Source organism: Grus americana, chromosome 4, assembly GCF_028858705.1.
Source record: "Grus americana isolate bGruAme1 chromosome 4, bGruAme1.mat, whole genome shotgun sequence".
In the NCBI taxonomy this organism is placed as follows: Eukaryota; Metazoa; Chordata; class Aves; order Gruiformes; family Gruidae; genus Grus; species Grus americana.
The window spans coordinates 25023231-25167409 of NC_072855.1; the positions used below are offsets into that span (position 1 = coordinate 25023231).

The following is a 144179-nucleotide window of genomic DNA, read 5'->3' on the forward strand; positions in this document are numbered from 1 at the left end:
CAAATTTCCCTGAGAAAGCTCCGATTCTACAAATGTGCACAGACTTAAAAGTAAATCAGTAGTCTTGCTGTCAAGAAGACTTGAGATAAATTGAGTGCAAAAGTGGTTTGCAGAACGGGAATGTAGGGTGCCTTGATCACCTGGAAAGAGCACTTGCAGAAGAATATAATTAACTCTCCGGATCTGTTCATTTCTTATCCTCTCTGGCAACTGAAAGACCAACTAGTGCCAACTCTTAGACATATATATATATACACACATACATGTGTGGCTTCTCGTGCATGGAGTAAGTGGGAGGAAGGCGTGAAAAAGGCGATTCAGAGAAGGTGAGCAGCTGCCCCACGGCCAGAGCTGGGTCCAGACCTGAGGGTAACTTGCCTGCTCCCAGATTCCAGGTGCTGGGCTAGTTCCAGATTTGTGAGCAAACTTCCCTTTGACAATGGTTCCCGCCTTACCTTGTGTGCTCCCAACTTCAGCTAACCTCGCGGTCCACCCCGGCTCACTACGGCAAGGCGACACTGACTTGTTTTCTGCGGGAGATGAGAGGTTGTGACAGACACACGGGTCACCGTCGGCGAAATCCTCCTCGAGAAGGACGAAACGGGCCGGGGGAGGGGGCCTCAGCTGCCCTCTGTCGCGACATGGGCGCCCGCCTGTCGCCGGCTGCCCGCCGCCGGCCGCCCGCCGCCGGCCGCCTCTGGCGGGCGCCTGTCCCTCTCCGCGCTCCCTCCCGGGCGGGGACCCGCCGCCTGTTGCTATTTTCGCCCTCGCTGGCTGCGTCGGGAGCAGGGAGGCGGCGAGCGCCAGCCGCTGGGTGTGCGGCCCGGCCTTCCCCGCCTCCTCCCGCCCGGACTGCCGGCAGGTAAGAGCGGGGCGGGCAGCCCGAGGCGGGGCGGCCCGTCCTGACCGGGGCGGACAGTAACAGGAGGCGGCGAGCAGCCCCCTCGCCCGGCCCGGCTGAGGCGCTGGTGTGGCCTCCCCACCCCCGGCCAGGCGTCCGTTAGCGGCTCTCCGCTCCTCTCCCCTCAGCAGGAGGTGGGCAGGCGGTGCCTGACAGCCCGCGGCCGCTGCCGGCCGAAGGCACTTCCTTGCAGCGAGCACATCCTGCTGCGGCGAGACGGCGGTAAGCGGCGGCGGCAGCGGGTCACCCCCTGGCCTCAGCTCCAGGCCTGGCGGGGGGCGGCCGGGACGGCGGTGGGGGCTGCTGCGTCCCCGCTGCGGGCTAGCCCGGGGGAGCGGCACTGGCAGCGCAGAGCTGCGTTTTTGGAGGGGGGATAGAAGGAGGAAGAGCTGGTTTTAGCTTTGAGGAAGTGAAAGAGTTGAGGCGAGAAATTAAGCACCCCGCCGCGGGGGGCGGCCGCGGGCTGGCGGGACTTGTCCGTGCGCTGTACCCGGACTCTGAGGTGGAAGAAGCCTCCGGCCGGCCGAGAAGACGCGGCTGTGAGGCGGGTGGCGGGTCCGGCCGGGGGCCCCGCTCCGTGCCCGAGGCGTGGGTAGGGCGGGCTGCCGCCCTCCCATCTGTAGCGGCAGGATCGCGCCGTCGGTCGTAACGGAGCCCCTGGTGAAGTTGCAGCATTTGCTGTGGGGACAGTGTTTCTGCGGGGCGGCGGGAGCGGCGGGACGGGCGGGGCGGCGGGCGGGAGCGGAGCGGGGACGGCGGGGCGCCGGTGCCGCGCTTCTCAGCTCGCAGGGGCCTGGAAAGGCTGGCTTCTCGTCAGAATAACCAAAAGACCTACTTGAATTTAAACAGAGATTGGCCTGATGTGCCACAGTCTGCTTTTAGTTCTTTTTCGCACTCTTCCCTGCACCTTCCTCACCCATCAATACAAAATCTCGTCTCAGAACCTGCTCCTTCTTAGAGCAACACAGCGACTCTTCCCATAGGGGTAAAACTAAGCTTTCCTACAGCAGCACACTTGGAGTTTAAGCTTAAAATCTCCACACATTGGTGCAGTATTTTTATGGCCCTTTAGATTCACGTACTAAATTAACGAGGGAACGATGTCTTGAAACCGCATTCACGAGAGGTATGAAACAAATGTAGTTATTTATAGTGCAGTTTGAAAAGACTGAGACCTTTGTATGCTGTGTTGTTTTGGGAGAGAGGCTAATATGGCAGATCTGCTGTAGGAACCTTTAGCAGTGCAGATGGTGGGATTTGTGCCTGCCGCTAAGCCCAGAGATTGAATGGAACATAGTGGGTCAAAATTAATAAAAATATACATCCCCTGAATAGCAAATACCTCTGAGTTGATGCATATGATTATACTTTTAACACCTGTAAGTGCTGAAATAGAAATTTGTCACAGCTTGTTTTATAGAAATGCTGAAAGTCATAGGTAATATGCAAGAGTAGAAATGCTTGCAGGTGAGAAAAATGACAGGCTGGAAAGAATGTGAAACACATTCAACGACATGTGGATGACTTGACACTTTTTTCACTTTATAATTTGGTTAACTGAAAAGTTGGATGCAAGTGTTTTGGCTGTGGATATGCAATTGAATAAAAAGGAATGGCATTCATAATGTAATTTACCTAGCAAGCTTTATTTTACAAAGATTTTTTTAGTGCATTGCTGTGGTAGAACAGCCGAATATTTTGTTCAGGTCCATACGAGGCTGACTCAGAAGACCTCAATCATCAGCATATTAATTTCTGTGGACTCTGTTAAGGAAATAGTAACAGGTGTCAAGGACAGGAACAGTGAGCTATTTTCTTCATTTGTTAGCTGATTATAAACTTGTATGTTTATAATCAAGAACATGCTACCATTTTGCTGGAATATTTTTTTATTAGTAGTCTATTTAATTTTTTAACCTATTTGAGGAGTGCTGGCTGTATTGGTAAATATTTTAGGTGTGATTATTACCACAAAAACAAATTATTTGCTCAGAGTACATGGTGAAACATTGTTCAGGGCCACGTCTGAAGCTGCTGGTGGCATTGAAAAGAATATAATGCATGTATATGAAAAAAGAATGGAAATTAAAAATAATTTCTGAGGTGAATTGACTTCTGGGCTTGCACATGCTGTTGCTCACAGCAAGCCATAGCTCCAGAAGGAAACAGCAGATCTAAGTAGTAGATAAAAAGAACATCCTTGCAACAGAAGGGTGTGTTGTGGTTCCAGGTGCCAGTTTGAGTGAAATTAGAACTATCTGAAAACTGAGAGCAACCTGTGGATGATATCTAAACAATCTTATTTAACTGTATAAAACAGGCCAAAAATGTCATTTGAAGCCTCAAGAAAAAAGATAAAGCTTGTAACTAGCTGCCCCCTAGAATGATCTAATGGATGCTGTGTTGTGATACCGAAGAGAGTAATTTCATGCATAGTGATGGAAACATAAAAGGACCTCTTCTTAGCAGTGACCATATCATGACATACCTAATACATATTCTCATTTATTTTTTTCTATATATCCTGCTAGGTGGATAGAGAAATCTGACAGCATGAGTGAAGACAATGTAAATCTCAGTCAGGGATCAGACAGAGAGGGAGAGGAGTGGTATTTAGTTCTGGCTTGCGTTCCACAGCTCTGGCTACAGGCCAGGGCTCCTCATAATCCTTAAGTAGTATTATATTTCTGCTAAAATAATCAGCGATGAAGTGCAGTCGGTACCAGTGCCTCTGGTTCCATTTGTCAGCAGGGTTCAGCGCTAATGCTGTTCAGAGAAGAGCTGAACAAATTTGTGCTCTTTAAGACCAGCTGTTTTTCACAAGACCTTGCTATATGGTTGGACGTTTTGCTTAGCTTCTTGGAGGGCAGAAAGAAAACCAACTTACACAAAAAAAAATTTGTCATGTCAGCAGCCTGATCTGGAGTAAGTGATGAACTACAAAGGTTGAGAAAGCCAGGGTCTTTCTGTTCAACAACTCACAGGTCAAACTCCTCATTTAATCATTGATGTGTGAAGTTCTGACTGCTTCCTTGCTTGACGTATATCAGTTCTGCTGTGGGTCCCAACATTCCAACTGCTACCAAACCAGGGGAAGAGCTGGAGGAGAGTGAAGGATTGCTTAGGTCAATAGTTACCCATGTTCTGAACAAGAGTCTGAAACTTTTGGCTGCATGTCTGTATTGAATTTAGTCCACTCCACTCCAGAAGAAACAACAGAAGAAGGATAACTTTTCACCACTGTTGTAGTTACTGCTTTTTTTATTTGTGTTCTTTTGGTTTAGAACAATCTCTCTCCCTTCTTTGCCTTTTTTTCTGTATTAGTTTGAGTCCATCCCAAATGTGCCTGGTTTTCCCCCAGCTGCCAAAACCTGATTTCTGGTGCCCTACCCTCCCAGGTTAATAAGACAGTGTTGTCTGTACCCCACAAAATTCTCCTTCCTAACCTCGAAGTTGACCTGGCCGCATCTAACCAAATGGCACCCAGAGCCTGTGCCTTGTCTTCATGATAAAGTCTTTGCTTTCTTGAGAGAAGGTGAATTTTTAGGAACGCTGTCCTACATGATGCACAGCTGCTTAGACACGTACTTTCACACAGGGAGAACCTGGGGTCCAGAATGGCAGAAGTACTCATTTTTGTGGCTGTCCCCTTCACGCTGTCTTGCCATCATCCTGACTTCTCTCTGAAGGTGCCCCTTTTAGTTTCTGGTGACATAAAAAGATGAGAATACAAATTAGTTTGGGAGAACAAGAGCCTGATATATGTATATTTAAAAACAAAACAAAACAAACAGATTTTGCTAGGACAATCAGTGTAGTGTTGCATGCTTTCTAAGCCTGCTCCTGGCTTGTGAGAAGTGGCTGGGTTGATCACCGTGAAAGATAAGTTGAGCACAAAGAGCACACGTATGTTCCCATGTGTATTTTTCACATTAGTGAGTCAGTCTGATGTCTCCTAGTATAGAAGGTGGGGTTGGATTTATTAGTGTGGTTTGTGTAAATACCATATGTGCTACAGTTTGCCTGGCTGGTTTTATGCTGATGGAGCAAATACAGCTAAATCAAAGCATGTTAAACAGTGGCAACATTAAGATACAGTTTGGACAATATTAACATTTCTCAGACAGCAGCAAAGCTGTTAGCTGAGGAGTGCCACTCTAGCTGTTCTCAGCTCTGAGCGCAAGGGCAATAGAGATCCTTCAGAAGATGCTGATGGAGGGGAGAAGGAGGACCTGTCCCAGTTATGTCCCTGAGCACTGGGAGAACAACTGGAGACATTCAGCCTGTGTGCAAAGCAAAGCCTGGTAGTCTTCTCCCAGCCCAGAGTAATGGAGCTGAATGGCACTTAGAGCTGTCAAGGGAACATGAAAGTTTAGGTGGAAGGAAACAAGTGGGTGGCTTTATTTTTATACCTTTTCTATTCTCTCTTGAATTAAAGGTGAAATAAACATTTGCTTTGAAGAAGCTGTTTGTGAATCAGACACTTGGGAGGAAGATGAAGCTTGTTTGAGCCTACTGTACTGATATGGATGGTAAATGGGTACGGTGTCTGCAGAGCCAAGTTTTAGAGGGGATGAACTGAGCGGTGACAACCAGAGATGGGTGAAGGTGCCAAAATTCCAAGTGGTGGAGTCAGGGCAGACATGGACAGGCTCAGAGCACGGACACTCTTTGGCCATAGTGTGTGCTTAATTTTATGGCTGGGAATAGGCCTGTTGAGATGAACAGAACTATTTTTAGGTCTAAATTAAGCATGTATGTAAATACTTCATGGTCTTGTAAAACCTTGTCCTTGGTGTAAATGTAAAGGACATTGATGCCAGCAGCATAAAATTGGTATAATTTCTGGTTGAATTTGCATGTAAATTAAGATAAGAATGACAGGAGGAGGAAACAAAGAAAGAATGGCTGGAAAAGGGAGATGAAACATGCACAGTAACATACAGAACGATATGGGTTAGATAAGGAGACCTTCTGATGCTGCTAAATTTGTTCTCTGAGAAACTGCACTTTTAGCCCCTCTTAATGTTAGGGAAAATAACCTAGCATTCTGGCTTCTAGTTAACTGTTTTGATTTAGTATTAACTGTTTTTCTTTAGAAATAACAAATGCAGACATTGGAGTATTTATGCTGTTGACTTTGCAAGGTATTTATTTTGTTAAAGAGATGAATGCCAAGAAGCTTTGCATTTATATTAAATACATTCCAGCAGTACAGTGTTGAAGTATGACAGAGTATCGGTCTGTTTTTCTAAAATACTGTTCAGTCCTTAGAGTTAGCATGCAAAATAATGTATTATATTGTGATATTTATTCCTGTCTGAGGCTGCAGTGCCTTATAGGTCTGAGGTAAAAGAGCATGGTAGATGGCGGTAATCCAAATGAAACTTCTTTTCCTTGAAAAGCTGATTTAAATGAGGATGACTTTGTGGTATTTTAAAATGGTTTTTATTCGATTGCATTTTTTAAAAAAGAGTTCTGAGAAAACACAATTGAGAAATATGTTTACAAAAAGTATGTGGCTAATAGGTCATCTTCCGTGTGGTAGCTCAGTTCTCCTGTTTTCAACTAAGAATGGAGTTTTCTTAGGCTTTCTTATCCTGAGATTATTATGCATGCCACTAAATGATGAGAACACTAAAAGCTAAAAACTCAATTTTTATGTCTTTCAAACTACACACCATTGTAGTTATGAATTAATCCAATCTTCCCTGCAGTTGCTGAATTATTTTTCATTGTTACAGTTAAGGAGAAAAAAATGTATGATAGTTTTTCAAAGAAGAAGAGACCATTTTGATTCCTGACAGACGCAAAACTATAATGATAATTGTGCTTAGCAGTCTGTGTTGATAAGGTGTAAAAACGCTTCCTGAAGCTGTTGTCCCATATGATGCAATGCATTTATATTCATCTTAATGGTGGTTGTTTTCTTGCTTGTTTGTGAAACAAACAAAAAAAATTAATGAAAGAGTTGTAGTATAATTGAAATAAGGAATATAAAATCTGGATTTTCATGGCCCTTTTTCCCACACTTCCCATGCACAGAGACACACATAGAGGTTTACGAAAGTTTTTTAAAAAATTATTCTACGCATCTAGAATGCTACTTATGATGACTTCTTCAAATAGTGTCTTTAAAACCTGCACTATTGGATTCTTTTGCTAAATTTGGCATCCTTGGAACTGGTAGTGCTGCCACAGAGTTCATTTGTCAAAAGATGCAAAAGTTCCAAAGAAAAAAAGTACCCAAACACGTGGTTTCTGCAGTTCTCTTGTTTTTACAGTCTGCCAGTTACTGCATAAACATTTTTCCCCACTTGGACATTTGCAAATTAGTTGCATTTTAAACACTTGTTTAGTTCCAAGTGAATTTCCATCTTGAAATGTTTTTTAAGGTTTGTTTTTAATCCTAAAATTTCCTTTAATTTTCAACAAGGTGAAGCACTGTTAGAAACTCAGTTTTAAAATATTTTTACAAGGACAAATAAAGGACAAAGTTTAATGAAAACTCATGAGAGAAATACTGCTGGTTTTGGTAATCATGTTTGTAGATGAACAAAGAAAAGAAATATTGTTGCCACAATAAAGAGATGTGGTTTATTAAATAAGTGTTCAAATATAATTAAAAATGTTTTGCAAGGAGTTCTTGGGACTGCTCATGTTGTTTTTAATATGTCTTTTCATGGGAAACTCTCAGAAGGCTGAGGGTAAACTAGTGTCATGGTATTTAAACACAGGCAATTATAGGCCTGTCAGCTTTTCATCAGTCTCACACAAAATAATGTAACAGCTGAAACCAGGTTCATTTAATGAGGAGTTAAAACATGGTAGTATAACAAATGCTCATCTATCTGTTTGCACAGACTATATTTTGCAAAATTAAATTGATAGATAAATGAAATTATTTGGTTTTGTTACTAAAACTACTAATATGTAATAACAGTAGTGGTAGTAGATGCTAGATATAACAAGGTTGTATGTAACTTGGTTTCATTTGATATTTTAAGAAATGAAAATGATACAATATCAATGTGGCAAGCATTAAGTATTCCTGGCTGGCTGACAGGCCTCAAAATGCAATTATGAATTCTGAATCATCATCTGTTTTTTAGTGAGATCCTGTAAGGGTTGTTGCTCCTCTCTGCTATCTGACAGGTTTATCAGTGATCAGTCAGTTGACTGCTGCTAGCTTTTTAAGATGACAACAATTTCTGGGATGTTATTTAATCAAAAATTCTGGTTGGTGACAGCCCATGATCACTTGGCAAACTATACCTAAGGAAACAATTCCATGTTAGTAGTCAAATTCAAAATCATCCACCTATGAACAAGAAAGATGACCTTTTTTTTCTTTATTTTTCAAATGTGACTGTCATAAAGGTCAGAATAGCTCAGCTGAGTTCTTCCTATAATAATAGGATTGAAATAGGCCAGTGTAATCCACATGCACCTGCCCATGAAACAGAGGCTAGAAAGAATGTGCATTTTTAAGTTTAGTTACTCATTAGATGGTTTAGCAAGGGTTGTAAAGCAACGTTTAAATCATGACCGACTTATTTCCAAGCAATGTATTTGGTACTATTATGTTTGTTGGACCTGAAACAGTAAGATCCAATGTAGGGGAAACTTGCTAGATAGGTCATGGTAGATGATCAGTGTGTCTTTTCTGATGTTAAGCTATTAAATATTTGTGTTACTGACAGATCATTTTTAATTGGGTTCCTGCACCTACTTAACTATTTCTTTTCCTTTCAGAACTCTTCTGTTCCTTAATCAAAGGAACTGTCCAGATATTGTCATTCCATGGAACTGAAATATTGGTGAATTAATCCAGGTTCCCTAAAGGACTGTAAAATGGAGCCAATAACATTCAAAGTTAAAAAGTATCAAACACCTAGTGATTTCTCAGCAAGTTTCAGTCTCCAGCTTGTTGGTTCGCTGTCAGTGCATTCCCTAACCACCATGTCAATGCTGCCTTGGATTGTGGCAGAGATCCGGACGCTCAGTACAAAGTCTTCCAAAGAAGAACCTAGTGCCACCCAAATCCGACTTTATGTTTCACCAGCAAGTTTGCGATGTGAACCAGACACAGGGAAAATCCAGCAGTGGGATCCTTTGATTTATTCAAGTTTGTTTGAGTACAAGCCACAGCATGTCCACAAACTGATTCACAACAGCCACGATCCAAGCTACTTCGCTTGTCTGGTAAAGGATGGAGCAGCAAATCAGCGAAGTATCTGCTATGTATTTAAAGCTGATGATCAGACAAAAGTAAGTAAAAAAGAAAAAAAAACAACAAAAAACAAAGCAAGCAAACCTGGAGTTGCTTTTGTGCTGTTTGAAACCTTTCATTACAGTGTAAGATCTTAAGGCTGTATTTACAATTAGAGACTGGATCTCACTAAAACTTACCAACAAGTGTCACTTTACTTGATATTAATGGTTCAGTTGAACTTGCACTGCTCAGTATGTGAAGTGAAAGGTGTGTAAATCTCCTACAGGATCAGTGGCTGCATTTCATCAGCTTAAAAAACACTTTAATTCGGGATATGGGCTGAAATCTTGGCCCACAACTCAGTGAGAGTTTTTCTGTTGATGTCACTAGGGCTAGGATTTCACCCTTGAGTCACTGTGAACTTTATCTAGTCCTACAGTCAGACCTCTCAAATTTCTATTTTCCTGAGTTGAGACCTATGTGACTGGGAAATAGTGATACCTCCTTTCTCAGAAGGAGGAGGGTGTAGGGTGGAGCCTCCATATGCAGCGTACCTCCAACCACAAGGACACTGTGGAGACCTCTTCCTAGCTCTGTAATCCACAGAGCCTGGCAGGTGGTGTCAGAGAATGGGAGAGAAGCCACAGCGCAATGCTGCGACACTGTGACATGCAAGCTTGCTGCTGCATGGCATGAGACAGGGTTGGGTGTGTGCGTCTCCCACTGGGAGTGAGATTTGGCTCAGTCTGCATTTCCTAGGAGCAAGTTGTGTCCTTGCTGAAAAGGTGGAAGCATTAAAAATAGTCAGTCTCTTCTTTTATTTGAGAGTAATGTGAGACAATAACTCTCATGAATGAGTGAGTAGGATTTAGCACAAAGCTATTGTGGGACAAAGCAGTAACATATCCTTCACCTCTTGAGTGTAGACTGTAGTTATAATGTTGGAAAACAGCATCTTGCTACATGCTGCTTGCTTGACTCATAGGAGATGTCATGCTGAAGCACCTTGAAGGTATTATGTGAATATACACTGCACATGGGATTTATGCCAACCTGCCCAATAACAAAACATTGTACAGTTCCAAATCTGTGGTCTCAAGCTTAGAGCTCAAAACATATGGAAACAGCTTTAGTTAAATCCCCCCAGATAAAAAGGCAGTTCTGGTAAATTAGAAGGCAAATATGTTGTAAATAATAAGCATTCAAGTGAGAAATCCTGTCAAGTTAAAATGTAGAATACCAAATTTATGTATGTAAGGGAACAGAAATAAGGAATAGATGTTTCAGAACTTGGCATTGAATGGAAGTTGGTAAATGCATTTTGCAGTTTGCTTATGTACTTACCTTTGCTTGTGATTTTACAGGATTGTGGTGAGTGCACAGCACTGATTGCCTCCAGTACATTTTCTTTTGCATTTTCTTTTGCAACAAAAGATTGAAGTACTTTTTCCATGTTTGATCAAATTCCTAGACATGTTTGAAATGAAAGAGTTAAATTTGCAGCTGTGTCTACATGTTTTTGGAGACAACACCCAGAATTTTTGAATGCCTATTTTGACTACTTAGCCCCAGATTCACACAGCTATCTGTCCTTTCAAAAACTATCCTCCACCATGTCTCTTAACTTGCCTTGTTTGTAAGGATTGTTTCTCTTGACTTTTTTGCAGGCTAGGATCCTAATTAGGGGGTAGACACCTAATCAGCATTTGTGGACCTATGTTTTATCAAAAGGATAATGGAAATGCCAAGTGTTGTTATCTCCTAAAGTGAAGCCCTACCTCTTTTACTTAAATTCAGTGTAATTTCTGATTAGTCTACCTTTTAAGTAAGTCTCTTATGCTTTATAGGGTGTTGTTATTCTGCCCTGAATGTTGTCATATAAAGCCTTTTAGCTAATTGGTGTTTGTGCATTTATCAAGAGGAATGAATTGATGTTACCTGTTTTGCAGATACCCAACTTGAAAGCATAGGAGTGTACTGTATACCTTTGTTACAAATTGAGGGAGCTGTTTGTTAAAAGCAAGTGAATTGGGATAAAGGATTTAGCACTGTGTTGCTGCAGGTTATGTTCAACTTCAGAAGAAACAAATTTTAGAAATTGGACCTTTGCAGCCTATGTGACAGCAGACTTCTGTGCTGGTGCTCTTGCTCCTGAGAACTCTTTCTTCTATTTGCTTCAGCTCTGCAAAAGAGACACGGTAGTCCAGATAGGTTTAGTCACAGAGTTTACATGTTCATAACAATTCTTCACCCATTAATCTTGGGCATCCAAACTTTTGTGATAATTGCACTTCATCTATTTTTCTTTGGAAAAAAAAATCAACCGGTCACTAATTATACTATTGTAAACTGCAAGAGCCACAGTTCTTTGTATCTGCATAGATAAATCTGTAGTAGGGCTATATTTGACAAAGAGTTTTCGGATTAGGTCAGATCTGAGTGAGGATTTGAAGTAGAAGGCACTTTGTGGCTTTGCAAATAAGTTCTGAGTATATCCTCACCTTAGGATAAGTAGAATAAAAGAGGGCAGAAGGATGTCTGTGGGAGAAGTAGACTAGGAAGATTAGCATGTTAAGACACAAGCAGGGGTGTAGAAGACTAAACAGTAAAGGCCTTTGAAGAGGTGGACAAGAAACTTGAACTTCATGCAGACAGAGCAGTAGCTCTGGAAGTAGTAGAAAGTACAGAAACCCAGGAATGGTCAGGCTTTTAGCATCAGCATTGCCGATAGACTGCAGTCCATTAACTGCAGATGTACCTCTTTATATATACAAATTGAGCGAGAACATATATTTGATTAGTGAGGGATTATCTTACTGTTTAATACAAAAGCATTTTGTTAATGGGAGATGATATTTTGCTGGATAATATTTTAGCTAAAATCTAGAATTGATGGGGTGTGGGAATGCATGCAATGTTTTTTTCTGGATATGAGTACAGGGCTGTTAGGTTCATTGTTGCTCCATTACTAACATATCCACTTTAGAGAAGAAATCAGTAGGTAACTAATGCTAAATAATGTCAGGATTCTTTGCAAGGAATTCTTTGTTCTGCTCCTCTTTAGAAGTGAAAGAAAAGGCAGTGCCCTATTGTGGTTTTTGTCTTCACTCTTGTCCTGGTTTTGGCTAGGATAGAGTTAATTTTCACAAGGAGCCAGGACAGGTGAGCCAAGCTGGCCAGGGGGGCTAGTCCATACCACCTGACGTCATGCTCCCTATAAAAGGGGGCTGGTCGGGGAGGGGTGGGTTTGGTGTGGCTCTGGGATGGGCTGAGCTGAGTGTGGGCTGGGTGTCCAGTTGGGTTGGTAAGTTGCCTGCTGTTATCACCTGTTGTAAGTACTGCTGTTGTTTCCCTCTCCCTTGCTGTCCCAGTAAACCATCCTTACCCCAACCCATGGGGTTTTGCCTTGGTCTTTTCTGTTCTCATCCCCATCCCACTGGGGAGGAGTGAGCAAATGTCTGTGTGGTGCTGAGCTGCTGGCTGGGGCTAAACCACGACAGCTCTGTAGGATCTTGTATAATTATTTCCATTGCATCATCATGGCAGTATACTACTCACTTTCCCTGCTGGTATAGCAGTAAGTTGGGAAGGATGAGAGAAGTTTTCCTAGCACATTGCACATTGAAAACAAGTGTGTGCATATAGAGATTATTCCACTCCACTTAGTACTAAGAGGGTGGGTTTATACTGCCTAGAGAGAGCTTCTCTTGTGGATTAAAGTTCCCTTTTAAAGCAGATCTGTTGGATATGGGATCTGGAGCCTACTTTCCTTCCTTCCTCATGCATAACCTCAATAAAGTTTCCACTAGTTACAGACAGTGGAGTTTCTTAGCCCTTCACCCTCATTGTGTGGAGGTTCTGGTGGGTCCTTGTGATTAATTCCTGCCTGAGGGTGGGGCTGAAGCATTAATGTGTGTTCTTTGCAGGTGCTTAGGAATGGAGCTGGATTCAGTTATATTGGCTGCAGGGAGCTTATGAAGACTACTGATAGGTCATAGATGGGGATTGTGCATACTGTGTTGAGTAATGGTGGTGGAAGCTGAGGAAAAATTAACTCTCCAGTAAATCTGTGCTTGCAGGTTAGTACCTTCATAAGAATGCAGGCTTGTTGGACAGCTTGGCCAGAGTGCTTGGGTACTGTGGGAGTGTGATGGCTTACATGAAAACATACATGCTACCAGCCTACGTATCTTCCCAGTGGCCTCTGGTCCAATATTTGCTTATGTTCTACAGAAATGTGATGTTATTGACATAATTGTTGTTGTTGAAAACTATAGATATTAAAATCTATTGGCATTTTTGTCCTGCACTTGAGATGTGGTAGTTTGAAAGTGTTTGGAACTGTAGGTGAGGTGGGCTGCTTCCTTCACAAGCTCATTCTCCACGAACACAGCCCCACTGTCCTTTTGTAGGATACCTTGCTTTACTATGTCATTCACTCCAAGGAGTGAGAGAGATAAATAATGAGAAGCTAATGGCATACTGTCACAGGATATCCCTCTCCAGCAGATAGAAAGTAGCCAAAACATTACAGAGGAAGAGTAACTTCTGTTCTTATTTTCAGTTTGGGAAAGTAATTCCATGTGCCATTATGTTGATCCTTCTTTGGTGTATCAAATGATTTGTTTTACTTGGGTATGTTTAATCTTATTTGATGGATGTTTTGGCTGGCAAATGGAATACTGGTCACTAGTTTATCTGATAATGCACTGGGCTAGTTTAGATTTAAGGCAGGTTAAGGTTGTACTGCCCTTTATTATACTTTTATATTTGTTGTAAAGAAAGAACAACAGTTGTAAACTTAATGGTTTCACAGAAGTTTGAGTTAAAGGGAGCATTCAGTATCTCAGCTAAGCCTTTTCCATGTCCTGTGCTCCATTCAGCAGCAGGCCCACATTTTCCCTAGTGTTCCTTTTGTCACCTATCTAGCTATAGAAGCCCTTCTTCTTGCCTTTGACATCCTTTGCTAGAGTCAACTACAGGTGGGCTTTAGCTTCTCTAACCATGTCTCTGCATGCTCATGCAGTGCCTATATATTCCTCTCAGGTTACCTGTCCCTGCTTCCATCCTCTGCATTCTCCCTTTTTATGTTTGAGTTTTGCCAGGAGCTCCTTGTTCATCCATGCAGGCATTTTTATCTGACTCCCTGGTCACTTGGATGGACTCTTCTTGAGCTTGAAGGAGGTGGTCTTTGAATAAGAACCAGCTTTCTTGGACCCTCTTCCTTCCAGGGCCTTTATTCCATGGTACTTTTTCATGTAGATCCCTGAAGAGGCCAAAATCTGTTCTTCTGAAGTCTGGGGTTGTGATCTTGCTTTTTGCCCTGCTTCTCAGCATCCTGAACTCCACCATCTCATGGTCACTGCAGCCAAGGCTGCCTTCAGCCTTCATATCCCCAACGAGCCCTTCCATGTTGGTAAGTATGAGGTCCAGCAGAGCACCTTTCCTCATTACCTCCTGTGTCACTTGTGTCAGGAAGTGGTCATCAGTGCTTTCCGGGTACTTGCTGGATTGATTATACCCTGCTGTGTTGTTTCTCCAGCAGATACTTAGGTGGTTGAAGTCTCCCATCAGGACCAGAGTCTGCAAATGTGAGACTACTAGCTGTCTGTAGAGTGCCTCATCCACCTGTTCTTCCTGGTCACAGGGTAAAATAAGTTCCTGTATGCAGAGTAAAACTCTGTAGACAGCACTGTCACTTTTTTTAGTGAATCAGATGCTCAGAATGTTTGAAAGTTTCTCCTTTTCTTTCTGTGATAAGAACTGGAGGTTTAGAGGATTTGAGGGAGAGCCTAGAAATATGAGCCTGATTTCTGTAAGGAGAAATATTTCTGTGACGTTACCAATGACCGATGCAGAACTAGAGTATGAAGAAATGTAAAAAGTTCTGTTCAGATTTTGACAAGGTTAAGTTTAGTTGGCTGTTCTTTTTTAGCTAGAGTCTGGACACAAGTCGTCATAACAGCCTGTAATATATGCTTGTGTTTACCAGAGCTGTTAATGGTAAAATGGCAAAACACTGTTAGAACTGTTCTTTTATAGAGAAATATTTCTTGTGATTTAAGCAGGATCACAGCTGCACAAGACATGCACAAGTCTGATTGCTTCTTCTAAATCTTTGTCCTGTAGTGTTGTAAATCAGGGATAGTTTTTGGCCCAGGAACTGGTGTTCTGGCAGCTGCAGGCAAGTTGCCATGAGGGTTGCAGTGCCCGTACGGTTGCAGTGCCCGTACGGTTGCAGTGCCCGTACGGTTGCAGTGGACTGGGACACCTTGAGACCTTAGCCTGCTCATTGACTTTGCTTCTGCCAAATCTGCCCCAGAGCAGACACAGACAAGCCCCATCTTACACTGAGGTGCTTTTTAAAATGTAGCACTTGCCTTGTTGTTGAGCTGTTTGGTTACAACAGTGATACCTCCTTTTGTCAGAGGTCTTAATTTTTTTTGGATGACCAATTGCTTTAACAGTTACTGTGTTATTAAACAACCTTCACCTACTTTTATGAGTTACAATAGCTTATGCACCTAAGTAGATCATGCTGTATTACCTGGAATGCAGTACTCTGTTACATGTTGTTTGTGATCTGATTATGTGCTGGAGAAGCTGGTTTCAGATAATCAACACTTAGCGCTCTGCGAGGCTGCACAGAGCCGATGTTGTGAGTGAACTTCACATTATTCATCTATAAAAGGAATGGCAGAGGCCCAGTGAACTCCAAAGCAGTTGTTGTGAGGCTTAGCTTCGTGACTGAGGATTCTTACACAACTTGTTTTTACATTAGACTCTAAGATATGGCCTCACCAAGTATCTCAATTTTAATAGCACCATTTCCCTTTCTTAAAAGAATTCAGGCAAGATAGAGGTGATTTTTTTCTACTGTATTTTACTGCTTGATGAGTTTAGGGAGATTAAAATGTGGCTCTTTTGCAAAAAACAGAAAACACTGAAACAAAATGAGGTAACTGGACTTATTACAGTGCAACTGAGAGCTTAATTTGGCTGTTTTCTGCCTCCTATTCATATGTACCTTTGTGGTTTTTTGATGGAATCTACATGATTGCAAACTGCTAACATTGCTTTTTGGTTTAGGAAGTCTCTCCTGTCTCCCAAATGCTAACTGGAGAAATTAATGTGAAAAACAGAAGGAAAAAAATCCAACAGAACAAATGAAAAAACAAATACATATTTGTGCATATTCATACGCTGGTATATAAAGCAGGTCAAAGTTTAGCTGTGTAAATCTTAATGGAGTGTTGTATGTAATGCAAACAGCCGGCTGTGCTTTGGACACTCACACAATTAATCGGGCTTTATGCTCATCCTGAGCCTAGAGCGTAACTGACTACATGAGCTCTATCCTGGGATCTGTTCAAAGGATTCATACATGTGAACTCCTCTTTCAATGAGCTTTAGTGGCCAGTGACCCTGTCCCTAGCAGCATTATTCCAAGCCTTTATGGGGCACTTGTCAGACCCTAGAGTGACTTTGTGACATCCTGGCTTAGCTAAGTGCTCCTGTGTTTACCTTCATTTTATAAGAAGTATTGTGTGATTTCCCTCAACCTCATGTGATTGCCACATTGTCCTGTTTTTTGGCTGGGATAGAGTTAATTTTCATAAGAAGCCAGGAAGGAACACAGCCAGGATGGCTGACCCAAACTAGCCAAAGGGGTATTCCATACCGTATGATGTCATGCTCATATAAAGGGGGCTGGCCAGGGAGGAGGGATCGCTGCTCAGGGACTGGCTGGGCATTGGGTTTCAGGGCAGTGAGCAAATTGCATTGCGTATCACATTGTCCTCTTCCTTGCTGTCCCAGTAAACTGTCCTTATCACAACCCATGACTCTTACCTCTTTCTTCTGATTTTCCTCCCCATCCCATCAGGAGATGAGCAAGTTTAGCTGCTGGCTGGGGCTAAACAATAACACACATGGAGGAAGTAATTTGTACAATACAAGTGCCATTTCCTGATTTTAAAGTCAGAGATAATGTCTTACCAAGGAAGATGAAATTAATCACATGGTTTGTAAAAGGAGAGATGCCAATTCCCATTCTTACAGTGGCAGCAACATAAAATTGTATTTTTCTTGTGATTTCTTCAATCTCCTAAATCATACAGAAATTTCTGCTACAGAATGACTAAGAGCTCTTACTGTGACTTCAACAATATAGTATTCTGTATCAGATGACATTGTTAGCATATTTTTCAACTTAATATTGAAAGTAGCTGTGTGTTACTTGTGCTGTTATGTGCACTTCATTTTAGATCCAAAGCTCATGCCAAGATTATTTATTGTTCCTTCACTTTTTCTGTTGGGGATTGTAGCAGAAATACAAAACAGTGGAACTGAAGATAAAACATAATTAGCAGACTTGTGATGGCTTCTTATGTGATTATGACACATTCCTTTTGTCTTACAAGGTCTGATGCTTGTGGCCTAAGAAGTCAGGTGCAGGTAATTGGAGTCATAATATCCAAGCATCCTCTAGAGGTACAGTAGATTTTCCTTCAGAAAGTTCCTCTTCACACAGAGAAGAGCTGCCTTACATATCTCCAAAGAGAAGCTTGCTCTTAACACCTTAACCTAGTCTGAGTCCAGCTTCTGGTGACCTTGCACTCCCTTGCTTGCTGACTTGCACATTCCCACCTTTTCCCATACTCGTATTATCCTGTGATACCATTCAGTGAGGCAGTTCAGAGCAATTTAAATATTCCAAAAGGAAAAGTGATACAGTTTCAATTAAATTAGCATCCTAACCTTATCACAGAGTGGCTTCATGAGCACCTTTGTGAGAGTGGGGGGGAAAGCAAAGCTACACTATCTAGAGCAGAGAGAAGGCTGGACCTCAGATCCCCAATTCAGTCAGTCTTAAATTACCATGGGATTTTAGTTCATGTGTAGTATCTGATGATACAATGAGGAGATCTAATAGCTGTCCTCTGTCAAAAGAGGCAGTTCTGTTATTCTTTTCTCATCTGATCCATCCCTTGCCATGCATTCTCAGTGTTTTCCCTTGCACTGGCATTGATGTGTGTCAAGCTGCTTCAGAGTCTAAGGTAAAAAAATTGAATTGCATGCTGCTCCAAACCAATTCATTGCACATTGCTATATCGCCTTAGGTGTTTTGTCAAATTCCAAGTTGAAATAAATTTGGAAATTAAAGTGAGAACATAAAGTAATTTGGGACAATTTTTTCCTGGTACTTTCACAAGCAGATGGTGAAAGTAGAGTGCAGCACCAGAGGTACTCTAAAGGGAATGGGCTGTGCAGCAGGAAATCTGATGTTTCTTTGTATGGTGACATAGATCCTAAAAGTAGGGCTAAGAGGATGGAGGTGCACAGGGAGACTTGCAGGTTTACTTGGCCTCTGTACAGAGAACCACCTAGACAAAGTGCCACAGACTTTGAAATCTGTTCTGCTAGCATTGTGTGAGAAGAAATCACTGCGTACCGGCCCAGTGAGTCCAAAGATGGAGTAGCTTTGTTTTAAGAAGACATAAACAGCATGGGGACAATCTGTGTGCTGGTAAATACCTTAGTCATGTGTCTGCTGCTGTTATGGTGAAGATATTATGGTAAGTGGAAGGCTTTTAGTACCTTTCTGTGATTTACACCTAATTGTCTTACAATTATTAGTGAACTTGCCCCGATGGGTTGAATGTGTTGTGAAATACTGTCATATGACAATTTCTTCATTTTTGTGGCTTCAGTCTCACTCTGGCACTAACTTTCTGGTACTCATCCTGTGCTTTATTTCAGTTTCTCAGCTGGAATAATTTCTTTCCGCTTTGTTGAGTGATACCCTCACTGAGAAATAAGTTAACCCTCTGTGACCGACTTCCTAAATTTTGCAAGAGTTTGGTGATGCTGTAGTCTTCAAATTTGATCAATAAGCTTGAAGATAATTTAGCGTGGAAGATGAATGTGAAAACTTGACAATTTAGTGAATCCACACAGTTCTCAAAGTCCAATGCAGATCTTCAGTTGAGAAGCTATGTTTATCCACGTGTTACCCCAGCGCTAAACATGTTAAATCCCCCAGCTTCACAAGCAGTAACAATAACAAAATAGGTAACAGCAAAGTTATTCAGCTCACTTTACTGTAGGGTAGAAAAGTCTGCCGTCTGCAAAGGTGTTGGATGCAATATGCACAAAGTAAGTGAAGGGGTCTCCTCATTGCCTTGCAGCCCAGTCAGACCTACAGATTCAAACCAACTCACAGCCAGCAGAAAATTCTGGGCAAATAAAAAAAAAGTATGAGTTGTGCCTGTGGAAAAGTTCTGAGTGAGAAAGAGAATGAGTCTAGAAACCCAGGTTGCATATACAGAATTAAGAGTTCAGAAAATACTGTTTGATTTATAGCAGCATTGAATATTAAGCTGAATGTATGATACTATGAAAAGGAATAATTAATGATAAAGGAACTCCAATGTATTTCCTGCAGTTACTCACTGCTGTGGCTTGCTGAAGTTAATTTAAGACTAGAGGACATTGGGAAGAATGCTGCCATATTGACTTCCAAACACAAGTTAGAAGGTCTAATCTAGATTCAGTAGGTGTTTTTATTTTTCACTTAATGATCTTAAGTAATATAAAGTATGCACAGTTGTGAGATGTTTTTAAGCTAATTTTGTGGGTACATGGTGCAGTGATAGTTGTATGCAATTTAAAACCAGAAAGTATATTTTAAAGGGGAAAAAAGCCTGCTTTGAAAAAGAACTTTTTTATAAAAAAATCAGTCTAACCTAATACAGTGTTAGTTTTTGTGTCACACAGTACAATAACATATTGAGGACAGTGTAATTTAGTTACTGAAAGAGAACATTCAAAGTATGTACAGTCTGTTTTTAAACATTTGGGAAGATAGCTTTTGTCCAATATATGAATAAACAAAGGCCGTATCTGTCGTGTAGGTTAGTACAATCTCTCCAGACAGACTCAAGACTGGTTCTGGTGCAAATCAGATTGTAGGACGGGGTCCTACATCAGTGATCTTTCCTCAAAACTAGTAAAAACAAAACGTTTCTATTTTCTCTGCTTCACAAGTTTCTCTGAAAAGCTTGGGCTTTAGCTCCCTTGGAGCTACTTAAACATCAACATTCATGTTCAGGCAATTGTATTTTCTTTTTTTCAGATTATAAAATGTCCCTAATGGACAAATTCAAGCCATCCACATTAAAATATGAAGATGCCAATTCATAAATTATGATACTGCTTAAATCACCTTCTTGAAATAGCTCCTTATTTTTCCATGCAATCAGCTTTTCATTTAGAGTTTTGCCTGCGTTGGGCTGACATTTATGCAGTGCCCTCAAGGTCATCAGATGTGGGCTCTTCGGCTATAGCAGAGCAGAAAACCAAAGCAGAGGAGGCATATATAACTGCTGTATTTACTTTAGCAGCACAGTTTCCCATCCTGTTATATGTCAAAATGAATAATGGTAGCAAATCACTGTTGTAAAATCAGTGCTTTCCCTTGCCCAGTGTAGATGTGGTTGTTCTATATTTCTGTTTTTTTACCCTCTCTGTGGACATCATGTTACGGGAAGGGCTGTGGGAAATATTTTCCTAAAGAATGATATGTGTGACTGGACAAATACAGGCTTAAATGGATATGTGTGTCTGCCCTAAAGGTTCATCATTGAGGATCTGATACAAGGATTGAGTGCATAATACCAGTTTATACTTACTTGGTTTGTCCTTTGTATGAAACTACTGGTTGATGTGGATTTCTCCTTTCTTTCTCACCCTCCCCCCACTTTTCCCAGAGTGACAGTGATTGAGATCTATTGCCGGTCATAAAACCAGCTTCACTGCTGGTGATTCCTTTTGCATTGGCATAAGTTTGATCCTTCTACATAACTGATTGAATGCTTTTCATTTGCGAGCTTCTTGTTTCAGCCTTTAAAACCTCCCCCCAAAACTAGTTTCATATATGCAGAATGTGCTTAAAAAATGTATTCTTGGTAATCATGATGTACTGTGGCTTGTTGAGTTGCTTTGTTGCTTATATGCTGTGCTTCTAATCATAACATAATGAACTTTCACAGGAAGAGAGAATAAAAGATGACATTCGTAACTTAGTTAAATTGAGATTTCTAGAGGCCACATTAACCACAAAGGTGAAAAACAGAGCTTGCAGCTAATATCTGGTGGTGTATTTTACATCTAAACCTGTGACTAATTAAAATGTATGTGTGTGTTAGAGAGTCAAAAAAGTAAGTTCTATATAAATCTTATTTCTGAGTCTTGGATGCTGAAAACATGTATGCACTTTAAGTTCAGGCTAATTCCATTGCAGACAACAGTAATACATGTAATAATGATGCTAAACATGCTTGCAGATACATGCTTGGTTAGCACCTAAAATACCTAATATAGTCTTCTGCTTCAGATTTTTTCCAATGACAGTTACGTTCATATAGGAAAAAATGGTTTCCAGTTTCTGCAGTTAATTCCTTTAGAAAGATTTTTAATGAAACAAACACTTTTAAACCAGGTAGAAAGAAATACAGTAACTATAATTCATTAGCATATTCAGAATGATTAACATAGTTGATTAAACACCACTATTAGGAAAACTAGGTTTATTTCTTTGATTAAAAATGCAAATTAACATATTGCATATGTCTAGGAAGCAATAATGTACTAAAGTCTTAAGAAAAGCAAAGCTCTATTCATCACTTTTGATTCTCTGCTGATTACTAAACCCCCATTCTAATGTGTATCTGCAAGTACAAAGTGTTGGTCCCTGCAGAGCTCTAATTGAACTGAACTCAGAGACATTTCTAGAAGTTAGGATGTTAGAGCCACTTCAGTTGGGTCTGCAGTCCAGCAGTGATGAGACACTTATATTTTCCTGGTTTAAGTGCATATTTCAAAATGGCACAATAGCGGGTAATGATCTACTGAAACTAGGCACTGCGATTCCCACGGCAGGACCGGGATTTAGGAGAGGAAGCATTTCTGCTTCCACAGAGCTCTGTACAGCATTTCTCCTTCCGTGAAACACAGTGTAGCATTTCTGCCAGTAACGTTTTCCCTTAGAAAGTTTCTCTAATTGCAGGAAGTGAACTTCATTGTTCTTAAAAGGCATTAGCCCTCCGAGTACCTAACTCCTTCCCCGACACTCCCTTCACAACAGTTTGCAGATTCACCATGGCGTAAGACGAGGTGTTTAAGTGCCACTTAGTGGCTGTCCAGAGCAAATGTAAGATACTGCCATAGCTGTGACAGTTTTCACCTTCCTGCTGTTGGTTTCCACCACCAGGGGAATTCTTCACCTTATCTTAGAGATACCGAGGGCTTAATCTAAGACTGAGTGAAATCAATCAAAAGACCCTGGAAGGCGTTTGATAAGAACTTCAGTACCATCATTCCCGTTTTACTTTTTTTTTTTTTTTACAAAATTGTTTTTTTGAAGTTCTGTTCTCATGGGGTTTTTTTGGCAATAAATTCCTGCAAAAAGTATTGTAATGAGTTGATATTTTAATATGCAGTGAGCTAGCACAAGAACCAATAGTAGGTAAAGATCCTATCTCTAGAACTGAAATACTAGTTTTCCTGGAGTTGGTAAGAAAATATAGTTTGTTCTTAGGTATTAAAAGTCACAAAACAAGACACATGCTTAACTGGGGTTAGTGTTTGGCACCAGCTGATGATGTTCTGGGATGTCTCAGTTCCCCTCAGCAGACTATCTGATAGATGAAATGGGAAAACATTAGCTCTCAGTCATGTTCTGAGCTTGATATAATATGCTTGTATCTGGATAAGGACCAAAATTTCTCTATAAACTTTTGCAGGATTTCAGAATATGAACTAGTTAATCCAGAGGACAACAAACCTCAGAGTGCATGCATTGGTTGTGTGCAGTCATCTTTTTTGCTGGGAAGAGGCTTTCAGTGGGCTGCTTACTATCAGAAGGCATGCTTCAAGTTTTTCTTTAAAATGAAGTTGCTGGGGTTTTCCCTCTGTTTCAGTTTTTGTGTTTTAATAGAATATCCTTATGCAAGTTAGGATTGCAAAAGTCAAAACATTCCCAGGAACCTCAAACAAACAAAGCATAGGTTTCTGGTTTATAGGTACATTTCTTGCAAGAGTTATAGAATGCAAACTGTCAAGGTCTCAGGATAAATCTCTTCACACAACTTGAGACTGTGCACTTCCAACAATCCACATAAAAACTACATATGTGACAAATCTTCTGTATCCAGATAACCCTCAGTGACTTTTACACATACACATATGCACAGCCATGTCAGTCTGTTCTGAAAGGCTTGATGCCAGCTTGAGACAGCTCAGCTGCACCTGAATTAGACTTCCAGGCAATAGTCTTAACTGGAGTTCCATCCCAACTGAGTTATAAGTGGAATCAAAGCATGCATATGGAGATGACATTATGGATCTACAATGAGAGAATGTAATAGTTGATTCTTAATTTTTTTGAGCTCTTGCTGTTTGGCTGTATATTACAGTTTTTTCCACATTAGAAGCAAACTGGGAGAAAGAATTAAAGCTGGTCTATGTTCTACTCATAAACTATGATTGAAACCAACAGAAGACTTGAGAATTTATTACATCCTGGGGTAAAAGACCCTGGTCAGCCACTTCTGAGACTTACTTATTTGGGTCTTTCTGCCTGTGAACACATTCAGATATGTGAGCTCAGACTCACAAGTTGCAGTGGTATCTGAACTTAGCAGATTGTCTGAGTGAAGAGTTCAGCTGTCCAGCCTATCCATCCAGCTGTCTGCAGGTTTCTCCTGAAATGCCAGAATTCCCTGTTGGTACAGGAATACCCAGGAGGGAGGAAATGGCACAACTGGCCCTTGATTATTTTATTTTAATTTTATTTCAGTAGTGTTACTGCATGCCAAATAATATTTTGGGATTTATTCCTGAAAATATGTACACATTTCCCAAATTTTACCTACTCCAAGAGTCTTACATGAAATGATGCAGCTATCTAACATTCTGTGATGAGACATGGTTAAAGAAACCTGTAGCGAGGGAACACATTCAGTCTGCATGGATCCGGGTTGTGGGATAGCTGACTCAGCGTGTGAAGGCTTCTATTGTTCTGGCAGAGGAGCGGAAGCGCAGTCAGCACATGTGGCTGAAATGTGCAGTGGTGTCTTACAGTAATATATCCTGAGCCCTTTGAAGCAATGCAGCTTTATCAAAACCACAAAAGAGCCGTAAGGACAAATTCTGTTGCTATATTTTAAGTTATATTGTTTTGTGTGTTGTATTTCACAAATGTTTTCCCAGTGTGTTTTTAGGTGTCCAAACAGAATTGGCTTAAAATAACTAAATGCAGAATATTGTTTGTAGTGAAACCAGGAGCTGCAAACTTTTGAATGGATAACTGAATCATGGGGAAAGAGTTTTTTCAGATTGGTAGAGACAGTGTTTGAATCTTGGTTTTAAAGATGGCTTATTGCTGTTTTATGGCTTTTGTTGTATTTGAAAGATGGTATGACTTAGCCAAAAATATATAGAATCACAAGAGCAAAAAAGTCCACATATACCATACAAGCCGAAGATACACTTGATGGTTAATAAGCCCTGAGAAGAGGGTAGGAAGTGGAGAGATAAGAAACAGTAAGTTGAAAGTGTATGCAAGAGAACATTGCTGATAAAATTTTCCACTTTCAAGACAGCTGAGAAGGAGTATAATCAACAGCACAGCATGGCAAAATAAAAATCACATATAAGTTCATAAAAAGATTTATATGCACCATACGAAATTACCATACATGCAAATTATTATATTAGTAGGTTCCAATGATATTCTCAATTCTACATTACACAGGAAATATCTAAGGAAGGACTGTGCTGCAGCTTGTAATCAAATGTAAGGCTGATGAGAAGCAGTGTGGAGCGAGGGCCAGGTGGGTTGCCGAGTGCACTTAATCGACTGCAAGGGGCTGCTGTAGTTCTCAGCAGGCTGCTGCAATTCTCCCACCTACATTTTGTCCAAGAGCACTGGAGCAGGGGGGCTTATGATATGAGGGCAATGTTACAGAAATTTAAATTTCTTCAGCTTGATTATGCAAAAGAACAGGACAATATGGTATTTGTTTCTTTTTTGTGTTATCTACATTTAAGATACATAAGGATATAGTAACAACTTGGTCTGTGATTTTAGTGGGGGCAGGATTGAATCCTTCTTAAATGAATGCTTTTACACCCAGATGCTTATCATATGTAAATTGTAATATAGCTTCATTGCCTGTAGGTAAGTTCTGGACCCTACACCTGAGATAAACCTGAACTGATGGTTTTTTTTGTTAAGCTCTTTCCAGGGAAACCAAGAATATTATGGGTTGGGGATGGAATGGTAACACTTAGTTTTATTCTCACTTAATTTTCTTCAGTTTACTGAAATGGATGTTGCTTTAGAGTATCTGAACTACAGTACAAGTCCAGTAGAATCTGTGTATTCTCTGTGGGGATTGTGGCTGAATTCAGTTATGAGAAATCAATGCTGTTAGAAATAGATTTATTAAGTTAAGTAAATTGTGGAGAACTGAGAAGACTGGCTACTTTTCATGGCTCTTCATGCTGTGGAACCCAGTATACTTTCCTAGTCTCCTACTGTTGCAACTGAAGTACACGAAATAATATGCTTAGGGCGGTGAGAGTATTTTTGTGCTTTTAGTTAATTATGTGAACAAAAAGCTAGGCTACAACTCTGTAAAACTATGCATACAAAATTGCTTATTTTATATTATTCATTACTAGAGTGTTGTAATAGGATAAAGTGAATATGGACATTTTAACTAACATGAAGTCCCATATAATAGAAATAGGCATTCATAGTATATGTATCTCAGGATATGGGGAATTGATAAATTTTATAATTATGTTTTGATTTTAACTGGTCAAATGAGTTGTCATTTTCTGTTCGTAGTTTGGTTTTCCTCAACACTTTCTAGACTTTTTATACTATGTAACTTACCCATTATTGGAAGTAGAAGTGCTTAGTATTTAATTTTTTTCTCTTGTGAGGTAGTACTTCTCCACAAAGGAAATAAGACATATTTTCAAATGAAGTGTCTGTTTTCCCATCTGAGTAACTTGGGTTAGCCATATAAGTTTCAAGATCGAGGTACACTTTTTAAGTATAACTTTTAACTAATTGCATTTCAGAAAATACTACTTAAACTTTGAGAGGTTATTTTTCTTCTGGGACCTTTCAGTGCTTGCCACAAGGAAGCAGCAGGAGGCTGGAGGAAAAAGGTGCAAAGTCCATTGCACTAGTACCAGGGGACATTAATCTCCATTTAATTCTCACATCCTTCATGTCCCATTGTCAGGGGGATTTTTAAAATAAGCAGTCTTGCATCATTAACATTTTATGGTTTATCCAGTTGTGTCAGGGTGTGTGTGCAAGTGTGTGTCATCCCTGTGGAGCTGCTGCTCTCTCCCACAGAACCACCTCAGCAGCCTGGAGAGCTCAGCTGAGTTGTCCCTCAGCTTGGTGACACTGAGAAGACCAAAAAACATTGCCCTGCAAGGAGAAAAACAGATTTCCAACTGTTTCAGCCACAGTCAAGACCCAGTTGATGGTCTCAAGGGCCTGGACGTGTGTCTTTGTCACTGATCACTGGGAGCATCCCTATTTGTTTTGAGCTTTGTAATCTGCTTCTGCAGTTTGCCAGTTTCCTCTGCCTATGCTCCACTCTTCCTGCTCCAGTTTCACAGCTGCCAGAAAACCCTCTGTTGCAAAACAGAATAAATGTGTGGAACCTCTGATGTCTCTGTGTGGCAATTCCCCTCTATGAGCTGAGTTTCCCCCATTGCTCATTTGCCACATTGTCCTTACGGATTTTTTGCATCCAACTATTCAGATCAAAGTGATCTCTTCACAAGTCTGCCTGGACTTACCTGCAGAATCAGGCTTTAGTTTTTTGCTCATTTATAGAGATCTGATCAGTTGATCACAATTTGATCACTCAGCAGTGCACATTTGATCTTAATCAAATGCAGACATATGATCATGCTTGAGTGGAATTAGTCAGAACCCATGGCAAAGTTCCTGACAGCTTTAAGTTGGGGTTTTTTTGCTGTCTGTGGGAAGACAAAAAATATTCAGTCTAGTATAAAGCTTGCCAATCCAAAGTTTACTCATCGATGTTTTTGGAAGTGTTTGAAGTGGCAGGATGATTTTAGTCCAGATGAGTGTTTTGCATCAGATGGCCTTAATATTTATGAATGGGGACTAGGACCCTAAAGCTAGATTGTGTTTATTGTATGTATACCCTTGGCTACCTTTCTTTCTTTCTTTGAATGTTGCTTTCCCTCTGTACTTGGATTTTATGGGTACCTGTGGCATGCATTATATTTGTTGGTCATATACTGTACATCTAAAAGTGTCATCAGCTTCTCCTCCTGTAGCCCACTTCAGGTGTTGAAGGTAAGATTTTTTTTCTGGGTTTGTATTGTCTGTAACATCCTCATGCAATGAGAGTCCCTTAGGGGATGATAGGTTCCGCATCCCATGAGTAGTATTTTCTCCAGTCCCTTGTTTAAGGACTTCACCAAAATTTTTCTACTCTGAACTGTCTGAATCAGATGCCAAGATACCTGACTGGTCAGCGCAGCATCTGCTATCACCCAGAACTACCTTATAATAGGGCATAAGAAAAACAAACTATTTTTTCTGGATAGACCTTTTTCAAGGGAAAAAGAATGTCTGACTGCTTCTTTGTCCAAAACAGACCCACAGGGAAGAATCTTAAGATAATGGTAGCAGCTAGGAAAGCTACTTCAACCTCATGAGGCATTTTATCATTTAATACTCTCATGATGTCATTCTAGTTGATCTAACCTTGCCCAAGGAGGACTTCATTCCACTCTGCTGAGCAACATGGCCCTTGGGCTCTTGTGCTTCTCTCCTACATGATGTAGGATCATCTTTCCCTTCACAGATCCCTCCTTCACTCAGTCCTTTCACTGAGATGCAGGATCCCAAATGAGCCTCAGCACATGGTAACCCTCTTATGCTCTGATGCTCTGTTGGAGAGAGGATGGATACTGCTGTAGGGAAGATGACAGATAACCCATCACAACCCTGCTCTTCATTCATGAGTGGGAAATGCTAGTGTCACTTGAATCAAAGCATTTTAGCAGTTACAAATTTTGTGGCTGAAAAGACAATTGTGTAAAGCTAAAACCTACAAGAGAAGTTGGAAAGGGCTGTGCTCCTGAGTCAGTGCCCAGGGCTCTTGTGAGGAATCATTCTCTTCTGTCTGCCACATGGGAATGTTATGTTATTCATCTGAAAGATGCATGTTATCTCTGGGCACTGGCCCAACTTCCTGCATTTTTCATATTTGCTACTAGTTAGCAAATAGCCATAACACTTGAGCCTGCAATCTTAACTCACTAGCAGTACAAAGATTACCCAAGACATTGTCATTTCTGTTTCTACTGAGTATCTGGAAACCACCAAGAAAGTCATCCCATTTTCTTTGGCGACAGCTTGATTCCATCTTTAATGTGGATGTGCAGCCCAGGGCAGTGTGCTCCTATATGCTTTGTGTTGAGGGGACAGCCACTGCCAGTCAGTGGTTAGCTGTCAGGTCTTGCTGTTGTGTCTCATCATGCGGATCTTGTTTGGTAAGGTAGCTTGGTTTCGTGAATAATTTTTTATTTTATTTTGTATTGAGAAAAAAGGAGTTTGCTTATAATTTAGCCAAAAGAAGTAACAAAGCTCACTCTTCCCCACAGTATCTTTTCGGAAGCTAGTCAGGCTTGATTGAGTCTTTGGATAGGATGAAATCCAGAGGATTCACTGCTCTTTTCTTTCAGTGGATCCAGATGAATTGTGTTGCATCTTGCTTCATACAGAGGTGCCATGAAAGTCTGACATTTCCTTAAATAGACACCTTTGTTTTGGTGTCTTTTAATACATCTGTATCGAAGAACCAAAACACTATTACATTTTGAATTCATATGACAAACAGTACTCTCACAGTAGTTACTTTCTATCTTTTTCTGCTGATAAAGTAGAAACTACTTGGAATGGGAAGGGATGAGACAAGACTCAGGGAAATCCTGATGAACAGTGAAAACTAAGTAATAAAGGATGAAAAAAAAAAAGTGGGTGCTTAAAAAAAAAAAGGCTGAATTGTGGATACTGGTGATTACTGGCAGGTGTATTCTTTTCTTGCATTTTTTTCAACTGAATTTACAAAGACCTTTTTGCGTACACGGAAAGGAGAGAAATTAAACTTGTAACAGTGAATGTGGGCAGAGGGGGTAATTCATTAGAAGAAGGGCTGCTGAAACATGTTTAAGTACAGTTCAGAGGAAAAAGCTTCAAAAGGGAATAGGGTCTGCTGTAGAACCAGCACCAGAGCTAATACAGAAGCACTAGGAGAGGCCAGTTCTCGGGTAATATAGTTGTGGCTATACCCTTAATGCAACTGCTTGTGAGACATCATTCAGCAGTGACATACTGTGAAGACTCTCAAAAATATTTACAGGCATTAAACCTAAAGAAGGCTGAAATCGGAAGTCAGAAAATAATTCCTCTTGAGTTAAAAGGTTGACTGCAGCCTCCTTTCTTAATATTTCCTTATATCTCACATCTCTTTCCTTATCTCCAAGTGGTTTCTTTGAATGGAAAGAGCTTTGTTAGAGGAGAAATAATGGGGGTATTTGTGTATGTGTAAATTTATGAAGGACATCTGTAAAACTGAAAGATCATCTTTCTGATGATGTAAGCTTTAAGTTGTGGCTTTGATATATTTTAATTGTTACTATTTTAAAAACAACCATAAATACCTTGCTAATATTTTCCATGATAACATGGAACAGTTTGTAGGAATAAGGGTTTTGTTTTGTTTTTCAAAAGATCATACACTTAGATAAGGTGGTGTCAAGTGCTGCTTACTGTTTATGCAATACAGATGTCATTCCCTGGCCCTGATTTTTTTCCATTTACCCAAAATGGATATATAGTATTTTTGGAGAGACAGTTATTTGCACAAGCCAAACTTAAAATAGAAAAATACAGAGGTTCTGTTTTTAGAAAGTTGAACATCCTGAAAAAATGAATGTAGTTATTGTTCCTACTACATTACTAAATCTATCTGGTTTTGGAAGGTGAGCAACACAGTGACCTTTTCATTTACACTGAAGAATTTCATGCATTACCATTTTTATATCTGAACACTTAAGGCTAGCTGCCAGCAGTTTCCTAAATGCCAATAAGCGTGCCTACTCCTTCCTTCAAGGCTGGCAGCTATTTTCATTTAATAGATGAACTAAAGCACAGTGAGTGGTGAAGTAGCATGCCTGAAAGCCATGTTAACGGCAGAAGTTGGAATTCATTCACTGTTACTCTGTCTCCTAATTCAGTGTCTTCACCATAAGACTGCTCTTCCTCCCAGTCCTATAGAAGCACGTAGAAGGTTTCAGAGTGCATTTAAAATCATGCAAACATCTCTAACAATTGCATGCAATAGGTTTAGAAGCTAAATAATGTGAAGTAACACATTGGGGGATGGCTCTTTGAGCCAGTTGCAGTCAGGGCGAGAAGCCAGATCTCCCGACTGACATCAATGTTTAATGTGGACTCAGAGGAGATGTGTGTATTGTTAGTTTAAAACTGTGGAAGGATGCCAGTCAGGAAGGAGGAGCTGGAAAAAATCCCAAGCAGGCAGGATCTCCTCACAGAAAGGGAAGAAATAATTATTTAGAAAGAGTATTGTTCACAGTGTTAGAGAAATGCAACTCTAATGCTACCACCAAATAGTGGGTATACTGTACACCTATAAGCAGCACATAATGAGGAACATTCTGCCTTGCTCTTGCCCTCAGTTGCTCTATGAAATAAAAGCAGACCCAGTTCTGTACTTCAAACACTTGTAGTGTTCTTGTAAGGTGCCTAGCTGAAAGCCTTGAGAACAGATGTCATTTATTCATGTATGTGCTCTATAATCATGAACAGTAGCAGCAGTGAAAATTCCTTCCCTCTGTCATGCCAATAAACCATTAGAGACCACCACCAGAGTGTCCATCATATTTAGTCATTTTTTAGGCTTATAGCTAAGAACATCCATGCAGTCAAACTACCCATGGCCACTCTTGTGCTCCAGTGGATGTTTAATAACTTAGATGAGGGGATAGCATCAGCTCTAAACCTGGAGATTATTCCTTCAGCCCTGAGCATGCAAGTGTAAGCACATGCAGGATGCTTTCCCAGTGGGGTGACTGTCGTGGTGAGAGCGTCTGTGGGCAAAGCGAAGAACTGAATTTGGCACTTTGACATCTAACTTTGAGCAGTTAAATTTTTTGGGAGAAGTGCAGAGCCGACCCCTATGCTTTCCTGTTATAACTTTGCAAATCTAGTTCTTGACTTTGTTTCTATGAGGTGATGGAAAATAAAGGACTTTGTTTTGGGCCTAGTGGGTTATTTCCTGTGAAATCCAAGCCTTTTTTTCCAAGTTCTGTGCCCTTCCTCCAAACTGAGGAAAATTAGTTGTTTTCAGGCAGCCCTACAGCCACTGAGTCGAGGTGTGTATTCACAGGCAGTCCAGCTGGAGTGACAACAGGAATGAACACCCTTCCTGTCTGAGTGGCAGGTAACATCCCTTGACCTGCTGGAAACGTGTACTATTGACTTGTGCCATACTGGTGTTTTAATTCTCTTCTTCAGCAGCTTGTTTCTGGAAGTAGGGCTGCTAGTGCGTGATGTCAAAAGCCATTAGCTAACGTGAATGGCGAGCCTGACTGGAAGTGTAACATTTCACAGTGGTTTAAAACGTTAATTTTTTTTCTTGATCCTTTAATGTTAAGCATGACTTCCATGCCAGCATATTCCCAGAAAGTTACGTGGACCGCGTGGGATTTTTTTTTTTTAATAGTCGCGATTTACGTAAAAGGGCAGCGCAGTGAGGTAGCAGACGGTTGTCTGCGTTTTCGGGCGAGCTGCCGGAGGGCAAGCCCGCTCCCTTCCCGCCTTCCCGGGGACGGGCGGCTGCAGCCCGGCGCGGAGCGCCCCGGCGGAGGCGGAGCGCGGCGGAGGCGGGACGCGGCCCCAGCCCCCGAGCCGGCCCTTCCATTCCCTTTCCTTCCCGCACCGCAGCAGCAGCCGGCGCCGCCGCGGGGACCTTCCCCAGCACAGCGAGCTCACGGTCCCGCCGGCCGGCGCCCGGAGGTGGCCGTGAGGAAACTTTCTGAGGCCGGGCGGGCTGGCTCCCCTCCCGGCGCATGAGGGGGCGGGAGCGGCAGGCGACAGCCGGGAGGCAGCGGGGAGAGGCGGAGAGGAGCGGCCGGAGCCGGGGATCGCCGCCGGCCGCCGCGCCGAAGCTCGTAGGATGTCACCATTGTTCAGCTGGGTGGCTAAGGTAGGCGGCGCCGCGCCTGCCGTCCTCCGCTCTCGGGAAATAAAGTCCAGCCTAAGAGTTTGCAGATGTTCGCATTTCATTTCAAGGCAAGTCAACAGTCTCTGGAAAGACAGCAGAGCCCTGCTGTATTGTTCAGCCAGGGAAAAGGAGAAGCACTCCAAGTGAACAGCAAAAGAAAACTGATATAACTCGGGGCTTGGCTTGAGGGGTTAAGAATGAAGCTGCGGTTCTGGCCGGCTCTTCTACCTTGATGCCGATCTGTAGAAGGGGAGAGCTGTAATGAAAACTGCACAGAAGGTGTGGTCCTACTGCCTGGTCAAGTCTAACACTTCTGTGCTCTGGAGAATGTGTAACAGCACTCCCACTGTTTGTTTTGGACTTTTTTCCTGGTTTTTGTCATACTCTGAATTTATGAAGAGCAATAAGTTAGCTTTCAGTGGGAGACTTACTTGTTTAAGTATGACAATGTATGTGTCATGTGCTGGCTTCTACATCTATGTGTCTGGGGCTTCAGTAGGATTTCCGACTGTAGCTGTGACACTACATATGGATGCAAGGCAGTAGAGATGGTTAAAGAAATCTAGAATATAGTTTTTAGCTGATGTTTCAAAAAATTTTTTTTCCAAAGTAACAGGCATTTTGAATTTAAAATGAGCTGTTTATGATATTCTGTCATGAGATACAGTAGAAAGCATTGAAGAGGACAAGTGGGTGAAACAGCTGTATGACAGGCAAGAATTGGGGGTTACTTGGAGGAATTATCTGGGGAAAAAAGAGACTCTTATCTTGAAGTTTAACAGGCAGCCTAGCTGACTAGGTAGACCATGTAAAATGTGGTTCTCCCTTCTGTTTTGCCGGGTGTAAACGGTCAGTTGCTTAATCACTGTTATGCATTGCTCTCCCTGAATATGTAACAGGTGAAATACCTACCCTGGGAAGATAGTAAGAGGGAAGTGTTTGATGTGTGACTGTGTTACCTTTGTTCAGATTCTCAGATAGAAGGATGTGCCCTATTCTGTCTTAAAAGGATCCTGCTTGATTTTAGCTATGCCCTGAAAAATAGAAAAGTATCCTTTCTTCTCACTTGACTTTTTTTCTGTTTAAAGATCTACCAGGTGGAGCGCTTGTTAAAGTAGTTCCCTCTCCTGTCATCACAGTGGCTCTGTCTCGTGGGTGATGTAAGGCCTGATTTGCTCTGTTATCCAAGCGAACGGTACTGGCTGATTTCCATGCTGACTTTTACAAATGTGCCAGTCTCTCTCCTGTACAGGTGACTGCTGTCAAAAATGAGTGATGCTGTTGAGTAAATACTTTAGGGATGCCACCAAGGGGTGGCCCGTTTCCCCCCTTCGTTGTTCACTTGTCAGCTGGACAAAGCAGCTAGTCAGAGAGGAGTTAGTCTTGGAGGAGGTACAAGGCTGAACTTGTAGTGCACAGACTTGGCCACATTTCTAGAGAGAGTAACAGAAGCTTTTGAAAAAACATAATTCTAACTCCGCTTTCAGTAGTGCTTTCTGGGCTTTCGGAACTAATTATTCCAATGCTGGTTCCTTGCAAGTGCTTAGTTTTATTCTTTTAATGGTTGTTAATCATCAGTGCTAATTTGGGAGGGAGAGAAAAGCATTGTATTTAGAAATGTAAAATGAGGCTTGTTAACAGAGAAAGCTGTCCTGCCTGCCAAAATCTGATCAGTAAAAATGTAGGAACTACTGCTGTAGGCTTTCAACACAAATGCAAGCCTTTCCAGTTTTTATAAGATGGTGGCCTGTTCCAGAACGGGGAACAACTGCAGGACGTGGGTGGGAGGAAACTGCCCTCCTCAAAACAAAGCTGTCCCCCTGCATCTATTACTTAAAAATGAGTAACCCCCCCATCCAGTAACATGAGTGCTTAGCTTCACCATGCAAGTCCTCAGGCCTGCAGATGCTTACAAGTGAAGTAATTTACTCACATGTGTTATAAAATTGGTCCCTAGTGTTTGTATAAACATTACCTTTTAATATGTCTTCATTAGAGGTTTTTATGTGCTGTTTTACCCAGCTTGTCTCCTACCTACACGCAGGCTCCTTGGGGATGAGTTTTGTGGTGCTGCCAGGCCGGGTTGGGGGGCCCACTCTGGGCTGGAGGATAAAGCCCTGCTCGAGTCTTACATGGGTTGGTGTTGCCCACATTGGCCCTACGGATGCTGGATAAACCACTTGAATGATGACTCGGTGGATAATGAATTCTGAAGTACTGACTTGTTTTACTCTCCTAAAGTTATTTACATAAAAAAAAAATAGTTATACCTGTTTTTCCTGCACGGTTTTATACAAAGGCAGACGACTGACTTCAGGGAAAACTTTGACTAAGCACCTTAAAACATAGTTTGTTGAAAGTGTAAAATAACTTTGCATTGTTGTAGGTAGATAATACAGTGACTTTTGTAGATGCACAGACATATTTTAAACTATATTCAGTATAGTTCACTGCAATAACTGTTTCTAAAAGTAAAGAAAACATTTTGGACTCAAAAACATTAAAACTTTCAGTCTGCAAGTAAAAAAATAGGTAGAAATTTAGATTTTTTACTGATTTATGGTGTACTTGCACACCATTAATTCAGTAGTAGGAGATAATACAGTGATAGTTGTTAAGAATAATTTTATTTTTTCCATCATATTTAATACAGCTTTAGTTTAAATAAATAAAAAAAGTTTAGTATTGTCTACAATTGACTTCATTTTGTAATGCAAGTTTCTAATCAGAAGCAGCTTCACAGAAACAAGAATTAAAGAATTGATTGCTGAAGAAATCAAAAGTAAGAAACAGTTCTTAATGTAATAAATTGTATAAATAGATAATTTGACTAAATGTGTCCTCAGATTCTCAGCTAGTTAGGCAATTTATACATAGCGTGTCTTTCTAGTTACAAAAAAAAAAAGTATGTATATAATGTAAAAGCTGTGTTTAGCTTCAGCTTATTCTGTCTAAAGGATTCTAAACCAACAAGGAACCAGTAAAGAAAATAACTAAGGTAAAAGGCAAAGCAAAGTTACATTATTTAAATCAAGGATTCGTATATAATGATTTTGCTGGTATGGATCAGTCAGCCCTGGTCAGCTGCCTCCAACCTGCAGGACAGCAGGTAGGATGGGGATGCTCCCAGTTCCCTCCTGAGGGGAACTGAGAGCAGCAGGTTTCCTCACTGCAGCCTGAGCGACCTCTGAGAATAGGCCATCAGCACGGGCAGAAAAGGATGGGTTTACAGTGTAGCTGTCCTCAGCTGGCTTGGCTGACCTTGGACTGAGAAGCTGATGATTTGGATTTCTTCTGCTCTGAAGATCAGATTTTAGGGTTTAATCACAATAGATGCTCTGAAATTCCCAAAAGAAAAGCAAGAAGTAGGTGGCTGTGGGTTTGGTTGTGTGGTTTTTGGGTTTTTTTTCAAAGGGCTGCTGAGTCAGACTTATTTGTGAGCTTTTTTCAGTTTGGGAAGCTCTCAAGGCATCAGAAAAAGAAAGTTTCTAAGGTATTCAATGCAACAAGGCTTGGTTGCTTGTCCTGTGAAACATTACTGGAGTAGTAATTGTAATAATATTGGAAATGCCACTTATTTTTCTTGGAATCCTAATATAACTTAATATGCTGTGTTCAAATTGATTTTGCTGATGTTTTGGTGTTATTTCTACTACTTGCTAAATAATAGACTGCCTAGTAGATCTTTGGGGGGAGAATGTGTGGGAGGAAGAATCTACTTCTTAGTTTAGGTCAGAAGCTACAACTGAAACTAATTTGCCTTCTGGAAGAGAATGAGAAGGAATGAGAGACTGAAAATCAGGAAGCCTGAGAAAGCCCCCCCCCCCCCTTTTTTTTTTTTCCTTTCTGAGAGTGTTCTGAAAGGGTGATCTTGGCTTTTTTCCTGGTCTGTTTTAGGGTGTATCACACTCATTTATGAGGATGTTTTATTTCAGCTGTACTGACTTGCCTCTTTCCTTTATTCCCCACAGCTTCCAGCAAAGTTGAGCACCTTTGGGCATCTTTAATCCCTCAGTGAATGGCTTGCGTTTTTGCCAAATGAATGGGGATTTTGTCTCTTAAGGAGCCTTCATAACCAGGCATTTTGACACTGTCTAAAGCCCAATAAACCTTGAAGTTTATTAAGCCTGTCTTAAGCCCATCTTACTTCTAAGATAGTAAATTATTTGGGGAGGTGAATAGACAGTGGTGGTATCCTATGGTGTACAACCCTTGCTTGTGCTAGTGCATTTACTCCCAATAACCCTTTTTGTAAATGAATTTGAATACTTGGATACTGTATCAAGAATCAGAGAGTTAACAGAGAGCTAGTGTCAGGGAAGAATTGGGAATCATTGAGGAGGGAAGGCTCAAATGCTGTGGTTTCGCTTGTAGATGAATCTCCTTGAAGCCATTGAGGCTGCGGGCAGGGCTGGAGGGACAGACCCTCACTTGTCCCCCAGACCGGATGCCAGCAACGCAGCAAAGAGAAAGTTCAGATTTCTGCCAGAGCTGGGTTTTGGTGCCGAGTTCACATAATGCCCCTGTTAGAGAACACTAGGTTACTGCTCAGTGTGCTTCTACAGGTCAGTTTTTGTTCGGGGGAAAAAATATTGTTACTAACTGACAGCTTTCAGATAAGTGCAGATTATCGCAAAATGCCGAGCAGTTGAAACGCGCTGTTTTCTGTATGCCAGTCACTCCCCACCTTCCCCTGCGGGGGTCTGGACGATGACTGAGGAATATGCACTCAGCATTTAAAATGAAGTCAGTCCTGTGGTGAAACCCCTCTGTTACTCAGCAGTTACATTCCCTTTGGAGCTGTTCGCTTTTATTCTTCATCCTTCCATTTCTTTTTCTGCATGCCAGGCCTGAATTGCACCCGCTCTGCTTAGACATCCCGATTTGGTGGGAGAGAGCCAGAATACAGTCTGGCTCACACGGCTTTTATGTGGCTGGGCAGATGTAGTAGGGCAATGCCCTCTGCATTTGTAAGGTACATTACCGGTGCTTAGGAAGGAGTAGAGTTTTCCATAGTGAAATTCCTTGCCATGTAGATTGCAGCTTACCAAGGTTTTTCTCTTGAATCATTTATGCCTTTCTGAATTAATTTCTTATGAGTATGTACTTTCAGGTTCGTGTTGACCTTCAGATTTAACAACAAGCCAAGCCCGACAAGGTAGCTGAACTTGCTGTTTTGTACAAGTCCTCCTCTCCACAATTCAAAACAGAACTTTTAGGCTCCAGTCAAAAACTGTTTGCTTTCCTTTGCTGAAAAGCTCTCTGGAAATTGGTGCTATTAGCTGTCTTCATGTGGTTAACATGTTTTGGGCCAAAGGAATAGCAAAAATATTAGTAAATCCTGCAGGATCAGGGAAAATTCCAGGTCCTATCAGAGATGGATGGTACAGCTAAGGGCTTGTTTGGGTTTTTGCCATATATATATGGGGCACCGCAGTTTAACTTTATTTGCTTTACATTTGATGATGTAAAATACTGTTTCACATCATAGTAGCCTTCAAAAAAAGCAGGCTATGATGTGAAACAGTCTTTTATGTGCACTAGAGATGTTTCTGAGAACACAAAAGCAGCAGTTTGGCTCTGGGTTCCCCAAGTAGAAATATCTTAAGGAAGAAGTGGGGCAAAGCACCTCTTTCTTCAGAGATCAGCTCCCAGAGCTGCAAGACAGTTCCAGTTTGTTATTTTGCATCGTTCTGATATAGAAGCTGCAGTATTTCTGAGAAACCTCTGCTTTAAGGGGATGTTGGAACATCTTTACTGTGTCAACTAATAAATACTTAAAATTTTAAAACTAAATGGTTTAAAAGTTTTCTTAAAGTTGAAGGAGTTGAGGTTATGTATGGTGTATAGAGGTTGACTAGTGACTTAGTGAGTAAATCTTCGATAGAAACATTAAGCGAATTACAGTTTGTCTATAAATTTTTATATTTTTTTTATTTAGAAGCCTTTACAGCTGAAATACTCATGGATGGCAATGACTGAGGAAAAAAAAAATCTCAACCTCAGTTTCGTTAGTATTTTACATATCAGTAAAGATATACAAAATATGTCAAGAGATGTGCCCAAATAGGAGGTTGCTTACTAATTTGTATGGGGAGGTGAGGCAGTAGAGCTGGGAAGAGCAGCTGGCACTTGAGCAGAAGCTGAGGCAAGGAATGACATTAACCACTGTGTGTTGGTTTTATCAGTGAGTTATTTGTTCTGAGTTCTATCTATCCGAATTGTTTTTGGTTATTATTACTTTTTAACCAAGTTACAATAACAAATCCTGAGATCAGTTAATGCATAAATATAAAATTTTAATAGGAGAGATTTAAAGTAAAATCTTTCTGAAAAACATGGTTTGCTTACTGAGAAGCGAGAGGGTGGTTCTGGCACCTTTACCCTGTCGAGGTGGACTAGAGCGTAACAGCTGGGTTTCTCCTACCTCTTTTCCCTTGTGTCTGCAAGTTCCCAACAGGCCAGGCCAGCCAGTACTCCTGGATCAGCTGGCCAGGTGTGTGAAAGCTGCAGTTATCAGCCTGGATGAAATCATCTATGCTAGTATGTAGGATACAGTAACAGATCGTTCAAGGGAAACTGCTGGTGCTGAGCACAGGTTGTGTATGTGGTTGAGGGAAGTGGGGTTTAGTTTGGACTAGCCCTAATTTGGTGCTGCGAACTGAATGTCTGTTTGCAATGAAATGCATCACAAAATGAAGGTTTAGTTCTATTTAAATGGATGTCAGCTCAGGCACTTTGAGGCAGCTCCGCAATGCAGTCTGTCACATGGGAAGTGGATTGGGAGAACCCACTCTCAAACACATTCCTGGCACAAATTAAAATAGTGGAATAGACACACCTATATACTACTTGAGAATCCAGTTGGAGAAGCTGGACAAACAGCATACGCGTGACCTTCCAGTAAATGGCCCTGATGCAAGGAATGGGGGCACATCAGAGAATTTTTGGTTTATTGGGATGTTGACCTTTTGGCTACTGCTTTGTGAGAATTTTAGGCCTGAAGAGGTCCAGAGTTTCTGTGAGCTAGACTTCTGTCTGTTACTAACTGAAGCGCTGTGAAGAGAGAGTAAAACCATGTACTGCCTTCCATTCTCAGGGCAGTGTGCATGCAAGCACATGTGTTGATTGTCACATTTGAAAAACAAAATAAAAATTCATCTTGGCTGAAATATCTAGAAGCTTCTTCCCAACTCAAAAGTTGCTGGCTTTGGACATATGAATGCTTTTCTTTGCGCCTTTACAGCATCATCGCTGTAATCAAAAACATATGTTTTTTCCGGGGGAACTTTTGATATGCAGTAACCAAACAGGATTTTCAGGTACACGTATCCTTTGAAATTGCAGGTCTGGGGAGAAGAGACTACTTGCTCATAGTTATGCAGGCACACTCCCAGCTACTGAAAATAGCAAAGCTGAGCTAAACTGAACAGCCCCTTTCTTTTTCAATCAAACATTTTGGGTGTCCTGTGTGTTTATTTCAAGGAGCTCTGTAACCAAATAACTTACCTTTATTAGATCTTAACAGTTGCCTCTCTACATTTACTGGACCATTGGTCTGCTGCTCTAGTACCAATGAGGTGAGCTCACTGAAGCTGTTGTCATGGAAATTTGGATGGTTAACACTAAATGTTTCATGCTGGTTTTGCTTCTTTGGACCTTTTTATAGCTTCCAAATCTCCTCAAATGCAAACCATGGAAAAGGAGACTTTTAGAAGTGCTTTTGGAGTTTTAGATGATTATGTACAAGAGGCTGTCTTTAAAACTCTCGTAGCAGTTACTCAGAACCTGAACCAAAAATATGTGCTGGAATTTCAGATTTTGGATAAGTCCCACTGGAATATAACCTGCAGGATTTAGCATTCTGTGGAAGCAATTGACATTTCCATTTGACAAACAGTCATCGGAGGCTTACTTTTGTAGACTTAAGAATAATGTTCTTTTATACATGAACACAGTTCATGCAGCTGATGCTATGTTGTGTTTATAAAGTGCAGAATCATATATAAAATTATTGTTGTTATAATTCAAGCAGCATTTTTTCTCTGGTATTTCTAAAGATTCAATAATGCTTTCATGTATGTTTTAAAAAAAAAAAAACCCACAAAAAGGCCTAGTCCCTAGCACTGACATAATTTTGGAGAGGGAAGAAGTTGGCATTCAAAGGAGTCTTTCCTTAAAATCTTCTTTTCCTGCTCTTACTGCTTTCCTTCAGATAGTCTGTTAGTGTGTCCCGTAGAGCAACATCCTTGTGTCCCCCTCCAGCTTCTCATGAAGATTCTGTAAGTCTGTGACATCTGTGTTTTAGAAATGTTGAATACTCGCCACTCCCTTCTGGGTTTCCTCGGCAAGTAAGTGTTTAAATATAGAATAGTTCGGAAATATTGTGAAGGTCAGAATTCAGTCATTCTAAAAGGCGTGTGACAGCATGAACTCTCTGGCTTAGCTCAATTCAGTGTTTGGTAGTTGTCCATCTGATTTGCCATTTTCTAAAGAAACCCAGCCTTAACTTTTGGGGAGAGTGGAAGAACAAAAAAGAATAATGGAAAATTTACTGTTGGAAGATAGTGGGTAGGCTTAAAATAGCACCTTTATAACCCTGAAAAGCAAACAGATTCTGAATTTTTGTGTGTGTATTGTTATAATTTGTGGCTGAACTAAGTATGATGTGGATCAAATTTGATATTTGTTAAGTGGTAATACAAATAAATGGTAGGAGCTCCAGAAATGCTCATGATAGTGGGCCAACATACGTTATTGAAAGTCTTTGTATACACTCTTACTGGAATCTTTTTTTATTGATTACAGTTCTGCATATATTGCACTATCATGCAGACATGTTGGGAAAAGCACTAAGGCTAGGTCTGTTTGATTTCTAATTTTTAGTTTCTCATTGGTACAGCTACCTTGCTATGACTGTAGTGATGGAAGAGCATCATTACTATGTTAGCAAATATCTTGAGAATATCTTCTGTTTTCAATCAGTCTGGCACTGTGTCTTTTCGATGATGTAATTTTATTTTTTTTCTTTTTTTCCTGCATCACTTTCTTATGTAGGAACAAGAAGAATTTTGAGACTGAGACTCAAATTAGTGAAGTTCTCTAAATTTCTTTTGTTGTTCATCAATTGCATCATTAGTATTTCCAAACTCCTGTCAGGTATCAGGTAGGACTTGGACACTGCTTGCTGTTATTATGGCTTTTATTTAAATAAACCAGATGATGCAGGTAGATGATCTGACTGCAGCTTTAGAGGATTGTTGATAATAGTGTAATATGGCTAATTGGGAGGTAACAGAAGGATGAATTTCAGCTGTTACTCCTTAGTTACTAGGGTTTTCCTAGATGAGCACTGCTTCTGAGATCAGTTAGCACCACCTGCATAGGCCAGGTAATAGTGCTCAACTGAGATGATCAAAATAAAGTTGTTGGCACAGGCTGCAGATCTAGAGATCTTCCATTGTAGGTCTGTAGTGAATTTGGTATAGGGCATAAACATGAGAATTTTTGTCAGCAGGGAAAACCATTTGGCATTTTCAAAATCAGGAGGTACTGTTAAAACTTCTCTTCTGGCGGCTTCTTCTTAGGTATTTCTGGAGTAACACCTTGGCTTGACTCTGCAATGGCTTTCAGGAGTGATTCCATAGCTCCATTTGTCTTGATGGCACTTTTTATCTATGTTTTGACAACTCTTCTCCATTTAGGACTAAATGTGCAGCTTTATATAAAAAGGGCAGTGACAGCTTGGGTTTTGTGTTGGGACATGCAAATTCACCGTTGACTGTCAACACAAGGAGCGTGCTTGGCTGCCCTGTAGCAGTTAAAGTGAGGGGAGAATGGCCAATGAAGGTAAGATGTCAACATTCAAATGAAGAAATGAGATCTGGTTAAGATGACCAAAAGCATGAACAAAGTAGTACAGCATAGGGTGGTATTGCAGGACTCCCAGACATAGGATAGTCTATAACCCTGCTCTGCAGCTGATGCATTCCTACCATCTGTGATGGCATTTGCAGTGAAAGGCTATTTTGCAGGCAGTCTGTAAGTGAAAGGCATGTTTTCCAGGCTGATCTTCTTCCTCTGAATACATTGTTAAATAACTTTTTCAGATATCTAGTATCCCATCTGTTTTTCCTATCTTTTCACTTTTTGAGCACACTTATGTACTTCGGGCAAACGTGCTGGGTTTCTTAGTGACTTTCAGAGGCACCTGATGTAAAAATATATGGAAGGACCACTCTACAAAATTATCTTTTTCCAAGCTCTTTCTTTTTTCTTGCAAGATTTTTGTGAAATCTGGATCTGAGAGGAAGAACAGAATATAGAAAAGTTGAACTTTTCACCTACTGTAAAATTTTAAGACAGCTTTATCTTTTTAACAGGAGGGAAGCAGGGCCAAATTCATCTACCATCAGCAGGAATTGGAAGGACTGACTTTTTAGGAGAATGATCCTTGACTCTTTAGAGGAAAAATTGGCAAACTTCACTTATGTGATCTGACTAATCTCAATGGAGGGGATCTTGAGTAAACAGCTTGATCTTCCCTTTGCTCCCTACAACATCACATTGATAGCTTCCAGTAAATGCAAAATATCTTTAGGAAATATGTTTAGGAAAACAATGTGTTTTGGACTGTCGTTGATAATCAAGAGAGTTAAAACATGACCTATCCTATTGTAGCAAAATTTTCTTCACAAAAAGCTGACTGGTTTTCATTCAAATTACATATATGTTTTACTGCCAATAGTCCTTAGTGAATCATGGCAGGTCAGTGAGCTTTCTGTGATTTGTTCATTTGAAAATACAGTCTAATTCTGTAGGTTGTTAACAATTCCCCTATATGCTTATGTAATAAGGGTCTTGCTAGAAGTTGAGGACTATTTAGGTGTACTCCTCGTATTCTTCCTTTTCTTCTATGACATCAAATGCACTGTACATTAGGAATGCCTGGTAAAAATCAGTAGCGTTAAACTTCAAGTTTATTAAACTTTAATTTAACCTTTGTCAGTACTAGAAAATGTGTACATAATCCTAAGACAACCATTCATATAGGAATCGAAGGCTGGCAAACACCTTGTGTTCAAAGGAAGTAATTATCATAAATAAATACACTGGTTTTTTGGGTGGTTTACAATGTATTTTAGAAAAAAAAAAAAAGAGCAAGTAATTTTAGGAAAAAAGCAATTAGTATCAACCAGCTGTAGATTTCATAGAAGTATGTAGTTAATGGACAGATTTGAATAATGCCATTAGACCTTCTCATTAGAAGCCATCACTAAAAGGTGTATCTTACAAAAAACCCCCACCATAATCCAAAAAGGCCCTAGACATGCATAACCATTTGTTTTACATCGAAAAAGGAATAAGACTGGTGAATTAAATTCTAACTGCTATTGTTAAGCGGAGGTTAGGGTAGTTTTCATGGGATGTTTAACCATTACTTTCCCATCCTGTTCTTCTGTGATTTGACGTGAGGCAGCTGAGGCCTACTACTGGAAGACAAAGCAGCAAATATGTGCTTATCCACAAGCAAATTGGTTCACCGGCATTTTATACCAGTCAGGCAGAATGCTGGAAAAAGCTGAACAACTTCTGCATTCTGATTCCCTTGGGGCCTTTATAAGGTTAATGTCTGAGTAAGATTCTTCCCATGAAAAATGTCATCCAGCTGTCCGTTCCCCCCCCAGCAGTTTTAGGGAGAAGGACTGTGAGGTTGTCCCTTACTTCAGGAAGTCTTACTGTGTTGTCAGAGTAAGAGAGGTGGTGTTTTAGTCTATTGCAGGTAGAGCTAGCTTATACAGCATGTCAATCAAAAGCATTTATAGGATGATTTCCTCCCTGTGAAAACCTTGAAATAAATTTAGGGAGGAGGGGGATTTTGACACACATCAGGATCAGCTGTCTAAGAAGGTTGTATCAGAAATAACTTCAATTGTAACGGGGACACGCATCACAACTGGAGCTTTCCTTCCTTCTTGTTTGGAGTTGGATATTGCTAAAAAGGACAGAACAATTTGAGGCTTTATATCACTTGAAAAGAAGTTATATTTACTTCTTTCTGTTTAGCTAGCCACTGTTTTGCCAGTTGCACCAATTTTGGTAACTGTGACAGAAGCCTGAGACCAAAGGAGACTGGGAGAGAGCCTGTCACCTATTGTAAAATTGGAATTTAATCTCATAAATATCTTTTTTCCCCCCTAAATGTTCTCAGTAACTCATTTCCTGTTTTAAATCCTTTTATTGCTTTTCAGTTTAAAAAAAAAAAACAACCTCAAAGCAACAACAAACCACCCCCCCCCGTCAAACCCAAGAAAAAACCCCTTGTCCTGAAAGCTTTCAAATACCATTGCTGTCTTTTTCCATTTATAACTACCTAAGAATAGGATTCCTCCTGTTTCCCACCCCTAGTCTCCAACTCTGCCCCAGGCCTGTCTCAATCCTGTGAAGGGAGCTGCTTGCAATCCTCCCCTCCCCAAGGAAGGGCTTTAATCCATGTTGATAATGAATTAGCATTGCTACCTATTACTTTACAACAGATAGTGCCTCCTTGTTCAATAGTCACCTTGTAAAATGTGAGCCAGGAATCCTGTAGGTATGACCAGCAACCACTGTTATGTCTTGAAGTGCTGTTTTCATGTGTGAAATTGTGTGAAAAGAAAACTTTGTAATGAAAGATGGAGGAGATAATACTATGGGGATGTTAATGAGCTTGTAAAATATCTGTTGACTTGCTTTATTTCACATTTGTGGCTTAAAAATTTGTAGTACTGAATGGAGGAGCTGATGAAGCAGTGCAAGATGGAAAGACATAGTTTGTATTGCTATGACAGAAGGGGACTAGGGAAGAATGAATTAATGAACACCATATGAAAAGCCTTCCAGTTATAGAGCACATACAGGCTTCCCAAAAGTAGATTTTGTAGGAATACCCCCTTCAGAGCCAATCAGGTGCCACTGCATTCAGAGCTGCACTGAAAGCCTATGGAGGCCTTCTGTCAGCTGCAGTTTGGTTTTGGATGGTGCATTTTCATGGGGAGAGGTCCAAAGGTAAGCAGCAATCTGGGACATGTATGGTCATTTATTTATGGAGAATAGCCAGGTTTTGTTGTATTCTGGGCTTCAAGTAAGGTATGTCTTGAGAGCATGTGAAAGAAAACCTTAAAGTCTATCAGCCACATGATGCGTTTTTCTTGAGGAGGAAGCACCACCACAAAATAGAGCAGTCCAACTTCACTAGAACACGAAGTACAATTATGTTCTATTTCTGAGCTTGTTTACAATAATCTATAAACAGATTCTGCAAATATTGTTTTTTTCAGAAGGAAAGAACCTTTTTGTGCCTCTTTTAAATTGCATGGAGTGCTCTCCAACTCACATGACTTTGCGAAAAGTGTAACCTTTTCCATCTAGCTGAGTAGTCACAAGGAAGGTTCTTGAGCTGAGATTTGCCTGTAATATTAAAAGGAATGTAATACCATGAAAGTGGCATACAGTACTTGTGGCATCAGTCTGCATTACTTAGGAATCTTCTGGAGTCAGCACTCAATGTACATGGCAAGTCTAGTCACCTTTATGGCGTGTTATGATAATGTCTAAACTGTCAGAGTATGTGTTGGCTATGTGGAGCTCTGCTCTCGGTGCTTACTGTGTCAGTCATCCCAGAGGACACTAGTGTCGCTCAGGCACCATGCTCCAAGTCAAAAAGAACTGTATTTGAAAAGATGACTCTACTGCCCCACACAGAATATCCTTTGAATTTTAGTGCACTCATGTTCATCACCTTACATAGGTCCCTCCAAAATTGGAGTCTTAGTCCCATCACCTTCACTTTTCCCATTTTCTGCATAGTGCCCGTTCAGACCTAACTAAGCAAACTGCACCTGCAAATAGACACACGTATGATCACTTTTCCTTTCATAGGTCCGTGGAGATATTATTCAGCCATTGAGCTTTCCCTTATCAAGGTTGAAACTACATCTCTGTCTTGCCTTTGCAGGACTTGTCCACAGGTTCTCTGGTTAAATGAGACACCTAGTGCATTTTAGGTACTAGAGAGAGAAATGAGCCAGACCAACAGGCACGGATGGTGAAGCTGCTGAGAGTGGCACAGTTCATAGTTGTTTTATAAGCAGTGAGGATACACCAGCAAAGTTTTAGATCATGTGCACTGAGGTGTGAAGTCATGGAGCAAAGGTGAACTGTCTCTGTGTGTACCCATCAATCTTAAGTACTTAAGGAGCTGTTGATAAGAATCTCACTTTCACTTTACCTGTGGTTCTTTCGTTATGCACAGAAAAACTGATGGTTGCTCGCAACAGATGGTCGTCATCCAGGGACTGAAGGAACTATGAACTTTCTGCCTCTCTTTCTGAATTAAATCTTGGTTTGAAAGTGGCTTTGTGAGAGGAATAAAAGTTAACAAACAGCTAAGGAAGAAAGCTAATAATTAAAGTACTCCATAGAGCTGTTGATTGGGAGTCAAGGGGTGAAAGTTTGGAAAATGAGAATTGAAGTTAATGACTAGAAAAAGTCAGCGAGGTGTAGGAGGCTGTAGAGTAGTCTCCCAGCAAGATAATAGAAGAAAAAACCCTGTGAGACACTAGAGATAAAACCTGAATATAAAAGGTCTTTCACTGAAATGGAAATTAACTTGGCAAGTTTGTTACTCTTTTCTACCTTGAATTTCTACTAATGCCAAGGAATAAGGAAATTCTGTCACTTTTAAAACTTTTTTTTTTTTTTTTACTTCAGTGAGAGACTAAAGACTGTGGTTTTGTGCTGGAAGTTTTTAGTTCGTTCTTTGGTTAAAGTAGTGGGCAAGACTTCTCATAAAAGAAATCTCAGCTGATTGTGTCTTGCCTTTCTTCTTCTGGCAGCTGTACATTTCCTGTTGGGAAGAGGAGGTGGTGGGGTCCTGTGGTGGGTTGACCCTGGCTGGAGGCCAGGTGCCCACCAGAGCCGCTCTCTCACTCCCCTCATTCACTAAACAGGGGAGAAAAGGTATAATGAAATGCTTGTAGGTCGAGATAAGGACAGGGAGAGATCACTCACTAATTATCATCACGAGCAAAACAGACCGAACTTAGAGAGGGAATTCATCTGATTTATTACGAGGCAAAACAGAGTAGAGGAATGAGAAAATAAAATCAACTCTTAAAACACCTCCCCCCACCCCTCCCATCTTCCCGGGCTCGACTTCACTCCTGGCTTCAAACCTTCCCCCCCCTCAGCGCCACAGGGGGACGGGGAATGGGGGTTACGGTCAGTTCATCTCACGGTGTTTCTGCCGCTTCTTCATCCTCAGGGGGAGGACTGCTCTCATCGTTCCCCTGCTCCAGCATGGAGTCCCTCTCACGGGGTGCAGACCTTCAGGAGCAAACTGCTCCAGCGTGGGGTCCCCCATGGGGTCACAAGTCCTGCCAGCAAACCTGCCCTGGCGTGGGCTCCCCTCTTCATGGGTCCACCAGTCCGGCCAGGAACTTGCTCCAGCGTGGGCTTCCCACGGGCCACAGCCTCCTTCAGGTGCCTCCACCTGCTCCAGCGTGGGGTCCTCCACAGGCTGCAGGTGAAATCTCTACACCCCCTCATCCTTCCTCCATGGGCTGCAGGGGGACAGCCTGCTTCACCATGGTCTTCACCACGGGCTGCAGGGGGATCTCTGCTCTGGCGCCTGGAGCACCTCCTCCCCCTCCTTCTTCACTGACCTTGGCATCTGCAGAGTTTCTTACACCTTCTCGCTCCTCTCTCCGGCTGCAAAAGCGCTCTCTCTCTAAGTGTTTTTCTTCTTCTTAAATATGTTATCACAGAGGTGCTGATTGGCTTGGCCTTGGCCAGCGGCGGGTCCATCTTGGAGCTGGCTGGCATTGGCTCTATCAGACACAGGGGAAGCTTCTAGCAACTTCTCACAGAAGCCACCCCTGTAGCCCCCCCACTACCAAAACCTTGCCATGCAAACCCAACACAGGTCCCCATCGTTGGGGTTACTTGGAACTCAGCTGGATGTGACCCCCAGTGTCTCATCTAAGTTTGAAGTTGGATCTAACTTGAAAGTTTGCCTTGCGCTTTTTTTTTTTTGGGGGGGGGGGAGGGGCTGCACTGTCAGAGATTGCTTCCAAATTAAATTATTCTGTGAGTCTGAAAGGAGAAATTGTGCAGTACCTCAATTTTTTTTAAAAAAAAAATAAATTTCCCAGTGAAATCTAGAAATTAAAATGTTTTAGATCTAAAAATGCCAAACTGTAAATACATTGAGTGGAGAAAACTATTCAAAAAAGTTAGTTGACCAATAGCGTGGGTTTAAGGAGTGATAAGGATGGGAAGTGTTGATTTTTGTTTTATTACTGCCCAGCTCTTTTGCTAGAAGTGTGCTGGAAATAGACCAACTGCTTTTTAGGACATATCAAACTACCAAAAGATTTGATTGCAGTCTTTTAAAAATGCAGATAAATACTTTGCTGTATCATCTTTTTATATATGTTGTGTATGTCTCAAATTATTTTCCTTTCTTCTCTTCTACTACTTTTACAAAGTATTCCATGATTATAAATACCTTCTGGGTGACAAAAACATTGCTATCTGTCCTGATACAACTAGATGATGGCTTCTCCCAACATATATAGGTGTGAACCCTGTTTTTCCTGTAGCAGCACTCTCTAGTGAAATAGAGAAGGAAAGGTATTAACAGCAAACAGTGTGTTAGACTTCTTGACGTATTTTATTGAGCCTGCTTTGGTCAGAAAAAAAGGCAAGTAAAAACACTTAAAAACAATTTAGATGTCCTCTCATACTTGAGTAAGCATACAAAACTCAATCAAAACGTCTACTTGTTTCAAGAGCTTTGTGAAAGATTTTTTAAGGCTCTATTCTGGACAGGGTGGTGTGAGACCTACTGAGGTTCAACTCAAGGTCTTACCATAATGGTTTTCAGTCTTCAAGAATTCATGGAGTCGATTGTGTAAGACCAGTTCATGACAACACAGGTCTGTCTTATATTAAACAAAAACACATACTTCCTTGAAATAGCTAAGCCTGTGCTTGAGCCCTTCACTGACCTGAAGCCTTATGAAGGGACTGGTAGGTATAAACCTATCAGTTTATACCTACAGTATAAACACTACATAGCATCTAAAATAATAAATCATTCCTTCCCCCCCGCCCCTAGTCCTGGCCAGTTGATGTGTTAACAGTTCTTTTTCTGTGACATGCTTTGCTTTCCTACCTACTGTGTATTAAAGAAACAAGGAATCTTTTTTTAGTCTGGTCTTGTTTACCAAAAGGCAGCTGTTGCATTCAGCTGTTACTGGGTTGGTTTTTGGGTTTTTTTTTGTTTTTTTTTTTTTCATTAAAATAGCTGCTCACTCTTTCTCAAATCCACTGATAGGCTAAAGACATTGACATCTTACTGCATCTTTGTATGTAAACTTACAGGGTGACTTCTGGTTGCATGGGGGAAAAAATGCAACTGCAGTTTCTCTTTCTGTGAAGGGAAGCAGATGTTCCTTGGTCTTCAGATGCAGCAAACCTGTGTGTGCTTAAAAATTACTGCCTTCTCTCATGGTTTGGTGTGTGGTGTAGCTGTTTGACTAGTAACAGACTAATGTGTATTAGGAAGTTCTAGGTGTTGGTTTGTATTTTGCTTGATTACTCAAGAGTCAAGTCACAAGAATACTCATCATTTCAGTTCCCTGCTTTGTCTATGCAAAATAAACATTCTCATCATAGCAGAAATAACATGGTATACTCTAAAAAAAATTTTTAAAAAATCAGTCACAATAGTCCAGTGTTAATTTTAATGGCTATAGATACATCTTCTTTTTCAGTATCTAGTTCAGACACTCTAAATGCAAAAATTTTTCCTAATGCATTTCGGTTATCTTCTGTTCACCTGTTCTGTTTGGCCCAGAGTAAGTGATGAGAAGGCAATGTTTTGTGTTTGGTAAAATTTCATCTTTGCTTACACTGTTGTTCTATACTTAGTTTTGTGGTTTTAGGGAAATAATTTTGGGTCATCAGCAGTTATTTTTCTGATTACAGAAATAGCCTTTATCCACTAATTACATATTTATACTGAGAAACAAGTCAGAAAAACACTTAAGAATAGAAGTATGCTAGAAAAGAGAATTTGTACAGCAGGAAGAAATCATATATATGTGCAACAGTCCTCCCCCACTGTCTTAGCAAGTTCAGATTAGTAGACACAATAACCTATAGGTCTGTATAGGAAATGTTGGTATCTAAGTCACCAAGCTGAGATAGTATGAGACCTCTAGAGGTCATCTAGTTCAGCCCTCTGCTCAAAGCAGAGTCACCTAGAGCAGGTTGCTCAGGGCCATGTCCGGTCAGAGTTTGTATATCTACAAGGATGGAGGCTCTGCAACCTCTCTGGGCAACCTGTACCAGCATGTGGCCACCCTTAAAATAAAAAAGACTTTTTCTTATGTTCAGAAAGAACTCCACAACATTAGCAGCAACTTGATCCTTGCTGCTTTTTGGTACAAATTGAAGAGTCATAAAACCTGATTCAGTTTACATCTCAATTAATTGCTGGAGGTTTGCAAGAGATGTGGTTACTGTTCACCTGGTGGCATACTGCTTAATCTGGAAAAATTCCAGTTGTGGTTAATAAACATTTGCCAGGATAGAGCCTAGATTATTTATTTTAATAATTTGAAATAACTGTAATATACTTATTTATTTACATTTCTTTCTCTTTTTAACTGTTTACTTGATCTTCATGTACTCAGCATCCACATCTGTTTGCTGAGGGAGCCAGGATCAGAGGACACGCAGCAGCGTGTGGATTCTTCATTTCTAGATACTTGCATAGAAAGCCTGGTATGGTACAGGTAGATGAAGAGAGCACAAATCTTGATCAGCCCAAGAACAGTTCCAGGGAAATATATATATTGGTTTTTCTCATTCATCATGGCATCTTGTCTTCACTAATGAGAAGGGATTAATCTTTAACATATGTAAGGGTCACAGGAAACTCAGGTGGTGATTTGCTGCTTCTGCTAGAGCAATACTGAATCAATTGCCTAATCAGAAGTAATAAAATTATATTAACAGGCTGTGAATTTTTTAAGGTTAATGAGCAGGAACAGAGGAGTCAGTGTTTTTTCAGTAAGTGTAGCACGGAAGCCAGCTGTTAATTATAAATGACATAATTCAAGCCTTAGCATGTGTGAAAATAAATAAATAGATAGTCCCCTTGGTTTTCATCAACAGGCTCACTACGTCTCCTCAAACTTGAAGTTTATTAGCTACTGCAAAGTCATTTTGTAAGATGTAGTGTCTTTACTGTAAAGCCCAGTCACTGCTGAATAGCAATTTTGTCAATTTCCAAGGTGTTTGATAACAAAAACCATTGAAGAAATCAAATTCAATAACCTCACATCTGTGATGGATCCCAAATGCCTTGTCTGGGCTTTAGCTCAGCTATAACCCTTGCAAGCACCTGCACTGCTGGAGACTCTCCTCATGCTGGTCAGCATGGGCATGCTGGGGGACTGACTGAGATGGTGGTGCTCTTTGCCTGGGTAAGGGCAGACATTCCTGGCTTTGATGACATGAGTATTTTCCAGGAAATACCTCACTCCTTCGCTGTCACCTCTGCAGCCTCAGCAAAAGCGAAGATGAGATTGCAGATCTCTCCTTGAATTTTGGGCAACTCAGAAGTAAAATTGCATATGGCTAGTGAGTCTAGATGCTCCCACAAGAGTAAAAATGTGTTTATTAGAAAATGCTAAGGCAGTTGCAGCTTGAAGTATGAGTAGAATAAAGTTTTATGTTTTGCTGTCATCCTGATATGTTATGCGACTAAGAATTGGTTCTTTGAAGGACTATTATCTATATAAAACTGAGCTGAACCTTGAACTCACTGTGGAGCAAATGTGTATCATTTGAGGTAATAAAGATTCATTATACCCTTACATTCTTCTTGTATATGATTAAAAAGTTAGGCATGATGCTGCCCGAGCCCAAAGCTTTCTGGCTGGTCTGTGTTATAGCTAAGAACAGACTTCTGAAGTCATGACCCTGCTTTTCTTAACTCTTTCCCCATTGTCTTTCCTGGGTGATTAGTTGATGACTCATGCCTTGCGCTCAAGGGTGAAGTAATGCTTCCTGAGTTGTCTTTTTTATTTATTTTGTAATCTGTTACTTATTGTCTTAAATCCACTAGCTCTGTGTGTGTGTATCTATCCATCTATCTATCTATCTATTCATCTTTGTTTTCTTGTCTGTAAGAAGAATCCTACTGAGGTCTTTCTGAGCATCCAGAATATTGAAATTCAGTTTTCACCGTTCAGCCTGGTTTTTATCTCCAAGTCCTTTGCTGTTTCCTGTGTTGGTACATTATTGCATCATGCTTAAGTGTTAGATAACCATAGAAATGTCTGAAAAAGACAGAGGTCATGTCTCTGAAACATTCTTTAGGTTTAGGGATGCCTTTTCTCATAGGGGAAATGGGTTTAAGCTGAAGGAGGGTCGATTTAGATTAGATGTTAGAAAGAAATTCTTTACTGTGAGGGTGGTGAGGCACTGGAACAGGTTGCCCAAAGACATTGTGGATGCCCCATCCCTGGAAGTGTTTAAGACCAGGTTGGAGGGGACTTTGGGCAATGTGGTCTAGTGGAGGGTTTCCCTGCCCGCAGCAGGGGTGTTGGAACTAGATGATCTTTGAGGTCCCTTCCAACCCAAACCATTCTGTGATTCTTCTAGGTTGTTGTTTGTCTGCTGCTCTCAGACTTCCTTCTGTACTATCCCCAACCAAATACTTGAAAGTAAGCAAGCTCCAGTGTTTGACAGAGGAAATTTATTTTGTCAGGAAACTAGCATACTTAGCATGGATTTTTCTCAAAGTAATTTGGGGGAATTAAAAAGCTGGCAGAGGTATCTGTTGTAATCATAGATGGTAGCCCCGCATTTGTTGTTATGGCAGCAGCACATGCTGCAGAAGAACCTTAATCTCCTCGGCCAGTCAAAGCAGTGGGCTGTAACCAAGCATTGGCCTCACAGCAGCTTAGCAGATAGCATATGCATGTTCCTACCTTATAACCATATCAGAAACTGCAACCCTTTACTGTTACTTAAAATATATCAGATAGCAGTTTAGGGTTTGTTTATAATTATAACATCTGTGGGCTGTGGCAGACTGATCTCTCATACAGATGCCCTGCAAGTGATACTGTATGTGGAAGTAATGTTATTTGAGAGTGTCATCTTGGATAGTAGAATAAAAATGAACATCTAACATGATGAATTAAAAAAACCACAGCTACTTACAGTTAAAAAAAACCCCAGCCACCAAACTGCCATAACAATGTAATATGCTATTATGAAGGTGAAAGCAAATTTGCAAGAGACTCATTAATCTGCATGACATGAATGCTTGAGTAAAAGAAGGGAGTAAAAAATAACAGAGATTAAATAACTTTCCCAATTAATTAATTAATCTGTGGCTTCTCTTATACTTTCTGAAGTATTTTTATCTTTCATTTTGAGTTTGAATTTGTCATGTTATACTGGTTCCTTCAGGTGCAAAAGTTTTACTGAAAACACACAGCATTACAAGAGACGAAGCTCTTTTGACAAAGTGCGGGTGATGGCGAACTCCTGACACAGAGACAAATGAGCAATTCATCTAGTCAGTGTTGAACTTTTATAATGTGTCTGTTGGACAAATACAAGGTCACTTCAACTGGTCTTTCAGAAAACAAAACCAAACTAGGCATTCCAGAAAAATAACAGCAGGGAGTACCTCTTAGTCTTGCACCTTGTTTGTCCTAAAGCACTAGATGGCTAATGTGTAATTTTTTTCCCCTCCTGTAGGTGCCTGAGATTATAAGCTCTATTCGACAAGCTGGAAAAATTGCTCGTCAAGAAGAGTTTCAGAATAATCTCTCCGATGTTGAAGACCCTTTTGCCAAAAAGTTTGAGGTGCTGTTCTGTGGACGGGTGACAGTAGCACATAAAAACGCACCTCCAGCACTCATAGATGAATGCATTGAGAAATTTAATCGTGCAAGTTGTACCAAAAAATCAGATTTCAATTCATCATCCCAACAACATGAAACTGCCAATAACTTTGGAGGCTTCTCTCTCAGCAACAAATTTCGGTCTGTCTTCCAGCCCTTGGTCAGTGAAGAGGAGGAGAAAAGGCCAATTAGGAAATCCTTTTCTCAGCCTGGGCTTCGTTCCTTTGCTTTTAAGAAGGATTTGCAAGAGGGAAGCCATAGGAGTAACAGCTTTGTCAGATCTTTTGAAGAAGATGCAATTTCACTGAACCTAAAAAGTCAACTTATCTATGGACACAGTGTTGTGCAGCCAACAGACATTGCAGAAAACCGGACGATGCTGTTTACGGTAAAGCAAGATTTGCAGCTCTTGGTGATGTTTTCACATCTTGGAGTTCGGAGTGACAAACTCCAAAGCAGATGTTCTGACAGATGGCAGTTACTTCTTTAATAACTTAATTGCAATTACCAGAGCTTAATTTAGACTCACCTGTTTCTCTAGAAAGCATTACCAGTCACTGTAAATTGTTTTACGTAGTCAAAATAAGTTTATATTAAATAGTTTAAAACAGCACTACCTGAAACACTGGGCTTCTAACGGCAGCTTTTAGAAAGCTACAGCAAGTTAGTAGGTAGTTATACTATTGCAAAATGTTACGTACAATTACACTAACTAGTAACAGCAGAAATAAATTTCCTGGTTACAGGTAACTAGAGCAGAAGGACCAAACCATGACTGGGGGCTAGTAGACTATGTCCCATGATAAGCAGGGTAATTCATGAAAGCATTCCTGTGCCAACATGTCCGTGTAATGATGGAGTAGTGTAGTCACTTCCTAAGCTACTACACACCTGCCTCCACTCCTGTCCTGCTTTTGTGTAGTTAGCAATGCCTTAGGTGAGCAGCAAAAGTATTTTTCAAGACCTGTGAAATAAGTAAGGAGTGTGTTATTTGCTCCTCCTATAATCCTCATGATGGATAAGTTATATAAAATATTCTAAATATCTTGTATCTTATGAACATAATGCAAACCTGGACCTGATATTGCAATGGCTGGCTATCAGAAGGTCATCTTGGATCTGTCAGCTGCTGTTGAGGCTGGGAGTTTTTGAGGACAGTAACAGAGTTTTTTGGAGGGGGGAAAGAGAAGTGCTGCTTTAAGAAGGATTGCTAGAGTGTTATGTCTGTAAAAAGTAACACACAGAAAGAGATGTAGTTAGCTATACCTCATTTAAAACTTTAGTCGTGGCAGACTGGCATCAGAGAGAGAAGTGGAAGAAGGTGGAGAGAAATTTTGTGCTCCAGTAAAAACAATTCCATGTTTATCTTCTTCCCTTGAGCAGGTATTTCACACAGAAAATATAGACGTCCTTTATAATAATGCATAATTTTTAAACAAATCCTGACTTCATTATTAATTCATGGCACATATTTTAGAGATAGGGAGATTATAGATGGACTGCTTAGGTCCAGATCCTCTTACTCCAGCGAGTGCATTTTCAATTCATATTGAATAGATGCGACAGTTCTCAAAGACACATGCAGCTTCAGCCTGAATATAACGTCAGTCACCTGCTGACAGGCTCATTTCCAAATTGTGGGACTCTGCTGATCTGGCTTTCTATCTTGGGTTGCTTTTTGCCTGGGAAAATATTGTTTATTATGCACAGTTGTATTCTTTTGCCATTCAGCTAGTCTAATTTCAGCTGAATATAAGGAAGTGAAGTAACTGTGGTTGTGCCTCCGGTATCCACAAGCTAGCAGCTTGTGGTAGAGCTGAGTTTGTTGGTTAGCCATCGTCCCATGTTCAGCAGGTTCTGAGTAATGGTATGCACGCAGTGTGCACAGGTCTTCGCATCTGCTCATCAATTTGTGGCTACATATAAAATGCTTAAAAGTAACTTTATATCCAGAGGAAAAAAAAATTGTTTGTATTTTCTCAGTTAAAGTTCTCACTTGCATTTTCCCCAGGACTGCAGAGGTTGGTTGCTGTATGAGGTGTGAAAAATGTTCAGATGAATTATCTGCTGACTCTCCTCACCTGGTTCAGACAGTCCTGATTTTGATATCTCTTCCAGAAGAACTACTTTCCTAGCCATTTTCTTAGGATTTGGGGTTTTTTTTATTTTTAGCATTTTCTCCTGGCTGTATTTTGGGTGGGTGGGGATTGGTTTGGTTTATTTTCCCTTGTTCACTTGGCTTTAAATGATCCCTGCTGCCCTGGGACCACGCATGAAAGAAGTATGTGGGGCTGAGCTAAGAAGGAGCCTCTCGCTGCAGGTAGGGGAAGGCAGCAGTGAGCAAGAGGAGGCTGCTGAGTAGGTGTTGGAAGGATTAACCCCACGAACACGTGCTGTCAGCCCCCGGGGACAATACCAGGAAACCATCAGGGAGTTGGGAAAAATCATTGTGACTGGTTGAAGGTGGAAGGTGAACGCACAGGACTATTTTTAGACACACAGAGGTGGCACATCTCACTTGATCCATTCACACACAAGATTCCCCCCCGCTTCCTTAAGAAATTACAGGTATATTGGTCCTGGTTATGTTTTTATGTGTGTCTTTTGGGATTTGGTAGTGGTTGAAGCTTCAGCAGGTTTGTCTAAGTCATGTTTGTGAATGGATCCAGATTCCACCCATCTTCCCTAAAATCTGATATGAGACTTGTCCTTAGCAGACTTTCTGATGTGCCAGAAACTATGAGGAATTTAAATTTTATCTGTTAAAATGTTACAAAGATGTTGCCAGAAGCTGAAAAATTGAAAACAATAGTTTCACCTTAAAAATGCCGTTCGCCCATTAAAAGTTAGCATCACCTTTTGGGTCACTGCTGTATAAATGGCCTACAGGTTAAATTAAGTTAGAACATATAGTCCAGTAAACTCATTTTTATAGTTTGAGTTAAAGTCTTTAAATTAAATGCTGTGTGTGTCTTAAACAGATAAACAAAACCCTAAAAATAATTAGGTGGGATACAGGTAAAGACACACACTTGGATTTATATTTTAGGACAATTTAATTAATTGGCTTTTGGGAATGTGGTATGTGCCAAGCCTGCAGAAAATAAGAAAAGAGTGTGAGTATATTTTCTCAGTGCACAGTAAGTTACTTGCGGTATAATATTGCTTTCATCTAATTAAACACTATTCTTGGTCTCTTGTCTCAAATGTGAAACTAAATCTCAGTTCAGTAATGTGCAGAGCTCTGAATGCCAAATCAATGTTGTTTCAGTATTCTCTTTTTCTCTGGTAATAATACATTAATTGGTCTAAAAATACAGGTAGAAAAAAATTGAGATTTATGTCCAGGAAACAGTTTTATAGTGAGACAAAAGGAAGTGTAATGTTACTTGTTATCATCTTGCTGTTTATTTTGCTCTTTTTAGATTGGCCAGTCTGAAGTTTACCTTATCAGTCCTGACACAAAAAAAGTAGCAATTGAAAAAAGCTTTAAAGAAATATCCTTTTGTTCTCAGGTAAGATTGCAGTGTATTCTTTCTCTCTTTTTTTGTTTAAATATTCTGCACTTGTGAATGCTTGTGTACTCCTCTCTCCAAGTATTTCAAATGGATTCTCACCCCAGGGGTTTCGGTAATTGCTATTGACAAGATGCTAGTTAATCAGTAATCATGTAAAACTGACATTCTTCATATGTTTTGCATTGTAATTTCTGAGATAAAGACTTCTGTGTGCAGTTGATGAATAATATCAGCTAGAAGGAACACCCTGGTCAACTCTGATTTGAGGTTTCAGTGGGCTTGATTCACAGTTGTGCAAATCTGGGAATCTGAGCCATATTTTTCAAGAAGTGGTAATGAAAGGAGATAAACAATATATGAGTTCTCTAAAAAAAATACTTCAAAAATACATTTTTTTTCCAAGAGTGTAAGTTGCATGTGTGTAAAAGAAGACAACCCTCTGCCATGCAGAGGCAGTGTGTGTGATGCGCTGAGGGTAAGCGTGTTTCAGAGCCTCCTCATTCAGGATTAATCTCTGTGTCTTATGCCACAGAGTTTGCTTCCTTGTCCTTCTGCATCTCTTTTTTTGTGGTTCTGACTTTGATTTTGCATGGATTATATGAGGGTGCAATTTATTTAATGACTTTGAGCAGTGATGTTTTAAAAGAGATGCGTCTTACACATGTGAAGATGAAGAATGGCATTGCGCAGGTTACATGGGCGTGTGATTCACACTTAGCTACTGCAAGCAGCTTAGTGCTGTGAGGGCAGAATAGTTACTGTCACATCAAGGACATGGGACAGCTTGGGCAAGTGCAGCACTCCTCTGTGAGCAGCTGCACAAAATGCTGGTGGCTCCTGCATACAGGAGTGGAGAACTCTCCTTTGAGTGTTGCTCAAATACCAGCCTGCAGATTGAAGCAGCTGTTCATTAAAACATTTCATAGACTAGTTCCTTTTGTTAAGTAACCAGTTCCATGACATAGGGATTTGTCTTTCCCTAGCTGTTTTCTGTCCTGCAGGGCATGATTTGTATTTAGTTTGTCTGTGTACCAGATTTGATTCAGTTTAAGTGAATAGGGAAATTGAATTTAATTCATTAAACTAGGGTAGAGTCCTTAGAGAACACTTAATTCCTTTGAAACCTGTTATACATCGTTTTAGTTTAAATCTCCGAGAAATTAACCTGAGCTATAATTATATAAATAAGCTTACATTTATTAAGGAATGGATGTTCCTGCTAATTTACCTAAAAATTCACCTTGAATTAAACCAGTGCACTGCTTGTTTGTACTGTGGGGCTTGGGTGGGAATAAGAGCTAGTATACCAGGATGTGAATTTTGCCACTCTTTCTTGCACTAGGAACTATTTTGCACTTGGCTTACTTGCATAGTGCGGGTCTATTCAGTGCACCACAGGCTCTGGTCTTAATGATACTGGGGCAAAACTTTTTTTTTTCTCCCAGTAGGTTTATTTACCCATTTTTAAATATAGGGAATGTGATTTGCTGTTATTTGCTTCTAGCTTTTTTGGAATTTTTTTTTTTTTCATAAATGACATTGGTTTCTAATTTGATGAGGATAGCTTTCATCACTAAACATACAGGTAGCTATTCTGAAAATTTCAGAGTAAACACAAGTAGTTTGCATGCTGTCAGGTCAAGAGCTTTGAAGACAACTCCTGGATCACAGAAAAATCTTTGTCCCCATGTTCCCTTAGGCTATCTCTTAGGCAGGAGCTAGTTAGGTAGACTTTGTGACTTGTCCTGAAGGTCAGCAGACAGTTGTGCTCCTCAGAGCAGAAGTGAGATTCTCATTGAATTCTCCCCTCCTGTCTGAAGAATACGTTGCTAGGCAGATGTTATGTCAGTTGGGCAAATACTGGTATTGGGATACAGAGGCCTTTTCCCCCAAGTATACACATTTCAGAAGACTTGACAGAATGATCTTATGGATTTATCTTGATCATACGAGAATGTCAATAATCTTCTTTAAATTATAAGGGAGATCAGAATCAGTACTTAATTTCCAGAATACCCAATCCATCATTAAGATATTATAATGGCAGAAAGAAGTATGTGGTCCTGAGGCAGTATCTGACTTGGCTAATCTGAAACAGCTAGAGTGTTTGCCAGCTCCTGGTACCTTGCAGTTTAGTGAACAGGGCCATGATCCCAGCGGGGCTCCCTCCACCATAGCAGTTGGGTTGTCAGGAGAAGAAATGGACTTTCAGAAGAAGAAAAGTGGGCGGAGGGCTTATTGAGGGGGCTCAGCACGTTCTATGCACGCCTCTGATGTGGATGATGGAGGGAGAGAGTCTGTGAGTTGCATCAGCCTGTTCTTGCTTTATCATGTAGCCACCTTCTAAAATGCTTAGCCTTGGACATCTAATGGAGCTAAAGTTGGAGAAGCTGCAGGCTTTACATCATTTGAGTGTCCTTCTGATCTTTCTGTTCTCATGGTGTATTAGTGCCTGCTGTTAGTGTAATAAAGCCTTCATTATCTATGACTAATTGTCACACTCCACCAAACCAGCTATCTCCATATACATTAAATTATTTTCTTTCATTCAGCTAGCATGCTCTGAAGGATTATTGTTAGTATTTCGAACTATAAAACAACATTGTTTGGATTGCTTAAGGATATCTGATGCTGTAACATGTTTTTTTTGGGACACCTGACCATTCTGTTTTATAGAAGTATTCACTTTTTATGCTTTTTAAATGCTTTTTTTTAATGTTTTCTTCATGATAAAAAGACAAATAGAATATTCAGTGATTCTTGCTGTGTTAATAAGGAAAAGCAAAAAAAAAAAAAAACCAACAAAAAAAGTCCTGCTTGTTTAAATTTCACTGACAATTCTGATTTACTGTGATTCATCATTATGATTTTTGATGCAACAGTTTATTGCCTCTCTTTATGCGACTTTAATATTGTTGTGCCAGGACAGCTAGAGGGTAGTAAAATGGTGCTGATTGTAACTGAATTTCTATAAACAGGCTTTACCACTGTACATCATCATAATTTTGGGGGGTTTTTGACCAAGAATGGTGCACTGAGGAGACATGCACTGGGGTCACCTAACTGTACTCATCTGAAAGTCTTTTTGTAAAAGAAAAGAATTCCCAGCAATTAAAAAACCTTCTTAGCATTTTACCAGGATGTACTGTTTATCTACTGTTGCAAGTAGATTGTGCCTGAATTTGCATTCCTTTTAGGAGAAATAAGTGCTTCCACGAGTGATCTTTAAGCAATGATCTTTAAGCAATACATTTAACCATTTTAATTTTTTAAATAGCCAAGCTTTTCTTTAGATGAAAAACAAAATGTTTATCCGTTTTTCACTATTGCTTTGATTTGCTCTTACAGATGTAAAGCAATTGTTGACCACTAAAGCAAAAGGGAACAAAAACAGAGTGAGCTTTTTTCCCTGCTATTTCCAATATTGAGTAAAATACATCTTGAATAGTATTTCTTCATCCCTGTAAATGTTTTCCAATGGATCTATTATAATTCAGTCATTAAAAAAACCCAAACAAAACCATCAAACAACGTCTGACTTAAACAAAATTTAAGAGATTCATGAAGTAATAGGTTCTATAACAGAATAGATTTTTAATGGCCAGATGACTTTAATGTAGCTGAACAGAGATATGTGACCGATCTGTAATGCTGTTTGGCCTTTCGTGCTTTTGTTACTGGAAAAAATACAGGTATAAAACATTGAAAGTCAATATGACTACTTCATTACTGTTGTTTTTGTGCTAGGGAATTAGACATGTGGATCACTTTGGGTTCATCTGCAGAGAGTCTTCAGAAAATGGAGGCTTCCACTTTGTTTGCTACGTGTTTCAGTGTACAGATGAAGCACTGGTAAGTGTGAAAGAAAATAAGAGCCTAATAGAATATTAGGCCCTAAAAGTCAATTTCTATTGCTCCATGCTCTGTATTTTGCTGAATGTCTTCAAATCCTGCTCCAGTCAGAAATATAATTATTTCAAAAATGTAGTTAATGTAGCACTCTGCAAAGGAACTTTTCATCTGTTTCGAAAGCAGAAGTTAGTCCCCTTTATCCTTTCATTGCACAAACTAAGTTAGACTGTATGCCTCTTTTTTTGGAAGAGGGTTTTTTCATAGTATACCTGTTAAAAAAATCAGAACTACACTTCTGTGCTCTATGTCAGGCCAGTGCATCACAACTGCAGTAAACTTTTTTTATGACAGACAAGAAAAGGTTTCTAGATAGAGGTAGGATCTTTTATTAGACCACAGTAATAAAATTGGGTGGCCTGGAAGAGATATGACTGCACAGTGAGTTTTGTCTTGGTTGTGTGTTTACGTGCAGAAATGGCATGCTTTTCTTTTTAATCATAAGCACATTCCCAAACAAGTAGCAGTATCATTCTAAAAGACTGTTGCATTTGTGTTAAGGAAAACAGAAACTCAGTGGAATAGTGAAATTCTGTTCTTTTGCACTCTGTTCTTTTCAGGTTGATGAAATCATGATGACATTGAAACAGGCTTTCACCGTAGCTGCTGTGCAACAAACTTCCAGGGCACAATCCCAGCTCTGTGAGGGATGTCCTATGCAAAGCTTGCATAAACTCTGTGAAAAGATAGAAGGTGAGGTTTAAAGAACTTTCTGGTTGAGTATTTTTTCTAACAGTTTTATTGAGGGACAATCTTACATATGAAACTCTAAAGGAATGAATGCTTAAAAAGAGCTTGGGACTTGGGATGGAGGGTTGAAAGCCAGTCTTTTTATTTAGAGGACTGCAATGTAAAGTTATCAGTAAGGTAAAAAGAATTTTCTAACAAACATTAAGCTCCTTTCTTGTATTTTAATTGAATTTTTGAAAACTAATTAAGAGTCTAAATATTACTGAATTGCAGTTAGCTTGGCTCTATTAGCCATATAAATGCAGAGGACTGTAGACAAGGAGCTTCTCAAGAATATATGCTGCAATAGCCATGACCTGCTGTCCTATTGAATCCACTTAGATACTGGCATTATGCTATCACTAAACATGAACCGAACAGTGAACTTTTAATCTGCATGTTTGTGGTGTTGATCTATGCTCCTTCATGAAAATGCAGCAGTTAGAACTGTAGATGTTGCCCAGAAAACAAGTTCAAGACACAAAAGAAACCTCATTGCATTTCAGCAAATTTCAAATTTGTCCATTTAAGTGATGAATGGGGTGAAAGGGGAACAGCAGCTTGTCAGATCACATGACAGTAGTTTGTTGGACTAAAACCTATCTAGTATTAATTTGATGAAACTGGAGAACATCCAAAACTACTTTTTCACTATATTTTGGGCTTCAGCTAGGTATGATTTTTGAGAAATTTCTTAAAGGCAAATGTTTCTTAATGCCTTTAATCATGCCATCTGGTTAATCATATTGTCTGCTTCTGAAGGAGAAATGCCATGATCAGAAACTGAAGTACAGAATACTGTCAAAGATTTGCTGTTTTTCCACAGAAAATAGAGGAGAGGAATTTAATCTGGGATGAGAGGAGAAAAAAATAATCTGAACAAGAGGGTAGTCTGCTTTAGACTGTCAGTAAATGTTTTCAGCAAGAGGCAAAGCAAGAACTTCACTAACATGCAATAAATTTATTCTTTTTCAGAAGAGACCAAGGCATACAAATTGGAGAAAATCAGTGGAAATTATATTTGTACCACAAGCAAAATCCAAGCAGTACTGCATAAAACACCAACAAAGCAGTCTGCTAAAATGCAGTAGATTGTGGGTTTATTTCATCTTGTGTGATAATGGCCTCTTCAGCTAAGAGTATAATCCTGGTCTGTGCTCAGTAAATCTCCTCGTTGTAGAGTTCATGTCCCTCATTTTAAAGACATGAGTTCAGTAGTAGCTTTAAATTAACCTCGAGTTCTTTCTAATGCCCTGTTATGAAATCAGTACAATCGGTCAGCTCAAATAACTGATGAGCTTTGTCTTAAATTGTGTACATATTTATGTGATTGATTAATTCTGACAAATTTGACCCTGTGATGTGTTCTTTTTTGTTCCTCTTGCTAGGTTTACACCCTTCTAAGACTAAACTAGAACTGCAAAAGCATCTAACAACACTAAATAACCAGGAGCAGGCCTCAGTTTTTGAAGAGGTTAAGGTAAGCTCTTTGTTTCCTACAAGATTTTAAAACAATTGGGTTTTTCTTTTTTTTTTTTTTCCCCCCTAACATCAGTGTGAAGCACCAGTTATTTTCATTTTTGGTGAATTACTCATTGTCTTCATTTAATAGATTGTTAATCACTTTGTGCTTTAATTTCAAAATCATTCATTTTCTAGAGCTGTTAAAAACTTGCCTTATGAAAATGGTTTATTTTACTAATCTTTCTTCCCCTAATACTACTTGTTTTCCATGAAAATGTTAACTTCTCACTGAGTTAAACTGCACACTTTTTTTTTGGGTGAGGGTGGTAACTCGTACTGTGAGAAAATTCAACTGTTACTTTGATCAAAACAGATTGCTGTAATGTTCCCAGATCAGAAAATTTCCTGCCTAAAATTTATCCTAGATTTTAATGTTTGTCTAACTAACTAAAAAAGTTTAACTTTCTATCTTCTGAATGAAATCATTGTAGTACAGAGGAAAGTAGAGCTGGATTTAAGACAGACAATGAACATTGTAGGAAACGTCATTGGGCTTAGCACACTATTGAAGATTAGGAAATTTCAGACTTCTTTAAAAATAATGTTTCCTTCCTCTCTTGAGTCATTTCAGTCTCTTTGTGTGTTTCCATGTGGCAGTTTATCATCCAGTACCAAATTTGGAAGTTACTCTGTGGGAGTGATTCCATGAGCTAAGTGATTTCTTAGTATACAGCAGCTAGCACTGTTGTCTTTTAGTATTCTGCACACATTTTAACGGTCTAAAGCTTCTAGTATTCACAGAAAACTTAATTGCTTCTGGTGAGAGTCTGCAAACGATTGACTTGGTAAAACCAAGGATAAAGTACGTCTTTTTCAGCTGATTTTTTCAGTTGGACTGCCTGAAATTTTAGTTGTCGCATTCTTACAGCTCCATGTTGTAACCATGATTGGCATTTTTAGATAACTGTCTTTCTAAGGATATTTTTAATAAACTGATGTTGCTACCCTGGTGTTAGTTAATTCATACTGTATCCTCTGCATTACATCAATAGACTTAAAACAGCATGTGCTTTTCAAAAGTTAGGTTTCTGGGATTAAATTCTGTAATAAATTGTTTTAAAAACATTTTCTCCTACAATAATTCAGATCTAAATAGAATGCAGCAGAGACAAATATGTTCACCTTGTGCACCAATTTTAAAAATACCTGTGTAATTTCCCCAAAATGAAATGTCCAATGAGAAGGATTTCTAGAAGGGCTGTGTATCATAACTGCAAGACAGTATTTCATGTGTGCTACAAACTCAGAACTACAGTATTTTGGTTTTCTTTAAATTAGAAGCAAATTAGGATTTTTTTTTTTTTTAAATCTTTATTTGCTTTTGGCAATTTGATACCTCTACAGTTATCCTTTATCTTTCATGTAAATTGTCAAGTATGAAGTGAGGCCAAGTGTTTTTCTGGCTGTGTTGCTGCTATGCCTGGGACACTGGTGTCCTCTGGTGGACTGGAGTGGTAGGTTTAACCACGTTAAACTTGTTCTTACACTAACGACGTATCGTCAGTGACAAAATGAAAAGAGTAAATATGTGCTAATTGTTGTACAAATGTGTAATTACTGTGATTGTGGTGTTTTTAATTAAAGAAATTAAGACCAAGAAATGATCAAAAAGAGAATGAGTTGGTTATCTCTGTTTTGAGAAACATGTATGAAGAAAAACAGAAGGACCATGTTCATGTTGGAGAAGCAAAACAGGTAAGTAATTACTCAGTTGTAGTTGATATAAGGAGGATCCAGGAAAAAAAATCTTCCATTCCATTTTTATATCTTTCCAAAGGCAAATTTCCATCACTGGCATTTTGGAACTTCAAACTGTAGGCAGTGGTGAACACTGGTTTTGCTTATGATTGTCATGTGCCAAAACAGGCTTATCTCAGATTTTGAGGTACCTGCTACAGTCTGATTTCAGGCCTAGGAGACAGAGATGCGAGCAAGGTAGATGACTAATTTGGTTGTTTCTTTCTTCTCACTACAATGAAAATTCAACGCATGTGAGATAATATATAATGAATTTGTAATTGCTCTCAACCAATCTGTGGCATTTGCTATCCTGCTGTCTGTGTCAGTGTCCTGACAACACATTGGATTTGATCTTTGATAAAGACTATTACATTTACTTGATAGCTGGAAGTTATTTCTTGTGTGCAAACCATTATTTGAAGTGGCCTCAAGGAGGAGTAGCTGAGGAGGATTGCTGCAGAAACAGCAGCAGAGACTGTCATCCATTTCCAAAGAGCTGAGCTACCCTTTCATTCTATATCAGATTCCATCAGTGCTGTTTAACTGGCTATTTATACAGCACAGTTAAGATTTTTTCAAAAGGGATTAATGAGTTTGGATGCCTTGGTTTGTGACTAAATAACTTGAGACACCTCAAGGAGGTCTGTATTTAAGAGGATCAGCACCCATTCACTGGAAACTTTCTGTTCCAATTACTTGAGCCTTTTAAAACTTGGCTGTCTCACCACTGCTGGCCAGTAATTCCGTTGTGATGACTGCTGTTAGCTATTTGTGATATAACTAGGAAATGAATATATGGAGAGTAATTAGACCCCTGAAGAAATTGGGGAAATAGCAGCAAGTCTTCATTTACTATTGGTTCACTTTGTTAATCTCTCCTTTTATGGCTTACTGGCTAATTATTGACCTCCCTAAGAAAGCAGGAAGAAATCTTTGCATATGTCATTCTCTGATTTCTTGTCTTGGGCATCTCACCAGAAATGTGTTTTTCAGAAAAAAAGCATTGTAGTTATGGCATGACAGGAAGAAGCATTGCCTGAGGTCCTCTGTCATGATACCTGAAATATTTTTATTTGGTTTAATGCCAGCTGATTATCAAATAGTTGTCAGTCACGAATGGTTTGGAAGTTAGGGATATACGAAACAAGATAATATGTCGTCAGTGTGATTTGAAAATTCCTAAGGCCTACTGCAGTCTTGTTTGCTCAGTTCCTGGAACCAAAATTGGTTAATCTGACACTTGCAAAGATGCCAGTGCTCCAAGAACAGAGTCGACTTGCCCTCAGCCCATCATTGGCAGTGCTAGGTTAATGGTTGGACTTGATGATCTTAAAGGTCTTTTCCAACCTAAACGATTCTATGATTCGTCTTAGCATAATATTTTATATTTGCTCTGATAATTTATCTCCAGAGCTGTGTAATAGCAGATACCTTTGAACATGTACTCTGGCGGGGTTATTTGTCTCGGCAATCATTAACCTATGACATCCTGATGTCCCCGTTCCCTTCTTTTCTTTTCACTTTCATGCTTTTCATCACATTGGGGTTTTTTAATATTTAAATCTGGAGGAAAAAATTGAAATGTAATACTAGTACATGGATCTTATTTAACAAAAATGACCTTCAAAATAAATGTCTTTTCATAAGAACATAATAGCAGGCAGCATCTGATTTGCCCTTTGAGGATAAGATGAGTGAAGGTAAAAAGAAAATACAGAAGCCTGTAACTTTGTTGTACTGGAAAGAGGATACTTTAAAATTATATCTAGACAGGACAATTTGGTGATGGTGCTGATGCGCTATTCAGCTGCCCATGTACTAATAGTTATAGAGATCAAGCATTCAGATCTCCCATGTTAGGGCCAGGTAGAGAGGGCTACGGTGCCTGGCAGCCTCAAGATGAACCCCTAAAATAACACTGAAAACTGTGCTCTGGTTTCTGCTGCAGATGTTAGGTTTGGATGGTAATATTTGCATTGTAGCGTTGTTTTTGTATTCATTACACTAGTCTTTGCAAGCACTAAAAACGCACTGAAATATTTTTTTAACAAGCAAAACTCTCAATAGCCTGTTAGCTTTAAGGTGGAAGTGTTTCTTCTGGTGAAATATATAGAAGAGTTAGATCGTTGTACATCTTCCTGGCCCTTAGAAGGCCTCATTTTAATATAATGGAGACACTTGAGAGTTCTTGTTAATTATGAGCTTCCTCAATTTTGATTAATTTCTTGGCTGAAGAAGAGTAAATCCATAAGAAATCTCTAATCTGTTACACTTAAACATTTAGAATTTGTACAATTTTACTTTGGCGTTAACAAAAATTTGTCAACACAGCCATAAATCCCTATCAAAATGGCAATTCTTCCGAAGCGTGCTACTACATTCGACACGTTTCCTTTAAAAGATTTCCTGGTCTTATGTTAGAATAGTTTTTGTTAAATTTCAGTATAAGTATCAGTAGAGAAAAAGGCATGAAAAGCCAAGGACACCAGGAGAAAGTATTGATTCAAGTTACAGAAGTCTTCAGGCTGTTCACTGAGATTCTACTCCATGCTGTTGAGTATTTCACATTTCTGTTTTTAAACACTTGCAGACTTCACAGCCCTCTGCTGAGAATGCTGTAAATGAGGTGCCCAGCAGTGCTCCGAGATTCAGATTAGATATGTTAAAGAACAAAGCAAAAAGATCTCTGACAGAATCATTTGAAAGTATTTTATCACGTGTAAGTATCTTCATGTTTCTTGCCTCTGAACATAATTTCATTGTTTTATTTATTTGAATGATAGCAAAGTCATATTTGGTATCTTTATTTGTTGTAGACAAGTGGTTATTAAAGGCACAATGACAAAAATATTTGAGCGTACATGTTAGAAGGAGACAAAACAAAGCAGGGCTTTGGTAGAGAGAATACTAAGTCCTGGAAGAAGTGAACTAATTGCTAGATCAGAAATAGTGTATATATGCATTTCAAAAAATTAATATTTAAGTTGAGCATGAGCACTTATGAAAAGCGACCATTGTTTTATTTCTCTTTCAGATTTAGAAAATTTTAAAAGTAATTATAATTGTTCACTTCTCTTTATGTAGAAGGAAATTATTAGGGAACTGACTAAGCATTCCTAATGAGACAGTATTTATTAGTGACACAGAACTGATGAATAATGGGGCATCTGAACTTCTAAATGCTAGAGATTATTTGAAGGCGAGGAGTGTGAAGAAGGCACTAAGACTATGAAGGTATTTATGCAATATCACATCAGATAAAACTCTTTGTAAACAATGATAGTGCTCCCCCAAGAAAACAGGTTGGGAAAATGTCAGGAACAGATGGCTGAAAATATCTACTGAAAGTATACAGCAGCAGTTAAGAAAACAAATCAGATGTCTATTTAAGCACTACTTAAACCTGTTAGAGTGTCTTCTCATACAAATATTCTTTGTTTTGCACTGCATGGAAAAAGTCTGAGGAAAATAACAGGAAGCTTGGAAAGACTTGCTTGACAAAGGATTAAAAAAATCACACCTTCTCCTTTTTTTAAAAAAAAGAATGAGTTGTGACAGAATGCCAAAAAAACAAATACGAGAAACAAAAATTGGGCATTCTCATTTCTTATCAGCAAACAGTTAAACTGAAGCAAGATCTAGTACAGTTTCTTGGCTCATAGACACGCAACTTGTAGTGACAAAACTAGGCTTTCAAAGCTTATTTCAGACATCATATCTAACCTGTTCCCATGGAACAAATGATGGGAAAAGCATGTTGTCCTTGTTATAATTATGCATATAGGGAGGACTTTTAGTTGAGTATCTTCCCTCATTACTTCCCAGCCAGCATTTCTAGAGCACAGCTATATAGTCGTCGTATTTTCACTGTCATGGCTGTTTTGCTGGAAATTCTTGATTTTGATCAGATCTGAGGCAAAACATTTTGTCTGAGCTTCAAGGAGACAAGTCACTTCTGTAGACAATGACAACATTTTATATTTTACCAGGAATAACAGTTCAAAGAGAACATAAGCCTTAACTTCAAAACACAAAAAAATGATACCATTTAAGGTTAGGAAAATACAAGTTCCATAGTTGTGTTAGCACATAAGAATCCATAAGTAAGTTTCTTGATATTTCTCTTGGCTACATAAAAACATTAGTTGAAAAAGTTATAAAAAATATTGTTGAACAGATTATACAAAAATATTTAGACTTTCTGATTTGTAGGCATTGAAATGATAATAGCAACTATGTTGTGCTGTGTATTAAATTTATATGGGTTTAAGTCCTTTGTAGTAGACAGCCTTTTTGTTTCTTTGTATCTTGTTAAGAAGTTCCGAGTGTGAAAATTTCCTGTTTGGAATACAGAAGGTACTTTTAAGAGTAGTTATAGTACATGCGTGCAATATGTGATTATGTACGTATCATGGAAAGCACATCATGGCCCATGAGAATTCCTTAATTCCAAAGGATCCTTTAAAATGTCGGAGACTGTCCTGAATGAAGCATCCATTTCTCATAGGGGCAAAGGCTATTCTTAGGCATTTTAGGAAATTAAATTTGATACTGTCATTGAAAATTACAGATTCTGACTATGCTACACAAATGTCTTCAGTATGCCCCATATATTATAATCTTAACCACTGGTGTGCATTATCTCTACAGGGCAGTAAAGCCAGAGGTCCGCTGGACAGTTCTGGTGCTGTGGATTTGGACAGTTCCATGTCCAGTACCTTAAGCAGCACAAGTAAAGTAAGTAAAGCCTGGAGTGAATGTACATATTTAGAAACTTCAGATAATATTCCCTGAAACAAGTCAGATGTGAAATGTGGTTACCAACTGCTCACATAACTGTTCTGTTCTAACATCTTGCATTTTGTTTTGACTATTTTTTGGGAGTAGACAAGCTAACTGATTGTGTGTGAAAAGAAATAAACCCCAGAACATCCAAACAGTATGATAAAAACAGTATCATAAGGGGAGTAGATATGTCTTTTTCTTCCTACCTGTAAGAGTTCTGCCACTTGCTGATCCATACTTTATTCCTGTGTGTCTTTATTCCTGTGCAGCCTCTTGGATCAGCCACTGTCGTGGTGATTTTGGACTGAAATAGGTATCTAAGTCATAGGATTAAAGCCCTTCGTGTGAATCTTTAGACTGACAAGAGGAATATTGTTAGATGGGGTGCTAAATATGCAGTACTCTGAAATGCCACCCTTTTCATTGCTATCACTGTTACCCAAACCTGACCCACCTGTTTGTTCTGATCCCATTTTTTTCAAGTTGTACTCAACACACTGTAAAACACATTTACTTTCAAAATCACTTTTTCTCTGTAAAATGGAGACTATGATTTGTTGACCTAAATGGTTAATAACAAAGACATAAAACATCAAAGGTTCTTTCTTTGAGCTATCATGATAAAAATGTGCAAGTTTAAAGCAGGTCTCTGTGGGATGTGAATAATGACATGGGACTGCAACCTCAAAGATTAATTTTAAAACCCACATATTGATAACCTTATTTTTTGCACTGCTAGGAACCACCACTGTGTGAAAAGGAGAAAGACAGGCTTCCTACACTTCCTGCAGAAAACGCTGTCAAGACCAGTGGATCAGTGGGTGATCTCTCCAGCGACGCAGATGATTCTCCTATTGAGCAGTCTGTTATGTTACCTCAGCAAAGCTTTCGGAGGCGAGCAAACACACTGAGTCATTTGCCAACAGAAAGCCAGGAATCTCTGGGACCTGTTGAAACATCGCCGTCTGTTCCGCAGAGGAAACTTATGAGGTATCACTCAGTGAGCACAGAGACTCCTCACAAAAGAAAGTAAGACTTATTAAAAGCAGGCTATGATTTTGTATGTTGGGGCATATTTGGGGATGATAATTGCATACCAGGTATGTCCTCTTAACGGATAAGAAATGTATAGCAGCAGTGTGTTACTCTTTGGAGGTTTGTAGGTAGTCTGTTTAAAAACACTTCCAACCCGGCGTGCTCACAGGGGAGAGAAAACTTGAGATGTGTAGTTCCACAGTATACGTCACAAGACTAAGTGTAAGCTCAACATAGGATTGCTCCTAAGGGGTTCAGTTATATTTTTTAAACAATATTCATTAAATTTTGTTGTTTAGATCTGCAAGCAGTATAAATAAATGCCACTTCTTGTTGTCTATTTATAGAGAAAAGTCCAGTGGCATTTGTGATGTTGAAAACCTTACTAGTTGGTGAATTCATGTGTGACTTTAAAATAACACACAAAATTGACATAAATTGCCTAATTGTTGATAGAGGTGAGGCTCCTGTCTAGCTTTTCAATGAGCCTATGTAGATTTTACTCACAAAAACAAGCTACTGCTTACCTTCCTGCTACTATTCTTCAAGCTATCCTCCTTGAAAAGCCTGCCTCTACATCTCTAAAGTCTCCTCTTAACTTTATGGCAGTTTTCTTCCCTCCCCCTATCTGACTTTTTCCAATTACTATGGAAACATTTCTGTCTGTAGACTTCTGTTTTGCTGCCAAAACTGCTCATTTACACAAGTTAGTAGGAAAACTGTGTTCCAGCTCATTTTTCCCTGCAGGAGGCAGGGCAGTAAATGACCATGCCTGAAATAAGTAATGACAGTGCAAAAAAGAGAATTATAGTATTTGAAATGAGACATAACCTGGGTTGCCTTTTTGTCCCTTATTTGAACCTTTTTAATTCTAAAATACTAGAATGTTTTTGTAGTGCAGTTTAGGACTTGTGGTGTTGGACTGTTATCTCCATGAGAGTTGCCTTGACGCTTGTAGCTGCTTGTTCAATCAGTTCTTATCTTACTATAGGAATGCAGCTAGAAATTAAGTATATTTTTAATTTCCTTGGTTATTTCTATTTGTAATTTTTAGTAAGACTTGAGCATGCCTGCTCCCTCACATAACTCAAACCAAAAATAAATCCCTCTTGCTTTCCTTTCATATCAAATGTAAAAAACCAGGGGAAATGGAAAACTTAGAAGAAAAGCATACTTAAAATTCTCAAAAATCACTGGGATGATAGACTTTTAACAAGTCTTGTGTGTTTTATGAGTGTTTTTGAACAGCTTACCTCAATTCATAAATTGTTTTAGTTCTTCATGTAGCATTTCACTTCTCATCCATTAGAACTCTTGGTTATATGCCTGACTTTATCATAGAAACGAAGGGGAAGCACATCTGAGGGAGAAGAAAGGGGTGTGTTAGTGATGGTGTTTTGGGCGTTTAAATTTAGTCATACGCTGAAATGCCTTGCTGAAGCCTGTAAGTGTGTATTTGAGGCTTTGCTGATTAGGTCAAAATGTTCAGCCTCTGAAGTTACTGCATTCACTGTGAAAAACATAGGAGATGGCTCATTTGTTTACGCCAGGTCTCTTTCAAAGATTAGAGAAGGGATTTCACTTTTTTTTTTTCTTCTCTCCTCTCTTACTGTGTTTTGTTCTTTGTGCTACCTCAACTCCATTGCTCTGGTTGGAATCCCACTATAACGGTTTGAATGCATCTGTCAGTGAACCTAAAAGTTCTTCTGGTCAACTTGCGCGTTCTCCTACTCTAGCTCGTCTTAATCCTTCGGCCTCTTCACCCAACTTTTTTAAATATCTGAGGCATAATTCAAGTGGAGAACCAAGTGGGCATTTTGCACAAAAGAGGTGAGCTAGCATCTGTACATAGTTTGGGGTAGGGTTTGTTTTACCATGTCATAAATATGAAGCTCCATAGTGTAAATAATTAATATAATTCAATATAGACCAAAGGTGGTAGCTTTTTATGCAAGAGGGAACTCTTTAACTGCTCTGCTACTGAATGTAGAGCTTCTATTTACATAATTTTGTTTTAAATAATAAAATTCTTTCAGACAAATGGACATATGACTTTCTTTAGAGCCAGTTGCTCCAAAGCAACTTGTTATGCAGCAGACAGCAGCACTACTTAAATTGTGTGAGGGACAAGTTGCCAAGAACCTGTGATCCAGCTCACTCTGTCCCTCCTGAATCATTCAGTTCTGTTCTACTTTGTTCATGGTAACACAGAAACATATTAATATTCTTTTGTGCCTGACATTAAAGACAAATGACTAAATTAACTAAAGGGGCCAAGAAATAGCAGGACTGTGGAGAGCCGATATAAAAAAAAACCCCACAAACAACCAAAAACCACAAACAAAAAAAACCCAACCCACTCCCCCCAAAGCCACAAACCAAGAACAAACAAACAAAAAATCCCAACCCACCAGCTCATGTATTTGTCTTGGTTACTTTGAGCAATATCAAATGATACTTTTCTGTGCCTCCTTTCTTAGAACAAAAATACATATAGATAACATTGAGAAAAGGACATTAACCCATCATTTCCTTGAGAACCTGAAATAAGGATCTCCCTAAAAATCTTAACTGTGAAACTCCTTAATTGCCTTGAGCTAAAACTGTTTACTGTAGCTCAAAAGGCTAATGAGACCAAATGTCCTGGGAAGCACTGTCAACAGTCACTGGCCATTGGCAAGCAATTTTTATTGCTGGTGTTTATTGTTTCGTTTTGTTCTCTTGGGTGAAGGTTTCCTGTTTCCCCATGGTGCTGATTCTTCTAATCCTGAGAAAATACTCAACTGAGAACCTTGTTTCACCAGTTCCTTCAGTTGTTTTTGCTGACAACTAATTAGCATCTCTCTTAATTTAGCTTCACCTCAGAAGTATGGTATAGCTCAGAGGAGGAAATGTGAGTGTAGAATGTCCTCTGTACTCTTCATTTTTATAAGACTTGCTTGAATCCTGAAGGTTAAATTCTCAAAAGTAGATTTTTCCAAGTAAATTTGGTAATGGTTCTGCACGCATGATAGCAATTTCTCCTTGCCTTTCCCTGTCATTTAAGGGTATAACATATTGAACCTCTAAGCAACAAGACTGAAAATGGAAATTGATGGGGACATCAAATGCGTTAATGAGTTTAAATCAATAAAGTTAAACTGCCTAAACTGATTGTATTCTGTAAGTGAAATTACTGTGTAAGTGTGATGGATTTACAATGCAATTGTAAGTGAAACCTGTTTGCAGGGCACACCATGCTACAGCCTTATCTTCTTTGTACCAGCTACTAAAGAACAGCTTCACTTCATACTAGTGATTATCCCAGAGTATTCTCCCATCCCATTCACATCTTCAGAAGACGGTGCTAAATGCTATCTGGATATATCATTATGGCTTATCAGAAGCAGTTCTTTCTTAAACTTAGTTTTGCAGGAGTAAATTCTCATGTTTTTGTGTAGTCATCTGAGAAAAGGTCTTCTAGTATCATCAACCAAGTAATTTTCTGTGTTTTCATTACACGCAGAAATTTTTTGTTACCTGAGTTATTCTCACATTTCTATTAACCTTCTCCTGAGTACGTTGGGGGCTTGTTATTTTAAAAGAAAGAGCAGAATTATGTTGGCCAGATGACTCTTGATGAAATTTGATTAGTGTTCCTGTCTGTTGCATAAATAGCACCACAATCCTAAATGATCAGTCAGAAGGTTCAACTTTTAACTGAAAAGTTCCAAGCTTATCTGTATAAAAACCTGTTAATGCTTTACAAAATGGTTTTAGCTAAAGTCTTATTTTTCATTTGCCAACAATGGTTATCAGTGTCAGCTTTTCCAAACCTTTTCCCCCAAACTTAGTCAATCACTGAAACTGATATTTAAGTAAATGTGGAATGATGAAGTTGGCATCAGTTCTTATTGGATTAAAGGAATTTACTTGAAACATGCACTAAAAATCTTGGAATATAGCAAAGAATAATAACTTTACTGGAAGTATGTTTGTTTATACTGGAACATTTTCGTTTGCCCGAACAAATATGTATTTCAAAGTAGCACTTTGTTAGCAGTTTCAGGTTTGACTCTGGTTTCCTTGATATTCGGGGCTTTGGGATTTAGCTGCTTTTTGTTCGAAACTTAGCAGTATGTATTATTTTTATTCTGTGGATTTATACTTCTTTGTTCTAAACTATACTTTTCCCAACTGCACTCTCAGCATCTCCTACCGTACTGCCTTAAGGAAAAAGCTTCATTCTTCCTCTTCTGTGCCAAATTTCTTAAAATTTCTGGCTCCTGTAGATGAAAATAACACCTCTGACTTTAGGAGCACAAGGTAGGGTTCTCTATTAAAGCCTGGAGGTAAAACTGTATTTTCAAAGGTTTCTTTGTCTGAAATATTTCAAATGCTTCTTGCACTTGCAAAACCTGATTTGTGCAACAGTTCACTTGCATGCATTCTGCATGTGATTGCTTTCAAAAGGATGGAGCTATCCCAGACTCCTCTCCCATTAAGACTGCAGAACTTAGCCATTGTGATGTTGTAATGGTCATGCAACTTCCGTCTATGTACTTCTGTGACGATTCCTGCCAAAAGACTGTAGTAGCAGTTTTCAGTTAAGAGAACGTATATGGTTCATCCTAAGCAATGTCAGTGTCATGAAATTGGAAGGAGAGGATGACCTGTAAAATGCTCCTCCCAGGTGCTGCCAGAGCTATTTGAAGTTCATTTATCCCTTCCAGCTTCAACAGACTCATGCAACATTTAGCCAATGGCTGGAATAAAGCAATGAGTAGTTTAAAGATGTACCACGTGGAGGATACTAGTGGGATTTTTAATAGGAAAACAGCATTGCTGTTCACTATTTCATTTAATATTCTGAATAAAAACCTCTGTAGGTTGTGTGTGGATTACATCAAAGGAGTCACATCCAAGGTTCCTGGGCAGCGTTCCCAAGTCTGTTGCTTATTTCAGACGGTAACTTGCAAACACAAAAGTTAAAAGTTTTGTTCCAAGTCTGTGTTGTGAAGGAATATATTATGTACCCATTTCACAGAAGGTTGGAAGTTTAGTTGGTGTTTATAAAGCTCCTTGATGTGTGCTGATAAAAAGCATCAGCAATTCTTTATGTCTCCTATGAATGATCACTAGATTTTGTGGATGGCATTTAAATAGCAGAATGGTAAAGATACATTATGGTGTATGTGTCTTTAATGCATTGTGTTTAATACACTGCTGCAAAGAAAGGTGAAAATTAATTAAAATTGGAGAAAGCAGATTGCACAGAGCTGCCAGCCCCTTTTGGTGAACGTAACTGATGTTTGCAGCCTTGTATAAGCCTGCTGCCACAAAGCAAGCTTCACATACCTAACACTAAGGCTTGACCCAGCATGTGCACAGCGCACTGCGCTCACTCCTTAGTTGATGGCTCGTGTTACTGTATTCACTGAAGACTGTGCCACTGTTGCTAGCAGATTCAGGTAACCTACTCACAAGCCATTCTGTGTTCCATAATTTTAGCGACTACGAATCCAAACACAGCCCACAGGCCATTGGTGCGGACAGCCCTGTAAAGACTCGGCGGCATTCATGGAGGCAACAGATATTCCTGCGAGTGGCAACCCCTCAGAAAGCGTGTGATTCTCCCAGCCGATATGATGGTAAAGTCTGTGTTTGTTTTGTTCCTGTGAATGTTGTTAGTGGACGTAGTCTGTGAAGTGTGTATCGTTTTGTCTACCGAGTGGACATATTTGCCTGGTGCTGTGTTTGTACTCTCTTTGCAGCTTCCCACCTACTTTTTGGTCGTGCCAAGCTCATCAGCTGTTGAGTTTTCGTTTTTCAGCTTCATATGTAACATAGTTCCAATTGTGTCAAATTAACTAACCAGAGAGGAATTTATTTTTATATGTACTATTTTAATGAGTTCTGAGGAAAGAACACCTTAGAGAAGCTTGTATATGTAGATAATGGTCTCTGACTCACTAAAATTTGAATTTCACAGCTTGACCTCTGCAAGCTCTACCTTCCGACTGATCTCTAAGGCCATTGTATAAGAAATAAGAAAAAATTTAAGGGAACAAGAGGGAGCAGTACATTCTAGTAAATGTAGTAAAAAGTAACCATCTTAATGTCACTGAGACACTTTTCTTGCATCTTAAAGGGAGACCTTGATTAACTGGGCACCTCATGTAACAATTTTGTCATTAATGCATTGCTTGCAACGTAATTTGACTGATGATGGTGTAAGCTGTCTGTGGGCATAGATGCCTCTCAAATTTAGTGTACTTCAAAACAAAGTGATCTCAAAAGCATGTTGTGTAAGCATACGTGTGAAATGTTCTCCTGTACTTCAAGGCATATGAAGAAGCTGTTCAACCTCAACTGTTCTGTGAAGCTACTGTTTTTGCAGGTTTGATGCATCTTTTTGCAACTGAAAATAGTCTCACTTGTTTTTGAAAGCCACAAAACCATCCCATATTAAATAGAAAAAACCAAAACCCTAAACTGCCTATCCAAGCATTTTCTCTGAGACATAATAGCTGCAAGATACAATCTTAACAACCTACAGCTGGATAAGCAGAATAGTTGGAGAAACAAGTGTGGCCAAAATGGAAAACAGGAAGTGCTATTAATAGGAGGAGCAATTTAAAATATCTGGCCTTTTTCTTCACTCTTGTTTTCTTTTTCTGTTTTTATTCTAATGTACATATTCCATTTATCAACAGAGGAAGAAAAAACAGTCAGGGTTTTGGGGGTTTTTTATTATTTATAACAAGCATTGGATTTTTCCATTTGGATTTTCATACATCTCCTGGAACACTTCTGGCAGTAAAGGATACTCACGATCCAGTCTGCGTAGCCTTTGAGAGGTGCCGAACAGATGATGTTGCATTGGACTCCCCACCACAGTTAACGTAGTAACCTCTGTAGTTCCAAAGTAAATGTAACTAGCTATCATTCATCATCTTGTTCTTCTTTCTTTCATTTTTCTCTCAAGGAGAAGCAGCACATGCACTGGGGTTTATTGATTTGATAAGTTACCTGTAATTCCTTGTACTTCTGGGTTGGTTTTTTGGGTTTGTTTTTTTTTTTTTAAAAAGTCTTTATCTTTCTAGACTGATTTGCTTTGGGAACAGAATTTATGCAAACAGCTGATGTATCACCAAAAGATCAATTTCAGTCAAATTGGACAGAGGGCAAAGAAGGCTTTAAAGATAACATGTTTTGTTGTGTTCTGCAAAAGTAAACATAGAGGGAAACAAGGGAACATTCATAAGTTTCCCTTTATAGACTGTGACTCCACTGACCAATTTCTCCATTCAAGTGCAATAGCCCACGCACCACTCCAGGGACCTCTGCAGGAGAGCAGTAAGAAAAAAGGCTAGGGATTTTTTTAAAGGTTAGTAAGTCAGCCAACCAAGAGACCCAGATCTTAGTGAGTCAGAGATGATAAAGTTTTTCAAGTTTAGCATAGGCTACTTTACTAAACCTCGTATTAAACATAAAATCTACCAGTAGCCTGAACTGTGTGTTGTTTTGACCACATGTGGGCAGGCACTGTCAACAAAATGAAACTGCTCTGTAGCTGTAACTTCTTTGGGTTGTAATCAGTAAATATGCATGTGTAATGTCACAAGAAATAGACATGACTGTAAGCTTTATATACACAGAAAGACCTATATCCTGACATTTGTGATTCCATTTGTGTAGGCGAGCGGTGAGCTGAGTCTCATGATGCATCATGTTCACTGCCACTCTCTGTGTGGTTAACACAGCAGGATATGAAGGTGCATTTACTAAAAGTTTAAAATAAAATACCACCACAAAGAACTCACCAGACAACTGATACATATCTTTTGCAGAAATTTTAAGTTTAATCTTAGGAGGTTCTGAACTTGAGAGATGTCTACTGTCCTCAGTTCCCACATGAAGCTGACAGAACTTTGAGTCCCACTGTCTTGCACTTCTGGATCCTTCACTTCTTTAGGAGGTGCTCATAGGTAGTTGGAGATAAAACTTCATTTCCTGTAGCTCAGCTGGAGAGAAATGACTGCTGGCTGTGCTTTGGTGGTTGCATTGTGTATTACCAGGCAGAAAACACACTGTTTGTTTTGCAGACACCATTATTTAAAAGGAGGGATTTATTATACATGAAGGAGGGTGTTAATTTCTTCTTCAGGAGTAAAATAAAAACTGGTCCTAAATCAGTAGAGTTAAAAAAAATTGCAAATAGATATACTAGAAAGCCTTTCCTTTTTCTTGTCAGTTGAGATTCCTGCCTTGCCTGACAACTGGACTCAATCCAGCAACACGCAGGCAAGGTGAGTGCTCTGAGACAACAGAAAGCCTTGGATAGAGGAAACCACTACTTTTGATTCTTATGGGAGTAATGTCCCATGTGCAGGCCCTCCTCCAGCCACCTTCTGCTTGTGGGTGCTGCCACTTTCCCTGTTGTTTTCTCCTGCTTCTGTACATAACTTTACAATGAAGCACATTGGAGAAGCATTATGCCATTTGCTGCTTGGCAGGACAGCCAGATGAACTCTGGTGAGCCTGAAGATGAGGCTGATCTCCAGTTTGGGGTTCTAGAAAAGATTTTCTGCATAGGTGAAATGATCTGTAGACATTTTTATTGCTTTCCAGCTGGTAGCTGGAGGTTTGCAGGCTTGAATTCTGCTAGTTTTGTTGTAGGAAGCTGCAGTTCAAATGTCCAACCTCATCTGCCATTCGGCACTTCCCACAGAGTGGTTGTGCTGCTGTGGGTGGTGTGGAGCACTGGGGGACAGCATTTCTCTCACCACCACCTTGAGACACACTCAGTGTCTTGTCCTCCGATGTATTTCTTTTTTATTTATTTGTGGGGGTGGAATGAGTCTTGTATCCTGCAAAGTGGAGAGATGGAGAAAGAGTAGTACAGGTCACTTACACACTTTGATCTGTTACAAAACTATTTCCTTTGAAAGAAGATTTTCATTATCTCTTTTTCTAAAGCTTTTTTGTCTTGTTTTCTGTATATGAATACACAAAATTCACTCTGTCTCTTCCATTCACTTAAATATTCTAAGTTATAAAGGGTTTCTGCAGTTCTTTGATTTTTACTTTTATACCTGCCCACCCTACTTGCAGCCAGATCTTCATACTTCTGTAGAGTGTCTCTAACAAGAGCCACATTCTGTGACTATGCAAATAGTTTAGGACTTCCTAGTTCTCTGTCTTCACTGGTAAAAATGGTGAAGGGAACAACTTCAGGATCATTTTAAACCAGTTGAAGTATGGGCTCACTCAGAAGAGGTGATCGGTTTAGAGGTGATTGGTTTTCAGTTGGATCATTTTTCTAGTCCCACTCACAGTGTTACACAAGCGCTAGAGCAGGCACAGGGAGGCAGGCAGGGACACGTCTCTGGAAGCTGAGGGTGGGTGCTCTTGCCCTGGTCAGGAGCAGGACACACTTAGATCTCTGCAGAGTGATCATGAAACTTCACCTTGCACTGCAGTGCAGCAGGATATTTGCATACTTTGATTCATCATCTACAAATCTGTGTGCAGTGGACTTTTTTCACTACGATTTTCTCATATTGACTGTTCAGAATTGGTCATAGTGGGAGAACAGTTTTGCAGATTGTCAGAAACTCCCAGCAAAGTCAAGTGCTAGATTTAAAGGGGGTGTGAATAGTTTTCTGAAATAAATGGTGGGAAAGGGATGGTGCTTGTCGTGAGCTTTCTTGCTGCAGGAGGTGTGTTGGCAGTAGACAGCACGATTTTTGTAACAGCTATGTCAGTGTTAGGTTGAAGAATGGGTTATTATTTTTTTTTAAGGTGGGCAGTGGGGTGAAGTTACATGTTGAACAGTGAAAGAAATTGCAATTCGGAGGAATGAGATGCTTGGTATTGCTTAGCAGTACTCAGAAAATAGTTTCAGATGAAAAAAAGGAACTTTAGCTAGAACAGCTACATAGTATTTTACAACTTGACTTGCAGAAAAAGACTGGTTTTGAAAGTACAAATTTCTTTGTACAGGAAAAAATCCTTGATTCATTCATTAAAATGAATTGGGTTTCGGTCTCTGGCAGACAGAAGTAGCAGACTGTGAAATCCTAAGTGCTGAAGAAAACTTTGGATTTGAAGAACTGTTATTCTTAAAACAGCTATAGTTAGCACGTACCTATCTGTGTGTGTGCTTTGTGGTTAGGGTTATAGTTCTCCCATTATTTAAGTAAAAATATTTTTAAAACCATTTTGTAGTAGTATTGCAAATACTGTAAGCTGTTGCTTTAGCATTCTATACTTGGAATGTTTGTGTGGTGTAAATTATTTGTAATGTGTCCTCGAATACTGTTCTAATGGTTCTTTTTTAGCAACAAAATTATTATTAATTAATGACTAGTTTTGTAAATGCTGTGATAAAGCCAGTTGGTTAGAATTGATTACTCAGTTCTGTCCCCCTCAGAGCAAATATATGCTCATAATCTTGATTTGCAGCACAGTAGGTTGGCTATAAACAGTAAGTACCACACATAATGTGTGACAGCTTCTGTGCCCATTGAAATTATCAAGGCATTCATTTCTCAGGGCTTGATAATATTAGTAAATGGGGTGAATGTGGAGGTGGTGATTACTTTTTAAGAAGCTGTTGGCTTTAAAAGAAAATTCAAACTCTAAAGCATCTCTCAGAGCTGATTTTAGTCAACTGTATTGAAGTACACAGTTTTTCAAGAATTCCTCATTCAGCCATTGCATTATGTGGTATGTCAGACTAGCAGCATCTTGTGATTCCATATCAGAAGCTTTCTGATAAGAGAAGGCTCCTGGTCATGTTACCACATTCGGTTATGAAGCCAAATATTCCAGACATCTGTGTAAAATAATAGGAATATTATATCCTTGGTTATAGAAGTTTGCAGTTCCTCTTTAATTTTTTTTATCATGTATGAAAGAAAGTGTTGCACTACTTGAATGGAAGATCTGAAGAGAGCTAAGGATGTTGTGATAGTCTTTTCTTTTTGGGAATTTCATCTGACACGGCTGTGAAGATTCACTTGTTTGCTAAGCTGAATTTTGTGGTTTAAAATGCAACAAAGAAAAAAAATGTAATGCAGAAAATAAAATCCTTAACGGAATTCTTCCATCCACATTCTCACCATATCTTGCCTGACTTTGTAACCCTGGAGAACAGATGTGACCGGTAAACACTGCATTTAGAGAACCATGTGTAAACAACTCACGTAGTGAGGATGGCAGTAATGCATTATATTTGAGACTCCTCCCTATTAGCCTCCTACAAAAATAAAACAAGCCCTTCTTTTCTATGTGAAGTGTTGCAGTTTCCAGTCAAAGATGAATCTTGTTATCTTGCTTTTGGTATTTGAGATTGGTTAGACTAAGTGCTACTGCGATAATGTTTTTAAAATTTAGGCTTTTAGGTGGGTTTCTCACTTCTGTTGTTTTTTTACTTTGTGTGTGTGGTTTCTCTTAGTGGGTTTCCTTTTTCTTCTTTTCAGAAAGCCTTGTTTAATACTGAGATTGACTAAGAAACTATTGATCAATTAATTTTTTTTCCTAGTCAATTACAAATGAAATTTCCTAAGAAATGAGGTTTAAGGCAACATTTTATTAACTCACTGTAGGAATACTTTGATGTTCTCCCACAGGTGCCAGCAAATGCTCATTATTCATTGTAGCTTCTTCTGGAGCTAATGAAATTTCCTGTTTCTATCACACTACCAGTCAAATACTGTCTGTTTTAGTTACTACTGGAGTTATTCACGAGCTTTTCCTCTACAAAATTCTTTAGTGTGGTCCCTGCTAGCAATATACCGTGATACATTCTTCATAATCTTTTGTACTTTTTGTGTGTCATCTTTGCACGTGACAGTTTTGTGTAATGCATTTGTTGATCCTTTTGGAGTGTAGGGATACTCTGCATCTTAGGATTGAAGCACTGCCACGTGAAGCCGAAGAGCTGAGTATAAATGAATGGATCTGCTGTACAAATTCCATCTCAGTCCATTGTTCATATGGACCTTGTTGTTTCTTGGGTAGTATGAGTGGTGGGAGCATCAGAGCAGTGCTTTTGAGGTACGTATGGATGTACTAGTACATTTGTGCAACATTTCCATCTGCTTCATGAGCAGTTTCATCTGCGGTTCATTGCCTTGCACAAGTTCTACAAGCACAGGAAAGCTGGTGGCTTTCCCAGTGAAGTACACTCTTTCTCAAGGAATACTTAGTTTGGACCCGCAGAGTTGTAGAAGTGCATTGCACAGAAGAGTAATTCTGAAGGGTCGTCCAAGTATGAACTTAAAACGGAGAATAACCTGTGTTGATAAAATATAATAATAGTTATTGAGTCAACTTGCCCAAGCCTGAACCTTAAGAGTAGAAGTGTGGTAGGCTTGTAGAAGTGCCATGTATGGAGGTAGTATTTTATATGGAAGCTGCAGGGAAGGGAGCAACATATTTTAAAGGAGTACGGGTCAAATGTGGAATAGGAGTCAACCAAAGCTGACAAGGTTGACAGATGAACAGGGAAGCTGTCTTTCAGTGTGTGCTGAAGATCCTGCTTGAGTGCACTTACTAATCTCATAAAGGTTTTGAAGGCTGTGCGCTACTTGGATTTTAACACATGGCAGTTTGATTCAGTGGAACGTGAGCTCCCAGTTACGTTCAGTTGAATTACTCTACTGTTTATCTTTGTTTTCTCTGCCAGCCTCCAGATTGTTTGTGCATAGTAATGAAATACTCAGTTTCTTGTTACAGTATTTCTGCTCTTGACTGTTCTGGATCTGGAAGATGGATGGCATGTCTGTCCATCACTCTTGTATATTCATGGACATGGGTTAGTGCTGACTTACCAAATATCTGGTTTTTTACTTTGCTTTGAGGGATTACCTGCACATTCCACCTCCCTCTTTTACCAGCCAAACAGCTGATGCAACTCTGCAAACTTTAGACAAGCCACCTGAGCAGTTAAACAGGTTCATTTTGGTTTCTATACATCCTGCTACATGCCAGCATGGGGATGGGAATGAAGGCAGGTTGTGAATGTGTTGCACTTTATCAGAGTAGACTTTAGACTTTCTGTTAAATGTCCACACGTGATAAGAAGAAAGGAAGGATAGAAAAGGAGCTGCCATTTGGAAGGCAAAATCAAGCCTAGAACTCTTCCACAGAAGAATTAGAGGTAGGGTTCATAATCATAATTGTTCAGCCTATAGAATTTTGTAACCTCTCTGTTTTCTTTTATAGCCTTAAGCATTGTGACTTAAATTTCTTTTCTTGAATACTGATCTTATCAGCTTAGTCAGTAACAGACAAGAAATTTTCAGCCTAAATGGAAGCAGGACCATGGACTTGAGTAATTAATGCTTTGCAGTGTTCAAGTGTGGCCACAGTAAGTTTGATCCCTGGAGGATAAGGAGTAAAATCTCTAGTAAATTAGAAGGTGATATTTTGTTAAGTTGGTACTTGAAGACAAATCCACAAATTTTGCACTGAGAAAGTAGAATGTGCATGTTAAAAAGAGGAAAATTTTAGGTTTGGATATGTTCATTCTTGCTTTAGGAAAGCAATGTGTTTAATCCATTTCCTTCCATGTGTTTTGGCAGCCTGGATTTTTTGCAAGTGGGTAACCATAAACGGTCTCTATAGATAGTCTGATATTTTCTAACACATACGTGCCTACATGCATGCATAAAACCAGAATACATATCTGACTCTAAAGGAGATCCATAAACCACTGAGAGGATGTGTAGGGTGAGAAGAGATTTGTTTCCCCCAAGATGTAAACCTAGTCTAGTGGAGGGTGTCCCTGCCCATGGCAGAGGAGTTGGAACTAGACGATCTTTGAGCTCCCTTCCAACCCAAACCATTCTATGATTCTATGAGGTACATGCATTCTATACTGGATGCTGTAAGAATGTAATAGGAAGTGAATAGACTACAGATAATGTACAGTGGATAAGGGTGTACCTATCTGGATCACTTTTACTTTTTTGTATTCATGTTTGGTGACTGTTGTTGTTAATTCCTCTTTCTTATGGTGATGTTACTTTGTGCATGTAATGCAGCCTTAGAGAAAATGAAAAACTTCCCTTCATGGTATTTTTATTAAGTTTATTATTTTATTTAAGCAAATAAAGGCAGTTCTACCAGCATTATCCTTAAGAGCATTTGGCTTGTAATGTTCTTTAATATGCACTAAGAAAAATTGGCATGAAAGCTACTATATGTACAGAACATTGTTGACAGTATAGTGTGTGTCAAAACCAACAACCAAATCAAAATAATTTTCCTTTAATTTTCAACACAAATTGAGGATTATCAAGTGTGTGTTCTTTCTCTACCTGATGACATTTACCTACACCTCTTTTATAATTACAGATCTTAGCCCACGGAAGTATTTCCATTTACCTGGGAAAAAAGAAAAGAAAAAAAAAGAAAAAATAAAGAAAAAAATTAAATGAATGTTTGTCACATTTTTTTAAGGGATATGGTATAATTAGTTCATTGTATTGATATTTTTCATATCCAGCTATATTTTTGAATGCTTCTGTCAATGTTTCCTACTTCTCTTTGCAACAAATGGTGATTGCCATTAAAATGTCAAATATTTGTCCTTCGCCTAATTCACATTCCCATGAAGTTCATTGTTCTCTGAAATGCTGTAGATGCCCAAAGTATGAGTATCCACACTTATATCGAAAGTGCAAGTTTGTAAAGGTTTAATTTCTGCTGCTAGCTGAAAATGTTGCATTTATTTGTATGTGTATATTTTAGCCCTTGAATTTAATGTGGTAACAGATATATGTTGTATAAGGAAACAGGTGGTTTTGGACCCACCCTATTTGTCTCTGACTCTTTGAGAGGAAAAGATTGACAGTGGCAAAACTTAGAAAAGCAGAAGCCAACAGCTGTGAAAATTTCTATTCTTATTTATTCATCTGAGCTTAGTTGTGTGAGTACCCTTCAACAAACAAGAAAAGAATAGCTGCATATGACCCATCTGAGTCAATATATGGTAGCTTTCTGAGCAGATTCTGAAGGGTTGAAGACCTTCCTATTTTGTTAGTTTGTAGAGATGAGATAATTTGTGTGGGTGTGTGTAAAATTCAAAAACTTTATCACTATGCTAGCCAATGATAAAGAAATGTACCACTGAGCTACCATGCAGAATAATTGTTTCAGGAGTGTCCCTTCTGCAGGAGCTGTTAGAAATAGCATGCACAGATGTACTTGTCCTTGACTGGAGAGTGCGGGGAGTGGTTTTTGTTGCGCTGATTTTAAAGCATTTTCTGGCATGCATAACTGGTCAGCTTGTCCTCGGGGAGACATTTCACAGCCATTCTGTTTGGCTGAAGGAGAAATGCTGTTGCGATGGCTTTCCATTTGGGATTTGGTAGGAAGAGATGGGTGGGTTTGACCATTCATTTTAAAGGTGGTGAATTGAGTAATTTTTCTTCTAGACACAGATTATATCAAAGACTATTGAGCCTTCAGAGAAGCTGTATAAAACAATAAAATTAAGCGATACTGCAGCAGGCACTAAGAAAACAAAGTATAAGAAGTTATGCTTCTTATGTTGAGAACTCGATTAGAAACAGTGCTGTTTACCATTTCTCTAAAAAGAAAAGATTTTTCAATTTGCCTGAGATTTATTTAATGTTCACTCTCTTTTGTAGTGTTTTCAGTCTTATTAGAATTACCTTGCATGCTTGAAAGAAAGATATATTTTGTGGTAGGCCAGCTGTAGCCAAAAGAAAAAGTGTAGGAGGTTATGACATGGTTAAAAATTACAAGTGAGAGCAAACATGTCTTAGGTGCCTCTCTCCCTTTCTGCATGTTTACTTTAAGAACTGGTAATCATCCCATGGTATGGCCTTAGGTGGTGTTGTGTTTGTGCAGTTAAGGGTGTGTGTTTTCTTTGTTAAACACAGTTTAGAGATTATTCTTTAAATTATGTGGGTGCTATATTTGATTTGATCTGCTATTTGAGTCATGCTGGGTTTCAGCTGCAGGTTGTATTTTTGCAGTTTCTCAGACATGCCTTTTCCTTTTTTGTTCTGTCCTTGTAAAGCTGTAATTAGCAAGCCATGGTCTTGGTGTATGGTGCAATGTTTTTATCAGGTTATAGAAAAATAAATGTTCCAGGCTTTGGCCCATATGATTCTTATTCAGAAGCAGCTTGTAAATCTGCTTGAAACTGTCATTTGGGAAACCGTGTTTGGTCCTGTATAGATGTGTGTGTGTATATGTAGACATCTATGTATACGTACGCAATCTTTCAAAATGTGTCCCTTAATCCACCTATTCATCAGTAGTTCACAACAGCTTTTCTCTTTTAAAGATTACTCCGAATTGGGAGAACTTCCACCGAGATCCCCGTTGGAGCCAGTGTGTGAAGATGGCCCCTTTGGGCCAGTGAAAGAAGAAAGGAAACGGACATCCCGTGAGCTTCGCGAGCTGTGGAAGAAAGCCATTATTCAGCAGATACTGCTTCTCAGAATGGAGAAAGAAAACCAGAAGTTACAAGGTTGGTGAAGTTCTTGATTATACCCTACTGCAATACAAGTTCACTTTTTGGTTTGCTCTGTGGCCTTGACAGTGGATTGGACCAAGCCTTAATGAACCATTTTAGGAACATACAAGTAAATCAGTTTAGCAGTATCTCCCTCAGCTCTCATTAGTGTAGGTTACAGTTTACACTTTTTTTTATTACTTCACCTTATTATTTGTTTACTTCATCTTAATTGGTACTCTTCCAGTTTTACCATGGCTGGGGTTTTTTAGCCTGGTGCCAGAAGCTCCTCTGACAAGGAATTCAGCACGATCACTATCACGAACTGAATTCTTTTCTACATTCGCATCCATAGATCATTGTCTAAGCCCTGGTCGTTGCAATGTTCTGTCTAGCCAGTCTTGAATTGAAGTTCTTAAGGAGCTGGTTGTGGACTTCTGTGGGTGCCTGCCTGTGTAGACACACTGTGCAAGCAAGGTTTGTATGGAGTGGTAATGACTTAGATCAGTCAGAATGGTGATGAGAAGGAGCTTGAGAAGCTGAAATTTGCAGTCGTTCTTAATCAAAATTTTTCTGTGGCTGAATGTGTAGCTGCAGCAAATCCATTGTGGTGGCAGTTTTTACACGTGGAATGCAGCTGGTTGAGAATGCACATTTTCTTGTAGCAGCTGCATACAGAATTACAAGTGTTTACCCTTGAGAGCTGCTCCTTTGAACTTATGAATGATAAGGATAGAAATGTTTATCTTCTGGCTGATTTTAGTTATTCAGGAAGGGAGTAGGCACCTGGATCTTCAAGGGGTGAGGTGCCTGGCATGAAAATGGCAATTCTTCTTTGCCTTTGTGTAAACTTGAGGAAGGATTGTCTTCCAGGAAGAAAAATTCTGTAGAGAAAAGGCCAAACTGTGTGAAAAGGTCAGTACACCAAACACGAAATTCTTCTTTAAACTTGGGCTGAGACTCCTGGCTGGTAGTAGAAAACACCTCTCAGACATTGGATATGGCCTCCCAGAACACTTAGCCTGCCTGTAGGCTATTTGCTCCTAGTAGTATAGCTCTCCTATTCCAACCCTGATATCTGAAGAACACCTGATACCTGCATTTCCTAAGAACCCCAGGTGACAGGCATGTTCCCAGCAAAGGTACTTGCTAATCCAGTAAAATAAAATATGGCAATGGATACCAAATGTACAGTGCCCGCGGCTAAGGGGCCAAGACCATCTGGAGAAAGAGGTACTGTTGAGCAATGATCTGTACAATCCCTTCAGCTTAGAGGAGTGCTGTCATAAATGAGCTTCTATCAAGTTGTTCTATTACTTTTTTATTTTTTAATGAGATCTAGCATTTAGAAATAAATTTTCTGTTTCGTACGTTTATACTCCTGATGTTGTTTTTAAATTATCTTGTATTCAAGTTATCTGAATCTACAGCCAAGTTTTTGGCAACTGCAGGACATTAATACCCATAAACATTTTAACAAGTTTAATCAGATGCTTCAATTTTGTCTGCCCAAAAGAAACACTTGCAAAACTGTCACAAATTCATTAAGCATGTCTGAAGCTATTTAGTGAATGAATGAATGAATGAGATGGGTGGTGGCATGACTGAAGACCAAGGCTGTGCAATATGCACCGTGGAGTAAGGAAGTTGTCCTAGGTAGCAGCTGCGTGAAGAGGTCAGATGGTGAGACAGTACTTGAAAAAACAGGTGATATTGGGAATTGGGTAGTGTCAGTACCTAACACAAGCTTCTTGGTAAAGGCATATTCTCTCCTCAGTTCTTGCATGTCACTCCCATTGTCACGTTTTTGCATGTGGCGTAAGAAGACTGAATAAAGCATAAAAGTCTGAAAAGTTGCCAATCACCAGAAAACACTTGTTTGCAAAAGGCAGAACATTGAAAGATTTGTCTGAGTTTGTTTTCATGTAAACTGAAACTTAAATGCCATTTTTATCTTCATACAATCCCACCTGTGGTTTAAGGTTTTTTTGATATTCTAATACATAAATATGTGTATTTGACCTGATGAAAATGTGAAGAAGTTGACAGTTTAGATACACATAATCGCTCTCAGTGTGGACACACAACTTCAATAAAACCATCAGTGCTTGTAATTAAATGGTTCTTGGTTAAACACTGAATATAATCTACAGGGAAAAATCAAAAGCAACAAGAAACCAGGTATAAAAAAAAACACCTAAGGAGTAAAATTAAGCTACAGCTGTCTGTATCAGGATGGGTAAAGCATGTGTCAGTACACGTGCAGCCAAAATCATATTTTAGAATGAAATACACTACTTTGAAAAATAAAAAACTAAATTAGAAAATGTCAAAATGAAATACTATGAGGTCCAGATCTTGCAAACACTTAGGTAACATCATAAATCACATGAATAACCTCACTGGATGAAATTGTTCACGTGTGAAAGCAACTACAGGATAAGGAGGTAAGGTGGACACTTCCCAAATATAAACAGTTCTTTGCTTTTTCCATTTTTAAAATCTAGAATCTTGTTTTAGCCACTGGAAGTACAGGACAAGCTAACCCTTTGTGAATGCCAGAATTTGATAACCTAAAAAACCTTAATTGCAGATACAGATGTCAGAACAAGATGAACTTAGTGTGTTGGCTATTTTAAGGTCATTATGAGCCATGTAAATATCAGGTGATTTTTAACTGTTTAGTAAATTTATATAAACAGGTTGAACATACAAACAATGGAGAGTTAAACTAACAAAAGATAAGATCCTTTTAACATAGATTGTCTCAAGACTGTAATGCCACAGGAGTGTGATTTTTGTGAGTTCATACTGTGAAATCAGCAAAAGTAGCAGTAGGCTTATGATGCGTGGCAGAATGGCCTCAAAATGAGTGTGTCTTATTAGCATTACAGTAATGCCTTGTCACAACAATGAAGTACTGTGAATACATCATAGCAACTTAATTAAAAATCATGGTCACTTCATAATACACTATTTCATAAACGTGATTCCAAATAACGTTATTTGTAATTTGCTCAATGGATGTTACTGAGGAGCAGTATTTTTTAATATTTGTTTAATACTACAGAATGTTGTCAGTCCTTTATGTCTTTTAAACCTGTGCTCTGCTCATTTTGGCAAGTAGAGAGCTGCTGACCATATCCCAGGACTCTTGTCCTGGAACTAGGTCCGTTGAGTCCTCAGCCACATTACAGCCCAGTTAAAAAACTGAAATACCTATTTTGTTAAATTCTCTATAGACTTACCACAGTCTATGTCACTCCTTAGTGCTCTCTGTAGCCTTGTCTCGGTTTCCTTATAGCATTTTCTTTCAGCATCCCTTTTAGGGATAGATGTCTGAACTCTTTCTATCTCATCTGCACTGCACCTTTTTTTCTCCATTTGAGCTGAAAGACCTCTTCTGTTTTTTCGGTCTTGTGACCTGCACAAATTTATCCACTGTCCCAAAAGGTCCTTTATTATTTAGTTTACATTAATGCCATTAATAAACCCTTTTTTCCAGGTACATTCTAGTACTAAAAAGCCACCACAAAAACAAAACTTAAAAGCTTTGCCAGGAGTCCCTTTGAAATTCTCGCTCCACTTCTAAACTTTGGAATTAACGCTCAGCTACAGAATTTGTTTTCATTTTTGCCATGGTTCTTTGATACTTTCGCAGCTATTAATTTTTTTTTAATCCCTTATACACATGAAGATACAGTGCAGTAGTCTCATAAATTGTAATTAAGAAAATCACCAATACTACAGTGCACCTCTTTTTCAGGTGCTCTGATGATATAAAATGTCTTATTTAAGCCTGAGTTATGCATTGACCCTTGTTCTGATTTCTTCAGTAGAGACTTAGAGCCTCATGTATATATAGTGTTTATAGGCCTATTTGTGTTCAGAGTTCTGAAATTTTCTATACTTGAACTTTCCTTTTTATGTAGTCTATAAAAATGGACATGTGAATAATCGCCTTTAAAGTATTTTTTAACTTTGTCATTATTATTATGGAGCTGTATGCATAAGAAATAGATTATTGGATTTTTATTTTTATTGGTGGATATTTATATTTATTTGGTGTACTTCTTCTGCACTAATTTTTTTTTAAGAGCTTGGAAATTGAAAAATCCTGTTAGGAAAATCTTGTGTTTATTTCATTGGTTATCGTCTCTCACATTTCTTCAGATTTAAGAGTTGACTAGCTCTAAGAAACTTAATTTAACAGGCCAAACATAGTAAATATCATGTATAATATCTTAAAAAAAAAAAACCAAACAAAAAAACCCCCAACCAAAATCACAAAAATTTAAACATGTAATATTTCAGAATTAATAGGGTTTAATTTTAGGTGGATTGCATGATGAAGTTCTAAGTTAAATTAATGTATTTTACAAATAGTAAACAGTATTAACCGGCACATTCATATCACTTCCTAGCTTCAGAAAACAATTTGCAGAACAGACGTCTGAAACTTGACTATGAAGAAATCACACCATGCTTAAAAGATGTAACTTTGATTTGGGAAAAAATGTTGAGTACACCTGGAAGGTCAAAGATTAAATTTGATGTGGAAAAAATACACTCTGCTGTTGGGCAAGGTAAGCACGGTTTGTTATTTTGAGTTGTTGAAATGCGTGTAAATTGTATTAGAAGAGGAATAGGGTGACCTCTTCACCACTCCTTATGACCAGATTCTCACTGGAGTTGTTACTCAGGTTGCTGACTAAACAAGTAACAACATTCCGTATCTTCATGGTTATGCAAATGCTAGTAACATTCCCTTTCACTAGGAGCTCCAATTGTATGACTGGAGTTAAAGTACTTGGCATTCATTTTTGAATAACATTTGTCCTTACAGGAGAGTTGTGTATTATCTCAATCTATTACAATTGTTGCAATCTGATCTTATAAATTAAAAGTTATAATTATAAGAAAAAAGCCTGGATAATGCCAAAGAAGTGACTGTGTAAAAAAAACTGAAGAAACTGTCTGCACTATTATCTGGAAATTCTCTGTTCCAGCATGGGTAGTATGTGTGTATACAAACAAATAAATGGGTGTCTTTGTAGAACTGCCTTTTTTCTGAGTTCAACAACGCATTGTACCTGCAAACACCACTTACACGCTTACTCACAACTGCAGGGCTGAGCAACCAGCCCCTCCCTCTACTGCATTGAAAGTAATATAACCTAAAGAAGTTTTTTAAATGTTCTAAGAAATTGGATTATTGCTCAATGTTATTTGGTGCCATGGCTGGACCCAGAGGCCTTATGCTCAGTGCTGTATGTAGCCAGTGGTAAAGATGGCTACTCCAAGGAGTTTTTGATAGTTCTATACAAAGCTTTCCAATGTGTAAAGGATGTCTGAAGAATTCACCACTAGCAGATGTTTAATGTTTTAAATATTGCACCTGCCTATATGTAATTATTCAAGCAAGTTAAACCAAATCGTCCATTTAAGATGAGTAGGTACATCTAGAGTTCTAACAATATCAAATGCCCCAAGCACAAATCTTTCTTTATAAGGAAAGCTCATTATCACAGGTCTCCTTCCGTTTATGTAAAGGGCTCTGTCCAGTCAATATTTGAGCATGAGAAAAACTTGGTTTCTGTTGATAGTCCAGAGATGCTGGCCTGTATTAGAGGTCAAAATAAAACTTAAGAAACTTGGAGTGATGCAAAATAAGTAAGTAAATAAAGCCCCACTTAGTGGATTGCTAATAAGAAGCACATACAAGTAGCCAGCAGATGGGGAAAGTATCCCTAGCTCTTGATGCTATTACTATATTCTGTTCTCTAGAGCCCAGGTGTGTCAAACCAGAGTTCGTAGTTCTTTCATATATATGCAGAAATGAAAAATGCATTTAAATTGAGTTTAGCAAGTTTTAGTTTAGGCCAAAACCATTAAAAATAACTTGAGTAAGCAAGGCAAACAGGTAAGAAATGCAGGTTTCAATGAGCATGGGGCTTAAATTAGGATAACAAATATGTAGTGTTGACCTATAATCTACACTGTAGTAGATGTTTAAATATAGTGCATCTTTCATTTAGGAAGTAGTAAACTAAGTATTTTACATGTACAGTGCAGCATACAGGATAAACTTAATATCAGACTACTTCCTTATAGAGAATTTTAATTAATTTGTAATTTTGCAGCTGTAAATATGCACTATTAAGCAAGTTCTATGCTATGTGACACATTCAACCTCACTGAAGCTAATGGGATTTTAGATGTGTATCTGAAGGGAAACCTGGCTCATTCAGTGTCTGAAACAGCACTTTCTCTCACTGTTTCATGTTGGAGACTTTTTGATAATTGGGTTTAAGTTCCCTAAAGTAATTTACACAAACACTCTCTAAATACATTGGTGATGTGAATTCAAATATTATACATTTCTACTAGCATTTCATTTTCAAGCAATTGTCTCTGGATTACGATAGTATAGTAGAAATAAGTGTTGCAGAGATAAATTCATATGCTTTTGTGGTTATATGAGAAAAGGCAGTGAAATTGCTGTAATATGTTTTGTTATTTTTCCATGTAAGTTGTATGCTTGAGTCAATTTTGATTTCTCCTACTGTTGTTTTCATCTGTATGTTACATATACACCAAAAGAAGAAAGCAGTCCAAAAAGCTTCAAGCTATGAGTTACTTCAATATCTGGTTCCAGTACATCATGGATTAGATGGAATAGTGTATTGATCTCTTGTGTAGATGATTTAACAGTGCCAGTCTTGTGCTAAATAAAGTATGCATGTAACAGTAATCTTTCTGTTACTTTCAAAGCTTTGCAAATAGATACAAATAAAGACTACCATTACCTATGTGAAATAGTTAATTAGCATCATCCTTTTTTATAGAGAAAGAAATTGAAGCTTTAAAACATTTTTTTTACATGTACCAGTCATTCAGCAAATCAATAGCAAAACCAGAAATGCAATATTTGCTGTCTGATTATCTGCCTTCTATTGTAGTCTCTAGATCACACCTCACTTGATTTTACTTCCAGTATGTGTGCATCCTACCTTCCTAAAACTTCCTCCTAACAACAGTGTCAGTGCTATATTAGTGAAAAGTGTTAATTATTTCTATTGCAGTGCTTTATTGTGTACTTTACATGGAAAAATGGGAGATAACCATATAACTTTTCAGAGACAAGTATTGCAGTTTTTGCTGCCTCTTCTAGTACTTTTCAGACTGGATGTAAGTGGTAACCTTAGTCTTGGGCAGCTCACCCTGTTCCTCCCTTAAATCTCTTCTGTTAAGATGCTGATGTCTTTTATTCGTTGAGGAAGCATAAGCTCTGTAGTTTGATCTGCTTCTATGGTCTACTGGAGATAGCAGATACGGATCTAGCAAATAGGGATCTGCTTGCATGTCTAGCAGATATGGATCTTCAGTTCCTCAATCCTGTTAGTTCAACTGTAGCTGAACCCTCAATAGGAGTACACATTACTGTTTTAATTACTTTATTCTCTCAGGAGTACCACGTCACCACCGTGGGGAGATCTGGAAGTTTCTAGCAGAGCAATACCATCTTAAACATCAGTTTCCAAGTAAACAACCACCAAAGGACACACCTTATAAAGAACTCCTAAAACAATTAACTTCCCAGCAACATGCAATACTTATTGACCTAGGTAAGTACAGTAGTAATCTGAAATTAAACTAAGGGCTTTATGATCTCTGGAAGAGATTTAAATTAAAGAAGGTAATGCACAAAAAGCCTCTCACCATTTAATATTAGGTTGTTGGTAAGAACTGCTTTTAATCTTGTATAAGTGAGAGCTATTAGTTGACACCATTAGGAAAAATGCAAAATCTGCATTTCAAGCACAGAGGTCCTTTGCAACATGTGGTAATAAGAGATTGCTAGATGTAATTGTACTGCATCTGTACTTCAGATATTGGCAGTGAACTCCACAGGCCTGTGGAATACAAATTGCCAAGAAAGGAACTCAATATGTAAGTGCAGACTGTTGAATAACATGTGCTAATCATTCCTGATGTCCGCTGTTTGCTGCCTCTGTTAAACACTTTTACTTGAAAGAATGTAGAAGTTTTGGTTTTTTGCTTTTTTCTCCTCTTTTTTTTAAATGGGTAGTTGCTAGCAGCTGGTATTTTTACTTGTATTAAAACAATTATGAAAGAAGCTCTTTTTAATAATAAAAAAGTGCTCTTTTTAAGGCAGGTTATTCACACCTAATTCACTGCCTAATTTTGAGCAGTAGCTGGCTCCTGATTTAGGGACAGTGAATTGGTCTCTGGAGGCACATACACTATTTGAGTTTAGTAGAGAGGTTAGGAATCAAGGCTTTTAAATTTCAAGTAACTGGTAGGTGGGCTTCAGGCAGACTTTTGGTCATCTTCAGTAGAGATTTCCATTTTCCCCTCACATTTATTGTTCAAAGCTCAAAAAGTTTTTCCTAGTATCAGAAGGAAACATGAGAAAGGAAATCTAAATGGAATTAAAAGATTGTTTAGGGTAGGAGCAGAAGTGATTGCTCCAGATAATTGTGAAAGAGTAATCTTCATTTACCTCGAAATATTATGCAATTCTTAACCCTTCCCTTTACTTTTCCTGGTCCTCTTCCTTTTTCACTTTTTGTTCCCTTGTGTGAGATTGTCTTAACTGATTGCTAGACTAAGATGGTAACGAAACCCGGGAACATTTAATAAGACCAAAAGTCAGTATGCTCTGTAAGATGTGGATCAGCATTAAACACGTTTATTGTCTCTGGTTGCTGCTGCTCCCAGATGGTTTTGTTAAGGTCTATATCAGTACCAGCAGCCTCTCCATCTCAGAAGGTACCATGAGTCAGCCATTTGTTTCATAGACCTCACAGAGGTACTTTTTGGCATCCCCTCTCTCCTCCCCTCTTCCCTCATGAAGACTGTTACCTTTTCTCTCCAGTCCTGCCCCCAAGGAGCACATGACTGCTCCTCAACTGGGTTAAGTATTCTGTGGAATCTGTTGCAGTCATTAAAGCATTTCTAACATGACAGTAATTATTCAAATATATGTGATTGTTGAGTCAGACGTTCACATGTCTAACCTTTACCCTGGCAAAAATATTTATGTTTGAATGTAAGCCATCTAATGCAAGTTTTTAACGCCCCATTGGTACATGGCTGAATTGGAGGTTTTTACAGATAATCCACAGATGATCCTCATGAATAAATGGTTGTGGATATTTTTAAAGATACTGTTCTCTCCTCCTTCAGATGCTTCAATTCAGTTTATTGTCTTGGAAAGCAGGAGCTGGTGTTTTTCCAAGGGGATCCCAGCTCTTGTGTGTGGGATAATCCTTTGCTAACTCAGTGTTCATTATGCTATTTCATAATAAAGGAGAAAACTAATAATTTCTTCCAGCACGTAATAGAATTTAGAAAAGGCTTGTGTTGTGGGGTTTTGGTTTGGGGCTGAGGAGTTGTGGGGCAATTTAAGAGGTCCATAATCACTAAGTTTGATTAAATGAATTTGCCATGACAAACTCTATCAGGGGAAGTTGTGCACTGCAAGTAACCAAATGTCATGTGTTAGAATGATAAAAATTTACGGGAAAATCTGTACTTGGTTTGATCTGAATGATTAATACATATTGTATTATTTTCACTTATGTCTTTTCTGTAAAGTAGTAGTACAGAGTTGTCCCATCACACACTGCTCTTTATAACTACTCAAACAGTCTTTGAGTATTTTTAATTGCAAATGAAAGGCTATACCCCCTTTCTTCCACATGGAAGAACTGCCTTATGAGGGAGCATCTATACCCAGAGCTGTCCAGGGGGCACCTATTTCTTAATAACTCAGTGTGCAGACTATCTTCAGCATATAGTGAACTATGAGATTTGTCAAGTTTAGATGGTGACCTAAACTTTATATAGTAAATGAGAATATTTTCTCCTTTCTTTTGCAACACTTGGTAAAGTGAGTCAAAATATCAAGGCAGTGCATAGAAAACAAGAATGTGGTGGAACTGGTGTGTTTCTGCAGAAACTGGTGTGAGCCGAGGTGGGGAGGGTGATGGTCGATGCCACCTTCGCTTTCCTCAACTTGACAGGCCTGCCAGGTTTAGACCTGGCACTGGGGAAGTGAGTAACACTCCAAGGAGCCTTAATGCCAGCTGGGAATAAGCAGTTCCAATGTAGGTAAATTGCTTCCCTCCGGACTTTGGCACACCAGTTCTAGGAATTCCCCTGGATGGCACAGCACCAGAAGCAGTCTTTTGTTTTGGAGAGAGGCATTTTTGTGCAACCAGAGATCATTTTGGTAGCAAGTACCCATCAGTCAAGTCAGGTACCTGGTGTTGATGCCCCTGGCAATGAACATTGGGATTCTGTTGCACTGAAGTGCCGTAATAAGGAGTGAATAGTTTGGGCTGGATTAGTGAATTGAACACCTTCAGCATAGGGGAGAGGGGTGGGACAACTCCTGGACAGTAGGGAGCACAGTTTGTTTGGCTCACACCGCAGATTGGGGCTTGCTGGCTCAGCAAGCTGTTCATGTTTTCTGCCTGGTTCTGCACACAAACACTTTCTCATCCTAGCCGCATGCTCTGCTTGTAGAAACAAATGAGTGCATGTGTTGGCAAATCAGTAACGGCATGGTGGTTTTCATGCAAAGTGTTGTTTTTGCGGGGGAGTTACTTGCTAGCCCAGTAGCTGAGGGAAGGATTGGGCCCTATTATTTCAGTAAGTTGAAACTAGGAATCTGAAGACTTCAGTGATTCATGTTGAAGTAGAGTAGAGCTGCACAGTAACAGACAGCATAACTGGATAGGCAGCTAGAAAGAATTTGCATGTTCTGACTTGTGTTTCTTCAGGCTATCAAAAGCATTTCTCTTAAGCAGATCTTTAAGAATCCTTCTGAAAGCACGCACTTTTTGCTTGAGAGAAAAACCTATGTTCTTGCAACGTATGGTTAAAATATTAAAAAAACTTTCCCAAATTAAGCTAAATAGGTCTTGCTAACACAGTATAAGCCAAACCCATAATAGTATTGCTCACACTTAGTTGAATCAATGCATCTTCAGCTGTAAAGAGTGCTTCCTGAGAGTGAAGACTGCAGTGTGCATCTGGATGCAGAGGGTAAGGTACAGCAGCCACTTGCCTGGCCCAGTTTATGTGTCACAGTGCTATTTCATTACCTGGCCAAGAACAAAGCCACAATTACCTGAAGGCTTTTTTGTGTGTTTCCTTTTGTGGCCCCACCTGCACAAACACTGCAGTCACTTGGGATTTCAGGTCCTGAACACCAGAGTCATGTTCAGTAAATGATTTCATCTCTCAATAAGGTAGGGTAAACTAACTTCCAGATGCTATCAGTGTAGGAAACCACTGTACTCATCACTGGGTGTTTGCTGAACACAGCAGAAAATTATGTTTTGCTTTATTACACTTCTAAAATATAGTAGTAGGTACTTTCTCATTCTGGTGCTCTTGAGGCATCACAGTTCATTTACACTCTCTTGAGCAGGGCCAGAAGTTGTTTGTTCCTAAGTAGAAGCTAAAATTCTTAGTTAAGTCATCACCAAGGCACTCAGAAACAAATCAGCTTGTGAGTTTAGCAGTTCTGCTCCTCCTCCTCCATTTAGTGTTTTTTTAGAACTTCTTTGTTTTTTTTTTTTTTTATTCTTGCTCAGCTTGTAACTTTTCTTCCTGACTTGTATGAAAGGAGCCTTGCTGCATTACTGAAGCAGTACAGGTCTGCCTTTAGGCTGTGTTGTAATAACTTGTCATTCAGGCAGAGGATTTCTTTGCAAAGGAACACAACCTCCTTCTCATTTGGAAGCTAGAAATATTTCTTCTGTAATGTTCAGCTCTGTGACGGCCTGGCCAGAGGAGACCTGCTCAGACACTGAATGTCAGTGTCCCCTGTGACAGGCCAGAGCAGCTACCAGATGGCAGAAGGACTCTGCCCTGGGCTTTGTCTTCTTGAAACAGGAGCTCTGATGTTATCTGGCAGCACAGCAGCATTCCAGGAGTGAAAGGGCGGGGTCCTCTTTAACAAGTGGGACTGAAAAACAAGCTTCACTTAATACTAGAACAAAAGAAGTATTCAAATTTCTCCTCTGTTGAGGTATTTCACAGGGGAAAGCTGATAGGGGGAGGGTTTTTTCCTAGAAAAGAAAATATTCCCTTTTGGAAACTTTTTATAAAAAAATCTTTAGAAGTGAAGTCTTCAATATCTCTGTTCACAGCATCACAGAATGGTTGAGATTGGAAGGGAGCTGTTGAGATCATCTAGTCCAAACCCCTGCTCAAAGCAGGATCATTTAGATTAGGTTGCCCAGGATGATGTTCGCTCAGATTTTGAATACGTCCACAGATGGAGACTCCACAAACTCTCTGGGCAACTTGTGCCAGTATCTGGGCACCCTTACAATAAAAAAAAAAAAAGGGGGGGTTTTTTCTCTTATGTTCAGGTGGAATTTCCTGTATTTCAATTTGTGCCCATTGCCTCTTGTCCTGTCAGGGGACACTGCTGAGAAGAGCCTGGCTCCCTCGTCATTCCTTCCCACTGCATATTTGTGCATATCGATAAGATGCCCCTGAGCCTACTCTTCTCCAGGCTGAACAGTCCCAGGTCTATCAGCCTTTCTTCATAAGAAAGATGCTCCAGTCCCTTCATGATCTTTGTGGCCTTTTGCTGGATTCTCTAGTATGTCCCTTTCTCTCTTGTACTGGGGAGCCCACAGCTGGACGCAGCACTCCAGGTTTGGCCTCACCAGTGCTGCGCAGAGGGGAAGGATCAACCCCTCAAACTGCTGGCAATGCTCCTCCTAATGCAGCCCAGGATACCATTAGTCCTTCTTTTCTGCAAAGGCAGACTGGTGGCTTGTGTTCTTCAACCTGGCAACCTCCAGGACCCCCAGATCCTTCTCTGCAAAGCTGCTTTGCAGCTGGGTGACCCTCAGTGTGTATTTGTACCTTGGGTTATTCCTCCTCAGGTGAAGGACTCTGCACTTCCCTTTGATGATTTTTCATGAAGTTCCTGTCAGCCGATATCTCCAAGCCTGTCGAGGTCCCTCTGAATGGCAGCACAGCCCTCTGGTGTAGCAGCCTCCTGGTTTTGTGTCATTTGCAAACTTGCTGAGGGTCCAGGTCGTTAATGACCATCCCTAATAAGGGGTCAGCTAGAACAAAGGCTACAGGCACCATGTCTTCAAGGGCAGTGCTGAGGAGAGTTGGTTAGAAGCTGCCAGAGCTACTTTTACCACAGTCTAAGGCTTGCCTGCCAGCAGCAGCACCATCAGGTTGCCAGGAGAACCCTGGCCATCCTGGGCAAAGTGTCCAGATGCTCAAGAAGAACTCAAGCAAAGTCCAGAAACTGCTGCACAAAGTGCCGTGTCTGTTGGCTGCCTCTGTTAGCTACACTCTCATATAATATGTATATAGTATATATATAGAGAGAGCATATATCACAGCACATACGTAGTTACATGATTCTTGATATTGTAAGGGCTGTAGAAAAAAAAAAAGACATTTTGAGTTTTTACTTGCTGAGTAAATATTATGGGTCAAACTGATTGTGTAAGTTACTTAGTTGGATTAGTTTGTTTTAAGGACATGTGGCCCCAGGTCTGTATGAAAATTTACAGATAAGCCAGTCTGGGGTGGAAGTTGTTGTCTTGTTCCAGAACTGAAGAACTGGAAATGGCTCAATTGTAGTCCTACAGCTCTGCAATTAGTATAGTTTACCTTAGGCTGGGATTTAAAGACATGTAGGGAATAGATCCAAAGCCCATTGCTACCAAAAGTTTTGCTCCCACAACTGACTCCCACTCTTGAAGCATTTGTCACTTGTGCTGGTGCTCATGAAACGCCTCCTGGAGCTGACACAGCTGAGTGACAGGGGCAGAACAACTAACCCCGTATAAAAGAGGATTTTTCTGCCAGGTTAGTGAACTGGATCAGCTCATGGAAGTCTGAGCTTCATGCTGCAGGAAAGGAGGAAGGACCTGTAAGACTGGGAGGGACCAAGGCAAGGAGGGCGGTAACAAGACATTTACTGCAAACAAAGACAAGAAGAAAAGAGCAAGGGAAGGAGCCCCAACCCAGAGAACTCAAATGTTCTAAGTCTGTGTCTGTATCCTAACAGTTGTCTAAAAGCCAACACTTTTTAATCAAGAGGACTGGGTGAGTCATTGAGACACTGAGTAGAGTCTCCCACTATTAGAGGCAACTGTCCCCTTATAAGGCCTTTAACAAACTGATCAAGGGCCAGTCTTAAGAACAAATTGCTGAGCTGTTCCAAACAACAGACTGTCCCCATCCTGGAGCCTGTCTTCTCTGACAATTGCTAAGTTAACTTTGTCACTACTGTAACAAAACCAATCAGAGAAGCCCTTATCTGTAGAGTATGAGTCAATAGTTCTGTATTGTTAACTTCCTTGTGGTCTTCCTGAAGGTTGACTCAGAATCTACCTTTCAGAAGAATCTACCTTTTGAAAGACTGATTAATTTGATAATGTGGCAAGTATTGTTGGTTTGCTTTTTTTATTTTTTAGTTTGTCACTAACTTCAGCTCTTTTCACAGGACGCACATTTCCAACCCATCCGTATTTCTCAGCACAGCTGGGAGCTGGGCAGCTGTCACTCTACAATATTTTGAAGGCCTATTCGCTTCTGGACCAGGAAGTAGGATATTGCCAGGGCCTTAGTTTTGTAGGAGGAGTTTTACTACTTCATATGAGTGAAGAAGATGCTTTTAAAATGTTAAAGTTTCTTATGTTTGACATAGGCCTGAGAAAACAATATCGTCCTGACATGACAATTTTACAGGTATGATTTAAATTTTTTCTAATAAAAGGATGCTAATGTTAAAGAATAATAATGCAATATAGATAGCATTATCAAAATCTGCACCTGAAGTTAAATTCAGCTCTCAAAAATGATGGAGGATAATCTGGGAAAAGAATACATCATTTTAAATGCACTAGTTTCAAATAAAAAGACTACCAGGGAAACTATGAAAGCTATAAATAGGAAGAATTCTGTTATGTCTTGTATGAGGTTCAAATGACCCTGCAAATGAACCTGTCATAGGCTTACAGGTGACCCATCCTGGGCCTTTTAGGTGTCTTCTGAGTATTTCTTCACACAATTCTGTCCAAACATCAACTGACCAATATCTTTCACTGTTTCCAATCAAAGTGTGAAGCGTGGACTTTGCTGCTATGAGTGTTAGAACATGTTTATCTTTAGTCTCTTTGTTCTTATTCCATGCAGATCCAGATGTATCAACTGTCTCGACTTCTTCATGACTACCATCGAGATCTCTATAACCACCTAGAGGAACACGAGATTGGCCCCAGCCTCTATGCTGCTCCCTGGTTTCTCACCATGTTTGCCTCCCAGTTTCCCCTTGGATTTGTAGCCAGAGTGTTTGGTAATTCTTCGTAAAACTTTTATCTGTTCTTTTTGAAGGTTTATGTTTGGAATCCTGTTATTAGGAACAGCATTATTATCCAACCTGTTTCAGACACCCAGGAGAAATATTCTACTTAGTGCTGATGAACAGAACAAGAGCGATCATCTTACGGAGCATATAGTATTTGCAGTAAAATTGAAAGAGAGAGGAGGAAAGCATATGGCAATCCCAGACTGTCCTGTCTTTTGATCCTTGTTGTTACCTTTTCCCACCCTGCAACCACTTGTAGAGAGGATGTAAAATTTGATGCCATGAAAGCATGGTGTTATGACAATGGCATTTCAACAATAACAGTTAGTTTCAGGCTGAGAAGAGATGTAACAGAGGCATCATCTGAGAAATATATCCATTTTACTCCATTACCATTGTTTCTAACAGTGTCATTGGAAAATTGTTTTGAGGGTTATGTTTTCAAAACACAGACAGAGATGGCCCTTGCAGTTTAATCATGGATTTACTCTGCAGAAACATGGAGCTTTCAAACTAGTGCTCTCTATCAGTACAATTTTAGCCTGACTGATAATCTCACTTTCTGAAAATGTTTGGAAGCATATGGGGTTTAGGCTCTAAAGTCACTTCTGTTACCTATTTTTAGAATCTACAGAAGTGAAGTTCTCTTTTCTAATTAAATTCAAAATAAGAATTTACCTTGATGCTATCTTATGGATGTATGTTTCATAAATTAATTGTTTAGTATTTGAGAAGATGCTTTATTTCCTTTTCAGTTGTTTGTTTTTCAGTTTCATTATGTGGTACTGGATCTTCCATGAGGAGCAGGGTGGATTGGAGCTTCCCCTCAATTCCTCTCTTCTAATGAGAAGCTATTTTCATTTTCCTTAGTCACTCTCACTTAAGAGATGTAATGAAGCAATTATTTACTAGAGTATTAATATTGACACTGACTTAAAAAAATTATAGTCTCATCTACCACAATAACAAATAATGAATATAGATTCCAAGAAGAGCCATCAAGAATCTAGTCCTGTTTCTGTTTAAGGACATGCCAAAAGTAGTGCTAGAAGAAATCCTAGTGAAAAGAATGGTGTATAGTTAAGTAGAACTACTTCTCCTGTGATTAGCATCTACCTCCAGAGAAAACAGCATTTATTTTTTTTTTTCTGGAACAGTTCAACATAGGCTAATGTACATTGACAAGTATCTAGCCGACAGTAATCATCTGTAGGAATTAAATGAAGTGCTGTATGTGAGTGTCATATACTGAGGTTATAATCAGTTCATCTTTCACTTAATCATTCATAGTATTGTATATGATAAGAAGAGTCTTTGAATTGGACAATTGACTGTAGCGAGAGTATCAAGGTGCCTTGTGTACCCAGTGTATTTGGATTTCTGCCTTAATACACAGATTAGTATTTTATCTGTCATTGGAGGATTATAGGGCTTTCAAAAGCAAGGATTTCACATTAGAACAGAAGGCATAGATACATGATCTTCGCAAGACTGATTTTAGGTCAAGAACAGAAAAGCATGTGTGACTGAAACTGTCACCTCTTAAAAAATCTCTGAATGTTTTTTAAAGAGAAAGTCCCACATGACCAGCACTTGCAGTTTTTAATGTTTCACAGTATTTAGTAATTTCCTTAAAACAGTGTTTACTTGAACTATGTAAGTCAAGAACATTGGACATTCTTTTAAATTAGAAAGTAAAGTCTCATCTTCGTCCATGCTAAAGACTCTGAAACACAACTGCAAACCTAAAGAAGGCTAGAGTTGTCACTTTGCTAGTGACTGTCGTTGGCAGCATGGCATGTTAGGATCCAGCCAGTTCTGACCCATATGTTCACACACTTTTGCAGAACATATGTGCATTTTCATTGCTCTCTTATTAGAACCCTTGGGATGAAAGATTGTTGCCTTTTGATGTTGAAGTAACTCACCTCTAGGTGAGGAAGAGTGACTAGGAGAGACTACTTACTGAGACTGTAAGATTGCACTGCCATTTTCTAATGTGGTATCTGAACCCTGGATACCCGAGTCCCACTGCTATTTAATAATATAATTGTTACAGACTACTTCCTTTAGATTTCCATATAATATGCTTTTTGCAAGCATCTTACAAGCAGTATGTAAAAGTGGGCTAGAAAGAAGTTAACCCAAAGACTGTTTTATGAGTCAAATAGCAAAACTCCTTTTTACCTTTTAATTATCTGTCCAAACTTTCAACACTTCTCCTGTGCAGGATCTAAGGAAAATACAGTGTTAGAAAGATGTGCTCTTTAATACCCCTATTTACTTACTAATGGAGGAGACTTGGTAGAATAATGTTTGTTTCAAGACTGTACATAAAACTTGATTTATTTTTTTTTTTTAAATCCTGTAGGCTGCCAGTCATGCTGACATTAATTTGGGTACCTTCACTGTACTGTGGTTGGCTGGCAGCCCACTTAATGGGAACCATGGGGAGCAGATAACAAACAGGTCTTTGTTAAGTACTTGCTATTTTTAATGAGAGAGGGATTTCAGCCATATATGACCCGCTCAGCTCATACTGATGTTCGTTAACAACTTATAGGTCACATTGAGTTACTCTACATGTTTTTATGGGGCAGGTGCTGAATCATAAATATGCATTATTTTCAGCTCTGTTTTTTTCACTTTGTGTTTCCTTGCTGTTCTTCAGCATCCCCTGTCCTAATATAGAGCTTTCCATATAAAGCATTTTCCCATAGTTTTCAGTTTCAATAGAGAATTGAGGCAGATGCCTACTCTGTTACCACTTTTCAGTCATTCCTGCCTTTGGACTTCACATTGAATCAGAGTTGAAAAATTTTACACCACTTTTAGGACAAATGGCAGCAAAGTGCAAGATTTATGGTTAGTTATTACTTGTGCTTTTCTTTCTCAGAGAGAGAGAGAGAGAGAAAAAGAAGTGAAATGAGTTATGGCTTCAACATTACAGGCAAAAGAACACAAGGGGAATTTCATTCTGATACAAATTCGGAGAGGTTGCTTTTACTAAGAAAGGCAGTTAGCCAGTGTTTTCATATGTTCTTTACTACATCAGAGATACCTGTGGTTTTGCTAGTAGTTGTTTCTCTTACTGTGTGGTGGGTTTTTTTCTCTCTCTCTTTCTTCTTTTTTTTTATCATTAACACACACTGTTTGTTTGGCATCATTGTGCTACTTCATAAATGATTGTGACTTCATTCAGAGCTTTAAATACAAGGAAGGAAAAAAGCAAGAGAGCAGCTTTTTAAAAATAAAAATATATTTAGGAAATATGGAATAAACCCACAGTATCTTCTCATCCTTTTCCACCTCCAACAGTATTGTTTCATGTATTAGATGCTTTTGCCTGTAGTGAGTCCCTCAATAAAACCAGGAATAGATTCTAAGTTATAATAGCAGGAAAGCCAAATGCAGGGTAATGCTGTTTATACTGTGGACAGATGGGTTTGTGAAGATGGGTTTCTTGTCTGATGCTTTCATTGCATCAGTCTTCTATTTCCTCTGTAAAGACATAGGCAATTTGTAAAGGAAAAGAAAAAGAAGTTGCATTGAAAGGTCACTATATACTGTGGTTTCACTGTGCCTGAATGTATGCCAGGTGCTGTCATTGCAGGGCCACCTGCAACATTAATGCTTAAGCTGTATTGCTATGATTTCAGGGCACTTATTAGTGAATAATTAAGAATATTAACATCAATGGTTGAGACACATACTAAAAATAAGCACATGCACATGAATCATGAGGCTGCTGGGAAGTGTGCATTTAGCCTCATGTGCTCAACATTGTATTACTGAGATTTTGTAGCTTTCTCCACCAGATGAGAAAAGAACAGAATTTCAGATCTTCAGTTTGTGTATCAGGTGTAGTTTTTGCCTGTTGTGTTAGGATTTTTAAATGGCATTGGGATTGGAATTGTATCCAAATTCAGATTCCCATGAACACCTCAAAAGAAAATAAGCCCACAAAACTATTACACACACAAAAAGTGGCAACACTGACAAACTTGACTGACTTGGTTTATTGTGTACTTAGCTTAAATTTGAATTGGTTTTTTGGATGAAAACTCAATAAATAAATGAATAATTGATTGTGTTAGTCAAGTGTGCTATTCACAGTAATAATCTTGATCCTACAAAACTTCTAAAGCCATAGCCACAGTAACAAAAGTACGTGTCTGGCAGAGTATATGTAGCCTCCAGATCACCCCTATGAGAAGTTGTTGTCCTTGGACATTTTACTGTTTTAATATTCTTGTCAAAAGATGTACTCTATTTTTTTCTTTGTTTTCACAGATATGCTCTTTCTTCAAGGATCAGAGGCCATATTTAAAGTGGCTTTAAGCCTTTTGGGAAGCCACAAGCCCTTGATTCTGCAGCATGAGAACCTAGAAACTATTGTTGATTTTATTAAAAGCACTCTCCCCAACTTGGGTTTGGTACAGATGGAAAAGACCATTAGTCAGGTATGAAATAATCTAAACATATGAGTAGTATGCGAAGAAATGCTCTTTTTAACAAGTTCTTGACAGAAAAACCACAACAGTGTATCATGTTACTTCAAGCTGAGAATTCTGTTGTTGTAGTTCTGAAGATGTTGAAAGCTTTCGGAAGCATGTGACTTATATAGTACCTCTGTATTCATACATCTACATGTTGGTTATCGTCATTTTATGGAGTCTTTAATGAAAACGAATTTACTTTTTTTTTTTAAGTGTGTTTAATGGCTGTTCTTGGCAGCAATATTATAGCCCATACACAGTGCATTCCACAAAAGCAGCAGCAAGGTGGGCTAAAAACCTTCTGAGTTTTCTGTCTCCAAACAATCTTGTTCTCCAAGGCTCATTCAGAAGCAAAAATTGACTTACAAGAGCATCACAAATGCTGACCTTACTTAATGAAATTAGAAGCCTCCCTACGTTGACTGTATCTATACTGGCTTTGTGGTGCAGGTTCAGTATGTTACAACAGTGCCTTTGTATTTCTGCCAGGAGTACATGGAGCAGTCCAGTCTCTTGCAGTGACTGTAGACAGCAAAAATGGGGAATCCTTGATATACTTTTCTAAATGGCAGACAAGGAAAATGATGCAATATTGCTAAGCTCGCAGAAGGCTCCAGATGATAACTATGGGATTTGAAAAAATTGCAAATTATTGCAGTTAAGGGTTGCCTGTTTAGAAACCCTAACTGTTACACTTGACATCTGATTTGCAGCAGGCAAATTGAAGATGGGTTTTAGCCTAATTTTCTGAAGGCCTTTTGTGGTCTAAAATATGGAGGGTGTGCTGCACAGAATTGCAAATGCCTGCCACTCACCCTGGGCTGAAGGAGATCTGCCTATGGCTTGATAAAGAAAGCAGGCAGCAGTACTACAGTACTGCTGCAGAATGATTGCGAGGGTCTCCTTTGTGATCCCAGTCAGCAAAGCTTCCAGGGGACATGTGCTCAAATTAGGATCAGAAAAATTGCTTCTAGTGCTTACTATCAAAGGAAGGAGGGAAGAACTGGAAAGCCTGTGTGAGGGGAAGGAAAGCAAGCGATTTCTAGGGAGCAGAGGGGATCATATGTTATCAGCTGGGTTGAAAGCCTAGAGCGCATAGCTCTGCAGAAAACCATTGTCTTTGAGCAGAAAGAGGGAGAGATACTCTGTTTAGGCAGCTCTGCTCTAAATTTAAAGTGGGCAGGTAGAAGTGAGTTGAAGGGAGAGCAGTCCCCCTGCTTTGATCAGGGCTGCCTCTGAAGAGAGCAGCTGTTTGACGAGCCTTGCTGTCCATACACAGCTCCTGAGCTAATCCCCGTCCTCCTCACACCTTCTGCAGCGTGGCCTTTGGTTTACATCGCCTAACGTGCCTTCAGTTAGCTAGTTTTCGAATCAAGCTTTTGATTTGCCTCATGTTTCCCCCCTTTCAGATCTGATACTCTGGGTATGACAGCAGGGATTTCCCTCCCTTCTCAAGACCACAGAGGCTAGAAGTGGCAGAGGTCATGAGAGGACCTAGCATTCTGCCCCACTGAATTGCACCATTTGTTTTATTGAAATTTCAACAGTGTGTGTTCTCCAGAGATGCTCAGATCTACAAAAAATGAAAGTTCCATATGTGTAACCAAATTCAAATTAAAATTGTAATTCAGTCTTCCATACTTAGATGCTCAATATGTACGTTTCTGCTGCTATACAAATATGAGAGATTTTTTTAATAGCATATGTGACAGGTGTTGGAAACATTTCATAAACTGAAGTTTTCTTCAACTATAAACAACAGTTAAAGTTTTGTAGACAAAGCAGGTAACTAGGAAATAATTCTTGTTATTTCAACAGGTATTTAAGATAGGATTTGATATTTGATGAGTTTTTAAAAGGAATAAAGTACAGGAGGTTTAAAAATAAAGAATAACCCTTGAACTTCTATTGTTGGGCTATTTTCCAGATGCATTTTTAAATCAACTTTTGTTTTTATTATGTTCTGTGATTGGCATGCTTGTGCTTTTAATTTACCACCTTCTTCACTGCTTTCAGAGGAGATAACTAGCTCAGGGACATTAGAGTCATATTCCCTGAATAATGTGAAGGCAGATGTTTGCCAAAACCTAGAAAAAGGAAAATACAATAGCGGGGTTTTTTTTTCCTTTGGGTCACTCAGTGCACCTCAATTTATTTATTTGCTTTTCAAATAAAAAGTTTTCTTAGTATTCATGTATAAAACTGAACACTGTTTGGTGATTCATAGTTAACAATAATAGAAATCTACTTTGACATTACATAATGTTTCCATTAAGTGTATTAGTGTAAGGATAGATTATTTCATTTTCTTTCAGTCTCTAGGAGTACTGTAGAATCATAAATAAACCTAAGCAATGTTTACTGTTTTTCATTGAAAGCTTTCATTCTACTTAGCCTTACACTTGTACATGTGGCACGTGGGCTCAGACCATGCTTTTTTAAAGTGACATCTAATTCCGAGTATGTCTAGGAGGGTTTATGCCAAACTGAGATGCACTAAATTTGAAATCTAACAAGGGGAATACCCTACAAAGTCTACATTTCTTGAAAACTTTAGTGTAAGTGATTTTGCTGAAGTCAGGCAGCAAATCAGTAGCAAAGTTTTCAAGTAACTACAATGCCAATATATTGCACTCTACTGCCTCAGTCTTGCCATTTCCAGAGTAGGAAATGTGAATGCCAAAATTAAGTCCTTTTTTTGCATGCAGTGATTAGATATCGAAGTCTACATGCATAGATTTTAAAGCATTGAATGAGCTATGTTTTTGATCTGCACAGCACCTAATAATATTTTTATATAAAACAGGTGTTTGAAATGGATATTGCCAAGCAGTTGCAAGCTTATGAAGTTGAATACCATGTGCTTCAGGATGAGCTTATAGATTCATCTTTAAATGACAATCAGAGACTGGATAAATTAGAAAAGGCAAACAGTAGCTTGCGCAAACAAAACTTTGATCTCCTGGAAGAACTGCAGGTACAATTTATATTTCATATTAAATTAACATTCTAATTTATCAACCTTTTCAGAAGAGACCATCCTACACCAAGGCACAGGACAGATTAGCGTTTGGTCTAGTGACTTTAAAGCGTAGCCACTTGCAATTTTATTTAGTTTAGCCTTTAAAGCTTAAACGCACAAGAAATTCTGAGAGAGGAGTGGATAAAGCATATGGTTGCAATTAGTGAAAAGTTGATTCATCACACTATCTCTTCTCTTGTAGTTAAAATCATAGCTGTAGAAGGTGACTAAAAATACAAAAAGTGTTTTCTAAACTTCATTTTTATGTTTTCAGTCACTGCTTCACTACAGCAGGGATACTAGTCTATCACGAATCGGAAAGCTAAAGCTGGTGTCACAATTTAGAGATACATCAGGTGGTGGGATACATTGTCTATAAAGACATGCTCTTTCTTACAAGAGGGGTTTTTTTAACTTTTATCCAGATAGTTTAGGCAGTATGTGAAACAATGATTTCTAATATGTGCTCGGTGCCTGTTCAGTCTGCAGCTTTTTCAGACAGGGTACACCTGTTGTCTGTAGGGGTTATTCTTTGCTTAACTGTTCGAGTCAGCTTTCTGGCTGCTTTTTATAACAGGACATTTGTTGTAGAACTTTTGACCATGCATTTAATTTGATGGAGAAAGGGACTTCAAGGGTAAGTAGCAAGCATTTCAAGCCTCTTGATTATTGTTAAAGGCATAGACTTTGTAAGATAATAGGTGAGGGGAGGAGTTCAGATTTCTCAGCCATTGGTCCTATATCATGACTAAAGCTAGCCAACCATGCAGACTTAGATTGTGTCTTCTAACAAAAATTTGCATAAACTGGAAATTCTGATTCTGAGATCTGAACCTATTTCAGGTTCTAAGATGAGCCTTAGAGAAGTCAGAAGAAGAGATACTCCTCTACAAGCTATTTTCATAAAGCTTTAGGCACATGGGCAAGGAAATTGTTTAATGTAGCATGGGGGAGAGGGATTTTGGGGATGAGATTCAAGATGTGATGTCCTATAGATACCTGTATCGGGGGATCTTCCACCCCCTCTTCCCCCTAAAGACACTGCAGCCCTAAGCAGTTGTTTTACAAAGCTCATCTCCACCTGAGTGCTGGCAAGTCAGCACCTAACATTGTACTGAAGAATTTAACTGGCTGTAGTGTTGGAGCAATCCCTTTGTCTTGGAGGTGGGCTTCATTAGTCTTTGTTTCCTATGGTGAAAGGTAACTCATTACTGATGGGAGGAAAATGCATCACCAAACAATGTGGGTCATGATTTGTCAATAACTTGCCCCCAAAGGCTGAACTTTTTATCATAGAATCATAGAATGGTTTGGGTTGGAAGGGACCTTAAAGTTCCAACCCTCCTGCCATGGCAGGGACACCCTCCGCTGGACCAGGTTGCCCAAAGCCCCATCCAACCTGGCCTTGAACACTTCCAGGGATGGGGCATCCACAGCTTCTCTGGGCAACCTGTTCCAGTGCCTCACCACCCTGACAATAAAGAATTTCTTCTTTATATCTAATTAAATCTACCCTCCTTCAGCTTAAAGCCATTACCCCTTGTCCTATCACTACATGCCCTTGTAAACAGTCCCTCTCCAGATTTCTTGTAAGGCCTCCTTTATGTACTGGAAAGATTGCAATAAGGTCTCCCTGGAGCCTCCTCCTCTCCAGGCTGAACAGCCCCAACTCTCTCAGCCTGTCTTCATAGGAGAGGTGCTCCATCCCTCTGATCATCTTTGTGGCCCTCCTCTGGACTTGCTCCAACAGCTCCATGTCCTTCTTGTACTGGGGCCCCCAGAGCTGGACACAGTACTCCAGGTGGGGTTTCATGAGAGCGAAGTAGAGGGGGAGAATCACCTCCCTTGACCAGCTGGTCACGCTTCTTTTGATGGGCTGCTCTCAATCCATTCTCTGCCCAGCTTGTAGTTGTGCTTGGGATTGCGCCAACCCACATGCAGGACCTTGCACTTGGCTTTGTTGATCCAGTGCTCTTGTCTCCAAATGTTATCCAGTGCTGAAACTTCCAAACAGATCTCTGCTTCTGTCAAAGTACCTCAGCTACAGATCTCATGTGATGGGTTTGAATGATCTAATACTTTGTTTCTCTATGAAGTAGAATGCCCATATATGCAGCCTTTTGAAGGAGAATTTTTGGAATTTTTCAAGATGTGTTGTCCATTTGCATATTGCATTAAATCCTGTTCTCTCCCTTTGCCTCCAAATCTGGCATTTGTTGGACTCAATTGTGAGATGAAATGTGGATGCAGCCAACAAGCTGGGTTGTCTTTGCCTTGCATGTGGAATTCAACCAATGTGGCTGGCCAGAAATGTCTCCCAACTGATCCATACAGAGGCTTATCTTAACCTCAGTTCTTTGTTATATAATTTGTAGACTTAACTTTCTAATTTCATTACTTTGCATTATATTCTGAGTTTAATTGTAAACTAATCAAAGCAATCAAGTTGAAAGGGAAGTTTCTTGTTATAGGCAAAACCATAGTTGTAGTCTAAAGTACACAGATCTAATAACATTCATCCTTGCATTTACCTTTGCAATTTTTCATCATTTGGAAAGTATTTTATATGTATTAATTTATCTCAAAAAATAGTTTAAGGTTGGTTTCCGTTATTAATGAATTTCCTATTTTTTTTCTTCCCCTCCTTCCTCCTCCTCCATTCTTCTTTCTTTGAAAGGTGGCTAATGGAAAGATCCAAAACCTTGAAGCCACAGTGGAGCTTTTGTTGACCAATGAAAGCAAATTGAAGCAGTCCATTCTTACTCTTGAGCAGGAGCGAGCAGCTTTGCTGAAAGCAGTGGAAGAGATGCAGAAAAAGATTGGTAGTACAGATGGGAAGCCTCTACTTAATAGACAAGAACACATGGATGCTGAGTGACATTCAGAGTTGTAATGGAGCAGAGAAGCTGAGCAAGAAACAAAGGGAAGAACTGGGTCTTTTTGTCATGATCCATAGGGATTTGACATTGTCACCTCCATCATACATGCCTTACTGTAGCAAAGCAAGATACGGGCATGGTGACTTCCCAGATCAGAGAAGCTGGTTTCTCGGGAAGAAGGCTCTTCCTTCTTAGGATGTAGAAATACTATGAACAGTAAGATGCCACATAATAATAAGCAGGATAAACTTAATAGTGCTTGCAGTCATACACAATACACCATAAAGATGTCATGGGTTCTTCCATAAGTGCTTCTAAACCTAAGTGCTTTGTGTTCATCACATTTTGTGTGTAGATCACCACCATGTTAAATAGGACATCCTTTAGAACAGCCCTTGAAGAAATGTGGCAGTGTAAAACCTTTGAAAGGATGACTGCTCCATTGCAGCTATGCAGTGGTAACATTTACAGAGAGTTTTGTGATTGGACTTGAGATATTTTTGACAGTGTAATTCCCTTACAGCTTGACGGGGTTCTGTTAATTATGTTGTTTACGCTTCAGAAAACTGCTTCCTGATGCTTGAAGGTGTCAATCTATTGGACTCCAGAGAGCTGGACTGCATCATATGTAACTATGCATAACTGGGGGGTTGCCATCTGTTTTTACAAGTATATTGTTTTCGTACATTTTTTTGTTTAACAACCATTAATTTAGTGTATTGTTAGTTGGCATTATCTGATAAACATACTGTATATAGTAACTGCATTATGCTTAACAAAATATACTGACATTGGTTTGGTGAAGCCTGTGACTTGCAACATCATCCAAGGATTTATATTCAGACTCTTCAAGTTTCATTTTATTTATTTCTGATCTGCTGTGTGATGTAAGACATCCTCTTACTAGGAAAATAACGCCCACTGTCATTTTTTTTTTCCCTTTATTTGGTACTTTGTGCCCACCCACCGTCTAGGAATTGTTATTCTTTAAGACCTTTTCTGAAGTAGTGGAGGCATTTCAAGAACTTCATGTTGTGCCAGATATACTTAAACTGTTTTTTAAAGGGTATGGCAGTTTGAATTAGGATACTATTCTTTTTACAATGCATCTTTCGAGTAAGATTATATGTAAAAAGAAAAATAATTCTCACTTTCCTTAATACAATGAAAGTAGTTTTCAGGCCAGTTAAAGCACCACTGCTACAAGTGCAATAATATCCATGGATATCCGGTTGTTTGGGTTTGTTTCAGAGTTAGACATATATCCATCGTTTTATTCAGTCCCCAAGCACAGTTAATAGGCATCAGTGTTTTGTTACGGTGGAGATTCACCCAAGAGATGTGATTTTTTTTTTTTTTTCTTAAATTGATGGTTTTATTCTTAAAACTTCAAAGCACACATTTTTTTTCTCTGGCAATGTAGAAAAGGTTTTATTTTGTTTTTTTCCTTTTCTCATGCAAATTCCCCGACACATTGTGATTGTAGTTTAATAGGAGAGCTGTAACATTCATCTACTGTGCAGAACAAATACCTCTATGTAGGTCAAAAAGAAAAAGAGAATTTACTCTTCAGTTTCTAGAACTTTGACTCTGTTGTGTCTTAAATTTGTCTGGTTCTTGCAAATCCACTCAGTATTCACTTAGTATGGAAATTCCAGATAAGTCAGCTATTACTAATCCATTTACCTCTTCAGCTTGTTTTTTTTTTTTTTATTTGGAAATCCATATTGAAGCTCATGCTTCATGTTTAAAATCTTGTCATAATGGACCTCGTACTGTTAGAGCACTCCATAATGTTGCATTTTTACCGCTTAGTGCCATAATTCATACACTGACTTTTTAACAAGAGCAATAAAATAGTAATAATCTATGCCTACATCTATGTTTGTACATTTTTTTGAAATTTAAAAACAAAAACATAGTTGGTGGGATGACCGTTCAGAACTGTGTAAGATGAGACTTTTCCTGAAAGTACAGTACCATCCACAGAGGTTATTAATGAAAACTCGTAGTCCTCAGACTCCTCTAAACATTCCATGGATCCAGTTGTCATCTTGGGACCTGCATATGTTTACTAAGTACATTCCACATGACTCCAGGGATGCATTCCTTTTTGTGATGTTTTTCTTCTCTGCCAGTGTAAGTGGAGGACTACTTAGAGTCCCCAAAGCCTTTTATCGAGAATTTGTGTAATTCCAGAAGTAAATGCACTTAGATGAGAACTAAAGTCACTGTTCTCAGAATGCACAAATGTGGTAGATAACAAGCAACTTTTTGCTCTTGTGACTGTATCGATGTAACTGTTTCATTGCACCAGGGAGTTGAATTTTCTGTGGGTACAAATGAATTTTCTATTTGTACATATGCAAATTAATATGATTTTGTTAAATATGCAAATACCTGGCAAAGTGAGGGATCATGCCATCCACCAGTCCAGATTCTGAACATGAAGAAAATAGTTGATTTAAGTCTTTCTGCTGCTTACACTGAAGCAAATATATGGTATGTTGCTTCAGTGTGTCTTTCTGCATCCTGTGCTGATTTTGGTCACCAGACCTCTCCAGTTCAAGGGCCCAAAGTGGAAGAGCGCGGAGGAAGGTACTATCACTTACCCAGTTCCCAGCTTTGGAAAAGTTTGGGGCTTTTCCCTTCAGAAGTATGAGAAGTAATAGAGCCCCAGATACTTGCATCCTTCTCCAACTACACTGTGGCTGAGCATCTTTAAGGATGAATAAAATTAATCTCCTGTTGTCTGAGTACCAGCAGTTGTAATCACATACTGTCTTCGATATGAACAGTAATTTCTGATTCAGAGAATGTTTAAAAAAAAAACCAATCCAAAACCTGCAGCACTGGGCTTCAGCAGGAATCCTGAATGAACCACTCCTGGAAAATCCAAGTTAAAATAATCAACATTTTCTCCATCTCACTTCTACAGATAAAAATCCCCAGGAATGATGCTTAGTTTTTGAAGAAAAGAAAAAAACAGTGAAGAAGGAAGGAAGGAGTCCACTTGTATGCACAACCTAGGCTTCCAAAGGTGCATGACAAAGGCAGCAAAGTGTGCAGTGTGAGTGTGCTAGTGAATGCTACTGATGCAGTAGTCCAGAGAGAGTTTAGCCTGAAATGTGGAAAAAACTAATGTTGGCATGTGCAAGAAGAAGGAGGCAGCTCCTCTAAAGCCATAGCAGTGAACAGCACTGCATAGCTGGAGGACCTGCTGTGGTGTGCTGTGGTCACCCAGTTCTGGTTTGTTTTTTCCAACTAGTGCAAGTGGTAGTTTGTGGTAGCTTCTTCTGACTCCTTGTGCTTCTGGTGGTTTGATGTACTTTTATATTTTGTCCTGATGTCAATTTCCAGAGATCATTACTTAATACAGAATCTGAGAATGATGATACAGTGTCTGTCTTGTGGGAAGGTCAAAGCACTTTCATAAAGGCACATAGTAGAGGTCTTCCCTTCTTTAGAGTGAGAATTGAGTCACAAAGAAGTTCAGTGACTTGCACCAAATATTTCAGTTTCTCACTGGTTGCTGGCACTGAAATCCAGATCTTCGAAGTCGTGGTTAAACTGTCTTGCTGGTTGTCTGAAAGATTGTTCCAGAAGGTCTGTAATGTGTACTCAGTAGTCGTGCAATGCTCTGCCGAAACAATGTAAAATGGGAAGCACAGTTGCTGGAAGCTCGTCCTTTCCTGACAGCTACACCTCCCTCCCAACAGAAACTCTCTCAGTCCTACACATTGTCTGCCTACCAGGTACCTCCTCTGCAGGTACCTAGCACCCTCCAGCTTTTGCTTTGGTATGCTGGAGGAGGTGCACTTCCAGCAATAGTGAGTAGCAAGGATTGTAGTATAGCATCACCAGTCAACCAATATTCTTGGGATTTTTTTCAAACATAATAATCTTTGATAAGAGTTGCCATTACTTCAGACAAAGTCCCCTTGTCAGTAAGTTGCCCCCCTTGTCTGCCAGCCTGTCACCCTCAGCTCCTGGCTGACTTTCCCCTTGGAGCAGTCCCTGCCCTTGCTGTTCCCCAACGCACAGCTCCACTGCACAGCTCAACTTGTGTGTCTACTTTGCTTCCGATTCCCATGCTGGGCTGGGCAGAGCTTGTTCAGGTGTCTGTGCATGCCGCTGCTCTTCATTGAGCAAGCAGGCCAGTTCTCTTAGAGTTTGCTTAGGGACCTCCAACACAATGGTCGCACTGTGTAAAAGGGCCCTTACTAGTCTCCCATCTATTTCAAAATACTGCGATCACGTTCTTTTCCACTTCAAACAGCGCACCATATTTGCATACTATGTTGATGATACCAAAAAAGTGCCTAAAATGAATACATTTTGATTACAGCTGGATGAATACCATCATTGCTTGAGGCGCCTTAGATCATTGCACAGTGTTTGTATTGTGTCACACCCTGTGATGTGAAGTAATTTTTCTTTAACAGAGCTTTACCAGGACAGGTACGTGGGAGGGAGAAGGCAGCTGACAGCCAAGCTAACCGTCGGGAGTGCAACCCAGGCATCGCCTTCGGAAGGCACATGTGTGGCTTACACCCACAAATTTTTACATAACCTAAATTAGGGTGGATCACTGGGTACTCATTTGCTCGTGTAGCTGCCAGATAGTATTCATCTAAACAAACCTGAGGCTGCAAGAATTCAGTACCTCAAAGTAGGCCTTTTCAGCATAACCCAAAGCAAATCAGTAAGTACTTTATTATGTAGAATACTCTACTTATTCCTTTGTATAAATGGAATTTTTTATTCTGTCTAATTGTATAATATATTTCTATGGTGTTAGAAAAGCTTTGGGGCTATAGATGCTAAAAGATGATGAAAATCCTCTTACAGACAGAACAGAGATGATTAAAACAGGGGCTCTGGAGAAGCTTCTACTAGCTCCCCAACTTTTCTCATGCAGCATTTCACAACCCCAAGAGATTTTAGGAAATTTTCCTGACATTTCTAAAGTGGTATATTACACAAATAGAAATCGCTGCTACAGAAAGAGACAGAAGCAGGATTCTGCTTTTGAATAGGAGTAAAATGACTGACAAAGATGTTCTGACAACGGTCATATTGGTCCTAGGCTCAAGTGGATGCCTTGTTTCTGTCACTGTCTAGCCCTCTTCTGTAATACCTTTCCTTTTGTTAGCATTTCACACTAGACTGCTTGTCTACAAAGGAGATATAAATACATTTTTCATTTTCCAGCTAAAAGCAGAATATGATAATTACCTTTTGTGTCTGTCTCTTCTTCCGTTACTAATGAGACAGCGAGTTTCCATTTCTCACTAGTTATTTGCAAGTCAGTCTAATCAAGATGGTCCTCAGGAAAAAGTCTTCTTGATAAAACTTGATTTGCCCTACTTCTCTTGAAAGTGGAGGTGGGGGGTTTACTGTTTAGCATTTAAGAAGTTTCCATGTTCTGTTTTCTCAGATTTTTTTTACAAGCTGTTATATGATGAACAAATACTTAAAACAATCCTATATAGAGTCTTCTTCCATGTTTCCAACATTTGATGCTTAGGATGTTGTTGGCTCTGTAGATAGTGAAATGTCTTGTAATGTGAAAGATTTGGAATTGCCAAGGCCACAGTTGACTCGAAGAGTGTGTTTCTTCTATGTATTAGTTAAGATGAGCTGAGCTGCTTGAAAGTCAGCTGCTGATTGGGACTCTGAGCTCATGAAGCCATAGATTCTTGATGGGATTAGTGGTATATGGTACATGTATGTCTCCCCGGCTTGTTGTTTGCAGTTTTCTCTTAGGGCATATCACAAGAAATCTGATCCCAAAACAACCTAAACAAAACCTGAAATACGGTTGGTGTTTAGTGTTTAATGGCCTACTACGCCAATTGCGTCTAGTATTTTTTGGTAAGGAATCTCAAATGGTGGTTTTAGTGGTTGCAGACTGAGGTAACCAGCAGATACAGAGGAGCAGTGAACCTTGCAATTGGCAAGTAGCAATGTAATTAACAGTAAGTAAGTAAGGAATAATTATAGAGCCTTTGAAGTGCATTCTATGCAGTAACCTTGTCAAGAAATAATAAACATTATGCTCATTTTGAGAGAAGGAAAAATTAAGATGCTTATTAAAAATTGAAAGAGATGGACTGTCAAGAAAAGAATCAGTAGGGCCAGCCATGATAAAGCCAGGACATTTTCAGGACCTGTAGTAGGCTATCTCACATACCATAAAGAGGTACGAGTGCAAATATCGATTGAACTGAGAGGCAGTACGAATCTGAGCATAGTGAAATAATCTGGATAAGCCTCAGAAAACCTTCAGGGTTTTTTGCACTTCCTGATGGAGTTCATAGAGGAAGGCCTCAGTGCAAGCAAGGTTTCTCTGATGAAGAAAATGTGCTGTTCTTTTCAAACAGTGGAGAAAGTCAAATAAGACCTGATCACATAACCTAGTCATCTGGTCAGCAAAGGTTGCTTCCTGCTACAATGCAAAATAAAGGAAGACTTTTTAATACAAAAATATCCTCCAACAGCCTCTGGCATATCTCTGTGATACACTGATGTCTTCACAGTGCTGAGAACAAGCTTTGGTTTCAATAGTACCTAGAAACAACAATCAAATAACAATTTAAGTAGCAGCTTCCAGCCATGGACACCTTTACAATATGTAACCTTGCTGGAGCTGAAATTAAGCCAGTCCATGGTGCTCATCTATTATTGTAAGGCCCCTGCTTGAAACTTTTCTTGGTGATACCTGCCACCTACCTTACCTTTAACAACAAAAAAAAGGTATGTATTCATAAAATTTGGATTTTATTGTTTGACTGTCAAATTTATGACCATAACAGTGTTTGGCATTAAGCTGCTAAACTACATCAACAGAGTAGAAAGATTGCTGTAATGCGCTGACTTTGCAGGAAGACAATAAAAGGGATGGTGAGACAGAATGTATGTAGGTGTTTTACCCTACCTGTACAGAAATTGTATCTGCAGAAACTGCAGGTGGCTCACTCGGCTCCTGCAGGATTTAATGGGTTTGTGTGATGGCAACATAACAACTGGCTTTAATGTTACTGTATGCTGTTTAGATATGCTGGCTAATGTGAAGGGTGCCATAGCAAGCCATTATCCATACCCTGGTAGCTGCCAAGCTCTGTATGGGGTAGGAAAACTAAGTCTGTGTTAGCCTAAATCAAGCATGCTTAAACAGCATGTTCTATCCTCAGAACATCTTTAGGCATCCAAAATTTCTAGCATTTATCTAAAAAAACCCGCCCCACAACATTTCAGATTCTCTCATAATTTGTTCAAAGCATCTCAGTTCCAGAAAGGAGTACTACTTTAACTGGGGTAGATGTTTACAAGATGTTACTAAATAGGTTCAGATTAAGACAACAATTGCTTAAAATTGTGGACAAGTTAAGGAAACATATATTTGGACATTTGAGTGGCTCTGCGCTAATTATTATTTGTAGAGTGTGTGTCCCAAGTACAGTAAATTCTTGTTTCCTCTTTCTTAGAACTTCATGCCTCAACAGAGGATAAAAACTTCTATTGTCAGCTTTTGCTTAAAAAAGAAGTAGGAAGTTCTATGATTAAAGGAACATGAGTGTATGTGAGAGAATGAGGAAATGAGAGTTTCAGAATCAAAGAGCTGACAGCAGGGATTTACCCAAACCCTTTGTGTGACCTCCAGAGAGATCCCAGCAGACAACATGCAACATCTCACTGCTGTGGCCTACAAATTTCAGGAATGTTTAGTACCTGCAATGTGAGCTCAGAGAAAAGGTTACACTATACTTTCCCTCGAAACCCCCTTCTGTATTCCCCTCCCACCAGCTACTCTGATCTTGCAACATAAAGAAGGCACATGCATGTAACACAGACACAAGGCAAAACATCTGCAAGCTCTGTTGTCTGTCAGTTAACCACTATGTCATGATGAGCCAACCAGTCAAGAGGAAAAACTTACATCACTGGGGGCTGTGGTACTTTGCTTCAGCTGTGGGGTCTGCGAGAATCACGTGCTCTGTACTGACTCCAGTCCTGTGCAGTTTGGTGAAGCGTATCTTCTGGAACACTAGCAGGATAAGATTCTGCAGGTGTCAAGAGGTGATGACTCTTCCATTTTCCATGACAGTTTGATCTAGAAGAGAAGGTCGAACAAGAATGAAAGGCTGAAATCTCTATAGAGCCAACAGACATCTTTTTTTGTTCAAGGCAGATCAACCATTGGAATAAAGAGTTCTTAAAAGTTTTCTTCTGCATTGCCTTCATTACCAAGTAAGGTTTCTGCCTAGCAGTTGTTGGTACTGCCAACCCTCTCACCTGGACTAAGGAAACCGAGGGCATGGGCAGTCTGAAAGCTTTTATGCATGTCAGCATCTTCCTTTTTCAGTCAGCAACTGAAGGATGTATGTCAGGCCACGTCCCATTCCTGATACATGGTTTCAAATCCAGTTCCTCCCTTCAGTTCCTGATCCTTGGCTACTTTCTCGAGGCACATCTCCATACTTCTCTAGAAGCAGATTTTAAAAAAAGCTGTCTGTGATCTGAGATATGCTGAACCTACCAAATGGAGCAGTTAATTTCTCCCAGAACTTACACCTTATTGCTCTGCTTCCTAGCCAAGTTTTAGTTTGGGCTCAGTGTGGTCCTGACGGCAGTTATGTGATTCCTAGTTTGGAGTTAGCCTGTGCCCAGCAAGCTTGGAGTACAGGAGGAGCTCACTCATGTCAGCCTACACCATTCCATGAAGATATACTTTGAGTGTTATCAGGTCAGCTTCAAGGCTTCCTCTTGACTAAGTACAATGAGTATGCAAGCACTGCAAAGCATTTTTCCAGCCCTTGACGATTTATGTCATGGGCTTCCATACCACCTTCCATTTTTCATAATTGTTGGAAGACAGGCACAGAATCTGTGTGTGATGCTCCAGTGGTGGTCTTCTGGTTAGTCCTTTGTTTCCGTATTTGTAGATGATGTTAGATCTTATCTCAGCACACCCTTGGAACTCATGTTAAATTTGCTGGCAATGGCTCCTAAGGCCTTTTCAGTCATGATTGTTTTCCGTCATCCAGATGTTTATTCTGTAGCTATGGCACAGATTATTCATTCCCATTGTGTAACTTTTCACTGCATTAAAACATCTGACTGACTTAGGACTGCATATGTCTATAACAATCAAGACCACTCAGAAGCCTTCCTAGGCTCGTATCTTCTAAAAGATCATCTGTGGGGAAAAAGTTCTATAACTGCATTTCTCATCCCCCTGTGGAAGTTTGCAAGATTCACTGAAGTTTCCAGTCTGGAAGTCTGTACATCAGGATCACCCAGCTTCCCCTGTCTCCAGCCCCCACTGCTACATGAGTAGGCAAGGCACTGGGCTGAGCCGGATCATTAATTGAACTCTTTAAAGGTAGGAGCAACTTCTAAATGTAAGCAACTCAAGAGTTGCCAACTGTGTTAATTTGCTAAGGCCCTGGATATTCAGCATATACTGAGGTTCTCGCTGGCTGCCAAACTGGCCTAATTTGGAGGCAAAAAAGCAGTTACAAGTCGCGCTGGAGGTCAGATGGAATTGTGAAAAGATACGCTGCATATTCCACAAAAAAAGGCCAAGGTTGTTCCCTTGCCTTAATTAATTTTTTTTCATACTATTTTCTGACTGTAATGAAAGAGAGAGCTTTTTCCTGCTCTCTACAAGCGTCTTTTGCAAAAGGACTGTAAAGCCTCAGGCAATTAGCCTCACTATGTAGCCATTGCTGTTACTGGAGGAGGTTTAAACGTTAAACAGCTGTCATACTCAGACCCATCACCAAAATCAGGCTGATTATAACATAGGCTTACATTGGGCAGATGGTAACTACCTTCTTAATTACAAGTTTTAAGGACTTTCTGTCTCTCGGATCTAGCATGTTCTGTCTGTGTAAGGGAAAAAACCCCAACATCGTGAAGGATTACCCTGCTGCATCTTATCAGGAAGGGAAGAAATTTGATTTTTAAAAGAAAACCCACAGAACTTTTGGCAAAGATTTAAACTACTTTGTTGTTGTTATTTCATTTTACTTTTCTTTTAGTGCCTGATATTAAAGGACCCAAATTTATCCCCAGGGGGGAATTTAATCATTATTTCCAACAGGAACAGGATGGTACCCTTAATATTCCTACCTCAGATAACAAAGTGCCTCTGGGGGAGGGGTTCCTTTGTTGTTGCTGGGTTATTTTTTTAATGTGTTTATAACCCGTGGAGTTTAAGACCTAAGCTTATAATCTCCAAAGCAGCGAATGTGACCCTAAGCGAAGGAGGTGCTGCAATGCTGTTGTTCAGTATTATGCAAGCTGCTGAGCGCTGTGCTGTGCAGAATGCTTCCGGCTCCTCCAGACACCAACTTCCACGAGATGTAGCTTTTCTAAATTATACCAGGTGTTGTACAGAAAAAACAGGAGAGTAGAGGAGCTGACACAAGTTCTCAGTATGGCTTTTTGCACGTGTGCATGTTGCTCTAGGCAGACACTTTCTACAGGTAAAAATGTGGCCCTAATCATGGGCGGATTTAAAAGCATTCATTGACCTCGATTTTTCTATCAAACTTTCTCCTTTGGCATTTGAGTGCTGTATAAAGTTAGTGTCCTCAGAGCTTGGTCCGTTTTCTAACAATTAACTTTTGCCTAAATCAGAGGGGTTTAGGCCACAGGGGGTTGATGAGCCAGCCAAGTACAGAACTGCAAACTGGTTTCAGCTACAATGCTGAAGTCAATGTGGCAATCAGGGAAAAAAGCATGGAAGGACAAGGGGACATAGATGAGACCAAACAGCCTTAAGAGGGTTGCTGTGCATCCTGCAGGCTCCTAGCGCTGTGCCTCGCTGAAATGCTGGCTGTTGTGCCAAAGCCCGTGCAGGGGAAGCAACTGGTGGGACGCGTTAGAGAAACCCGATAAACAAACCAAGCGTCAGAGAGAAACCGTAGAAAGGGCAGGATGGAGGCGCAGGAAGCGAAAGCCCCGTAACCAGCAGCCCTGTCCTGCCGCCGCCAGCCGACTAATCGTTGGCATCTGTCCTGCACGCATGAAAGTGCTGCATGGTGTTCGGCGCCAGAGACGTCAAACCTCCTGCACGCAAGGGGATGAACGTGTGAAAGACAGCTGGTGCAGCCTAATGAAGTTTCCGGAAGAAGCCACGTGGCTGCGTCTGCCTCAAGATTTCCCTTTACACCAACCTGAAAGATGAGAGTTTGGGTTTGATTTGTCTTGATTAAATTCAGGCTCTAATTTTTACATCATTTGTATATAAAGACTAATTGTTTTTTTGTTATCTCTTTTCCAGATATAGATTTAGCTGCTTTGCCAGAGGGAATATCGAACAATGTTTCCTTCTGAAAATCTTAGGGAATTAAAACTTATCTAGAGATTCTTGTATTGATTTCCTGCATTTAGGGCAGTTTTAATATTACTGATCCACAGCATGACTCAAAGACTCTTTTACTCTTCAATTAAAGCAGCCAGCTAACTTCAGGCATTGATTTTTAAAATGAATATTTAATTGACTTCCTAATTCTGCATTTGTGCAACAGAGTCACAAAGGATGTATTTCTGCATTAAGGAATTCGCGTCAGTGGTGAATCAAATTCTCCACTAGATGGTAATGTTGTTTCAGATGATTTGTGTTGAAAGGAACTTCTTTGCCAACAACTCCAAAAGGAAGTAGAAGCCGTGAGATTTGTCCAAGAAATGATCTTTGGATGATTTGGGGAAGAAAAAAGTTGCCATTTATTAGAAAATCATTTTTGGTTTGAAAAGGTTTTGATGAAAACTTTGTAGGTACTGTAATTATTAGGATCATGGAAGTCTTAGTTCATGAAACAACTTTGACAATATCTGAAAACAATGAATTAATTGACAGAGAATGCAGAAGACAAGCAGAATGATCTCTGCTTTATGCTCTTATCTGATACTTATCTGTTGTTGCTGAGCGACTCAAAATCCTTCAGTTGTCTCTAGCCACAGTTTTGCTGGAAAGTAGAAAAATGCTGCTCTCCTTTTACAGCAATGTAGACAGAGCAGCAAAAGACCGTTTCTGCAATGGGACTAGAAAGCCTCACGAGCTCCATTGGAGCAATCCTTGGGGTGAAACAGCAGCCATGCTCCTCTTCGCCTGCTTCCTGGGGCTTGGCACAGCCAGGCTGGCATATTTGGATTAAGTACGAAGCACGACGTGCATGCAATGGAAGCTCTGGGCAGGCCCTGCAGCCAGGCACACCCATACTCTCGGGTCTCTACTGGCTTTCTGCAGTGCTGGTGCGCGGTGCTGGTGGTGCTGGGCGATGATACAGGACAGCAAGCCACGTAGCACTGCCACGTACCTTCTAGTAATAGTAGTCCACTGCTGTAAAAATCAGATGAGGGAACAAGTGCCTTGCTATTCACAGTGAATGTGGGCTGCAGGTGGGACCTAGGGGTGGCCTTTATCACAGAAACATAATTTACTTTATTTGCATTCATCAAAACACAACCACTATGAAAAGACAAAATGTCAACATGTCCCACAAGGAGAAATACAGTTCCTGTTTGTGCTACAAGCAAACAGCTGCAGGCTTGCTCCTAGGCAGTATCTCAGGCCAGTGCAGCTCTGGAAAATGTTTTAATAAGTCTTTAAATGGCACATAGCATTAAAGCTAAATACAGTTTCCACCTTAGACCTTGACCTAAGGTTTCCAGCTTCTGTACTAGGATTTATCACGAAATTCAGTGGACTCTTTTACATTAAATTTTACCTTAGTGCACTGACAGATCTAAACTGCAGTATTACAAATACTAACCTAAAATTAGCTCTGTTTCTAAGAACTGATGTTACAAATTAAAAGCAGAATTATGCTATTTGCAAACAATAACATGCTCTCCACGAGCGCTGGCTGAGAACGTCATCACTTAACTTACATCAAGTAAGAGAGTCCCTGTCAACACTGGATCCTCTGATCACATGAGACTCAATTACATATACTTTAAAGTTCATCTGTGCTAGTTTTATTTTTAGTAATAAAGCAAAGTTTAAAAAAAGACTTTTCACCTTTCACTTGGAACAAGAGACTAATAAAGATACCACCAGGAAAAATTCAAGAGAGGTTTGATTTAAAGTACTGATTCCTGATTTTGATAGCTCTGCAATGTGACTCCATTAATTCTCGTTAGAGGATTATTCGGCTCTTGGCTACAGAGATGGTTACGGCTGTAGATACAGTTGTGGAAAGGCACAATTTGGATTCAGGAAAATGTAGCACTTCTGCTTCAAGTTTGGGTTAGTATTCCCTGTTCTGTAATCCTTGCGCGCTTCAGCCTGATGGGAACACGGGTAACTGTCATTTTTGGTTTAAATCAGAGCAACAGAGGTTTATCCCACTCTCAAGAGCCATGAGACGAGTCTCACACTCCGGGCAGGTTTCGCAGGCCCTTCTAAGGGCTCTTGCCCTTTGCCAATTGCTGCACCCCTGCCCTACCTAGAGAGGGAACATTTACAATGAGAGGTAAGAGTTTTAATCAGAGCTAACACATCCGATGACCTTTCAGGCTCAGATTGTATCCAACTGTTCAGATCGGAAGCTGCAAAATTGGAACTGAATGAAGGTTAGACACACTTGCTCTTATCCCATGCATACCACACTGGTTACCCTTCTCGTGGCTGTATCTATTTCAGTCCCAACTGACTAGCAAGCACGCCAGCCAGAAGGACATTAGTTAAAAAAGGCAAAGGTGGTGTTAATTCTAAAGATGCTAAATGGTGCTGTCTCAGCCAAAACTGCCACTGGTTTCCACTGGAGTATGGTTTCAGAAAGCAGTAAGCGCAGGACTGAAGGTTAAAGACCGGCTTTGCCTGAGAAGAAGGATGAGTTCATCCTGGTTGTCCAGTCTTCTGTTGCCACACTAAGATTTGGAGACCGCAGCAGATATTTTGATTTTAGCACAGTCTTCTGTCACAAGCAGCTACTCTGGTACTTAACGAGATAATTTAACATTCACGTTATATTATTATGACCTTTACCACCATCATGAGCCTCTAGCTATGTGGAGAAGTAGTTTCTTCACATTCATTGCAGATCATCTGAACACAGAAAGAGAGCAGCCTTTCTGACACTATCTGCAGAACAAATCTTTAGGAAAATCTCTGGGCAACCCATCTTCTACACACAAACCAAATTTCTGTCCATACTCACAATCTTTCAATATTATGAAGTCTAATTTAATACTGGGTGTTGTAATTTGGCAATCTAACAAAATCTTACCTAGAAAAAGTTTCACCATTTCCACTTATCATCCCAAATTAAGATCCCAGCAATTTTACAGCTCTCTGTTACAAAAGAGCTAGTTAGAAAGCATTATCCCATTTCTCTGCTCTTCTATGGAGCTTTTCATCTGCAGATTTTCAAGCGCTTTAGAGAGGACATCCCATTTTCTCTCTCCTTAAAAGCACAGTAGTGGAAACATAAAAAGATTAAATGTTCCTGTTTGGGCTCATCCTGCTCTGCAAAAGCAGAGGCATGAGGGAGACGGATGTTGGAGTGCCCTTAGCCCCGCGCAGCCACTCTAACCCCTAAGCAGCCCTGCCTTTCCTGGGTGTAAACTCCTAGTCAAAGTGCAGAGCACGGTGGTGTTGAGCCAGGAGAGAGAAGCTGAACTGTAGGAGCAGAAAGCCTCGAAAGTTATTGCTGGGGTGGGGGGATGTGGGGGGTGCTAGCACATATGAATAAGCAGCAATCTGCATGCAACTTAAAAAGCACTTTTTGCTTTTGGCTGTATGTTAGATGTCTAAACTATACGCTCTAAAAGGACCATGTCTAAACATGTATCTTAACCTTTAGAAAGCTGGAATATTTAGCTGTTCTTCCAAGAGTGAGCCCTAAAATCAAATGACCCCAGATCTATATTGCTGCTAGATCTGCACTACAGTCATCGCTTGTTTTTAGCAAAAGGTGATTAACTTCCTTTGTCAAAATTAATGTATTTCTAACAAAAAACCTCTAAGGACCCTGAGGCTAATGCTTTTTCCCATCCAACAAGAGAAATACATGCAGCACCTGCGAGCGGAGAGAGGCAGGGCAGAGCACCCCTGGACAGCAAACACCCTTTGCCTGGTGCAGGAGCCGCTGCACCCTGCCAGGGATGTGTGAGAAGGCCGGTCTCCCAGATTATTCTCCTGTGTCACTGCCTGTGCGTCCTGAACGGACACCGCCTTGGAGCACAGCTCAGGCTGAACAGGTGACAGGATTCGCCCTGTCCATAACTTTCTGTGCAGAGCGAAGTGCATGGTGGGGTGGAGCAGAAAACACCTCCGGAAAAGACAACCCGCTGGAGCAGAGCTTGCTCTGCTGAGAAGTGTGGCGAGATCCTGTGCTGCATCTGTACAGGGGGACCATGCAAAGTCCAGGGACAGGATGACACAAACAAAATTTCTTGGCCTGTTTCTGGAGGACTTCACAGCTGGAGCAGAACTCTGTGCTCCTCTGCATTGCTATCCATGCATAAACCAGCATGGGGGTGTCTGCTTGAGCTCCCATCGTTGGTGTATGAGTTAGACAGATCCCAAGCCTCCACAGGTCACTGGAGCAGCACAGCTGGCCAGCTGCAAGCTGCAGCCCAGTGCAACCCATTTCTACGAAAGATGCTGAAAAGCTGCTCCCTCATTTCCTATCCCCAGCACATCCTTGCTTCACCTGATCAGAGCCTCTTCAGCAAGGTGACCCCTATGCAGTAGGGAAAAGAGATGAAGATGAGCTGAATACCTCACCTGTAGCATCTGTGTGCTGTGAAATACGAGCAGGACTGAGGGAAGAAAGCTTGTACGGGTAAAAGGTGGGCTAATGAAGCAGGACAGCACTACTGAACTTGTATAGGTGGTTGGGGCAAACCTCCTGCAGAAGATCTGGAAGTGGCTAAATCATGAATATGATGTGCCGCAAGTTGACTTTTTGATGTCATTAGATACCCATCAGTAAGGCTATCAGTAAATACCAATTCTGATTGGGAAAATAAATGTGTAAATCGGATGTCCAGAGATTTTAAGGAAAAATATGCTGATGACAGAACAGATACACTCTCTCTGATCTTTTTGAACCTAATATCCAGAACAGGCAGGAAGCATTAGAGCAAAAGCAGGATTTCCCCCTAGTAGAATCAGCTTCCCTCTTTTAGTCTAATTACATTGTACTAAGTGATGTCATCCTTTTTTTAAGTTACAGACTGAGCAGTTAAATAAAAGAACAAACAGAAAAACAAAAAAGAGAGAAAGAAAAGCAAGAGCACATGCAATCGCGTTGCCTTTGGCATGTGAAAAAGTGCAGCCAGAAGTGGCTCGTGGATAGACCATGTCTTAGGGCTGTGTACAACTTGTACCAGCGCCTGAGCTGTCCTTACTGCACTCCCTCATAGCAGCTGGTGCACAATGAGTTTGGATTACTTTCCATGCATACTTTTTTGTACCTACTAATGAAAAACAAGCCTAAAATATTGTGTTTCTTCAGCTACATCTTCTTAATTTAGCAATTGCCAACCACCTGATCCCACTGTGGATTTCACCTCACTCTAGTTCACTGCACTCTAATTTTCTTTTTTTTTTTTCTCTGCAGAGCTTCCTGTTCATCCAGATAAGTCTTGCTTGCTGATGATCTTTCTCTAGTATTTTAGTTGCAGGGTCTACAAAGTTTTTTGTTATCAAGAATCTGCAAATTAAGTAGAATATCTTTTTTTTTTTCCCCTCCGCTGTCCCCTTTATGTTTAGAGCAGTGACCAACACAGCCTTTAAAATTACTCTTCTGGAGGTTGTTTTTCTAGAAATGCTGACTTGTGCAAGGTGCCACTGGGAGAGAGGCAAAGGGAACATGGGGATGAAGCAGAAAAGGCTCAATTCTTATCCTCCTGGGGGAAAGCACCACACAGGACACCCCAAGTCAGCCGTAGAAGGGGCGGTAGGGCAGGCTGAAGTTTCAGGAGATTTGCACTGTGAATGGGGCTCTGACCCACCGGCAGGTGTGGCTGGTGTTTATGGGAGCAGTGCCTTCTCTCCTGGGAGCACCAGCAGAATGCAAATACGGAAAAATTGGCAGGAAGGGTGTGCTGGGGGCAAAGCCAAGAAATCACATCCGCCCTGGAGCTGCGCGCCGTGGGCCAAGCGTCAGAAATTGTCCCGGAGGGTCAGGCAGCCCCAGCAGCTCTGCATTGCTTCATGAGATAGGCAGTCACTTGGCAACAGCCCCCATCCCGCTCACAGCAGCGACGCGTTCCCGTGTTCTCTCCTACGGCCAGGGCAAGGGTCGGGGGGAAGAGAGGCAGCCTTTGGGGGGAGGGAGGCTGCGGCTCGCCCCGGGCTGCGGCCGCTACTAAAATCGGACTGTAAAGGTCACCATGTAGCTTCCTGAATATGTCACAGAAACCAGGCTGGCAAAGGGCACACGCACAGCTGCAGATGACCTTGAACCCTTGTGCAAATTTACCAGGGGATATGGAAAAGCAAACACGGAGGAGCCCAGCGAGAGCTGTGGTGGTTAGAGCTACCTCTAAATAGCAGTTTTTAACTAGGGTTGGTCATGAATTTTGCAACCAAATGCTTTTCATGAGAGATTGCCTGCTCTGATCAGGCTTGAGAATTTTTCACTAGGATGCATATGTATTGAACAAATCTTTTCCCCTTTCCTTTTCTTTTTCCTTTCCTTTCCTTTCCTTTCCTTTCCTTTCCTTTCCTTTCCTTTCCTTTCCTTTTCTTTTCCCTTTCTTTTCCTTTTCTTTTCCCTTTCTTTTCCCTCATTTTTCTTTTAAGAAAGAGAAAGAGGAGTGCTCGTAAGGACACAACAGGCTATTTTGTCATAACATCCCGTTAGTTCCTTTCCTGCAAGCAGCCAGCAGCGGGGTGATTAGAGCCCTCTGGGATGAGGAAAGAGCCGAAGTCTGGATACACCCCCTGCCAGCTCCAGGCCAAAGGAACAACACTTGCTGTTTTCCCTCCCGAGTGTTTTCTCTGTTGGGGAGTGATAAGAATGTGTTTTTCAGTGGTTTCTGTGAAAGTTCCTATGCTTGTTATAGAAAATTGTTCATTTTATAGAAATAATTGTTTCTTTTTTTTAATTAATGGTTCCCCTCACCTTGGGGCAGGTGGAACAAATGGCTGGCTTGCTAGCCCTGGGAGAAGGGCAATCAGTGCCGAACGCCTCAGACCACGCTCTTGGCTGGTGGGGCATCTCTTGGTTTTTGCAAAGTCCTTCAAAAGGTCTTGGGCTCCTTCCAACTCAGGATAGGAAAGACTTTCAAATTTTGTAGTTTTGTGGGATGAGGAAACTATTTTCTGCTTGACACTATTCCTCAGAAAATATGTTAGGAAGCAGCCAAGGAAACTGGGAAAACAGCTAGGGCTTCATGTGTCAAGCTTATTTTTAGCAGGGTCAAGGAATGGTTGGGTTTACTTCAGGGCTTTTAATGCTATGCCTGCCTTACTGTGTGAGTTTGTAATAGATCAAGAGTTCTCTGAAGTATTTTCAGCTAAAAACTGTGATTCCAAAAATTGAGATGAAGGATATTTCTCTTTGAGGCTGGGTTGGAAATCATTGGGACCTTGAACTTAAAACAGAAGGAGATAGACAGCCTAACTATCTGTATATAGCTCTGAGGTAAGATAACTGTACATCTCATAGAAACAGGTTTTAATGATGGTGTGTTTAAAGGCAAATGTTTGCACGAGAAAATATTTGTGTGACTGCTACTCTGTTGCAACTAACTTACTGGCAAGGCTTCCTGAGGCAGGAATTGTCAATAAGTCATGAGTGAAGTCACTGGCAATTAAAGATGAGTGAATATTACAATAACTAGGAGCTGTATTTGGAGAAAACATTGAGGAATTTGTGTTTTTATCCATGTATGTTAAGAACTTTGTGAACTATTTTAATACATCATTACTCTGGAAATACCATCTTTTTAATTGGTGTTTTTGTAGTTCCAGTCTCAGGTGAACCCTCAGGTGGGAAGTTTAGCAAAATGTTCTTTAAGATTTTTTTAACTTCTCTGCTTTCGATATTGAGAATAATTTTCACTTCAGTTTATCTTGAGTGTTACTTTTACTCAGATGAGTTTACACTTTTTGAAAGGGTAGGCAGTAAAAGTTTCTTTATGATACCATTAATTAATTAATAATTCAGTGTGTGCATTATTTATTTTGTACATTACATCACTCTTTGGCTTAGATGTTCCCTATTGTTGGCTGATGCCTGTGAAAAAGAGTTTCTAAATGTCAATAATTCCAAATCTGTCTAGTTCCAATAGCCTGCATGATAAAAGACTGTGTTTTGGTTAGATGGATAATTTATTCCTGGGCTGATAAGCACTAGGCATGGTGCAATCACTCTGTGAGGTTCTTGACACGAAAGGTATGTGTGTGCTCTATAGAGTTTCTTTTGATGGTTTGATTAGCTCACCCCAACATTACTAGCTAACTTTGCGCCAATATGATACAAAATATTTCTCTGGCTTCTCTGAGAGCAATTTCTGCTGTAGGTTGCTAGGAGGGAAGCTTGGTCCCTCCACAAAGGACAGTGACTTGTATTTTCCACATCCTTTTCGTAAAGCACATGTGAAGATACAGCTCCTTGCGCCTGTTCCCCTCTTGGGTCTGTTCCTCTCCTCCATATAACTTCAAGTCAACTTTGTGGTCCCTGCTTCTTTGTCACAGTGAAATTTACATAAAGGCAGTGGGGGAAGCTGGTGGCTAAAGTGAAAGGAAAACGAGTGGCTGAGAAAAAGAAATGGTTTGGGTGGTGTGGAACAAAGTGAGAAACAGGAGTGATCTGCCGTCAGTGAGAGGAGAGAAGGGAGAAGAGCAGAGCGAGGTCACTGCCGTGATAGGGTAAGAAAGAGCTGAAATGTGTCTTTGTCCGACCAATTGCTTTGGACATCATCAGCCATCAGTACAGAGCAAAAATAAAAGTGGTTTGGTTTTTGTTTTTTAATGGCATATATTACAGTTGCTGTATATAACAACCAGATAACTGTTAAGTAGCCAGTGTATCGCTAAGGCACAGTTAAGCATCCCCCTTGCGAGAATGTATGTAAACCTTCTATTTAACACAGCTCCATTTTCCAGTGTAATTCACAGAGACTTATCTATGTAAAGACCTACTGGAGCAAGTCTCCTGCTAATATTGCTTATCTGGGAGGCACTTAGGGCCTCTGAGATGATCCTTAACTCATCTTTGTCTTAGAGTGCTGTTTGATGTCTTTCCAAGCCAGACGTATCTTCTTTAGCATAAACCTTTACGGTCTTCCTTTTTCCTCTGTTCCCTGTAGACTCTGCTCCAGGGCTTGCCTGCTAGCTCTGACATCTGATTTCCTCAGACAGTGGCTAATCCATTTCCACTTTCTTTAATAGTAGCTTTGATGCATCTCTCTCATACTATACTGTGCTCTCATTTGTTATCCATCTAACCATCCATTACTGTCTAAAACATGGAGGGATAGCATTGTTTAGAAGTATTCTGATCAGTTCCTTTGTGGTCCCCAGTGTCTCCGACCTGTTCAGTAAAATTCCCTTTACGTTTGTGTTCAGAATTGAAGTTTATTTCTCCGTTAATCTTAATTTCCACACCACTTTGAAACAGTAAAAGCTACTGGTTCTCCTCCAGTCCCAGTACTGTTATCTCCTCTTATGTCCTAGGACCAACTCACAAGTTTCCAGCCTGAAGGACTCTACTTTTGCAGTCTATGTGTTTTGCTACATTATTCAGTATCCTTTTTATCTTCACTGCCTTTATCAGCTTCCTGCTTTGTAAGTTTGCTTGTTTCAATTTCCTCCCCTGTTGTCAGTCTCTGCAGTTACACGCCATCACGTCTGGTCAACAATTCAGATATCATCTGTGAAATCTAGGTCTTGCAGGATTTTGACTGATGTTCACCATATCCCCATCAATGCTATTCCTCAGTCAATAGATGGAAGAAATAGCAAGAGTGTTCAAAAACCCGTTTATCTCACAGTAGTCTCTGCTTTGAATGACTGCGGAAAAGCTGCATTCTCAATTGCAGCATAAAAAAATTCTGGGCTGCTATCAAACCTTTAAATGGCTCAACAATCCACAGATAAAATATGTTCTCAGTGTTTATAAAATGTATGTGTTGATTTGAATCATAGAATCATAGAATGGTTCTATGATTCAAATCAACACATACATTTCATAAACATGCCACAGGATGCTCTGTACAATAGATGCCCCTAACACTATCTTACCATCCTATTGCTATTTCTGTATTCTGAGTTTGACGTGATAATTTCCAAATTAGGAATCCATTGATTAGCTCAGATTTGCCGGAATGTTCTTGACAAGAACATGCATGATATAGAAATAAGCTTTCTCCTCCAGGCGTTTAATCAAGATACTTCCTTCTACTCATGGGCAACATTTTTTTGTTTTGCCAGATTTATGCCAAAACATTTATTTGTGGCAGCAGTACAGGTTGGACATCATGTATTTAACAGCTCAGCCACGATTCATCTGTTCCACAGACTGCATTTTCTTTATGAAGGGCTGGAATGGCTTTCCACAATCCAGCATGTTTTCAAAACCCAGATTGGGAGAGAGGGAAGAAAATGAGAAGATTTACATATTAGTACACAGAGCTGTTGATTTTTCAAAGTTCTGGATTTTTATTTTTTTTTAAATGTGTAAATGTTTAACATGATCTATGAGGAACATTTTGGTCCTCAAAGCCTCTCATCCTGCCAAAGCTTCTTGTCATGCAGATATGACTTTCCTTGTCTTCAGCTGAAGGGGACAGAAGATGGGAACGCTCAGCAGCTGGCAGGAGGGAGCTCTTAGTTATTAGAGAAACCGAACGTCTCGCAGAGCTCCTTGCCAGGCAGCCAGTACCAGCTGCTGCAATGACAGCTTCTGGGGTAATGCTGGTTGGCACGGATCGTATACCTTGTTGAAATTTCTTTGTAATATTGTGTAAAAGGATGCCTTCTGATGTTCCAGTGTCATACAATTGTGCTAACTTCCTTATATCCCATCCATTCGCTAATACACCTGCCTACTGCACTTAATTTTGCTCTTTACTCTTGGGACAATTTCAGGTGAAATTGCTTTCAGTATTTTCCACTGATGAACTGGACACATAGGCATTTCCAGGGACCATCGGCAGAGTTAATCTATGTCAGTAACTTATGTGACTACTCTTATTTTTGTGAAGCCTGAAAAGTTTAATTGTATGTTTTGTTTATATTAAGTGCTCCTCTCAGGACCTGGTTTCACACCTGGTCACAGTCTGAAGCCGCATGAGAAAGTCTTGCTGGGGGAGCCAGGATATTCGTCTCCCTGAGCCATGTCTCAGCGTGGGTAAGGGCAGCCAGCTCTTCTCTGCACAAACACCCGGGCAGGCATTTCTCAGAAACACAGGGCTACCTTTACAGAGGTGACCACACTGGAGCATCGCATGTTAAGATCAGATTTCACATGAGATATTGCTACAGCGTTCAGCTCAAACTAAGTTTGTTTTGCAGAGAGACTTCCAGCCTGAGATGTCTGCAGCCTCCCTCACGGTTGTGTAAAGGAAAGGGAGGACATTTGCACTGGGTGTGGGATCTGGCATAACGTCAAGGGAGAAGGGTAAGGATTTGGGTCAGATGTGGGAGCAGAGAAGGCAGGCAGAGAGGCTTCTCCAGGGCATGAGAAAGAGGAGGGAAGGAGGGACAAGAGAGCCTGGCCTGCCCTGAGATGAATGCAGGGTGGAGCTGGTGCGTATCTTTATCCCAACAGCTACTTCTATCCTGAACAGCCCGAGGTAGCTCTAGTGAAAAGACAATGCTTGGGCTTTTATCTGTGCACTATAAGAAAACACTTGGAAACTCACTGCTGGATCCAACTATCCTCTCAATATTTTTATTTAAAGGAGGTGGATTGGCCCACTGTGGAGAAAATGTAAGGAGATGCTATGCAGGAAAAAGGCTCTGCTCACTGTTTAAGTTTAGTTAGGAAATATATCAAAATGGATCTTAATTATTGGTAAAAAGGACTTCCCTGATATGAAGGGATTCATGACATATGAATCTTCACCTTATTTTTCTAAGTGGTCAGGTCCTGAACTTCTCCTGAGGCATTTCTCCCTCAGGAATCTCCCATTGGAGGCAGTGTGGCCAGGCTGTTAGGACCTTGTAGGAGGTCGCCTTCCCCCAGTACCAAGCTCTGCAGATCCCTGACTGGTTTATTCCTCAGCTTTGTGTTTGGTTTGTAGGCGAACCAAGCCCTGCTAAACCTGAGGGCTGACGCTGATCTCTGCGTTTCTGTCTCCACATTGGTGTCAGCACCTGATGGATGCGTACGTGCCGGGGTGTCCTGCTTTGCCACCTAAAAGGACAGGTGAATGAGTCTTAAGAGCACCAAGCGCCGACTTAAGCCTGCGTCTGCTGACGTCAGCAGGGATTTTCATGTTGACTTAGAGAGCAGATTTTCTGAAAATGCCACCTTTGTGTTTATTTTGCTGCCTCGCGTGAAATGGAGCGTGTGCCTGTCAGAGGGCCGAGCAGCGGCCTTCCTCCAGCTTACCTCGACCCCATGCTGCAGGGAGCCCGGAGGAACAGTAAGTCTCGCTTATGGATGAGCCTGGTGGGACGCAGGGTAGGGTGGGAAGCCAGGATTGTTTTGACCTGATGAACCAGATCATCTGGATGTGTTTCAGCAAGGCATATCCATGCAGGTTGCTGCTCAATCCTGAGGCGAGTGCCTGGAGTCATGCAGTTTATCATTCAGTTTCTGACCTGGGGTCAGACTCCTTCAGTGAACTAATCCCTCTCAAGCACACTCCTGCCTGATTTATTTGAACATTGGACTGGGTGAGCTTGGTGAAGGAGGGTAATGTTACAGCGTCATCATGTTTTCGTTTGCTGGATCCGGTTCGCTTTATTCACATGCCTTTTTCTGCCATTGTAATTATATTGTTTGTTTTGGAGGGGGTTGTTTCCTTAATCTTTGTCATCTCCCAGAAAATGGTACAGCTTTTATTTCCGATATGATCGTTTCAAAATTGAACTTAAAGCATGGGACCAGATTCTTACTTCTTTTATCCAGGAAACCTTTCTACTGAACCAAAAGTCACAATCCTGGTCTTGAGTGGCAAAGAAAACAGGATCAAGCTCAGGTTTCCATTTCTACACATATTTGAAGAGTCAAATCCTATTTCCACAGAAACCAACAGCTAAACTTGCCCATGGTCTTCAAAATGGCAAAGACTGAAAGTATCAGTTAAATATATATCAAATATAGAGAATTTAATGTTAAAAATTAGCAGTTAGTGTTCTCGTGAAGTGTCCCCATAGCTCTGAGAAACTTGACCCAGCCTGCCCTTTAGTGCTGACCTGGAGACTGAAGGCCTCAGGAACCTCCTCTGTAGCTGTACCTCGTCAGTAATCCCAAGGAGCATGTTTCCCTTTATCCAGACTATCAGTTTTCTATCAGAGCACCTACCTTTTTAGAGATTAGCCTCCTTTTGTGCTAGATGATGTATAAACACAAGATTTGATCTTCTGCCATCCACCGACAGACTGACAGCAATGACAAGACCGTCTGATATTTCCTTTTGTAAGTAAGTAAACTGATATGGTTCTTCTTGGATTAAGTTAATTATATTTCTTCATTCATACCCTCTGACCTGTCACGGAATGCCTTCTTATCACAGAGCAGGAAAATGGCTGATCTTTTTTCATAGGTTTTAAAGTCAAAAGGGACCATATTGCCACTTTCTGCAAAATACAGACCATAGAATTTCTCCCAGTGATTTCTGTATGAAGTGCAGTAATCTCAAGAGGAAATAACAAAATGGTTTCAGATAGACATTCAGTCTTGATATAAAGACGTCAGGTAGTGGACAATCCATTACAGCCCTCACTGAGGTCCTCCACTTGTTAATTAACTTCACAATTCAAATTTTGTACCTCATTTCCAATAGCAATTTTTCTAGCTTCAGTCTTGCGTTACTGGATCTTATTGTTAGATTCAATAGCTACTACTGTGGAAAATGTTCTCTCCCTGTAGAGATGGAGTTACCCATACTGTCTTTGATAATCTCAACTGACTTAACTCCTTGTGTTTATCAGACTTCAAAAGGATGTTATGGTTCTTTTTTTAGGGTCCTCTCCAACACCCTTTAAACAGAAAACTACTGGCTTTTGTCACTTGGCAAACATAAATAAGATTATTTGGACCCTCTCCATTTATCCTCTTTAGAGAATTTTCATACTGAAGATCCTCCTTAAGGCAGCTAATTCCTATATGTGGAAGCTTAAACAATAGCTCTGCCTATTTATAGCAATGTTAAGTTTTCCATTTATTTCCATCTTGGTCTTGTGTGTAAGCCTCTGCCATGCCTGCCATTTCTGAGCAATGAGCACACTGGGAATTCGTGTGACTGCACTGAAAGAGCAACACTAGCACCTCTCCCACTACCTTCCAGGTTTTGTATAAGCACAGAAAAAGAGTTAATGATACCACTAGGAATAAAGAAGAGAGGACAAAATTAAAAAAAAATATTCTTCAGCTAAACAGCAATGTTTATTTTGAAATTTTGATCCTGATGTAACACTTAACAAACCTTTATGCAAATTGCTTTATATAATAATGACCATTGGGATGCAAGCCATGAGCTGACACGTCAACTAGAAAAAAAACTTGGTAACATGCTTTGTTACAGACACAGAGGTCTCCATTCAGCTGCTTCTGTACAGTTGTCTAGTACTACCTGAGAATACTATAGGCTACCCACCCCGTCCCCAGCTATAGGTTTCTCATATATTCTTATCTCATGACAGATTTCCCATGTGTCGTATCTGTCAGCTGCATGTGGGTGTCTCATGTACCCTGGGACGTCTTAAATGGCACTACATGCCCAGATATGGAAAAGGAGGCAAGCCCTGCATTTGTTTACATTGAATTTAAATGATGTACAGGTTACAAATTACTGTCTTGTTTGAGTTTCTTTCATACAGATCTGAATTGCTTGCCACATCCCTACAGAGCCACTATCGTGGTTTTCTGGAGTGTGTGATTTTTTACAGATTATATCATCGGTGAGTTGAATTTTGTAACTAGTTACAGCAAAGCTGCCTTTAAGTAAATTACCACTTCTTCTGAAGAAAAGACTGTAAAGAAAATGGAAAATCTGTTTCTATTTTAGCTATGAGGGAGCATAGTATAAAATTAAGTGGCAGCACATATGAAAGCACACTGCATAGAAGGAGTCACTGAAGAGCAGGCTGCACCTCTGAGCAGATATGAATTAGACATTATTTTCTTTACCTTAGTGTCTCTGGTCATGGTAAGATACAGTGTAATAGAGATGATGAATTGATTGTTAAATGTTAATTTATAAAACAATATGCCTGATAAAAGTTATGTGGCATTGGACAGGGCATGAAGTGAGAAGCTCTTCCTGTGCATACATGAATTGGCATGGAGAGCAGATTCAAGGGGCTTAGGGACTACTGTGTAATCCATGAGTGTTTTGTGAGAGAAGAAAAAGGAGAAAAAAATGAGAGACTCTTGACCCACCAATCATATGTCCATTCTTGGCATTTCAACTAAACTTACATTCTGTCCTATAATCTCTTACAGAGATGGTGATGGCTGTAGCCGAGGACGAACTGACCCTTCAGAAAATGTACCTGATCAGCCAGCTGCTGCCTGTGGTGTTTAGGCATGCCAGCTCCAGCACAGGAGGTATGTGTAGTTCTGAGCCCCATGAGGTGCCCAGGAGTGGAGTGCTCCAGAGTTCTGAGTTTGGCTCTAACATCAACTGAATTTCTGCAGACCTCGATTTTCAATCAGGAATAACAATAACAGAGCTCATAAGGACTGCAGAAACAAACAGGGCCAGTTTGCCAAGGGCTTCAAGCCTACCTGTAGAAATGACATCACTGGTTTAGACAGAGTGCTGAAGAACCTGCCAATGTCTTGATATCTGATTAACATCAAAGTAAGATAGGAGGAGGTATCTTCAGTTTCTTCTGTATCTGAAACAGCCACCCCTATGCCAGAGGCTTTGAGTTTTTAATTTGCTACCCTATCAATACCCAGAAGGGTGGGACTGGGAAAGGTTTTCCTCAGATAGATCATCAGCAGATATGGCTGTTCTTGGAGGAGCCCTGCAAGGCAGGCATAAAGAAGGGGCTGATTCCTTTGCAAGTCAAATGTGTGATATATCACCACTTCAAATTATAAAGGAAAGGCTTTTAGAAATATGTGTAGAATAAATGGTGGGGATGAAACAAAACAGTCTTTACAAATCTGGAGCTAATCCTGGAAGGGGGAAGGCCCATAGCTCTTACCCATTGAGCTAACATTGCCCAACTGAATTTTTCTACACCCTGACAGTTCCCCTCCACCAGTTCCACCAATGGACCCCTTTGTCTCAACCAGTCAAGCTACCTCATGGTCTTCCTAGTTTGAACATACTTTTGCTTCCCTTCAGTTCAGTCCACACTTGTTCAGCCCATATGCATGCAATCCAGTGGTACAGTCATAAATAACATTACTCACTTACTTGTATTCTGATCCAGTCAAAAGTGAGAAAAAATACTTGCAAGATGCATTAGTGTAGCTATTCACTTCAGAAAAAAAATGTGTCAGAATGATAGGGCTTTGGGGGAAAATATCAGACTACCAACATTATTTTCAACAAAATATCAAATTCTTAAAGGCAGTATAGGCCTGCACAATGCAGCATTAGGACCAGCTGCCTGGTCTGTTATCAACATTTTGGTCATCCCTACTGGACAACTGAAAATAAACTGGCTAAGGACCAAAGCTGAGAAATAAAGGTCTACTGCTAACATCTTACCTACCATAAACTTGTTTATACAGATAAACATATCATTATTTACCTGCAGGTCATTTAAGAATATGACAACAAATAATTGCATTAAGAAGAAAGACTAGGTTTCATTTGGGGTTATGAAAAATTTCTGCATTACCATAAATCAGTCAGGACTTGGTCTACACACTTAGTTTAGGCTGAGATGATGGCTGACATATTTATTCATTACTGGTTTTCTTACAGGAAGTCTGAAAGAGGAAAATTTAAGAAGGTCATTAGAGACAAGAAGAGGATAGGGCTGATGTTTTTACTTTAAAAAAAAAGGAGTGAGGAATGGAGTAATTTCACTTCCTGGAATATTGCAGATAGTAATCCAGAACATGGTAGTTTCAATTATGGGGATATATTAGAAGAAAATCTGCCATGAGTCAATAAAAGAGCAAATTAATTACTAACTTGAGATCAAATAGTGTCTACGTCACTTTGCCACTAGAGGGTTTGGAAATGTATAGATCAATTTATAGACTGTATATCAGGAAAGTTTTCATTTTACATTGTAAACAAGATGCGTCACAACACTTGCCTGAATGACTTCCTTTCCAAATGGCTACATATTTTGGGGGAGAGAATTTTATTTAGAAATGAGAGTTGGAGAGCTCACAGCATCTAAAGCCCTTCCATGATTAATTGCTACTACTGCTTGGAAGTTAATTTCTAGTCTGTATTTGCTCCACTACAACTCACAGCCTTTGAACTTTATCTTACTTTTGCCATACTGAACTCACTTTCATTTTTGAAATACAGAGTACTCTCCTTGGGACAGCTAGAAGGTCACAATGGCCTAGTGGCAGCTCAACGTGCAGGGTTGCAGGAGGCCTCTGGTCTTTTTCAGCTCTGCCGTCGGCCACTGGCTGATTCACTCAAATAACCCCTTTATGACTTATTTAAAGATATAAATCTTGGTGAAATGCAACCAAGGAAAATGTGGAGAGTGTTTAAATAAAACACCACTACCCCTGCCAATTTTTTTCATCTAAGTAGATTGACACATTGAGTAAATTCCTTTAAAACACGTACTTCTAAGATAAGCACATAAATACAGCTGCTTTCTGTGATTCTGGATGTACAGAACCTTGCACTGGTAGGTGTTTTCCCAGCTCACCAAGGACCCCAGGGATTAAAGGGTTGGTATTGCATCCTCTTCCTTGCTTGCCTCCCCTTGGTCTGCCCCAGGCTGCTGGGCTTCACGCTTCACCCAGTTAGATGTGCTCCAGCCTCTGGAGACCCCAGTACCCTGCAGTGTCAGCAAGGAACTGCTTTGCAGCAGGAATAGGCGTAGCGTCATCAGAGAAGTGGCCTCTTTTAATTGATTGGCAGTCTTGCTGCATGAAGTTGAATTAGAAAGATATGCCAGCAATATCTTGCCCAGTCTCTTATTTCTCCATCTTGCTCAATTAAAATAATATTATACCAATAATATCTGATTCTGGCAGTGCTCAGACTACAGGAGAGTGTTGTGCCATGAAGCTGCTTAGAGAAAGTTGATTAAAGAAGTTGAAATCAATTATTTAAAAATCATGACTGTTCAGTAGAACCCATTTTTGATAGTGCTATTCATGTAGCTAGCTTTGGGATGTTTGAAGGTTTTATTTTATTTCATTTAGAAAATAAAGCCCGTTAACTCTGGCTTCCTGTACTGTATGGCATCTGTGCTGGTTTAGGCTGGGATAGAGTTAATTTTCTTCATAGGAGCTAGTATGGGGCTGTGTTTTGGATTTGTGCTGAAAACAGTGTTGATACCACAGGGATGTTTTTATTCTTGTTGAGCAGTGCTTAGACAGAGCCCAAGGCCTTTTCTGCTTCTCACCCCACCCCACCAGCGAGGAGGCTGGGGGTGCACAAGAAGTTGGGAGGCAACACAGCCGCAGCAGCTGACCCCAACTGACCAAAGGGATATCCCATACCATATGACATCATGCTCACCCATAAAACCATGGTGGAGGTAGAGGGGAGGCACTGCTCAGGGACAGGCTGTGCATCAGTGTGTTGGTGGTCAGCAATTGTTTTCATTTACAACATTTGTCTTTCTTGGCTTTTATTTTTCTCTCTGTTATTCCCCCCCTCTTTTCCTTATATCGTGATGATGATGATGGTGGTGATGATGATGAGACTGGTTTTATGTCAATCTGTGAGTTTTCTCACTTTTACCCTTCCGATTCTCTCCCCATTCCACCAGGGAAGAGGGCGGAGTGAGTGAGCATCTGTGTGGTGCTGAAATGCTGGCTGGGGTTAAACCGTGGCAGCACCACACCTTGGTTTTTTCTCAGTGAGAAAAAACACTGTTAAGAACAGCCCTGAAGAGCAGAGCCCTAGCTGTCTTTTGAAGGCCA

The 144179-nt window shown here is 39.9% G+C and overlaps 1 protein-coding gene and 1 long non-coding RNA gene across 12 annotated transcripts in view; both read left to right on the forward strand.

The window, feature by feature from the left end:
* The first annotated feature begins 612 nt into the window (after window positions 1-612).
* Window positions 613-115870, forward strand: TBC1D1 (TBC1 domain family member 1). Of its 11 annotated transcripts, none has more exons than XM_054823416.1 (23): window positions 788-1123; window positions 5340-5441; window positions 8657-9172; window positions 54332-54865; window positions 57903-57992; window positions 61743-61847; window positions 62465-62597; window positions 64022-64113; window positions 65742-65852; window positions 68488-68616; window positions 70548-70634; window positions 71422-71711; window positions 73407-73547; window positions 75906-76022; window positions 77208-77347; window positions 88030-88215; window positions 92625-92786; window positions 95670-95828; window positions 102731-102975; window positions 103423-103582; window positions 107888-108057; window positions 110900-111070; window positions 113793-115870. In XM_054823416.1, the coding sequence occupies exons 3-23, from the start codon at window positions 8756-8758 to the stop codon at window positions 113991-113993; spliced, it is 3840 nt and encodes a 1279-aa protein (XP_054679391.1). In that variant the 5' UTR covers window positions 788-1123; window positions 5340-5441; window positions 8657-8755; the 3' UTR covers window positions 113994-115870. The 11 variants fall into 11 exon arrangements, with proteins under 11 accessions (XP_054679390.1, XP_054679391.1, XP_054679393.1 ...); XM_054823418.1 differs by having other exon boundaries at window positions 5340-5433; XM_054823415.1 differs by lacking the exon at window positions 5340-5441 and having other exon boundaries at window positions 613-862.
* Window positions 115871-139533: 23663 nt separating this feature from the next.
* LOC129205598 (uncharacterized) overlaps window positions 139534-144179 on the forward strand; it is an 8262-nt gene continuing 3616 nt past the window's right edge. Inside the window, exons 1-2 of the long non-coding RNA XR_008576788.1 lie at window positions 139534-140044; window positions 140589-140693. This is a non-coding gene — a long non-coding RNA (uncharacterized LOC129205598). The remainder of the gene's footprint in view (window positions 140045-140588; window positions 140694-144179) is intronic.

Bases quoted from the DNA above. Each gene is read 5' to 3' on its own strand.
- TBC1D1 (XM_054823415.1), top strand. From the start codon at position 8,756: ATGGAGCCAATAACATTCAAAGTTAAAAAGTATCAAACACCTAGTGAT. The intron at 68,617-70,547 runs GTAAGTATCTTC...TTATCTCTACAG, and splicing joins TTGAAAGTATTTTATCACGT to GGCAGTAAAGCCAGAGGTCC. The intron at 111,071-113,792 runs GTACAATTTATA...TTTCTTTGAAAG, and splicing joins ATCTCCTGGAAGAACTGCAG to GTGGCTAATGGAAAGATCCA.